This window comes from Oncorhynchus keta, chromosome 22, assembly GCF_023373465.1.
Source record: "Oncorhynchus keta strain PuntledgeMale-10-30-2019 chromosome 22, Oket_V2, whole genome shotgun sequence".
NCBI lineage: Eukaryota > Metazoa > Chordata > Actinopteri > Salmoniformes > Salmonidae > Oncorhynchus > Oncorhynchus keta.
Genome location: NC_068442.1, coordinates 54632980 through 54764242, shown reverse-complemented (window position 1 = coordinate 54764242; position 131263 = coordinate 54632980). Strand labels below are relative to the sequence as shown.

Below are 131263 nucleotides of genomic sequence, written 5' to 3'. Positions count from 1 at the left end.
TCAGTGGGATGGTCGGGGCATCAGAGTAACATAAGACACATTCTTGGAGACACTAGCGATCCTGGTTTGGCACGCAGCTCTGCGTATCCCTCCCAGTAACACCTTCAGAGCTAGTCATAGCCCCTAGACCGGACACACACACACACACACACACACACACACACACACACACACACACACAAAGATAGATAGTATGTCGGTTAGGATGGTAAGCTGTTTTTCACGGGTCATGTTATCTCCAGCCTCCATGTACATTTTTCTCCCATCCATCTGCATGCCTGGCCTGTTTGTTCGGTAAACATGCTGCACCTGTCCATGGAATGCTGGTTGCCAACCAACAAGACTTGTCCAGAAGCATTTATTATATTCTACCCTCTCCCTGTCCTGTGTGTCTGGGACCCTCTCCCTGTCCTGTGTGTCTAGGACCCGCTCCCTGTCCTGTCTGTCTGTCTGTGACCCTCTCCCTGTCCTGTCTGTCTGTGACCCTCTCCCTGTCCTGTCTGTCTGGGACCCTCTCCCTGTCCTGTCTGTCTGTGACTCTCTCCCTGTCCTGTCTGTCTGGGACCCTCTCCCTGTCCTGTCTGTCTGTGACTCTCTCCCTGTCCTGTCTGTCTGTGACCCTCTCCCTGTCCTGTCTGTCTGTCTGTGACCCTCTCCCTGTCCTGTCTGTCTGTGACCCTCTCCCCTGTCCTGTCCTGGGTCTGTCCTGTCTGTCTGTGACTCTCTCCCTGTCCTGTCCCTGGGACCCTCTCCCTGTCTGTCTGTCTGTGACCCTCCCTGTCCTGTCCTGACCCTCTCCCTGTCCTGTCTGTCTGGGACCCTCTCCCTGTCCTGTCTGTCTGTGACTCTCTCCTGTCCTGTCTGTCTGTGACCCTCCCTGTCCTGTCTGTCTGTGACCCTCTCCCTGTCCTGTCTGTCTGTCTGTCTGTGACCCCTCTCCCTGTCCTGTCTGTCTGTGACCCTCTCCCTGTCCTGTCTGTCTATGACCCTCTCCCTGTCCTGTCTGCCTGTGACCCTCTCCCTGTCCTGTCTGTCTGTCTGTCTGTCTGTGACCCTCTCCCTGGCCTGTCTGTCTGTCTGTGACCCTCTCCCTGTCCTGTCTGTCTGTGACCCTCTCCCTATCCTGTCTGTCTGTGACCCTCTCCCTGTCCTGTCTGTCTGTCTGTGACCCTCTCCCTGTCCTGTCTGTCTATGACCCTCTCCCTGTCCTGTCTGTCTGTGACCCTCTCCCTGTCCTGTCTGTCTGTGACCCTCTCCCTGTCCTGTCTGTCTGTCTGTGACCCTCTCCCTGTCCTGTCTGTCTGTCTGTGACCCTCTCCCTGTCCTGTCTGTCTGTGACCCTCTCCCTATCCTGTCTGTCTGTGACCCTCTCCCTGTCCTGTCTGTCTGTGACCCTCTCCCTGTCCTGTCTGTCTGTGACCCTCTCCCTGTCCTGTCTGTCTATGACCCTCTCCCTGTCCTGTCTGTCTGTGACCCTCTCCCTGTCCTGTCTGTCTGTGACCCTCTCCCTGTCCTGTCTGTCTGTCTGTGACCCTCTCCCTGTCCTGTCTGTCTATGACCCTCTCCCTGTCCTGTCTGTCTGTGACCCTCTCCCTGTCCTGTCTGTCTGTGACCCTCTCCCTGTCCTTTCTGTCTGTCTGTGACCCTCTCCCTGTCCTGTCTGTCTGTCTGTGACCCTCTCCCTGTCCTGTCTGTCTGTGACCCTCTCCCTATCCTGTCTGTCTGTGACCCTCTCCCTGTCCTGTCTGTCTGTGACCCTCTCCCTGTCCTGTCTGTCTATGACCCTCTCCCTGTCCTGTCTGTCTGTGACCCTCTCCCTGTCCTGTCTGTCTATGACCCTCTCCCTGTCCTGTCTGTCTGTGACCCTCTCCCTGTCCTGTCTGTCTGTGACCCTCTCCCTGGCCTGTCTGTCTGTGACCCTCTCCCTGTCCTGTCTGTGAACCAGATCAGGAGTTAAAGACCTTAAATTCTGTCTTCAACTTCGACTGCCCTGGGCTCTTTGTGTAATTCCGACCCAATTTTCAGGCTATCAAATCAATCCCTATCCCAGTCTGCTGTCCCCACATGCTTCAATAAGGCCACCATTGATCCTGTACCAAAGAAAGCAAAAGGTAACTGAACTAAATGACTAAATCGCCCCGTAGCACTCACTGTCATCATAAAGTGCTTTGAGAGTCTCGTTAAGGATAATATCACCTCCACCCTACTTGTCCACCCTCGACCCACTGCAGTTTGCACACCGCCTCAACAGGTCCACAGACGATGCAATCGCCATCACACTGCACACGGCCCTGTCCCATCTGGATAAGAAGAATACCTACAGTGGGGCAAAAAAGTATTTAGTCAGCCACCAATTGTGTAAGTTCTCCCACTTAAAAAGATGAGGCCTGTAATTTTCATCATAGGTACACTTCAACTATGACAGACAAAATGAGAAAAAGAATCCAGAAAATCACATTGTAGGATTTTTATTGAATTTATTTGCAAAATGACTAAATACATTTTTGCCCCACTATATGTAAGAATGCTGTTCATTGACTATAGCCTTCAACACCACAGTTCCCTCCAAACTCATCTTTAAGCTTGAGGCCCTGGGTCTCAACCCCGCCCTGTGCAATTGGGTCCTGGACTTCCTGACGGGCCGCCCCCAGGTGGTGAGAGTAGGTAACAACATCTCCACCCCGCTGATCCTCAACACTGGGGCCCCAGAAGGGGGAATTCTCAGCCCTCTCCTGTACTCCCTGTTCACCTACGACTGCGTGGCCATGCACGCCTCCAACTCAATCATCAAGTTTGCAGATGACACAACAGTAGTAGGCTTGATTACCAACAACGACGAGACGGCCTACAGGGAGGAGGTGAGGGCTCTTGGAGTGTGGTGTCAGGAAAATAAACTCAGCAAAACAAAAGAGATGATCGTGGACTTCAGGAAACAGCAAAGGAAGCACCTCCCTATCAGCAGTGGAGAAGGTGGAAAGTTAAGTTCCTCGTGTACATATCACAGACAAAATGAAATGGTCCACCCCACACAGACAGCATCGTGAAGAAGGCGCAATAGTGCCTCTTCAACCTCAGGAGGCTGAAAAAAAATGTGGCTTGTCATCGAAAACTCAAACTTTTACAGATGCACAATTGAGAGCATCCTGTCGGGCTGTATCACTGCCTGGTATGGCAACTGCACCGCCCACAACCGCAGGGCTACCCAGAGGTGGTGCGCTCTGCACAACGCATCACCGGGGCAAACTACCTGCCCTCCAGGACACCTACAGCACCCGATGTCACAGGAAGGCCAAAGAGATCATCAAGGACAACAACCCCGAGCCACTGCCTGTTCAGGACAACAAGAAAGGCATTTCACTGTACTAGTGTACGTTACAATAGAAACTTGCAACTTGTGTATGTGCATGTTGTGTGTGTGTGTGTGTGTGTGTGTGTGGGAATGTGTGTGGGCCAGAAGATATACAAGATATCTCTCAGGCGATGATAGAGATGTTATTTATCCCCCTCCTCCATCAGGCAGCTCTGTGTCTGAAGCAACACAGTGATCTGAACTCTGAGGAAACAGGACACTTAGGGGTTTGCACCCCAAATGGAACCCTATTCCCTATATAGTGCACTACTATAGACCAGAGCTCTATTCCCTATATAGTGCACTACTTTAGGCCAGAGCCCTATTCCTATATAGTGCACTACTATGACCAAACCCTACTATAGACCAGAGCCCTATTCCCTCCATAGTGCACTACTATAGACCAGAGCCCTATTCCCTATATAGTGCACTACTTTAGACCAGAAGTCTAAAGTGCACTATATAGGTGCATATAATATAGTGCACTATATAGGGAATAGGGCTCTGGTCTAAAGTAGTGCACTATATAGAGAATAGGGCTCTGGTCAAAAGTAGTGCACTATATAGAGAATAAGGTACCATTTGGGACACAGCCTTGGAGAACCTCCAACCTCTCCTGTCCTCCCGATATATGTAGGATGTTCGAGAGCTGACAGAACACACCCTAGATTCTTCCCAGGGAAATCATTAGCTATGTAGAAAATGTAAGACATGTTCAACTTGTTTATTATGGATGTGAAGCCACTGGTGCTATTATTGTTTATTATTATTATAATTATTTTTTTACAAAGAAGATAAACGTTCTACCCAGACTTGAATTATAACTCCATATGAATCTAAAATGGGACAAGCTGCAGGGGATCTTTTGATACGGCCTTGAAGAGTGGATGTCCTTTGATTAACAGTGGCAGCTGTATAATGGTTTCTGTTTATAACCTCATGTTGGTGACAGAAAGGAAAGTGCAAACATGAAATCAATTAACATATACTGAATATAGACCCCTAATTTCTTGATTAGATTATTCTCAGTGGAGAAGGGGTTATAATGTTCTCTGTCCTGTGTAGTGAAGGAGAAGGGTTATAGTGTTCTCTGTCCTGTGTAGTGAAGGAGAAGGGGTTATAATGTTGTCTGTCCTGTGTAGTGAAGGAGAAGGGGTTATAATGTTGTCTGTCCTGTGTAGTGAAGGAGAAGGGTTATAGTGTTCTCTGTCCTGTGTAGTGAAGGAGAAGGGGTTATAATGTTGTCTGTCCTGTGTAGTGAAGGAGAAGGGGTTATAATGTTCTCTGTCCTGTGTAGTGTAGTGAAGGAGAAGGGTTATAATGTTGTCTGTCCTGTGTAGTGAAGGGGTTATAATGTTGTCTGTCCTGTGTAGTGAAGGAGAAGGGTTTAATGTTGTCTGTCCTGTGTAGTGAAGGAGAAGGGTTTAATGTTGTCTGTCCTGTGTAGTGAAGGAGAAGGGGTTATAGTGTTGTCTGTCCTGTGTAGTGTAGTGAAGGAGAAGGGTTATAATGTTGTCTGTCCTGTGTAGTATAGTGAAGGAGAAGGGGTTATAGTGTTGTCTGTCCTGTGTAGTATAGTGAAGGAGAAGGGGTTATATTGTTGTCTGTCCTGTGTAGTGAAGGAGAAGGGTTATAATGTTGTCTGTCCTGTGTAGTATAGTGAAGGAGAAGGGGTTATAGTGTTGTCTGTCCTGTGTAGTATAGTGAAGGAGAAGGGGTTATAATGTTGTCTGTCCTATGTAGTGAAGGAGAAGGGGTTAATGTTGTCTGTCCTGTGTAGTGAAGGAGAAGGGGTTATAATGTTGTCTGTCCTGTGTAGTGAAGGAGAAGGGGTTATAGTGTTGTCTGTCCTGTGTAGTGTAGTGAAGGAGAAGGGTTATAATGTTGTCTGTCCTGTGTAGTGAAGGAGAAGGGGTTATAATGTTGTCTGTCCTGTGTAGTGAAGGAGAAGGGGTTATAGTGTTGTCTGTCCTGTGTAGTGAAGGAGAAGGGTTATAATGTTGTCTGTCTTGTGTAGTGAAGGAGAGGGGTTATAATCTTCTCTGTCCTGTGTAGTGAAGGAGAAAGGTTATAATGTTGTCTGTCCTGTGTAGCGAAGGAGAAGGGTTATAATGTTGTCTGTCCTGTGTAGTGTAGTGAAGGAGAAGGGTTATAATGTTGTCTGTCCTGTGTAGTGAAGGAGAAGGGGTTATAATGTTCTCTGTCCTGTGTAGTATAGTGAAGGAGAAGGGTTATAATGTTGTCTGTCCTGTGTAGTGAAGGAGAAGGGGTTATAGTGTTGTCTGTCCTGTGTAGTGAAGGAGAAGGGGTTATAATGTTGTCTGTCCTGTGTAGTGAAGGAGAAGGGGTTATAATGTTGTCTGTCCTGTGTAGTGAAGGAGAAGGGTTATAATGTTGTCTGTCCTGTGTAGTGAAGGAGAAGGGGTTATAATGTTGTCTGTCCTGTGTAGTGTAGTGAAGGAGAAGGGTTATAATGTTGTCTGTCCTGTGTAGTGAAGGAGAAGGGGTTATAATGTTCTCTGTCCTGTGTAGTATAGTGAAGGAGAAGGGTTATAATGTTGTCTGTCCTGTGTAGTGAAGGAGAAGGGGTTATAGTGTTGTCTGTCCTGTGTAGTGAAGGAGAAGGGTTATAGTGTTGTCTGTCTTGTGTAGTGAAGGAGAGGGGTTATAATCTTCTCTGTCCTGTGTAGTGAAGGAGAAAGGTTATAATGTTGTCTGTCCTGTGTGCGAAGGAGAAGGGTTATAATGTTGTCTGTCCTGTGTAGTGAAGGAAAGGGTTATAATGTTGTCTGTCCTGCTGTAGTGAAGGAGAAGGGGTTATAATGTTGTCGTCCTGTGTAGTGTAGTGAAGGAGAAGGGTTATAATGTTGTCTGTCCTGTGTAGTGAAGGAGAAGGGGTTATAATGTTCTCTGTCCTGTGTAGTGTAGTGAAGGAGAAGGGTTATAATGTTGTCTGTCCTGTGTAGTGAAGGAGAAGGGGTTATAGTGTTGTCTGTCCTGTGTAGTGAAGGAGAAGGGTTATAATGTTGTCTGTCCTGTGTAGTGAAGGAGAAGGGTTATCGTGTTGTCTGTCCTGTGTAGTATAGTGAAGGAGAAGGGTTATCGTGTTGTCTGTCCTGTGTAGTATAGTGAAGGAGAAGGGGTTATAGTGTTGTCTGTCCTGTGTAGTGAAGGAGAAGGGGTTATAATGTTGTCTGTCCTGTGTAGTGAAGGAGAAGGGTTATAATGTTCTCTGTCCTGTGTAGTATAGTGAAGGAGAAGGGGTTATAATGTTGTCTGTCCTGTGTAGTGAAGGAGAAGGGTTATAATGTTCTATGTCCTGTGTAGTATAGTGAAGGAGAAGGGGTTATAATGTTGTCTGTCCTGTGTAGTGAAGGAGAAGGGTTATAGTGTTGTCTGTCCTGTGTAGTATAGTGAAGGAGAAGGGTTGTATTGTGGTCTGTGCTGGGCAGTTCAGTGGGTAGAGTGTACAGTACATTTCTCCTCTTGTACTGGTGTAGTTCAGTGGGTAGAGTGTACAGTACATTTCTCCTCTTGTACTGGTGTAGTTCAGTGGGTAGAGTGTACACCTCTCGTACCGGTGTTGGTGTAAATTCAGTCAGCCATTGTGTTATTTCTGTGAATGTGGAGTGGAGAGGGGGGGGGCAATTCCACAGGAGACATAAGGTACAGTATCACATGACCGAAGAACACAACGAGTAGATTCTTCAACTTGGTTGTAAGAACTCCTACAAATGAACAAATAGAGAAATGCAAAATGCAACAATTTCTAAGATTCAAGTTACAATTGATGGCGGTGGATGAACGGCACGACAATGGGCCTCAAGATCTCATCACTTGTATCTCCGTGCATCCAAAGCACCATCGATAAAATGCAAATTGTGTAATTGGCATATGGGCAGTTTATGTATCCATATACCATAACCCCAACCACCACCATGGGGCCCCCTGTGTTCACAACGTTGACATCAACTAACACACTAATCAACTATCAGCCCACACGACGCCATATACACGCAGTCTGCCATCTGCCCGGTACAGTTGAATCCGGCATTCATCCGTGAAGAGCACACTTCTCCAGCGAGGCCAGTGGCCATCGAACGGTGAACATTTGCCAACTGACGTCGGTTACGACGCCAAACTGCAGTCAGGGAAAGAGTCTGGTGAGGACGACGAGCAGATGAGCTTCCTTGAGACGGTTTCTGACAGCTTGTGCAGAAATTCTTCGGTTGTGCAAAACCCACAGTTTTATCAGCTGTCCGGGTGGCTGGTCTCAGTTTGATCCTACAGGTGAAGAAGCCAGATGTGGAGGTCCTGGGCTGGCGTGGTTACACATGGTCTGTGGTTCAGGTAACAAACGTACTGCCAAATTCTCTAAAACAACGTTGGAGGTGGCTTATGGTAGAGAAATTAACATTCAATTCTCTGGCAATAATTCTGGTGAACATTCCTGCAGTCAGCATGCCAATTGTCCACTCTCTCAAAACTTGAGACATTTGTGGCATTGTGTTGTGTGACAAACTGAACATTTTAAAGTGGCCTTTTATTGTCCCCAGCACAAGGTGCACCTGTGAAATGATCATACTATTTAATCAGCTTCTTGATATGCCACACCTGTCAGGTGGATGGATTATCTTGGCAAAGGAGAAATGCTCACTAACTGGGATGTAAACACATTTGTGGGATCTCTTATTTCAGCTCATGAAACATGGGACCAACACTTTACACTTTGTATTTTTGTTGAGGATATGTACTCTAGACAGAGTAGGAGTGAAACCCAGCAGGTTTGGTGAAGAGACAAGAATGACCTGACAATAACCTATAGTCTGGTGAACAATGCAAGAAAACATATTGTATTGTCTACTGAAAAATAAATCCAGGGAAGAACCTTAATTGCATACTCCTCACGTCCTTTCTCCTCTTCTCAAAACCCATTGGATGAGAAAGCCAGAGGTCCCGCCCCTCTGACCTTTTCCTCCAATTGATTTTGAGAAGGAGGTGAGGAGAGAGGACGTGAGGAGTATGCAATTGAGATTCTCCCCTGGCAATTATATCCTGAACAAAAGTATAAACGCAACATGTAAAGTGTTGGTCCCATGTTTCATGAGCTGAAATAAAAGATACCAGTCGTTTTTCATGCTCACAAAAAGCGTATTTCTCTCCAATTTTGTGCACACATTTGTTTACATCCCTGTTAGTAAGCATTTCTCCTAATTTCAGTTTGTGACAAAATAAGAAAGTATAGTTTAGAGAGTCATTGTACTGTGTAATATCTTTTCCATAACAAAAATATTGTATTTCAGCAGTATGAAGTTGGTGTACAAAACCGAAAGACTCAAATTTATTTACTTAGAAACAGGAAGCACAGAAAAAGCAAATATAGAACACATCTACTGCTTCTTAGATTTGCTTTCAATGAGAACGACAGATCTATAACTCACATTTCTATGCATATTTGGTTGGGTCGCCCAAAAAAGTACATATTGCCGCATTAAAAGTGAGATTTTCACTGGAAAGTTACTTTAACAGATACCCAGCACCTTTTGGTATTGATATTCAACAGGTAGTGAAACACAACAAAACACAATCCCCTCATTTACTGGGACAGGCTCAGGATAGGATGGGCCTGATTAACTAGGACAGGCTCAGGATAGGATGGGCCTGATTAACTAGGACAGGCTCAGGATAGGATGGGCCTGATTAACTAGGACAGGCTCAGGATAGGATGTGCCTGATTAACTAGGACAGGCTCAGGATAGGATGGGCCTGATTAACTAGGACAGGCTCAGGATAGGATGGGCCTGATTAACTAGGACAGGCTCAGGATAGGATGGGCCTGATTAACTAGGACAGGCTCAGGATAGGATGGGCCTGATTAACTAGGACAGGCTCAGGATAGGATGGGCCTGATTAACTAGGACAGGCTCAGGATAGGATGGGCCTGATTAACTAGGACAGGCTCAGGATAGGATGGGCCTGATTAACTAGGACAGGCTCAGGGTAGGATGGGCCTCATTTACCAGGACAGGATAGGATGGGCCTGATTAACTAGGACAGGCTCAGGATAGGATGGGCCTGATTAACTAGGACAGGCTCAGGATAGGATGGGCCTGATTAACTAGGACAGGCTCAGGATAGGATGTGCCTGATTAACTAGGACAGGCTCAGGATAGGATGGGCCTGATTAACTAGGACAGGCTCAGGATAGGATGTGCCTCATTTACCAGGACAGGATGTGCCTCGTTTACCAGGACAAAATGTGCCTCGTTTACCAGGACAGGATGTGCCTCATTTACCAGGACAGGATGTGCCTCATTTACCAGGATAGGATGTGCCTCATTTACCAGGACAGGATGTGCCTCGTTTACCAGGACAGGATAGGATGGGCCTCAATTACCAGGACAGGATGGGCCTCATTTACCAGGACAGGATAGGATGGGCCTCAATTACCAGGACAGGACAGGATGGGCCTCATTTACCAGGACAGGATAGGATGGGCCTCATTTACCAGGACAGGATAGGATGGGCCTCAATTACCAGGACAGGACAGGCCTCATTTACCAGGACAGGATAGGATGGGCCTCAATTACCAGGACAGGATAGGATGGGCCTCAATTACCAGGACAGGATGGGCCTCATTTACCAGGACAGGATAGGATGGGCCTCAATTACCAGGACAGGACAGGATGGGCCTCCAGGACAGGACAGGATGGGCCTCAATTACCAGGACAGGACAGGATGGGCCTCATTTACCAGGACAGGATGTGCCTCGTTTACCAGGACAGGACAGGATGTGCCTCGTTTACCAGGACAGGATGGGCCTCATTTACCAGGACAGGATGTGCCTCGTTTACCAGGACAGGATGGGCCTCATTTACCAGGACAGGATGTGCCTCGTTTACCAGGACAGGACAGGATGGGCCTCATTCACCAGGATAGGATGTGCCTCATTCACCAGGACAGGATAGGACCGGCTGGCTGGTTATAGTCTGACATGGGCCCAGTGCTATAGATACAAGCACGGCAGCAGGACACATGGTATATACGCATAAATTAGGAGGACATTACCAGCACCGTACTCCCTGTAATAAACACACTATACACCTTTAAAACAGAGCTGACAAACACACCCTCTTGTTCCAGTAAGAGAATGACACAGGGATCATATCTTGTTCGTGTCCAAAATCTCATTCTATTCCATAAGTAGTGCACTACCTAATCTCTAAGTAGTGCACTACTCTAGGGATTAGGGTGCCAATTTGGGACACAACCAAAGGACCACGAAGGGGAGAAACTCCCATCGCAAACAGTGGCGAATTATTATAGCATCAGTGAAGAGGTCAAATGTAAAGCTCCTGGAATACCAAGGGAATCAATCATCCAGCCAAAGGATCTGGTGAAATGTGGATGTTACTGGCTGTTTGTACATTGAGCTAAGTAATTAAGTTAGAGAACGGTAAAGTCCGATGAGCTGTAGAAGAGAGTCACGGTATTGTATAAATTTGATAAACTCTGGGACGGCAGGAACACATTTGGCACAGTAACTACGTAGGAAATGAACCCAAAAGGGGATCAGGATGACAGAACGACATTTAGACATTAACACTTTTCTACTAAAAGGTACAGAAAAGTAAACTAACAAACCCCAAACATTTTCAATGTCTGAAAATACATTTTAAATTAGCATCAAAACATATCCTTCCAACTATTAAATGATAAAAAAACTACTTCAAATCTGTAAATAGGCAAAAATGATTGCAAACAAAGAAACAAAAAGAAATTAAGTAGAAATTGTAGTCTAGTTAAAGCTTAGTTAAAATCAGAGAGCGGACTATAAGGAATGACCAGACACCAGATTAAAAATATTTATAATGATACTTCATATCTGTAACTAGGCCACAACTACAAACTATGATTAAGTAATCAAGTAGTAATGTAGCTAAAGCATTGTTTAAAAGCCAATGTTTCCCCGTGCCAGGCAGTATCCCAGCTTGTTCTGGTTCCCGATGAAGGACATCAGACCCACGTAGGACTCGATGAGCAGGGGCTGGTTCAGCACCAGGACTCCGTTGGCCTTCCCAGGGACGGGCTGCTTCAGGTGGGCCTTCTGGGCTGCCTCCGTCAGCTGCTCACGGAAACTCTGGACCTGAGAGAGGAGGGAAGAGAGGAGGGAGGGAAGAGAGAGGAAGAGAGGGGAGAGAGGAGGGAGGGGAGAGAGAGGAGGGAGGAAGAGAGAGGAGGGAGGGAAGAGAGGAGGGAGGAGAGGAGAGAGGAAGAGATGGAAGAGAGGAGAGAGGGAGGAGGAGAGAGGAAGAGAGGAGGGAGGGAAGAGAGGAGGGAGGGAGAGAAGAGAGGAAGAGAGGAGGGAGGGAAGAGAGGAGGGAGGGAGGGAAGAGAGGAGGGAGGGGAGGGAAGAGAGGAGGGAGGGGAGGGAAGAGGGAGGAGGGAGGGGAGAGAGGAGGGAGGGGAGGGAAGAGAGGAGGGAGGGGAGAGAGGAGGGAGGGGAGAGGAAGAGAGGAGGGAGGGGAGAGAGGAGGGGAGGGGAGAGGAAGAGAGGAGGGAGGGGAGAGAGGAGGGAGGAGAGAGGAGGGAGGGGAGAGGAAGAGAGGGGGAGGGGAGAGAGGAGGGAGGGGAGAGGAAGAGAGGAGGGAGGGAGAGAGGAGGGAGGGGAGAGGAAGAGAGGAGGGAGGGGAGAGAGGAGGGAGGGGAGAGGAAGAGAGGAGGGAGGGAGAGAGGAGGGAGGGGAGAGGAAGAGAGGAGGGAGGGAGAGGGAGAGAGAGGAGGAAGAGAGAGGAGAGAGAGGAGGGAGGGGGAGAGGAAGAGAGGAGGGAGGGAAGAGAGGAGGGAGGGAAGAGAGGAAGAGAGGAGGGGAGGGAAGAGAGAGGAAGAGAGGAGGGAGGGAGAGAGAGGAGGAGGGAAGAGAGGAAGAGAGAGGAGAGGAGGAGGAAGAGAGAGGAGAGGAGAGGAGGAAGAGAGAGGAGAGAGAGGAGGGAGGGGAGAGAGGAAGAGAGGAGGGAGGGAGAGAGGAAGAGAGGAGGAGGGGAGAGGAAGAGAGGAGGAGGGGAGAGGAGAGAGAGGAGGAAGAGAGAGGAGAGAGAGGAGGGAGGGGAAGAGAGGGAGGGAGAGGAAGAGAGGAGGGAGGGCAAGAGAGGAGGGAGGGGAGAGAGGAAGAGAGGAGGGAGGGGAGAGAGGAAGAGAGGAGGGAGGGGAGAGGAAGAGAGGAGGGAGGGGAGAGGAAGAGAGGGAGGGGAGGGGAGAGGAGAGAGAGGAGGAAGAGGAAGAGAGGAGGAAGAGGAAGAGAGGAGGGAGAGGAAGAGAGGAGGGAGAGGAAGAGAGGAGGGAGAGGAAGAGAGGAGGGAGGGGAAGAGAGGAGGGAGGGGAGAGAGGAGGGAGGGGAGAGAGGAGGGAAGGGAGGGAAGAGAGGAGGGAGGGGAGAGAGGAGGGAGGGGAGAGGAAGAGAGGAGGGAGGGGAGAGAGGAGGGAGGGGAGAGGAAGAGAGGAGGGAGGGGGAGAGAGGAGGGGAGGGGAGAGAGGAGGGAGGGGAGAGGAAGAGAGGGGGAGGGGAGAGAGGAGGGAGGGGAGAGGAAGAGAGGAGGGAGGGGAGAGAGGAGGGAGGGGAGAGGAAGAGAGGAGGGAGGGGAGAGAGGAGGGAGGGGAGAGGGAAGAGAGGAGGGAGGGGAGAGAGGAGGGGGAGGGGAGAGGAAGGAGGGGGAGAGGAGAGAGAGGAGGAAGAGAGAGGAGAGAGAGGAGGGAGGGGGAGAGGAAGAGAGGAGGGAGGAAGAGAGGAGGGAGGGAAGAGGAAGAGAGGAGGGAGGGAAGAGAGAGGAAGAGAGGAGGGAGGAGAGAGGAGGGAGGGAAGAGAGGAAGAGAGACGAGAGAGAGGAGGAAGAGAGAGGAGAGAGAGGAGGAAGAGAGAGGAGAGAGAGGAGGGAGGGGAGAGGAAGAGAGGGAGGGAGGGGAGAGAGGAAGAGAGGAGGGAGGGGAGAGAGGAAGAGAGGAGGGAGGGGAGAGGAAGAGAGGAGGGAGGGGAGAGGAAGAGAGGAGGGAGGGGAGAGGAGAGAGAGGAGGAAGAGAGAGGAGAGAGAGAGGAGGAGGGAAAGAGAGGAGGGAGAGGAAGAGAGGAGGGAGGGTAAGAGAGGAGGGAGGGGGAGAGAGGAAGAGAGGAGGGAGGGGAGAGAGGAAGAGAGGAGGGAGGGGAGAGGAAGAGAGGAGGGAGGGGAGAGGGAAGAGAGGAGGGAGGGGAGAGGAGAGGAGAGAGAGGAGGAAGAGAGGAGGGAGAGGAAGAGAGGAGGGAGAGGAAGAGAGGAGGGAGAGGAAGAGAGGAGGGAGAGGAAGAGAGGAGGGAGAGGAAGAGAGGAGGGAGGGGAGAGAGGAAGAGAGGAGGGAGGAAGAGAGGGAAGAGAGGAGGGAGGGGAGAGGAGAGAGGAGGGAAGGGAGAGGAGAGAGGAGGGAGGGGAGAGGAGAGAGAGGAGGAAGAGAGAGGAGAGAGAGGAGGAAGAGAGAGGAGAGAGAGGAGGAAGAGAGGAGAGAGAGGAGGGAGGGGAGAGAGGAAGAGAGGAGGGAGGGGAGAGAGGAAGAGAGGAGGGAGGGGAGAGAGGAGGGAGGGAAGAGAGGAAGAGAGGAGGGAGGGAAGAGAGGAAGAGAGGAGGGAGGGGAGAGGAAGAGAGGAGGGAGGGGAGAGGAAGAGAGGAGGGAGGGGAGAGAGGAAGAGAGGAGGAAGAGAGAGGAGAGAGAGGAGGAAGAGAGAGGAGGAAGAGAGAGGAGAGAGAGGAGGGAGGGGAGAGAGGAAGAGAGGAGGGAGGGGAGAGGAGAGAGAGGAGGGAGGGAAGAGAGGGAGAGAGGAGGGAGGAAGAGAGGAGGGAGGGAAGAGAGGAAGAGAGGAGGGAGGGGAGAGGGAAGAGAGGAGGGAGGGGAGAGGAAGAGAGGAGGGGAGGGGAGAGGAAGAGAGGGAGGAAGAGAGAGGAGGGAGGGGAGAGAGGAAGAGAGGAGGGAGGGGAGAGGAGAGAGGAGGGAGGGAAGAGAGGAAGAGAGGAGGGGAGGGAAGAGAGGAAGAGAGGAGGGAGGGGGAGAGGAGAGAGAGGAGGGAGGGGAGAGAGGAAGAGAGGAGGGAGGGGAGAGAGGAAGAGAGGAGGGAGGGGAGAGGAAGAGAGGAGGGAGGGGAGAGGAAGAGAGGAGGGAGGGGAGAGGAAGAGAGGAGGGAGGGGAGAGGAAGAGAGGGGAGAGGAAGAGAGGAGAGAGGAGGGAGGGGAGAGGAAGAGAGGAGGGAGGGGAGAGGAAGAGAGGGGAGAGGAAGAGAGGAGAGAGGAAGAGAGGAGGAAGGGGAGAGGAAGAGAGGAGGGAGGGGAGAGGAAGAGAGGAGGGAGGGGAGAGGAAGAGAGGAGGGAGGGGAGAGGAAGAGGAGAGGAAGAGAGGAGGGAGGGGAGAGGAAGAGAGGAGGGAGGGGAGAGGAAGAGAGGAGGGAGGGGAGAGGAAGAGAGGAGGGAGGGGAGAGGAAGAGAGAGAGCGAGAGGGGAGAGCGAGAGAGAGAGCGAGAGAGGTGAGAGAGAGAGAGGGGTGAGAGAGCAAGAGAGATAACAGACCGCATTGACAAGCTGTTAAAAACAGTAGTTGGTTGACCCACTGCCTCTGACCAAAGAACATTATCCGTCATTTTCTGTTCATTTCTAGAAGACTCATTTGAATTGCCGCTTCTCGCCAACACCCAGCAAGAGGTTACTAACACAGTGGACACCCGCTGCTTATTACTGTTGAACAGTCTGGTGTGTTTTCTCTATAAGAGAGGGAAGGAGAGAGGGACGGACAGAGGGACGGACAGAGGGACGGACAGAGGGAAGGACAGAGGGACGGACAGAGGGAAGGAAGGAGGGAAGGAGAGAGAGAGGGAAGGAAGGAAGGAAGGAGGGAAGGATAGATGTGGGATGTGGTCCTTCTGTAGCTCAGTTGGTAGAGCATGGCGCTTGTAACGCCAGGGTAGTGGGTTCGATCCCCGGGACCACCCATACGTAGAATGTATGCACACATGACTGTAAGTCGCTTTGGATAAAAGCGTCTGCTAAATGGCATATATTATATTATTATATTATTATTATTATATATTATAGAGGGAAGGAAGGAAGGAAGGAGGGAAGGATAGAGGGAAGGAAGGAGGGAAGGAGAGAGGGAAGGAAGGAGGGAAGGAGAGAGGGAAGGAAGGAGGGAAGGAAGGAGGGAAGGAAGGAGGGAAGGAAGGAGGGAAGGAAGGAGGGAAGGAGGGAAGGGAAGGAAGGAGGGAAGGAAGGAGGGAAGGAAGGAGGGAAGGAAGGAGGGAAGGAAGGAGGGAAGGAAGGAGGGAAGGAAGGAGGGAAGGGAAGGAGAGAGGGAAGGAAGGAGGGAAGGGAAGGAAGGAAGGGAAGGAAGGAGGGAAGGAAGGAGGGAAGGAAGGAGGGAAGGAGGGAGGGAAGGAGGGAAGGAAGGAGGGAAGGAAGGAAGGAGGGAAGGAGAGAGGGAAGGAGAGAGGGAAGGAGAGAGGGAAGGAAGGAGGGAAGGAAGGAGGGAAGGAAGGAGGGAAGGAGAGAGGGAAGGAGAGAGGGAAGGAGAGAGGGAAGGAGAGAGGGAAGGAGAGAGGGAAGGAGAGAGGGAAGGAGAGAGGGAAGGAAGGAGGGAAGGAAGGAGGGAAGGAAGGAGGGAAGGAAGGAAGGAGGGAAGGAAGGAAGGAAGGAGGGAAGGAAGGAAGGAAGGAGGGAAGGAAGGAAGGAAGGAAGGAGGGAAGGAAGGAAGGAAGGAGGGAAGGAAGGAAGGAAGGAGGGAAGGAAGGAAGGAAGGAGGGAAGGAAGGAAGGAAGGAAGGAGGGAAGGAAGGAGGGAAGGAAGGAGGGAAGGAAGGAGGGAAGGAAGGAGGGAAGGAAGGAGGGGAAGGAAGGAGGGAAGGAAGGAGGGAAGGAAGGAGGGAAGGAGGGAAGGAAGGAGGGAAGGAAGGGAAGGAAGGAAGGAGGGAAGGAAGGAAGGAGGGAAGGAAGGAAGGAGGGAAGGAAGGAGGGAAGGAAGGAGGGAAACGTAACCCCACCCACGCTGTAATGTAACCCTACCCACTCTGTAATGTAACCCCACCCACTCGGTAATGTAACCCCACCCACTCGGTAACGTAACCCCACCCACTCGGTAACGTAACCCCACCCACTCGGTAACGTAACCCCACCCACTCTGTAATGTAACCCCACCCACGCTGAAACGTAACCCCACCCACTCTGTAACGTAACCCCACCCACTCTGTAACGTAACCCCACCCACTCTGAAACGTAACCCCACCCACGCTGAAACGTAACCCCACCCACCCTGTAACGTAACCCCACCCACCCTGTAACGTAACACAACCCACCCTGTAACGTAACCCCCCACTCTGTAACGTACCCTTCACTCTGTAACGCAACCCCCCACTCTGTAACGTAACCCCCCACCCTGTAACGTAAACCCCCCACCCGGTAACGTAACCCCACCCACGCTGTAACGTAGCCCCACCCACGCTGTAACGTAGCCCCACCCACCCGGTAACGTAACCCCACCCACCCGGTAACGTAACCCCACCCACCCGGTAACGTAACCCCACCCACACTGTAACGTAGCCCCACCCACTCTGCAACGTAACCCCACCCACTCTGTAACGTAACCCCACCCACCCTGTAACGTAACCCCACCCACCCTGTAACGTAACCCCACCCACCCTGTAACGTAACCCCACCCACCCTGTAACGTAACCCCACCCACCCTGTAACGTAACCCCCCACCCTGTAACGTAACCCCCCACCCTGTAACGTAACCCCCCACCCTGTAACGTAACCCCCCACTCTGTAACGTAACCCCACCCACCCTGTAACGTAACCCCACCCACCCGGTAACGTAACCCCACCCACCCGGTAACGTAACCCCACCCACCCGGTAACGTAACCCCACCCACACACTGCAACGTAACCCCACCCACCCTGTAACGTAACCCCACCCACCCTGTAACGTAACCCCACCCACTCTGTAACGTAACCCCACCCACACACTGCAACGTAACCCCACCCACCCTGTAACGTAACCCCACCCACCCTGTAACGTAACCCCACCCACCCTGGAATTGTGATACAGAGAATTATAAGTGAAATAATCTGTCTGTAAACAATTGTTGGAAAAATTACTTGTGTCATGAACAAAGTAGATGTCCTAACCGACTTGCCAAAACTATAGTTTGTTAACAAGAATATTCATTTCATTACAGTACAACGGTTTGATTTGTTTGATCGTAGCTAGCTACATAGCCGTCTTTGTTTCAAAGATAATTGTGTAGTCTAGAGCGATTTCCTAGGTTAGCTAGCCAGCTATTGTCGTTCTTTAACGCAACGTAACGTAAACAACACTGCTAGCTAGCCAGCTAGCCCCGATTAGCAGCACTGTAGAAACTATTACACTCAACGGAACGACTTGATTAGTGTAGTGTCAACAACGCAGCCACTGCCAGCTAGCCTACTTTAGCAGTACTGTATCATTTTAATCATTTTAGTCAATAAGACTCTTGCTACGTAAGCTTAACTTTCTGAACATTCGAGACGTGTAGTCCACTTGTCATTCCAATCTCCTTGCATTAGCGTAGCCTTTTTCTGTAGCCTGTCAACTATGTGTCTGTCTATCCCTGTTCTCTCCTCTCTGCACAGACCATACAAACGCTCCACACCGCGTGGCCGCGACCACCCTAATCTGGTGGTCCCAGCGCGTACGACCCACGTGGAGTTCCAGGTCTCCGGTAGCCTCTGGAACTGCCGATCTGCGGCCAACAAGGCAGAGTTCATCTCAGCCTATGCCTCCCTCCAGTCCCTTGACTTCTTGGCACTGACGGAAACATGGATCACCACAGATAACACTGCTACTCCTACTGATCTCTCCTCGTCCGCCCACGTGTTCTCGCACACCCCGAGAGCTTCTGGTCAGCGGGGTGGTGGCACCGGGATCCTCATCTCTCCCAAGTGGTCTTTCTCTCTTTCTCCCCTTACCCATCTGTCTATCGCCTCCTTTGAATTCCATGCTGTCACAGTTACCAGCCCTTTCAAGCTTAACATCCTTATCATTTATCGCTCCAGGTTCCCTCGGAGAGTTCATCAATGAGCTTGATGCCTTGATAAGCTCCTTTCCTGAGGACGGCTCACCTCTCACAGTTCTGGGCGACTTTAACCTCCCCACGTCTACCTTTGACTCATTCCTCTCTGCCTCCTTCTTTCCACTCCTCTCCTCTTTTGACCTCACCCTCTCACCTTCCCCCCTACTCACAAGGCAGGCAATACGCTTGACCTCATCTTTACTAGATGCTGTTCTTCCACTAACCTCATTGCAACTCCCTCCAAGTCTCCGACCACTACCTTGTATCCTTTTCCTCTCGCTCTCATCCAACACTTCCCACACTGCCCCTACTCGGATGGTATCGCCGTCCCAACCTTCGCTCTCTCTCCCCCGCTACTCTCTCCTCTTCCATCCTATCATCTCTTCCTCTGCTCAAACTTTCTCCAACCTATCTCCTGATTCTGCCTCCTCAACCCTCCTCTCCTCCCTTACTGCATCCTTTGACTCCCTATGTCCCCTATCCTCCAGGCCGGCTCGGTCCTCCCCTCCCGCTCCGTGGCTCGACGACTCCTTGCGAGCTCACAGAACAGGGCTCCGGGCAGCCGAGCGGAAATGGAGGAAAACTTCGCCTCCCTGCGGACCTGGCATCCTTTCACTCCCTCCTCTCTACATTTTCCTCCTCTGTCTCTGCTGCTAAAGCCACTTTCTACCATTCTAAATTCCAAGCATCTGCCTCTAACCCTAGGAAGCTCTTTGCCACCTTCTCCTCCCTCCTGAATCCTCCCCCTCCTCCCTCTCTGCAGATGACTTCGTCAACCATTTTGAAAAGAAGGTCGACGACATCCGATCCTCGTTTGCTAAGTCAAACGACACCGCTGGTTCTGCTCACACTGCCCTACCCTATGCTCTGACCTCTTTCTCCCCTCTCTCTCCAGATGAAATCTCGCGTCTTGTGACGGCCGCCGCCCAACAACCTGCCCGCTTGACCCTATCCCCTCCCTCTCTTCTCCAGACCATTTCCGGAGACCTTCTCCCTTACCTCACCTCGCTCATCAACGCATCCCTGACCGCTGGCTACGCCCCTCCCGCCTTCAAGAGAGCGAGAGTTGCACCCCTTCTGAAAAAACCACCACACTCGATCCCTCCGATGTCAACAACTACAGACCAGTATCCCTTCTCTCTTTTCTCTCCAAAACTCTTGAGCGTGCGTCCTTGGCCAGCTCTACCGCTATCTCTCTCAGAATGACCTTCTTGATCCAAATCAGTCAGGTTTCAAGACCAGTCATTCAACTGAGACTGCTCTTCTCTGTATCACTGAGGCGCTCCGCACTGCTAAAGCTAACTCTCTCTCCTCTGCTCTCATCCTTCTAGACCTATCGGCTGCCTTCGATACTGTGAACCATCAGATCCTCCTCTCCACCCTCTCCGAGCTGGGCATCTCCGGCGCGGCCCACGCTTGATTGCGTCCCTACCTGACAGGTCGCTCCTACCAGGTGGCGTGGCGAGAATCTGTCTCCTCACCACGCGCTCTCACCACTGGTGTCCCCCAGGGCTCTGTTCTAGGCCCTCTCTTATTCTCGCTATACACCAAGTCACTTGGCTCTGTCATAACCTCACATGGTCTCTCCTATCATTGCTATGTAGACGACACACAATTAATCTTCTCCTTTCCCCTTCTGATGACCAGGTGGCGACCGCATCTCTGCATGTCTGGCAGACATATCAGTGTGGATGACGGATCACCACCTCAAGCTGAACCTCAGCAAGACGGAGCTCCTCTTCCTCCCGGGAAGGACTGCCCGCTCCATGATCTCGCCATCACGGTTGACAACTCCATTGTGTCCTCCTCCCAGAGCGCTAAGAACCTTGGCGTGATCCTGGACAACACCTGACGTTCTCAACTAACATCAAGGCGGTGTCCCGTTCCTGTAGGTTCATGCTCTACAACATCCGCAGAGTACCCACCCTGCCTCACACAGGAAGCGGCGCAGGTCCCAATCCAGGCACTTGTCATCTCCGTCTTGATTACTGCAACTCGCTGTTGGCTGGGCTCCCTGCCTGTGCCATTAAACCCCTACAACTCATCCAGAACGCTGCAGCCCGTCTGGTGTTCAACCTTCCCAAGTTCTCTCACGTCACCCCGCTCCTCCGCTCTCTCCACTGGCTTCCAGTTGAAGCTCGCATCCGCTACAAGACCATGGTGCTTGCCTACGGAGCTGTGAGGGGAACGGCACCTCAGTAACTCCAGGCTCTGATCAGGCCCTACACCCAAACAAGGGCACTGCGTTCATCCACCTCTGGCCTGCTCGCTCCCTACCACTGAGGAAGTACAGTTCCCGCTCAGCCCAGTCAAAACTGTTCGCTGCTCTGGCCCCCAATGGTGGAACAAACTCCCTCACGACGCCAGGACAGCGGAGTCAATCACCACCTTCCGGAGACACCTGAAACCCCACCTCTTCAAGGAATACCTAGGATAGGGTAAGTAAGGGTAAGTAATCCTTCTCACCCCCAAAAAAAAGATTTAGATGCAAGCGGCTGTTCCACTGGATGTCATAAGGTGTATGCACCAATTTGTAAGTCGCTCTGGATAAGAGCGTCTGCTAAATGACTTAAATGTAAATGTGGAGTGGTTGAAAAAAAAAAAAGAGTTTTAATGACTACAACCTAAGTGTATGTAAACTTCCCACTTCAACTGTCTATCTGGGAATCACTGACTAATACATCTGTAGTATCCCAGGGTGTGATGTTGCATTTCAACATTTCAGTGGGAAGGAGAGGTGCTGATTACCCATATGAAAATCAAGAGTATTTTGAGGGAAAGTTATTACACAATGTACAGTATGACATGTGTTTACTCATATAAAAGCGCTTGCATTTTCAGGTGCAATTCATAATGCTGAGCCTATCAAAATCATATTAATGATACCTTGAAATCAAATCTCCCTTTTCAAAATGTGACGATGCAGGATACCTACAAATACACCTACAAATACATCTACAAACACATCTACAAATACATCTACAAACACCTACAAATACATCTACAAACACATCTGCAAACACATCTACAAATACATCTACAAACACCTACAAATACATCTACAAACACATCTACAAATACATCTACAAACACATCTACAAATACATCTACAAACACACCTACAAATACATCTACAAACACCTACAAATACATCTACAAACACATCTACAAATACATCTACAAATACATCTACAAATACATCTACAAACACCTACAAATACATCTACAAATACATCTACAAATACATCTACAAATACATCTACAAACACCTACAAATACATCTACAAACACCTACAAATACATCTACAAATACATCTACAAACACATCTACAAATACATCTACAAACACATCTACAAATACATCTACAAACACATCTACAAATACACCTACAAACACATCTACAAACACCTACAAATACATCTACAAACACCTACAAATACATCTACAAACACATCTACAAATACATCTACAAACACATCTACAAATACATCTACAAACACATCTACAAATACATCTACAAACACCTACAAATACATCTACAAACACCTACAAATACACCTACAAATACATCTACAAACACATCTACAAACACATCTACAAATACATCTACAAACACCTACAAATACATCTACAAACACATCTACAAATACATCTACAAACACCTACAAATACATCTACAAACACATCTACAAACACATCTACAAACACATCTACAAATACATCTACAAACACCTACAAATACATCTACAAATACATCTACAAATACATCTACAAATACATCTACAAATACATCTACAAACACATCTACAAACACACCTACAAATACATCTACAAACACCTACAAATACATCTACAAACACCTACAAATACATCTACAAATACACCTACAAATACATCTACAAATACACCTACAAATACATCTACAAATACATCTACAAATACATCTACAAATACATCTACAAATACACCTACAAACACCTACAAATACATCTCGATTTAAAAGAGCAGGCTACATGCTAACTACATCACTGCTCCGCTAATGTTTTGCAGAGTATAGTATGCTAAGCTATCCCAGGAAGATTTGGGGCTAGCTGCCAGACCTACTGCTGTTGTCCTCAGGCTACAGAACAGACAGACCTACTGATGTTGTCCTCGGGCTACAGGACAGAGAGACCTACTGCTGTTGTCCTCGGGCTACAGGACAGACAGACCTACTGCTGTTGTCCTCGGGCTACAGGACAGACAGACCTACTGCTGTTGTCCTCGGGCTACAGGACAGACAGACCTACTGCTGTTGTCCTCGGGCTACAGGACAGACAGACCTACTGCTGTTGTCCTCGGGCTACAGGACAGACAGACCTACTGCTGTTGTCCTCGGGCTACAGGACAGACAGACCTACTGCTGTTGTCCTCGGGCTACAGGACAGACAGACCTACTGCTGTTGTCCTCGGGCTACAGGACAGACAGACCTACTGCTGTTGTCCTCGGGCTACAGGACAGACAGACCTACTGCTGTTGTCCTCAGGACAGACAGACCTACAGGACAGGACAGACAGACCTACTGCTGTTGTCCTCGGGCTACAGGACAGAGACCCTACTGCTGTAGTCCTCGGGCTACAGGACAGAGAGACCTACTGCTGTTGTCCTCGGGCTACAGGACAGAGAGACCTACTGCTGTTGTCCTCGGGCTACAGGACAGAGAGACCTACTGCTGTTGTCCTCGGGCTACAGGACAGAGAGACCTACTGCTGTTGTCCTCGGGCTACAGGACAGACAGACCTACTGCTGTTGTCCTCGGGCTACAGGACAGAGAGACCTACTGCTGTTGTCCTCGGGCTACAGGACAGACATACCTACTGCTGTTGTCCTCGGGCTACAGGACAGACAGACCTACTGCTGTTGTCCTCGGGCTACAGGACAGACAGACCTACTGCTGTTGTCCTCGGGCTACAGGACAGAGAGACATACTGCTGTTGTCCTCGGGCTACAGGACAGAGAGACCTACTGCTGTTGTCCTCGGGCTACAGAACAGACATACCTACTGCTGTTGTCCTCAGGGTACAGGACAGAGAGACCTACTGCTGTTGTCCTCGGGCTACAGGACAGACAGACCTACTGCTGTTGTCCTCGGGCTACAGGACAGACAGACCTACTGCTGTTGTCCTCGGGCTACAGGACAGACAGACCTACTGCTGTTGTCCTCGGGCTACAGGACAGACAGACCTACTGCTGTTGTCCTCGGGCTACAGGACAGACAGACCTACTGCTGTTGTCCTCGGGCTACAGGACAGAGAGACCTGCTGTTGTTGTCATGTATGGTGGAACTAGAGCCCACAAACCTCTAATAGTGGAGCTAGAGCCCACAAACCTCTAATAGTGGAGCTAGAGCCCACAAACCTCTAATACTGGAGTTAGAGCCCACAAACCTCTAATACTGGAGTTAGAGCCCACAAACCTCTAATACTGGAGTTAGAGCCCACAAACCTCTAATACTGGAGTTAGAGCCCACAAACCTCTAATACTGGGTTAGAGCCCACAAACCTCTAATACTGGAGTTAGAGCCCACAAACCTCTAATACTGGAGTTAGAGCCCACAAACCTCTAATACTGGAGTTAGAGCCCACAAACCTCTAATACTGGAGTTAGAGCCCACAAACCTCTAATACTGGAGTTAGAGCCCACAAACCTCTAATACTGGAGCGAGAGCCCATAAACCTCTAATAGTGGAGCTAGAGCCCATAAACCTCTAATAGTGGAGCTAGAGCCCATAAACCTGTAATAGTGGAGCTAGAGCCCATAAACCTGTAATAGTGGAGCTAGAGCCCACAAACCTCTAATACTGGAGTTAGAGCCCATAAACCTCTAATTGTGGAGATAGAGCCCATAAACCTCTAATAGTGGAGATAGAGCCCATAAACCTCTACCCTACAGATGGACACCGGAGCTGAAATCTTCTTCACAGAGGACATTGGACTTGTGCTTCATGTTCCTGACAGGGTGCAGGGTAGTAGGATAGGGTGTGTGGTAAGGATGGTAAGATGGTAGGATGGTAAGGATGGTAGGGTGGTAAGGATGGTAGGGTGGTAAGGATGGTAAGATGGTAAGATGGTAGGGTGGTAAGGATGGTAAGGATGGTAAGATCGTAGGGTGGTAAGATGGTAGGGTGGTAAGATGGTAGGGTGGTAGAGTGGTAAGGATGGTAAGATGGTAGGGTGGTAGTGTGGTAAGATGGTAGGGTGGTAAGATGGTAGGATGGTAGGATGGTAGTGCGGTAAGATGGTAGGGTGGTAAGATGGTAGGGTGGTAGTGTGGTAGGATGGTAGTGCGGTAGGATGGTAGGGTGGTAAGATGGTAGTGTGGTAAGATGGTAGGGTGGTAAGATGGTAGGGTGGTAGTGTGGTAGGGTGGTAAGGTGGTAGTGTGGTAAGGTGGTAAGATGGTAGGGTGGTAAGATGGTAGGGTGGTAGTGTGGTAAGGCTGGTAAGATTTTTATTTTATTTCACCTTTATTTAACCAGGTAGGCCAGTTGAGAACACCTTTATTTAACCAGGTAGGCTAGTTGAGAACACCTTTATTTAACCAGGTAGGCTAGTTGAGAACAAGTTCTCATTTACAACTGCGACCTGGCCAAGATAAAGCACAGCAGTGTGAACAGACAACACAGAGTTACACATGGAGTAAACAATTAACAAGTCAATAACACAGTAGGAAAAAAGAAAGTCTATATACATTGTGTGCAAAAGGCATGAGGAGGTAGGCGAATAATTACAATTTAGCAGATTAACACTGGAGTGAAATGATCAGATGGTCATGTAAGAGCGTCTGCTAAATGACTTAAATGTAAAAATGTAATGTACAGGAAGATATATTGGTGTGCAAAAGAGCAGAAAAGTAAATAAATAAAAACAGTCTGGGGATGAGGTAGGTAGATTGGGTGGGCTATTTACAGATGGACTATGTACAGCTGCAGCGATCAGTTAGCTGCTCAGATAGCTGGTGTTTAAAGTTGGTGAGGGAGATAAAAGTCTCCAACTTCAGAGATTTTTGCAATTTGTTCCAGTAACTGGCAGCAGAGAACTGGAAGGAAAGGCGGCCAAATGAGGTGTTGGCTTTAGGGATGATCAGTGAGATACACCTGCTGGAGCACGTGCTACGGATGGGTGTTGCCATCGTGACCAGTGAACTGAGATAAGGTAGGTGGTAGTGTGGTAAGGATGGTAAGATGGTAGGGTGGTAGTGTGGTAAGGATGGTAGGGTGGTAGTGTGGTAAGGATGGTAAGATGGTAGGGTGGTAGTGTGGTAAGGATTGGTCCTTCTGTAGCTCAGTTGGTAGAGCATGGCGCTTGTAACGCCAGGGTAGTGGGTTCGATTCCGGGACCACCCATACGTAGAATGTATGCACACATGACTGTAAGTCGCTTTGGATAAAAGCGTAAGGATGGTAATGTGGTAGGGTGGTAAGGATGGTAATGTGGTAAGGAGGGTAATGTGGTAGGATGGTAATGTGGTAGGATGGTAAGGTGGTAGTGTGGTAAGGATGGTAATGTGGTAAGGATGGTAATGTGGTAGGGTGGTAAGGATGGTAATGTGGTAAGGAGGGTAATGTGGTAGGAGGGTAATGTGGTAGGATACTCACCTCACAGAGAGCAGTGAACCTGTGGTCTATGTTCCTGACAGGGTGGTAGTGTGGTAGGATGGTAATGTGGTAGGATACTCACCTCACAGAGAGCAGTGAACCTGTGGTCTATGTTCCTGACAGGGTGGTAGTGGTAGGATGGTAATGTGGTAGGATACTCACCTCACAGAGAGCAGTGAACCTGTGGTCTATGTTCCTGACAGGGTGGTAGTGTGGTAGGATGGTAATGTGGTAGGATACTCACCTCACAGAGAGCAGTGAACCTGTGGTCTATGTTCCTGACAGGGTGGTAGGGTGGTAATATGTTCCTGACAGGGTGGTAGGGTGGTAATATGTTCCTGACAGGGTGGTAATGTGGTAGGAGGGTAATGTGGTAGGATACTCACCTCACAGAGAGCAGTGAACCTGTGGTCTATGTTCCTGACAGGGTGGTAGGTAAAGGTGGTGAACGGGTAGTCTGTAGCGAACGGGTTCCATTTAGACAAGAACGAGGGTTCCCTTAGCCGGTCCCAGAACACACGCACACCCTCTCCTTCTCTCCTGAAACACAGAGAGGTTATCAGAACACACCCTCTCCTCCTCTCCTGAAACACAGAGAGGTTATCAGAACACACCCTCTCCTTCTCTCCTGGAAACACAGAGAGGTTATCAGAACACACCCTCTCCTCCTCTACTGGAAACACAGAGAGGTTATCAGAACACACCCTCTCCTCCTCTCCTGGAAACACAGAGAGGTTATCAGAACACACCCTCTCCTCCTCTACTGGAAACACAGAGAGGTTATCAGAACACACCCTCTCCTCCTCTACTGGAAACACAGAGAGGTTATCAGAACACACCCTCTCCTTCTCTCCTGGAAACACAGAAAGGTTATCAGAACACACCCTCTCCTCCTCTACTGGAAACACAGAAACAACATTATCAGAACACACGCACACCTTCTCCTCCTCTCCTGGAAACACAGAGAGGTTATCAGAACACACCCTCTCCTTCTCTCCTGGAAACACAGAAAGGTTATCAGAACACACCCTCTCCTTCTCTCCTGGAACCACAGAAACAACATTATCAGAACACACCCTCTCCTCCTCTACTGGAAACACAGAAACAACATTATCAGAACACACCCTCTCCTCCTCTACTGGAAACACAGAAACAACATTATCAGAACACACGCACACCTTCTCCTCCTCTCCTGGAAACACAGAGAGGTTATCAGAACACACGCACACCCTCTCCTCCTCTACTGAAACCACAGAACAACATTATCAGAACACACCCTCTCCTTCTCTCCTGGAACCACAGAACAACATTATCAGAACACACCCTCTCCTCCTCTCCTGGAAACACAGAAACAACATTATCAGAACACACCCTCTCCTTCTCTCCTGGAAACACAGAAACAACATTATCAGAACACACCCTCTCCTTCTCTCCTGGAAACACAGAACAACATTATCAGAACACACCCTCTCCTCCTCTCCTGGAAACACAGAAACAACATTATCAGAACACACCCCTCTCCTCCTCTCCTGGAAACACAGAACAACATTATCAGAACACACCCTCTCCTTCTCTCCTGGAACCACAGAACAACATTATCAGAACACAGAAACACAGAAAAACATTATCAGAACACACCTCTCCTTCTCTCCTGGAAACACAGAAACAACATTATCAGAACACACCCTCTCCTTCTCTCCTGGAAACACAGAACAACATTATCAGAACACACCCTCTCCTCCTCTCATGGAAACACAGAACAACATTATCAGAACACACCCTCTCCTCCTCTCCTGGAAACACAGAAAGGTTAGCAGAACACACCCTCTCCTTCTCTCCTGGAAACACAGAAACAACATTATCAGAACACACCCTCTCCTTCTCTCCTGGAAACACAGAACAACATTATCAGAACACACCCTCTCCTCCTCTCCTGGAAACACAGAAAGGTTAGCAGAACACACCCTCTCCTTCTCTCCTGGAAACACAGAAACAACATTATCAGAACACACCCTCTCCTTCTCTCCTGAAACCACAGAAACAACATTATCAGAACACACCCTCTCCTTCTCTCCTGGAAACACAGAAAGGTTAGCAGAACACACCCCTCCTCTCTCCTGAAACCACAGAAACAACATTATCAGAACACACCCTCTCCTTCTCTCCTGAAACCACAGAAACAACATTATCAGAACACACCCTCTCCTCCTCTCCTGAAACCACAGAAAGGTTATCAGAACACACCCTCTCCTCCTCTACTGGAAACACAGAAAGGTTATCAGAACACACCCTCTCCTGAAACCACAGAAAGGTTATCAGAACACACCCTCTCCTTCTCTCCTGGAAACACAGAAACAACATTATCAGAACACACCCTCTCCTTCTCTCTTGAAACCACAGAACAACATTATCAGAACACACCCTCTCCTTCTCTCCTGGAAACACAGAAAGGTTATGAGAACACACCCTCTCCTCCCTCCTGAAACAACATTATCAGAACACACCCTCTCCTTCTCTCCTGGAAACACAGAACAACATTATCAGAACACACCCTCTCCTCCTCTCTTGGAAACACAGAAAGGTTATCAGAACACACCCTCTCCTTCTCTCCTGGAAACACAGAAACAACATTATCAGAACACACCCTCTCCTCCCCTCCTGAAACAACATTATCAGAACACACCCTCTCCTTCTCTCCTGGAAACACAGAAACAACATTATCAGAACACACCCTCTCCTCCTCTCCTGGAAACACAGAAAGGTTATCAGAACACACCCTCTCCTCCTCTACTGGAAACACAGAAAGGTTATCAGAACACACCCTCTCCTCCTCTCCTGGAAACACAGAACAACATTATCAGAACACACCCTCTCCTCCTCTCTTGGAAACACAGAAAGGTTATCAGAACACACCCTCTCCTCCCCTCCTGGAAACACACACAGCCAGAACAGGACTGGCCACCGCACATATGCTCTCTCTAATTCTCTCTTTCTTTCTCTCTCTCTCTCGGAGGACCTGAGCCCTAGGACCGTGCCCCAGGACTACCTGACATGATGACTCCTTGCTGTCCCCGGTCCACCTGACTGTGCTGCTGCTCCAGTTTCAACTGTTCTGCCTTGTTATTATTCGACCCTGCTGGTCATTTATGAACATTTGAACATCTTGGCCATATTCTGTTATAATCTCCACCCGGCACAGCCAGAAGAGGACTGGCCACCCCACATAGCCTGGTTCCTCTCTAGGTTTCTTCCTAGGTTTTGGCCTTTCTAGGGAGTTTTTCCTAGCCACCATGCTTCTACACCTGCATTGCTTGCTGTTTGGGGTTTTAGGCTGGGTTTCTGTACAGCACTTTGAGATATCAGCTGATGTACGAAGGGCTTTATAAATACATTTGATTTGAAAAGTATAACAGTCTGTCACTAACCCATAACAGTATAACAGTCTGTCACTAGCCCATAACAGTACAACAGTCTGTCACTAGCCCATAACAGTACAACAGTCTGTCACTAGCCCATAACAGTACAACAGTCTGTCACTAGCCCATAACAGTACAACAGTCTGTCACTAGCCCATAACAGTACAACAGTCTGTCACTAGCCCATAACAGTACAACAGTCTGTCACTAGCCCATAACAGTACAACAGTCTGTCACTAGCCCATAACAGTACAACAGTCTGTCACTAGCCCATAACAGTACAACAGTCTGTCACTAGCCCATAACAGTACAACAGTCTGTCACTAGCCCATAACAGTACAACAGTCTGTCACTAACCTAGCTACTACATTTACATTTGACATTTAAGTCATTTAGCAGACGCTCTTATCCAGAGTGACTTACAAATTGGTGCATTCACCTTATGACATCCAGTGGAACAGCCACTTTACAATAGTGCATCTAAATCTTTTAAGGGGGGTGAGAAGGATTACTTTATCCTATCCTAGGTATTCCTTAAAGAGGTGGGGTTTCAGGTGTCTCCGGAAGGTGGTGATTGACTCCGCTGTCCTGGCGTCGTGAGGGATTTTGTTCCACCATTGGGGGGGCCAGAGCAGCGAACAGTTTTGACTGGGCTGAGCGGGAACTGTACTTCCTCAGTGGTAGGGAGGCGAGCAGGTCAGAGGTGGATGAACGCAGTGCCCTTGTTTGGGTGTAGGGCCTGATCAGAGCCTGGAGGTACTGAGGTGCCGTTCCCCTCACAGCTCCGTAGGCAAGCACCATGGTCTTGTAGCGGATGCGAGCTTCAACTGGAAGCCAGTGGAGAGAGCGGAGGAGCAGGGTGACGTGAGAGAACTTGGGAAGGTTGAACACCAGACGGGCTGCAGCGTTCTGGATGAGTTGTAGGGGTTTAATGGCACAGGCAGGGAGCCCAGCCAACAGCGAGTTGCAGTAATCCAGGGCACATACTTTACTGAATGTGCAATCTGTTTACTAGGCTTACATGCCACCTGGCCACAGCATATTTCTTCCTCCAACTTATTTTCCTTGCCAGTTTCCTTCTCTTGCAATTTTAAGTAAATATTTATCTCTTTCTCTCGCTTGCTCTCTCAATGAAAAGGCCCTGAAGGTATATCTTTAAACAGCTAGGCCTGTAGAGTCTGAGAGGTAAACAGAGCCTTACTAACCCTGTAGAGTCTGAGAGGTAAACAGAGCCCTACTAACCCTGTAGAGTCTGAGAGGTAAACAGAGCCCTACTAACCCTGTAGAGTCTGAGAGGTAAACAGAGCCTTACTAACCCTGTAGAGTCTGAGAGGTAAACAGAGCCTTACTAACCCTGTAGAGTCTGAGAGGTAAACAGAGCCCTACTAACCCTGTAGAGTCTGAGAGGTAAACAGAGCCCTACTAACCCTGTAGAGTCTGAGAGGTAAACAGAGCCCTACTAACCCTGTAGAGTCTGAGAGGTAAACAGAGCCCTACTAACCCTGTAGAGTCTGAGAGGTAAACAGAGCCCTACTAACCCTGTAGAGTCAGAGGTAAACAGAGCCCTACTAACCCTGTAGAGTCTGAGAGGTAAACAGAGCCTTACTAACCCTGTAGAGTCAGAGGTAAACAGAGCCTTACTAACCCTGTAGAGTCTGAGAGGTAAACAGAGCCCTACTAACCCTGTAGAGTCTGAGAGGTAAACAGAGCCCTACTAACCCTGTAGTCTGAGAGGTAAACAGAGCCTTACTAACCCTGTAGAGTCTGAGAGGTAAACAGAGCCCTACTAACCCTGTAGAGTCTGAGAGGTAAACAGAGCCCTACTAACCCTGTAGAGTCTGAGAGGTAAACAGAGCCCTACTAACCCTGTAGAGTCTGAGAGGTAAACAGAGCCCTACTAACCCAGTAGAGTCTGCATCCCAAAGGCACCATATTCCCCACATAGAGCACTAATTTTGACAAGAGCCTCATTCTTTAAAATGACAGGATGTTGGCACTGCCCTCTATTCAGTGGAGATCTATCGTTCACAGTACACTTTACACAGTATGTCTATCAATCACTATCTAGATTCTAGTGCACACAGATTTAATAACAGCTCTTCAAGGTATTAACGTCTGCCAGTAACTGCCATTGTGATACTTGGACTGTGTGCCAAATGGTGGCCTATTACCTTCACAGTACCAAATGGTGGCCTATTACCTTCACAGTACCAAATGGTGGCCTATTACCTTCACAGTACCAACTGGTGGCCTATTACCTTCACAGTACCAACTGGTGGCCTATTACCTTCACAGTACCAACTGGTGGCCTATTACCTTCACAGTACCAACTGGTGGCCTATTACCTTCACAGTACCAAATGGTGGCCAATTACCTTCACAGTACCAAATGGTGGTCAATTACCTTCACAGTACCAAATGGTGGCCTATCACCTTCACAGTACCAAATGGTGGCCAATAACCTTCACAGTACCAAATGGTGGCCTATTACCTTCACAGTACACTAATAATAATAATAATAATAATAATAATATATGCCATTTAGCAGACGCTTTTATCCAAAGCGACTTACAGTCATGTGTGCATACATTCTACGTATGGGTGGTCCCGGGAATCGAACCCACTACCCTGGCGTTACAAGCGCCATGCTCTACCAATTGAGCTACAGAAGGACCACTACTTTTGACAATGACCCATGTGTCAAAAGAAGTGCATTATATATTCCTCCCTTTCCCACATCTCTCCCCTCTGGTCCTCCTCTCCCCCTCTGGTCCTCCTCTCCCCTCCCTCTCCCCTCTGGTCCTCCTCTTCCCCTCTGGTCCTCCTCTCCCCTCCCTCTCCCCTCTGGCTCCCCTCCCTCTCCCCTCTGGCTCCCCTCCCTCTCCCCTCTGGTCCTCCTCTCCCCTCTGGTCCTCCTCTCCCCTCTGGTCCTCCTTTCCCCTCTGGTCCCCCTCTCCCCTCTGGTCCCCCTCTGGTCCCCCTTTCCCCTCTGGTCCTCCTCTTCCCCTCTGGTCCTCCTCTTCCCCTCTGGTCCTCCTCTCCCCTCCCTCTCCCCTCTGGCTCCCCTCCCTCTCCCCTCTGGTCCTCCTCTCCCCTCTGGTCCTCCTCTCCCCTCTGGTCCTCCTCTCCCCTCCGGTCCTCCTCTCCCCTCCGGTCCTCCTCTCCCCTTCCTCTCCCCTCTGGCTCCCCTCCCCCTGGTCCTCCCTCCCCTGGTCCTCCCTCTCCCTCTTCCTCTCCCCTCTGGTCCTCCCCTCCCCTGGTCCTCCTCTCCCCTCCGGTCCTCCTCTCCCCTTCCTCTCCCCTCTGGCTCCCCTCCGGTCCTCCTCTCCCCTTCCTCTCCCCTTCCTCTCCCCTCTGGCTCCCCTCTGGTCCTCCTCTCCCCTCTGGTCCTCCTCTCCCCTCTGGTCCTCCTCTCCCCTCCGGTCCTCCTCTCCCCCCTCTCCCCTCTGGCTCCCTCTGGTCCTCCTCTCCCCTCTGGCTCCCCTCTGGTCCTCCTCTCCCCTCCGGTCCTCCTCTCCCCTCCGGTCCCCTCTCCCCTTCCTCTCCCCTCTGGCTCCCCTCTGGTCCTCCTCTCCCTCCGGTCCCCTCTCCCCTCCTCTCCCTCCCTGGCTCCCCTCTGGTCCTCCTCTCCCTCTCCCCTCTGGTCCTCCCTCCCCTCCCTCTCCCCTCTGGCTCCTCCCCTCTGGTCCTCCTCTCCCCTCTGGTCCCCCTCCCCTCTGGTCCTCCTCTCCCTCTCCCCTTTGGTCCTCTTCTCCCCTCCCTCTCCCCTCTGGTCCTCCTCTCCCCTCCCTCTCCCCTCTGGTCCTCCTCTCCCCTCCCTCTCCCCTCTGGTCCTCCTCTCCCCTCCCTCTCCCCCTCCGGTCCTCCCCTCTCCCCTCCGGTCCTCCTCTCCCCTCCGGTCCTCCTCTCCCCTCCGGTCCTCCTCTCCCCTCCGGTCCTCCTCTCCCCTTCCCTCTCCCCTCTGGCTCCCCTCTGGTCCTCCCCTCCCTCTCCCCTTTGGTCCTCTTCTCCCCTCTCCCCTCTGGTCCTCCCTCCTCCCTCTCCCCTCTGGTCCCCCTCCCCCTCTCTCCTCCTCTGGCCCCCTCTCCCCTCTGGTCCTCCTCTCCCCTCCGGTCCTCCTCTCCCCTCCGGTCCTCCTCTCCCCTCCCTCTCCCCTCTGGCTCCCCTCTGGTCCTCTCCCCTCTGGTTCCCCTCCCCTCTCTCCCCTCTGGCTCCCCCTCTGGTCCTCCTCTCCCTCTCCCCTCTGGTCCTCCTCTCCCCTCCGGTCCTCCTCTCCCTGGTCCTCCCTCTCCCCTCTGGTCCTCCTCTCCCCTCCTGGTCCTCCTCTCCCCTCTGGTCCTCCTCCTCTCCCCTCTGGTCCTCCCTCTCCCCTCCGGTCCTCCTCTCCCCTCTCTGGTCCTCCTCTCCCCTCCCTCTCCCCTCTGGTCCTCCTCTCCCCTCTGGTCCTCCTCTGGCCCCCTCTCCCCTCTGGCTCCTCCTCTGGTCCCCTCTCCCCCTCTCCCCCCTCTGGTCCTCCTCTCCCCTCCCTCTCCCCTCTGGCTCCTCTCCCCTCTGGTCCTCCTCTCCCTCTGGTCTCCCCTCCCCTCTGGTCCTCCTCTCCCCTCCTCCCCTCTCCCCTTGGTCCTCTTCTCCCCTCCCTCTCCCCTCTGGTCCTCCTCTCCTCTCCTCCTCCCCTCCCCTCTCCCCTCTGGTCCTCCTCTCCCCTCTGATCCTCCTCTGGCCCCCGGTCCTCCCCTCTGGTCCCCCTCCCCCGGTCCTCCTCTCCCTCTCTGGTCCTCCTCTCCCCTCTGGTCCTCCTCTCCCCTGGTCCTCTCCCCTCTGGCTCCCCTCTGGTCCTCTCCCCTCTGGTCCTCCTCTCCCCTTCCTCTCCCCTCTCCCCCTGGCTCCCCTCTGGTCCTCCTCTCCCTCTCCCCTCTGGTCCTCCCTCTCCCCTCCCTCTCCCTCTGGTCCCCTCCCCTCTCCTCCTCTCCTCTCTGGCCCCCTCCCCTCTGGTCCTCCTCTCCCTCTCCCCTTTGGTCCTCTTCTCCCCTCCCCCTCTGGCCCCCTCTGGTCCTCCTCTGGTCCCCTCTGGCCCCCTCTGGTCCTCCTCTCTCCCCCCCTGGTCCCCCTCTGGTCCTCCCTCTCCCCCTGGTCCCCCTCTCCCCTCTGGTCCCCTCTCCCTCTCCGGTCCCCTCCCCTCTGGCCCCCTCTCCCCCTCTGGTCCTCCTCTGGCCCCCTCTCCCCTCTGGTCCTCCTCTGGCCCCCTCTCCCCCTCTGGTCCTGGCCCCTCTCCCCTCTGGTCCTCCTCTCCTCTCCCCTCTGGTCCTCCTCTCCCCTCTGGTCCCCTCTCCCCTCTGGTCCTCCTCTCTCCCCTCTGGTCCCCCTCCCCCTCTGGTCCTCCTCTCCCCTCCGGTCCTCCTCCTCTCCCCTCTGGTCCTCCTCTCCCCTCTGGTCCTCCCTCTCCCCTGGTCCTCCTCTCCCCTCCCTCTCCCCTCTGGTCCTCCCTCTCCCCTCTGGCTCCCTCCCCTCTCCCCTCTGGTCCCCCCTCCCCCTCTGGTCCTCCTCTGGCCCCCTCTCCCCTCTGGTCCTCCCTCTCCCCTCTGGTCCTCCTCTCCCCTCTGGTCCTCCTCCCCTCCCCTCTGGTCCTCCTCTCCCCTCTGGTCCTCCTCCCCTCCTCCCCTCCCCTCTCCCCTCTGGTCCTCCTCTCCTCTCCCCTCTGGCCCCCTCTGGTCCCCCTCCCCTCTGGTCCTCCTCTCCCCTCCGGTCCTCCTCTCCCCTCCGGTTCCTCCTCTCCCCTCCCTCTCCCCTCTGGTCCTCCTCTCCTCTCCCCTCCCTCTCCCCTCTGGCCTCCCTCCCCCTCTGGCCCCCTCTGGCCCCCCCCTCTGGTCCTCCTCTCCTCTCCCCTCCCTCTCCCCTCTGGCCCCCTCTGGTCCTCCTCTGGTCCCCCTCTGGTCCCCTCTGGCCCCCTCTGGTCCCCCCTCTGGCCCCCTCTGGTCCTCCTCTCCCCTCTGGTCCCCTCTCCCTCTGGTCCCCCTCTGGTCCTCCTCTCCTCTCCCTCTCCCCTCTGGCCCCTCTCCCCCTCTGGTCCTCCTCTGGCCCCCTCTCCCCTCTGGTCCTCCTCTGGCCCCCTCTCCCCCTCTGGTCCTCCTCTGGCCCCTGGTCTCCCCCTCTGGTCCTCCTCCTCTGGTCCCCCTCTCCCCTCTGGTCCTCCCTCTCCCCTCTGGTCCCCTCCCCCTCCTCCTCCTCTCTCCCCTCCGGTCCTCCCCCTCTGGTCCTCCTCTCCCCTCCCTCTCCCCTCTGGTCCTCCTCCCTCTCCCCTCTGGCTCCCCCCCTCTCCCTCTGGCCCCCTCTCCCCTCTGATCCTCCTCTGGCCCCCTCTCCCCTCTGGTCCTCCTCTCCCCTCCGGTCCTCCTCTCCCCTCTGGTCCTCCCTCTCCCCTCTGGTCCTCCTCTCCCTCTCCCCTCTCCCCTCTGGTCCTCCCTCTCCCCTCTGGTCCTCCCTCTCCCCTCTGGTCCTCCTCTCCCCTCTCCCCCTCTCCCCTCTGGTCCTCCTCTCCCCTCCGGTCCTCCTCTCCCCCTCCGGTCCTCCTCTCCCCTCCCTCTCCCCTCTGGTCCTCCTCTCCCCTCTCCCCTCCCTCTCCCCTCTGGCCCCCCTCCCCCTCTGGCCCCCTCCCCTCTGGTCCTCCTCTCCTCTCCCCTCCCCTCTCCCCTCTGGCCCCCTCTGGTCCCCCTCTGGTCCCCCTCTGGCCCCCTCTGGTCCTCCTCCCTCTCCCCTCTGGCCTCCCTCCCCTCTGGTCCTCCTCTGGCCCTGGTCCCCCTCTGGTCCTCCTCTCCTCTCCCTCTCCTCTGGCCCCTCTCCCCTCTGGTCCCCTCTGGCCCCCCTCCTCTGGTCCCCTCTGGTCCCCCTCTGGCCCCCTGGTCCCCCTCTGGCTCCCCCTCTGGTCCTCTGGCCCCCTCTCCCCTCTGGTCCCCCCTCCTCCCTCTGGCCCCCTCCCCCTCTGGTCCTCCTCTCCCCTCTCCCCTCCCCTCTGTCCCCCCTCTCCCCCTCTGGTCCCTCCTCTGGTCCTCCCTCTCCCCCTCTGGTCCTCCTCTGGCCCCCTCTCCCCTCTGGTCCTCCTCTGGCCCCCTCTCCCCCTCTGGTCCTCCTCTGGCCCCTCTCCCCCTCTGGTCCTCCTCTGGCCCCCTCTCCCCTCTGGTCCTCCTCTGGCCCCCTCCCCCTCTGGTCCTCCTCTCCTCTCCCCTCTGGCCCCCTCCCCCTCTGGTCCTCCTCTCCTCTCCCCTCTGGCCCCCTCCCCCTCTGGTCCTCCTCTGGCGCCCCTCTCCCCATAAATTAACTCACTGACATTCCCTACCTTACTCTCTTGGACAGCCCTGTGCATTTTCCTTCTGATTTCTCAGAAAAACTGCTCGCTAAGCTAACAGTAAACGATTGGTTTCCCTATTACTATTACCTATTACTCACTACATGAACTGTTGAAGCTCAGGCATGACTGGGTGTTTAGTGCACTTTATACACCTCAGGTGAGTCACAAACAGTAGCTCTTTGTTTTCCAGGGAATTGAGTGATGCATTCTGCCTGGTGAAAACAAATGTAATCTTTATTTGCCCAGGGAAGTCCCTTGGCATAAATTATGTATTTAAAAAAAAAAGTCTTTTCACGAGGGAGACCTGATGACAGCTAGTTACATAGTCAAACACATAACGAGGCACATATAGGTCTCTCTCTCTCTCTCGTGTAAATTATAGGTTATTTTGTAGTGTAAATTGCATGAGCAAATAGACAAATCCCTCTGAGATAGAGTTCAGGGTGTGGCTATTTGGGATCTCAGCAGAGCTCACACACACACGGACGTTCAAACCTAACTCCCCTTTCCATAGCTGCGGGAGTAAGGGCTGCTGGAAATGCTGAAGCACCCATGGTGTTCAGATGGTAAAACTCTGAGAATGTGTGTCGTTGCAGTAAAAAACAAAATATAGATATATATAGATGTATAGATATAGAGATATATACACACGTACATATATACACATGTACATATATACACACGTACATATATACACACGCACATATATACACACGCACATATATACACACGCACATATATATACACACACACACACACACACACACACACACACACACACACACACACACACACACACACACACACACACACACACACACACACACACACACACACACACACACACACACACACACACACACACACACACACACACAAAATATGTGGACACCTGATCGTCCAACAACTCATTCCAAAAACATGGGCATTAATATGGAGTTGGTCCCCCCTCCCTTTGCTGCTGTAACAGCCTCCACTGTTGTGGGAAGGCTTCTGTTAGATGCAGTAACATTTCTCCGGGGACTTGCTTCCAATTCAGCCACAAGAGCATTAGTGAGGTCTGTGCAACTTCCAGTGTGTGTTTACTGTGAACACTGAGGCTGTACCCACTTTAAGTTACAGTTTTACTGTGAACACTGAGGCTGTACCCACTTTAAGTTACAGTTTTACTGTGAACACTGAGGCTGTACCCACTTTAAGTTACAGTTTTACTGTGAACACTGAGGCTGTACCTGCTTTAAGTTACAGTTTTACTGTGAACACTGAGGCTGTACCCACTTTAAGTTACAGTTTTACTGTGAACACTGAGGCTGTACCCACTAAGTTACAGTTTTACTGTGAACACTGAGACTGTACCCACTAAGTTACAGTTTTACTGTGAACACTGAGGCTGTACCCACTAAGTTACAGTTTTACTGTGAACACTGAGGCTGTACCCACTAAGTTACAGTTTTACTGTGAACACTGAGGCTGTCCCCACTTTAAGTTACAGTTTTACTGTGAACACTGAGGCTGTACCCACTTTAAGTTACAGTTTTACTGTGAACACTGAGGCTGTACCCACTAAGTTACAGTTTTACTGTGAACACTGAGGCTGTACCCACTTTAAGTTACAGTTTTACTATGAACACTGAGGCTGTACCCACTTTAAGTTACAGTTTTACTGTGAACACTGAGGCTGTACCCACTTTAAGTTACAGTTTTACTGTGAACACTGAGGCTGTACCTGCTTTAAGTTACAGTTTTACTGTGAACACTGAGGCTGTACCCACTTTAAGTTACAGTTTTACTGTGAACACTGAGGCTGTACCCACTAAGTTACAGTTTTACTGTGAACACTAAGGCTGTACCCACTTTAAGTTACAGTTTTACTGTGAACACTGAGACTGTACCCACTTTAAGTTACAGTTTTACTGTGAACACTGAGACTGTACCCACTAAGTTACAGTTTTACTGTGAACACTGAGGCTGTACCCACTAAGTTACAGTTTTACTGTGAACACTGAGGCTGTACCCACTAAGTTACAGTTTTAACTGTGGCCAGGTAGGCTACTGTGGCTATTTGATCCTAATGTAGGGCCTACCAGAGTGGTCTACCATCAGAAACAATGGAGAAAATGCACCCCATAATATTTTAACATGGAAATAGCTGTTCTGTCATTCAGCCTTCAGTAGCAGCCAATGTGTGGTGTTAAATGTAGGGCTACATTCCATGAGACTTTAGAAAAAAAAACATGCAGGGCTTCACATGAACCTGTTTATCCACTTGTTCTTCAGACAAGGAGGTGACTGACAATGTTGTTGTGTTTGAAAGAGAAACCACTTTACAAAATAAAATGCATTATTATTCCCATACCATTTACTGGAGAATCAGACTAATCATGCTACTCTCTGCCTATTGGCTACTTCACTTATTCAAAATACAACACTGCCCCTTTAAGACAACAAAAAAAGCCCTTTTCTTGACTGGCTTTTCAAAGACGGCTAGAAATGTGCTCTCCCCTCTGGTCCTCCTCTCCCCTCTGGTCCTCCTCTCCCCTCTGGTCCTCCTCTCCCCTCCCTCTCCCCTCTGGTCCTCCTCTCCCCTCTGGTCCTCCTCTCCCCTCTGGTCCCCTCTCCCCTCTGGTCCTCCTCTCCCCTCTGGTCCTCCTCTCCCCTCTGGTCCTCCTCTCCCCTCCCTCTCCCCTCTGGTCCTCCTCTCCCCTCTGGTCCTCCTCTCCCCTCCCTCTCCCCTCTGGTCCTCCTCTCCCCTCTGGTCCTCCTCTCCCCTCTGGTCCTCCTCTCCCCTCTGGTCCTCCTCTCCCCTCTGGTCCCTCCCCTCTCCCCTCTGGTCCTCCCTCTCCCTCCGGTCCCCCTCCCTGGCCCCCTCTGGTCCCTCCTCTCCCCTCTGGTCCTCCTCCCCCTCTGGTCCTCCTCTCCCCTCTCTGGTCCTCCCTCTCCCCTCTGGCCCCCTCTGGTCCCCCTCCTCTCCCCTCTGGTCCTCCCTCTCCCCTCTGGTCCTCCTCTCCCCTCTGGTCCCCCTCCTCTCCCTCTCCCCTCTGGTCCTCCCTCTCCCCTCCCTCTCCCCCTCCCCCTCTGGTCCTCCTCTGGCCCCCTCTCCTCCTCCCCATCTGGTTAACTCACTGACATTCCCCTCTCTTGGTCCCCCTCTCCCCTCAGCCCTGTGCATCTTTCCTTCTGATTCCCCTCTGGAAAAACTGGCTCGCTCAGGTGACAGTCCCCTCTGGTCCTCCTCTTTTAAACAACCACTTCCCCATTGCTGACTACAAATGATCCATAACTGGGCTAATAACTCACTAACTAGCAACTGGATAAGAACCCTCTGGCACACATGGCTCCCCTCTGGTAGCTCTCTCTGTGATCTCAAAACAAGCACATCTAGTCATGACCACTCATGCTGTAAACACAGTCCAGTTTCCTCTGTCCTCCTCTCCCCTCTGGCACAGAGTCCTCCTCTCCCCCATATAAGGCAATAGTCTATTTGGCATATCTGGACTACTGCAGCTGTGATTGGTAATGCCTCTGGTCTGGTCCTCCTCTCCCCTCTGGTCCTCCCTCTCCCCTCCCTCTCCCCTCTGGTCCTCCTCTCCCCTCTGGTCCTCCTCTCCCCTCTGGTCCTCCTCTCCCCTCCTCTCCCCTCTGGTCCTCCCTCCCCTCTGGTCCTCCTCTCCCCTCTGGTAACGCTCAATAGAATCCTACTGGTCCTCCTCTCCCCTCCCTCTCCCCTCTGGATGAGTTCTTCCTACTCTGAAAATCTCTTGCATAGTTCAATTTGTTTCTCCCTCTGGTCCTCCTCTCCTCTCCCCTCCTCTCCCCTCGTCTGCATTGAGCCCCCTCTCCCCTCTGGCTAATATTGCATTGATTTGATCATAATTGCCACAGTAAAAGGGAACTCACTGACGATAGCCCTGTGTTATTTCTCTGAAAAGGGATGAAAACTCTAAAAAACTTCCCCAGTTCAATCCATCTGGTGCTTCTCTCAATGAGCTCATATTTCTTCTGCGATCTCTGCACATCTAGTCATGACCCTGGGAGCTGTAAACACCCAGTTTCCAATGAATGGCACAGAGCCATATAAGGCAATAGTCTATTTGCATATAGGACTACTGCAGCTGTGATTGGTGCCCCTGTGTAAAGTGTGGGCTATACCCAATAGTCCTACCCGATGAGCTGAAAATCTCTTGCATAGTTCAATTTGCGGTCATTGAGTGGCTAATATTGCTGATTTACCCGCAGTCCCCGGGAGCTGTACCCGCAGTGAAAACCCTAGGGAGTTCAATCTTCGTCCTGTCAATGAGCTCATATTTCTTCAGCTCTGCTTCCCTGGGAGCTGTACCCGCAGTCCCCGGGAGCTGTACCCGCAGTCCCCGGGAGCTGTACCCGCAGTCCCCGGGAGCTATACCCGCAGTCCCCGAGAGCTGTCCCCGCAGTCCCCGGGAGCTGTACCCGCAGTCCCCGGGAGCTGTACCCGCAGTCCCCGGGAGCTGTCCCCGCAGTCCCCGGGAGCTGTCCCCGCAGTCCCCGGGAGCTGTACCCGCAGTCCCCGGGAGCTGTACCTGCAGTTCCTGAGAGCTGTACCTGCAGTCCCTGGGCTACTGTGTGCCCACACACGCGGGCAACTTAGAGTGATCATTGGCCAGTCAAGTTCTTTCACACCGATCTCGACAAACAATTTCTGCAATTGCATTGCTTTGTGTATGAAACACAGCAGGTATCCCATTGAGGCCTTGCTTTGTGTATGAAACACAGCAGGTATCCCATTGAGGCCTTGCTTTGTGTATGAAACACAGCAGGTATCCCATTGAGGCCTTGCTTTGTGTATGAAACACAGCAGGTATCCCATTGAGGCCTTGCTTTGTGTATGAAACACAGCAGGTATCCTATTGAGGCCTTGCTTTGTGTATGAAACACAGCAGGTATCCCATTGAGGCCTTGCTTTGTGTATGAAACACAGCAGGTATCCCATTGAGGCCTTGCTTTGTGTATGAAACACAGCAGGTATCCCATTGAGGCCTTGCTTTGTGTATGAAACACAGCAGGTATCCCATTGAGGCCTTGCTTTGTGTATGAAACACAGCAGGTATCCCACCCATTGAGGCCTTGCTTTGTGTATGAAACACAGCAGGTATCCCACCCATTGAGGCCTTGCTTTGTGTATGAAACACAGCAGGTATCCCATTGAGGCCTTGCTTTGTGTATGAAACACAACAGGTATCCCATTGAGGCCTTGCTTTGTGTATGAAACACAGCAGATATCCCATTGAGGCCTTGCTTTGTGTATGAAGTCCAGCAGGTATTCCATTGAGGCCTTGCTTTGTGTATGAAACACAGCAGGTATCCCATTGAGGCCTTGCTTTGTGTATGAAACACAGCAGGTATCCCATTGAGGCCTTGCTTTGTGTATGAAACACAGCAGATATCCCATTGAGGCCTTGCTTTGTGTATGAAACACAGCAGGTATCCCATTGAGGCCTTGCTTTGTGTATGAAACACAGCAGGTATCCCATTGAGGCCTTGCTTTGTGTATGAAACACAGCAGGTATCCCATTGAGGCCTTGCTTTGTGTATGAAACACAGCAGGTATCCCATTGAGGCCTTTGTCCTATGCTGTAATGTCCATACTTCCCTCCTCTTATCAATAAAGTTTTCAATAAATTATTGGGTTATTAAATGAAGATATGACTGGAGTTCTCTCTGGGGACAAATCTACAGTTATAAAAAGTGTCCAAGTAGGCTTCTGTGGCTATTTGATCATAATGTTGGGCCTACCAGAGTGGCCTACCATCAAAAATAATGGATAAAACGCAAAGCATAACATTTTAACAGTGGTGGAAAAAGGTATCCGATTGTCATACTTGAGTAAAAGTCAAGATACCTTAATTAAAAATGACTCACCCAGTAAAATACTACTTGAGTATTGCATTTTAAAAATACTTGTAATTCCTAAAATATACTTAAGTATCAATAGTAAAAGTATAAATCATTTCAAATTCCTTACAAAGCAGACGGCACAATTGTCTTTAAAAAAAAATGTAAGTGACGAATAGCTAAGGGCAAACTCCAACACTTAGACATAATTTACAAATGAAGCATTTGTGTTTTAGTGAGTCCTCCAGATCAGAGGCAGTAGGGATGATCAGAGATGTTCTCTGTTTAGTGAGTCCTCCAGATCAGAGACGGTAGGGATGACCAGGGATGTTCTCTGTTTAGTGAGGCCTCCAGATCAGAGTCAGTAGGGATGACCAGGGATGTTCTCTGTTTAGTGAGTCCTCCAGATCAGAGGCAGTAGGGATGACCAGGGATGTTCTCTGTTTAGTGAGTCCTCCAGATCAGAGGCAGTAGAGATGACCAGGGATGTTCTCTGTTTAGTGAGTCCTCCAGATCAGAGGCAGTAGAGATGATCAGGGATGTTCTCTGTTTAGTGAGTCCTCCAGTTCAGAGGCAGTAGGGATGACCAGGGATGTTCTCTGTTTAGTGAGTCCTCCAGATCAGAGGCAGTAGAGATGACCAGGGATGTTCTCTGTTAAGTGAGTCCTCCAGATCAGAGGCCGTAGGGATGACCAGGGATGTTCTCTGTTTAGTGAGTCCTCCAGATCAGAGGCAGTAGGGATGACCAGGGATGTTCTCTGTTTAGTGAGTCCTCCAGATCAGAGTAGGGATGCCAGGGGATGTTCTCTGGGATCCAGATCAGAGGCCGTAGGGATGATGTTCTCTGTTTAGTGAGTCCTCCAGATCAGAGGCAGTAGGGATGACCAGGGATGTTCTCTGTTTAGTGAGTCCTCCAGATCAGAGGCAGTAGAGATGATCAGGGATGTTCTCTGTTTAGTGAGTCCTCCAGATCAGAGGCAGTAGAGATGACCAGGGATGTTCTCTGTTTAGTGAGTCCTCCAGATCAGAGGCAGTAGGGATGATCAGGGATGTTCTCAGTGGTCCTCCAGATGTAGAGATGACCAGGGATGTTCTCTGTTTAGTGAGTCCTCCAGATCAGAGGCAGTAGAGATGACCAGGGATGTTCTCTGTTTAGTGAGTCCTCCAGATCAGAGGCAGTAGGATGACCAGGGATGTTCTCTGTTTAGTGAGTCCTCCAGATCAGAGGCAGTAGGGATGACCAGGGATGTTCTCTGTTTAGTGAGTCCTCCAGATCAGAGGCAGTAGAGATGACCAGGGATGTTCTCTGTTTAGTGAGTCCTCCAGATCAGAGGCAGTAGAGATGACCAGGGATGTTCTCTGTTTAGTGAGTCCTCCAGATCAGAGGCAGTAGAGATGACCAGGGATGTTCTCTGTTTAGTGAGTCCTCCAGATCAGAGGCAGTAGGGATGATCAGGGATGTTCTCTGTTTAGTGAGTCCTCCAGATCAGAGGCAGTAGAGATGATCAGGGATGTTCTCTGTTTAGTGAGTCCTCCAGATCAGAGGCAGTAGGGTTGACCAGGGATGTTCTCTGTTTAGTGAGTCCTCCAGATCAGAGGCAGTAGAGATGACCAGGGATGTTCTCTGTTTAGTGAGTCAGCCAGATCAGAGGCAGTAGGGATGACCAGGGATGTTCTCTGTTTAGTGAGTCCTCCAGATCAGAGGCAGTAGAGATGATCAGGGATGTTCTCTGTTTAGTGAGTCCTCCAGATCAGAGGCAGTAGGGATGACCAGGGATGTTCTCTGTTTAGTGAGTCCTCCAGATCAGAGGCAGTAGAGATGACCAGGGATGTTCTCTGTTTAGTGAGTCCTCCAGATCAGAGGCAGTAGGGATGACCAGGGATGTTCTCTGTTTAGTGAGTCCTCCAGATCAGAGGCAGTAGGGATGACCAGGGATGTTCTCTGTTTAGTGAGTCCTCCAGATCAGAGGCCGTAGGGATGCCCAGGGATGTTCTCTGTTTAGTGAGTCCTCCAGATCAGAGGCAGTAGGGATGACCAGGGATGTTCTCTGTTTAGTGAGTCCACCAGATCAGAGGCAGTAGAGATGATCAGGGATGTTCTCTGTTTAGTGAGTCCTCCAGATCAGAGGCAGTAGAGGTGACCAGGGATGTTCTCTGTTTAGTGAGTCCTCCAGATCAGAGGCAGGGATAGGGATGACCAGGGATGTTATCTGTTTAGTGAGTCCTCCAGATCTGAGGCAGTAGAGATGATCAGGGATGTTCTCTTTATAAGTGTGTTAATAGGATCCTTGTTCAGCAACTAAATACGTCCACTGCTGGTATACTTCCTATTTTGGTGAATGTAGTACGACATCCGGGAAATTTTGGCATACTAAATACTGGACACTACCGTTCAAAAGTTTGGGGTCACTTAGAAATGGCCTTGTTTTTGAAAGAGAGCCATTTTTTTTGGTCCATTCCATGAAATGAGTTGTAAAAATGAATAGAAAATATAGACATTGTCAAGGTTATAAATGAATGATTTTTAATTGAAATAATAATTGTGTCCTTCAAACTTTGTTTTCGTCAAAGAATCCTCCATTTGCTGCAATTACAGCCTTGCAGACCTTTGGCATTCTAGTTGTCAATTTGTTGAGGTAATCTGAAGAGATTTCACCCCATGCTTCCTGAAGCTCCTCCCACCAGTTGGATTGGCTTGATGGGCACTTCTTACGTACCATACGGTCAAGCTGCTCCCACAACAGCTCAATAGGGTTGAGATCTGGTGACTGTACTGGCCACTCCATTATAGACAGAATACCAGCTGACTGCTTCTTCCCTAAATAGTTCTTGCATAGTTTGGAGCTGTGCTTTGGGTCATTGTCCTGTTGTAGGAGAAAATTGGCTCCAATTAAGCGCCGTCCACAGGGTATGGTATGGCGTTGCAAAATGGAGTGAAAGCCTTCCTTGTTCAAGATCCCTTTTACCCAGTACAAATCTCCCACTTTACCTCCACCAAAGCACCCCCAGACCATCACATTACCTCCACCAATGCACCCCCAGACCATCACATTGCCTCCACCAAAGCACCCCCAGACCATCACATTACCTCCACCAAAGCACCCCCAGACCATCACATTCACATCGCCTCCACCAAAGCACCCCCAGACCATCACATTACCTCCACCAAAGCACCCCCAGACCATCACATCGCCTCCACCAAAGCACCCCCAGACCACCTCACCATCACATTGCCTCCACCAAAGCACCCCCAGACCATCACATTGCCTCCACCAAAGCACCCCCAGACCATCACATTACCTCCACCAAAGCACCCCCAGACCATCACATAGCCTCCACCAAAGCACCCCCAGACCATCACATTGCCTCCACCAAAGCACCCCCAGACCATCACATTGCCTCCACCAAAGCACCCCCAGACCATCACATTGCCTCCACCAAAGCACCCCCAGACCATCACATTACCTCCACCAAAGCACCCCCAGACCATCACATTGCCTCCACCATCCTTTCATTTTTTCTGCGTCTCATGAATGTTCTTCTTTGGGATCTGAATACCTCATACTTAGATTAGTCTGTCCATAACACTTTTTCCAATCTTCCTCTGTCCAGTGTCTGTGCTCTTTTACCCATCTTAATCTTTTATTTTTATTGGCCAGTCTGAGATGTGGCTTTTTCTTTGCAACTCTGCCTAGAAGGCCAGCATCCCGGTCGCCTCTTCACTGTTGATGTTGAGACTGGTGTTTTGCGGGTACTATTTAATGAAGCTGCCAGTTGAGGACTTGTGAGGCATCTGTTTCTCAAGCTAAATACACTAATGTACTTGTCCTCTTGCTCAGTAGAGCACCGGGGCCTCCCACTCCTCGTTCTATTCTGGTTTGAGCCAGTTTGCGCTGTTCTCACTCATTGTACAAGATCTTCAGTTTCTTGGCAATTTCTCACATGAAATAGCCTTCATTTCTCAGAACAAGAAGAGACTGACGAGTTTCAGAAGAAAGGTTTTTGTTTCTAGCCATTTTGGGCCTGTCATCGAACCCACAAATGCTGATGCTCCAGATACTCAACGAGTCTAAGGCCAGTTTTATTGCTTCTTTAAATCAGGACAACAGTTTTCAGCTGTGCTAACATAATTGCAAAAGGGTTTTCTAATGATCAATTAGCCTTTTAAAATTATAAACTTGGATTAGCTAACACAACGTGCCATTGGAACACAGTAGTGATGGTTGCTGATAACGGGCCTCTGTACACCTATGTAGATATTCCATTAAAAATCTGCAGTTCCAGCTACAACAGTCATTTACAACATTAACAATGTCTACACTGTATTTCTGATGAATTTGAAGTTATTTTAATGGACAAATAAAATGAGCTTTTCTTTCAGAAACAAGGACATTTTTTTTCGGTCCTTCTGAGCACAGTTGGTAGAGCATGGCGCTTTAACGAAGGGTAGTGGGTTATCCCGGGACCACTGATTTTATTTGCACACATGACTGTCATGTTCTACCGTCAGCTAAATGGCATCTTTATTATTATTATTATTATTATTATTATTACTAAGTGACCCCAAACTTTTGAACGGTAGTTTATATGCACTGATTTTATTAGTTGTTGTCATGTTCTACCGTCAGCCACATCTTGAGCAATAGTACTTCCTGTCTGCCAAACACAACAGTATTTCCTCCCCTCCCTTCCTCTCTCCTCCTCCGCATCTGTCCCTCTGCCCAAGCTGTCATACAGAGCTCTGTACAGAGTATTCAGAGCTCTGGGGCATTACCAGTTGTCATACAGGGGGTATTCAGAGTACTGGGGCATTACCAGTTGTCATACAGGGGGTATTCAGAGCTCTGGGGCATTACCAGTTGTCATACAGGGGTATTCAGAGTACTGGGGCATTACCAGTTGTCATATTCAGAGCTCTGGGGTAGTTGTCATCAGAGCTCTGGGGAATTACCAGTTGTCATATAGGGGTATTCAGAGTACTGGGGCATTACCAGTTGTCATACAGGGGTATTCAGAGCTCTGGGGCATTACCAGTTGTCATAATGTATTCAGAGTACTGGGGCATTACCAGTTGTCATACAGGGGGTATTCAGAGTACTGGGGCATTACCAGTTGTCATACAGGGGGTATTCAGAGTACTGGGGCATTACCAGTTGTCATACAGGGGTATTCAGAGTACTGGGGCATTACCAGTTGTCATACAGGGGTATTCAGAGTACTGGGGCATTACCAGTTGTCATACAGGGGTTATTCAGAGTACTGGGGCATTACCAGTTGTCATACAGGGGTTATTCAGAGTACTGGGGCATTACCAGTTGTCATATAGGGGGTATTCAGAGTACTGGGGCATTACCAGTTGTCATACAGGGGTATTCAGAGTACTGGGGCATTACCAGTTGTCATACAGGGGGTATTCAGAGTACTGGGGCATTACCAGTTGTCATACAGGGGGTATTCAGAGCTCTGGGGCATTACCAGTTGTCATACAGGGGGTACTCAGAGCTCTGGGGCATTACCAGTTGTCATACAGGGGGTATTCAGAGTACTGGGGCATTACCAGTTGTCATACAGGGGGTATTCAGAGCTCTGAGGCATTACCAGTTGTCATACAGGGGGTACTCAGAGCTCTGGGGCATTACCAGTTGTCATACTGGGGCATTCAGAGTACTGGGGCATTACCAGTTGCCAGTCTTCAGTTCTTTTAAAACATGCTGTATGTAAAATAGGGTGTTTGATCGCTTGGGAAATAAATCAATGTGACTCTGTATAATAACATAATCACGTTTGTTTCTAACATTCGGGCTGTTTTCCTAAAGAAGTTCATGCCTCTTGATATGGTCCCGCCCTAATCATCAGCCAGGTGAGCAATAGTACTTCCTGCCAAGCCCATTTCATCACTCCAGGCTACAGAATATAGCTGTCTCCTCCTTGACAATATATTACACACCCAGCAGTTCAGGGTGGGGCTGTGTTAATAACGCAATCATCCACACACACACACACACACACGCTCCTGAACTCTGCGTGCTGCCAGCCATCCCAGCTGCCACTATACCAACTAATTCTACGTACCAAACGGCTACCTGTTACCTATGTACAGATGTAGGATCTGAATTTGAGCCAGTTTGCTACAACAGGAAAATAATCCTGCAGCAACAGGACATGTTAATTATCATGTGGATTATAATGAATGGAGATATTTAGAAGGGGCTAATCAAGTCAGAAATGTCAACGTGGAAATTAATAACTTTAGAGGCCTTTTTAAAACTCAAATACACTACAAGTTTGCATTTTCTGCTTTGCAGGAAAATTCACAGAAACGGAAAGGATTGATCAATTTAAAATCCTGCATCTGTAGTGCACTACTTTTGCCCAAGGCCAGCTACTTTTGACATAGGCCTCTAGTCAATACTGCACTACATATGGAATAGGATGTCATTTAGGATGCAGCTAAAGGTTCTGATGGAAGGAAAGGAGACTCAATGAGGGTACAACTTCCTAAAGGGGAAGGAAAGGAGACTCAATGAGGGTACAACTTCCTAAAGGGGAAGGACTTCCTAAAGGGAAGGAAAGGAGAAGGAGACTCAATGAGGGTACAACTTCCTAAAGGGGGAAGGAAAGGAGACTCAATGAGGGTACAACTTCCTAAAAGGGGAAGGAAAGGAGACTCAATGAGGGTACAACTTCCTAAAAGGGAAGGAAAGGAGACTCAAGGAGAGTAAAGGGGAAGGAAAGACACTCAAAGTCCCTAAAGGGGAAAGGATAAGCCCAAAGCCCTGGCTCAAAGACTACTGATTATGTTTCAGTAAAAGAAGGCTAAGGGTGGAGGAGAGGGGATCAATGGGTGGTACACACTTCCCTTTTGGGGGAAGCGTGGAGCCTATTGCCCTGGTTATCAATGGAGAAGGAAAAGAGTCTCAAAGAGGTACAGAATTCCTCAGGGGGGAAAGGAACCAGGGTGGAGGGACAGCTTCCAGACAGGCACAACAGGGCTGGGTTCTCCAACCTGCCAGAGGTTTCAGTAAAAGAAGGCGGGTGGAGGAGAAGTCTTCACTGTGTTGATAATACACCACAATGCTGGGGATTGGACTTTCACTGATCGCCCCGAGAGCTGTACGTAGATAGGTCCTTAACTACACAGTCACTTTAACACAGTCACTTAACACAGACACACAGTCACTTAACACAGACAGTCACTTAACACACAGTCACTTAACACATAGACACACAGTCACTTAACACACAGAGACACAGTCACTTAACACACAGAGACACAGTCACTTAACACACAGAGACACAGTCACTTAACACACAGTCACTTAACACACAGTCACTTAACACATAGACACACAGTCACTTAACACATAGACACACAGTCACTTAACACAGACAGTCACTTAACACACAGTCACTTAACACATAGACACACAGTCACTTAACACATAGACACACAGTCACTTAACACATAGACACACAGTCACTTAACACAGACAGTCACTTAACACACAGTCACTTAACACATAGACACACAGTCACTTAACACACAGTCACTTAACACACAGACACACAGTCACTTAACACATAGAGACACAGTCACTTAACACACAGAGACACAGTCACTTAACACAGACAGTCACTTAACACACAGTCACTTAACACACAGACACACAGTCACTTAACACACAGAGACACAGTCACTTAACACAGACAGTCACTTAACACACAGTCACTTAACACACAGACACACAGTCACTTAACACACAGAGACACAGTCACTTAACACACAGAGACACAGTCACTTAACACAGACAGTCACTTAACACACAGTCACTTAACACACAGACACACAGTCACTTAACACACAGAGACACAGTCACTTAACACATAGAGACACAGTCACTTAACACAGACAGTCACTTAACACACAGACACACAGTCACTTAACACACAGACACACAGTCACTTAACACACAGAGACACAGTCACTTAACACAGACAGTCACTTAACACACAGTCACTTAACACACAGTCACTTAACACACAGTCACTTAACACATAGACACACAGTCACTTAACACACAGAGACACAGTCACTTAACACACAGAGGCACAGTCAGACAGAGTGCTCCCCTGTGATATGGAGTGCTCCCCTGTGATATGGAGTGCTCCCCTGTGTTATGGAGTGCTCCCCTGTGATATGGAGTGCTCCCCTGTGTTATGGAGTGCTCCCCTGTGATATGAAGTGCTCCCCTGTGATATGAAGTGCTCCCCTGTGATATGGAGTGCTCCCCTGTGATATGGAGTGCTCCCCTGTGTTATGGAGTGCTCCCCTGTGATATGGAGTGCTCCCCTGTGTTATGGAGTGCTCCCCTGTGATATGGAGTGCTCCCCTGTGATATGGAGTGCTCCCCTGTGATATGGAGTGCTCCCCTGTGTTATGGAGTGCTCCCCTGTGATATGGAGTGCTCCCTGTATTATGGAGTGCTCCCCTGTGTTATGGAGTGCTCCCCTGTGTTATGGAGTGCTCCCCTGTGATATGGAGTGCTCCCTGTATTATGGAGTGCTCCCCTGTGATATGGAGTGCTCCACTGTGATATGGAGTGCTCCACTGTGATATGGAGTGCTCACCTGTGATATGAAGTGCTCCCCTGTGATATGGAGTGCTCCCCTGTGATATGGAGTGCTCCCCTGTGATATGAAGTGCTCCCCTGTGATATGGAGTGCTCCCCTGTGATATGAAGTGCTCCCCTGTGATATGGAGTGCTCCCCTGTGATATGGAGTGCTCCCCTGTGATATGGAGTGCTCCCCTGTGATATGGAGTGCTCCCCTGTGTTATGGAGTGCTCCCCTGTGATATGAAGTGCTCCCCTGTGATATGAAGTGCTCCCCTGTGATATGAAGTGCTCCCCTGTGATATGGAGTGCTCCCCTGTGTTATGGAGTGCTCCCCTGTGATATGAAGTGCTCCCCTGTGATATGGAGTGCTCCCCTGTGTTATGGAGTGCTCCCTGTGTTATGGAGTGCTCCCCTGTGATATGAAGTGCTCCCCTGTGTTATGGAGTGCTCCCCTGTGTTATGGAGTGCTCCCCTGTGATATGGAGTGCTCCCCTGTGATATGGAGTGCTCCCCTGTGTTATGGAGTGCTCCCCTGTGTTATGGAGTGCTCCCCTGTGTTATGGAGTGCTCCCCTGTGTTATGGAGTGCTCCCCTGTGATATGGAGTGCTCCCCTGTGTTATGGAGTGCTCCCCGTGTTATGGAGTGCTCCCCGTGTTATGGAGTGCTCCCTGTGATATGGAGTGCTCCCCTGTGATATGGAGTGCTCCCCTGTGATATGAAGTGCTCCCCTGTGATATGGAGTGCTCCCCTGTGTTATGGAGTGCTCCCCTGTGATATGGAGTGCTCCCCTGTGTTATGGAGTGCTCCCCTGTGTTATGGAGTGCTCCCCTGTGATATGAAGTGCTCCCCTGTGATATGAAGTGCTCCCCTGTGATATGGAGTGCTCCCCTGTGATATGGAGTGCTCCCCTGTGATATGGAGTGCTCCCCTGTGATATGGAGTGCTCCCCTGTGATATGGAGTGCTCCCCTGTGATATGGAGTGCTCCCCTGTGATATGGAGTGCTCCCCTGTGTTATGGAGTGCTCCCCTGTGTTATGGAGTGCTCCCCTGTGATATGAAGTGCTCCCCTGTGATATGAAGTGCTCCCCTGTGATATGGAGTGCTCCCCTGTGTTATGGAGTGCTCCCCTGTGATATGAAGTGCTCCCCTGTGATATGGAGTGCTCCCCTGTGTTATGGAGTGCTCCCTGTGTTATGGAGTGCTCCCCTGTGATATGAAGTGCTCCCCTGTGATATGAAGTGCTCCCCTGTGTTATGCAGTGCTCCCCTGTGATATGGAGTGCTCCCCTGTGTTATGGAGTGCTCCCCTGTGATATGGAGTGCTCCCCTGTGATATGGAGTGCTCCCCTGTGTTATGGAGTGCTCCCCTCTGATATGGAGTGCTCCCCTGTGTTATGGAGTGCTCCCCTGTGTTATGGAGTGCTCCCCTGTGATATGGAGTGCTCCCCTGTGATATGGAGTGCTCCCCTGTGTTATGGAGTGCTCCCCTGTGTTATGGAGTGCTCCCTGTGATATGGAGTGCTCCCCTGTGATATGGAGTGCTCCCCTGTGTTATGGAGTCCTCCCCTGTGATATGGAGTGCTCCCTGTGTTATGGAGTGCTCCCCTGTGATATGGAGTGCTCCCCTGTGTTATGGAGTGCTCCCCTGTGATATGGAGTGCTCCCCTGTGATATGGAGTGCTCCCCTGTGATATGAAGTGGTCCCCTGTGATATGAAGTGGTCTCCTGTGTTATGGAGTGCTCCCCTGTGATATGGAGTGCTCCCCTGTGTTATGGAGTGCTCCCCTGTGATATGGAGTGCTCCCCTGTGTTATGGAGTGCTCCCCTGTGATATGGAGTGCTCCCCTGTGTTATGGAGTGCTCCCCTGTGTTATGGAGTGCTCCCCTGTGTTATGGAGTGCTCCCCTGTGATATGGAGTGCTCCCCTGTGTTATGGAGTGCTCCCCTGTGATATGGAGTGCTCCCCTGTGTTATGGAGTGCTCCCCTGTGTTATGGAGTGCTCCCCTGTGATATGAAGTGCTCCCCTGTGATATGAAGTGCTCCCCTGTGATATGGAGTGCTCCCCTGTGTTATGGAGTGCTCCCCTGTGATATGAAGTGCTCCCCTGTGATATGGAGTGCTCCCCTGTGTTATGGAGTGCTCCCTGTGTTATGGAGTGCTCCCCTGTGATATGAAGTGCTCCCCTGTGATATGAAGTGCTCCCCTGTGTTATGCAGTGCTCCCCTGTGATATGGAGTGCTCCCCTGTGTTATGGAGTGCTCCCCTGTGATATGGAGTGCTCCCCTGTGATATGGAGTGCTCCCTGTGTTATGGAGTGCTCCCCTCTGATATGGAGTGCTCCCTGTGTTATGGAGTGCTCCCCTGTGTTATGGAGTGCTCCCCTGTGATATGGAGTGCTCCCCTGTGATATGGAGTGCTCCCCTGTGTTATGGAGTGCTCCCCTGTGTTATGGAGTGCTCCCTGTGATATGGAGTGCTCCCCTGTGATATGGAGTGCTCCCCTGTGTTATGGAGTCCTCCCCTGTGATATGGAGTGCTCCCCTGTGTTATGGAGTGCTCCCCTGTGATATGGAGTGCTCCCCTGTGTTATGGAGTGCTCCCCTGTGATATGGAGTGCTCCCCTGTGATATGGAGTGCTCCCCTGTGATATGAAGTGGTCCCCTGTGATATGAAGTGGTCTCCTGTGTTATGGAGTGCTCCCCTGTGATATGGAGTGCTCCCCTGTGTTATGGAGTGCTCCCCTGTGATATGGAGTGCTCCCTGTGTTATGGAGTGCTCCCCTGTGATATGGAGTGCTCCCTGTGTTATGGAGTGCTCCCTGTGTTATGGAGTGCTCCCTGTGTTATGGAGTGCTCCCCTGTGATATGGAGTGCTCCCTGTGTTATGGAGTGCTCCCTGTGTTATGGAGTGCTCCCTGTGTTATGGAGTGCTCCCTGTGTTATGGAGTGCTCCCTGTGATATGGAGTGCTCCCCTGTGTTATGGAGTGCTCCCCTGTGTTATGGAGTGCTCCCTGTGTTATGGAGTGCTCCCTGTGATATGAAGTGCTCCCCTGTGATATGAAGTGCTCCCCTGTGATATGGAGTGCTCCCCTGTGTTATGGAGTGCTCCCCTGTGATATGGAGTGCTCCCCTGTGATATGGAGTGCTCCCTGTGTTATGGAGTGCTCCCCTGTGTTATGGAGTGCTCCCCTGTGATATGGAGTGCTCCCCTGTGTTATGGAGTGCTCCCCTGTGTTATGGAGTGCTCCCCTGTGATATGGAGTGCTCCCCTGTGATATGGAGTGCTCCCCTGTGATATGAAGTGCTCCCCTGTGATATGGAGTGCTCCCTGTGTTATGGAGTGCTCCCCTGTGATATGGAGTGCTCCCCTGTGTTATGGAGTGCTCCCCTGTGATATGGAGTGCTCCTCTGTGATATGGAGTGCTCCCCTGTGATATGGAGTGCTCCCCTGTGATATGGAGTGCTCCCCTGTGATATGGAGTGCTCCCTGTGTTATGGAGTGCTCCCCTGTGTTATGGAGTGCTCCCCTGTGATATGGAGTGCTCCCCTGTGATATGGAGTGCTCCCCTGTGTTATGGAGTGCTCCCTGTGTTATGGAGTGCTCCCTGTGTTATGGAGTGCTCACTGTGTTATGGAGTGCTCACTGTGTTATGGAGTGCTCCCTGTGTTATGGAGTGCTCCCCTGTGATATGGAGTGCTCCCCTGTGATATGGAGTGCTCCCCTGTGATATGGAGTGCTCCCCTGTGTTATGGAGTGCTCCCCTGTGATATGGAGTGCTCCCCTGTGATATGGAGTGCTCCCTGTGTTATGGAGTGCTCCCCTGTGTTATGGAGTGCTCCCCTGTGTTATGGAGTGCTCCCCTGTGTTATGGAGTACTCCCTGTGTTATGGAGTACTCCCCTGTGTTATGGAGTGCTCCCTGTGATATGGAGTGCTCCCTGTGTTATGGAGTGCTCCCTGTGATATGGAGTGCTCCCTGTGATATGGAGTGCTCCACTGTGTTATGGAGTGCTCCCTGTGTTATGGAGTGCTCCCTGTGTTATGGAGTGCTCCCCTGTGTTATGGAGTGCTCCCCTGTGTTATGGAGTGCTCCACTGTGTTATGGAGTGCTCCCCTGTGATATGGAGTGCTCCCCTGTGATATGGAGTGCTCCCTGTGTTATGGAGTGCTTCCTGTGTTATGGAGTGCTCCCCTGTGTTATGGAGTGCTCCCCTGTGATATGGAGTGCTCCCCTGTGATATGGAGTGCTCCTCTGTGATATGGAATGCTCCCCTGTGATATGGAGTGCTCCCCTGTGTTATGGAGTGCTCCCCTGTGATATGGAGTGCTCCCCTGTGATATGGAGTGTTCCCCTGTGATATGGAGTGCTCCCCTGTGATATGGAGTGCTCCTCTGTGATATGGAGTGCTCCCCTGTGATATGGAGTGCTCCCCTGTGTTATGGAGTGCTCCCCTGTGATATGGAGTGCTCCCCTGTGATATGGAGTGCTCCCCTGTGATATGGAGTGCTCCCCTGTGATATGGAGTGCTCCCCTGTGATATGGAGTGCTCCCCTGTGATATGGAGTGCTCCCCTGTGATATGGAGTGCTCCCCTGTGATATGGAGTGCTCCCCTCTGATATGGAGTGCTCCCCTCTGATATGGAGTGCTCCCCTGTGTTATGGAGTGCTCCCCTGTGATATGGAGTGCTCCCCTGTGATATGGAGTGCTCCCCTCTGATATGGAGTGCTCCCCTCTGATATGGAGTGCTCCCCTGTGTTATGGAGTGCTCCCCTGTGATATGGAGTGCTCCTCTGTGTTATGTGTGATGATTGTGAGGCGCTATACATAAATTCCACAGTCAAGAGATGACACGTCAATGGAACAATGGAACTGTGCTGTTCAGATGGATTACATGGGATTGTAACTGACATCTGGACACTGACTGTAGGTCCATGACCTCTCACATAGTCTAATATAATATTAACTGTAAGTTTATAACCTTTCACATAGACTCACATGATTCATTTCTTTCAGCATCTACAGAGAATAAATTAGCGGTTAGGGACCGTCTGTAGAGGTGCCGTCTTTATCAGCATCATAAAAGCTGATAATATTTCAACCACATAAAATATGCATTCTAGCCAAACTGAAAACTTATTTTTTTTTTAAACGGTCAAACTGACATTTGGAAATGTGTCCCAGAAAATATTTCCATATATCATGTTTTTCATTATTGCATTTTGTCCCCGGTCCCTAAACATCTTTGCTGTGTGAGAGAAGCAGAGATTAAAGTTTATTGACATGAACCAGATTGAAGCATTCATTCTATCCCTTTATGACATCATTCATTCTATCCCTTTATGACATCATTCATTCTATCCCTTTATGACATCATTCATCCTTTTGGGCGGCAGGGTAGCCTAGTGGTTAGAGCGTTGGGCTAGTAACCGGAAGGTTGCAAGTTCAAATCTCTGAGCTGACAAGGTACAGATCTGTCGTTCTCTCCCTGAACAGGCCCACTGTTCCCAGGCCGTCATTGAAAATAAGAATTTGTTCTTAACTGACTTGCCTAGTTAAATAAAGGCAAAATAAAAAATAAAAAATGTATGACATCAGTCATTCTATCCCTTTATAACATCATTGTGTTGAGGGTTTTTATTAAAGTCTTCGTGGGGCAACAATAATGACAGAAGAGAAGCTGCATGTACTGTATCTAATGATATCATCCACCATCTCCGACTGTATAGCGCATTTTCTATATTAACGGGCTAGGGTCGAGTGCGGGCCTCAGATTTTCCCTTTATGACATATAAATGAGCGGTTGTGGATGTGTTATCAGCAATTGTGGGCGGGTGCGAGTGAACAAATAGCTGACCTGCTCATCACTAAAACACACACACCCACCCACCGCCCCCACTCCGCACCCCCGAGACACAAACACACTCTGACTGTATTCTTAGTTAAGCTGATGGGGCAAGCGACTATAAATTCCTGGGCCTCACTGCAACAACACTAGATAAATATCAGGAACAGTTCAGCTGTTATGGCAGTGTCCCATATTGTCTCTCAGCCAACACACAAATCCCCTGATTGCTCAATACAGTCTCTTAGTGTCCTTCTCAGCCACCCATCCAACCATGTATACAGCCAGCTAGCCAGCCAACCATCCAGCCTCCCTCCCTCCCTCCCTCCCTACATGCTTTCACCCCAAAGGATGTGCATGAAGGAGCTAAAGAACGAGAGGAGAAAAACAGAGCGGTAAAAAGAATAGGAGAGAGAGGGATGAAGTCAGGGCTAGGGATGGAGTCAGGGCTAGGGATGGAGTCAGGGCTAGGGATGGAGTCAGGGCTAGGGAAGAAGTGAGAGCTAGGGATTGAGAGCTAGGGTTGGAGTCAGGGCTAGGGATGGAGTCAGGGCTAGGGATGGAGTCGGGGCTAGGGATGGAGTCGGGGCTAGGGATGGAGTCGGGGCTAGGGATGGAGTCGGGGCTAGGGATGGAGTTGGGGCTAGGGATGGAGTTGGGGCTAGGGATGGAGTTGGGGCTAGGGATGGAGTTGGGGCTAGGGATGGAGTCGGGGCTAGGGATGGAGTTGGGGCTAGGGATGGAGTCAGGGCTAGGGAAGGATTGAGAGCTATGGATGAAGTCAGGACTAGGGAAGGAGAGAGCTAGGGATGGAGTCAGGGCTAGGGATAGAGTCGGGGCTAGGGGTGGAGTCGGGGCTAGGGGTGGAGTCGGGGCTAGGGGTGGAGTCGGGGCTAGGGGTGGAGTCGGGGGTAGGGGTGGAGTCGGGGCTAGGGGTGGAGTCGGGGCTAGGGGTGGAGTCGGGGCTAGGGGTGGAGTCGGGGCTAGGGGTGGAGTCGGGGCTAGGGGTGGAGTCGGGGCTAGGGATGGAGTCGGGGCTAGGGAGGAGTCGGGGCTAGGGAGGAGTCGGGGCTAGGGAGGAGTCGGGGCTAGGATGGAGTCGGGGCTAGGGATGGAGTTGGGGCTAGGGATGGAGTTGGGGCTAGGGATGGAGTCGGGGCTAGGGATGGAGTCGGGGCTAGGGATGGAGTCGGGGCTAGGGATGGAGTCGGGGCTAGGGATGGAGTCAGGGCTAGGGAAGGATTGAGAGCTATGGATGAAGTCAGGACTAGGGAAGGAGAGAGCTAGGGATGGAGTCAGGGCTAGGGATGGAGTCGGGGCTAGGGGTGGAGTCGGGGCTAGGGGTGGAGTCGGGGCTAGGGAGGAGTCGGGGCTAGGGAGGAGTCGGGGCTAGGGAGGAGTCTGGGCTAGGGAGGAGTCGGGGCTAGGATGGAGTCGGGGCTAGGGGTGGAGTCGGGGCTAGGGGTGGAGTCGGGGCTAGGGGTGGAGTCGGGGCTAGGGGTGGAGTCGGGGCTAGGGGTGGAGTCGGGGCTAGGGAGGAGTCGGGGCTAGGGAGGAGTCGGGGCTAGGGGTGGAGTCGGGGCTAGGGGTGGAGTCGGGGCTAGGGGTGGAGTCGGGGCTAGGGGTGGAGTCGGGGCTAGGGGTGGAGTCAGGGCTAGGGGTGGAGTCAGGGCTAGGGGTGGAGTCAGGGCTAGGGGTGGAGTCAGGGCTAGGGGTGGAGTCAGGGCTAGGGGTGGAGTCAGGGCTAGGGGTGGAGTCAGGGCTAGGGGTGGAGTCAGGGCTAGGGGTGGAGTCAGGGCTAGGGGTGGAGTCAGGGCTAGGGGTGGAGTCAGGGCTAGGGGTGGAGTCAGGGCTAGGGGTGGAGTCAGGGCTAGGGGTGGAGTCAGGGCTAGGGGTGGAGTCGGGGCTAGGGGTGGAGTCGGAGCTAGGGATGGAGTCGGAGCTAGGGGAGGAGTCGGAGCTAGGGGAGGAGTCGGGGCTAGGGAGGAGTCGGGGCTAGGATGGAGTCGGGGCTAGGGAGGAGTCGGGGCTAGGATGGAGTCGGGGCTAGGATGGAGTCGGGGCTAGGATGGAGTCGGGGCTAGGATGGAGTCGGGGCTAGGATGGAGTCGGGGCTAGGATGGAGTCGGGGCTAGGGATGGAGTCGGGGCTAGGGATGGAGTCGGGGCTAGGGATGGAGTCGGGGCTAGGGATGGAGTCAGGGCTAGGGATGGAGTCAGGGCTAGGGATGGAGTCAGGGCTAGGGATGGAGTCAGGGCTAGGGATGGAGTCAGGGCTAGGGATGGAGTCAGGGCTAGGGATGGAGTCAGGGCTAGGGATGGAGTCAGGGCTAGGGATGGAGTCAGGGCTAGGGATGGAGTCAGGGCTAGGGATGGAGTCAGGGCTAGGGATGGAGTCAGGGCTAGGGATGGAGTCAGGGCTAGGGATGGAGTCAGGGCTAGGGATGGAGTCAGGGATGGATTCAGAGCTAGGGATGGAGTCAGGGCTAGGGATGGAGTCAGGGATGGAGTCAGGGCTAGGGATGGAGTCAGGGCTAGGGATGGAGTCAGGGCTAGGGATGGAGTCAGGGCTAGGGATGGAGTCAGGGCTAGGGATGGAGTCAGGGATGGATTCAGAGCTAGGGATGGAGTCAGGGCTAGGGATGGAGTCAGGGATGGAGTCAGGGCTAGGGATGGAGTCAGGGCTAGGGATGGAGTCAGGGCTAGGGATGGAGTCAGGGCTAGGGATGGAGTCAGGGCTAGGGATGGAGTCAGGGCTAGGGATAGAGTCAGAGCAGAGTCAGAGTTTGAATGGAGGGAGAGAGAGAGGAGAACAGATATACTCCTTGTGGCCTCTCTCTTCCCCACACCCCTCTGAATTGAGTGACCCAGATCCCCAAAAAGCATCTAATATGTTGTGTATGGGACCCAGCAGAGGACTTCATTGACTCTATTACATGGCTTCCAGCATATCCTCCAGGTGTGTTATAAGGTGTCCACCTGTACGTGCATACTTCAGCACACCAATCCGTTAACATTTCAAACCATTCATTACAACATTGTGCAAAGACAGAGTTAAAGGAAAGTAAGGTTTCCAATGTAAAGCTGTGGTAGACATTGAGGCAACTGAAGTAATGTCCTAGAGCGCCCTCTGCTGTTTATCTCATTAATTGCTACTGGTTACAGCAAGCACAGTTAGGCCTACTTTCAAATGTAGAAATAGAAATCAACCAATCAAGTGCAACCAAATACAAATCTTTAAAATGCATGTTTTTTATTTTCTCTGTAAGAAAAAGCAAATTATAGTGTTTTTGTCATGTAAATTGCATGAGCAAATAGACAAATGAGCTAGAGTTCAGGGTGTGGCTATTTGGGATCTCAGCAGGGCTCGCTCACTCGCTCAGTCACTCGCTCGCTCGCTCAGTCACTCGCTCGCTCGCTCAGTCACTCGCTCAGTCACTCGCTCGCTCAGTCACTCGCTCGCTCGCTCAGTCACTCGCTCAGTCACTCGCTCAGTCACTCGCTCAGTCACTCGCTCACTCGCTCGCTCGCTCACTCGCTCACTCACTCACTCACTCAGTCACTCACTCAGTCACTCAGTCACTCACTCGCTCAGTCACTCGCTCAGTCGCTCAGTCACTCGCTCAGTCACTCGCTCAGTCACTCACTCACTCGCTCACTCGCTCGCTCGCGTCACTCGCTCACGTCACTCACTCGCTCGCTCACGTCACTCACTCACGTCACTCGCTCACGTCACTCACGTCGCTCGCTCACTCGCTCACGTCGCTCGCTCACTCGCTCACGTCGCTCGCTCACGTCGCTCGCTCACGTCGCTCGCTCACTCGCTCGCGTCGCTCGCTCACTCGCTCGCGTCGCTCGCTCACTCGCTCGCGTCGCTCACTCACTCGCTCACGTCGCTCACGTCGCTCGCTCACTCGCTCACTCACTCGCTCACTCACTCGCTCACGTCGCTCACTCACTCGCTCACTCACTCGCTCACGTCGCTCACTCACTCGCTCACGTCGCTCACTCACGTCGCTCACTCACTCACTCACTCACTCACTCACTCACTCACTCGCTCACTCACTCGCTCACGTCGCTCACTCACTCGCTCACGTCACTCGCTCACGTCACTCACTCACTCGCTCACATCACTCGCTCAGTCACTCAGTCACTCACTCACTCGCTCACGTCACTCAGTCTGTCTGTCCCGAAAGAATAGAGACATTTCAAATGTCATATTATGGTTATACACAGCATTGTAACAATGTGCAAATAGTTAAAGTACAAAAGGGAAAATAAATAAATATGGGTTATATTTACAATGGTGTTTGTTCTTCACTGGTTGCCCTTTTCTTGTGGCAACACGTCACAAATCTTGCTGCTGTGATGCAACACTGTGGTATTTCACCCAGTAGATATGGGAGTTTATCAAAATTGGATTTGTTTTCGAATTCTTTGTGGGTCTGTGTAATCTGAGGGAAATATGTCTCTCTAATATGGTCATACATTGGACAGGAGGTTAGGAAGTGCAGCTCAGTTTCCACCTCATTTTGTGGGCAGTGAGCACATAGCCTGTCTTCTCTTCAGAGCCATGTCTGCCTACGGCGGCCTTTCTCAATAGCAAGGCTATGCTCAATGAGTCCGTATATAGTCAAAGCTTTCCTTAAGTTTGAGTCAGTCACAGTGGTCAGGTATTCTGCCACTCTCTGTTTAGGGTCAGTCACAGTGGTCAAGTATTCTGCCGCTGTGTACTCTCTGTTTAGGGTCAGTCACAGTGGTCAGGTATTCTGCCACTGTGTACTCTCTGTGTAGGGTCAGTCACAGTGGTCAGGTATTCTGCCACTGTGTACTCTCTGTTTAGGGTCAGTCACAGTGGTCAGGTATTCTACCACTGTGTACTCTCTGTGTAGGGTCAGTCACAGTGGTCAGGTATTCTGCCGCTGTGTACTCTCTGTTTAGGGCCAGTCACAGTGGTCAGGTATTCTGCCGCTGTGTACTTTCTGTTTAGGGTCAGTCACAGTGGTCAGGTATTCTGCCACTCTCTGTTTAGGGTCAGTCACAGTGGTCAGGTATTCTGCCGCTGTGTACTCTCTGTTTAGGGTCAGTCACAGTGGTCAGGTATTCTGCCACTCTCTGTTTAGGGTCAGTCACAGTGGTCAGGTATTCTGCCACTGTGTTCTCTCTGTTTAGGGTCAGTCACAGTGGTCAGGTATTCTGCCACTGTGTTCTCTCTGTTTAGGGACAAAGAGCATATTTGTTTGCTCAGTTTTTTTGTTGATTCTTTTCAATGTGTCAAGAAATTATCTTTTTGTTTTCTCATGATCATATCAAATTGTATTTGTCACATGTGCCAAATACAGCAGGTGCAGTAGACCTCACAGTGAAATGCTGAATACAAGCTCTTAACCAACAATGCAGTTTAACGAAAATACAAAACAAAAGTAAGATATAAGATGAACAAATGATTAAAGAGCAGTAAATAACAATAGCAGTGATATATATAGGGGGTACCGGGACAGAGTCAATGTGTTTTGGTTGGGTCTAATTGTGCTGCTGTCCTGGGGCTCTGTGGGGTGTGTTTGTGAACAGAGCCCCAAGACCACCTTGCTTAGGGGACTCTTCTCCAAGGTTCATCTCTCTGTAGGTGATGGCTTTGTTATGGAAGGGTTGGGAATCGCTTCCTTTTAGGTGGTTGTAGAATTTAACTGCTCTTTTCTGGATTTTGATAATTAGCGGATATCGTCTTAATTCTGCTCTGCATGCATTATTTGTTGTTCTACGTTGTACACGGAGGATATTTTTGCAGAATTCTGTATGCAGAGTCTCAATTTGGTGTTTATTCCATTTAGTGAATTCTTGGTTGGTGAGCGGACCCCAGACCTCATAACCATAAAGGACAATGGGCTCTATAACTGATTCAACCGCACACTTGTTTGTTTGTCAATTAGGGTGTGCAGGGTGAACTACGTGGTCTGTTGTACAGTAATTAGGGTGTGCAGGGTGAACTACGTGGTCTGTTGTACAGTAATTAGGGTGTGCAGGGTGAACTACGTGGTCTGTTGTACAGTAATTCGGGTGTGCAGGGTGAACTACGTGGTCTGTTGTACAGTAATTAGGGTGTGCAGGGTGAACTACGTGGTCTGTTGTACAGTAATTTGGTAAAAAGCCCATTTGAAATTTGCAGGAAATGTACAAGTCTGCTGTTAATGATAACGCAGAGGATTTTCCCAAGGTTGCTTTTGATGCATGTCCTACGGTCGTTATTGGTTTCAAATATTGGGAAGATGCCAGAGCTGAGGATGATGTTAAAGAGTTTAAGTACAGCCAATTGGTATTTGTGGTCTGTATATTTTATCATGTCATTTGAAGATACCATCAACACCACAGGCCTTTTTGGGTTGGAGGGTTTGTAATTTTGTACTGTAGTTCATTCAATGTAATTGGAGAATCCAGTGGGTTCTGGTAGTCTTTAATAGTTGATTCTAAGATTTGTACAGTCAAAAGATTAGACACACACTACACATTCAAGGGCTTTTCTTTGTACTATTCTCTACATGGTAGAATAATAGTAAAGACGTCAAAACTATTAAATAACACATATGGAATCATGTAGTAACCAAGAAAAGTGCGAAACAAATCAGAATATATTTTATATTTGAGATTCTTCAAAGTAGCCACCTTTGGCCTTGATGACAGCTTTGTCAAAAAGATTGGAGAAGTGGTTTATCCATTCATCTACGTTTTCATCTACGTTTTGGATAGACTCAACTCTCAACTCTTTGCGTTGTTGTTTGTTTAAGTGTGTCCCAATTTTCCCAGAAGTGGTTCGATTCCATCATTTGTTCTTTATTTTTTCCCGTAGTGTATTTCTGTACTGTTTTAGTGTTTCACCATTTTAAAATGTAGACTCAGGTTTTCTGGGTCTCTATGTTTTTGGTTGGATATGTTTCTCAATTCCTTTCTTAGTTTTTTCCATTCTTCATCTAACCATTAGTTCCCCACTCTCTCTCTCCCTCCCCTCATCTAACCATTAGTTCCCCTCTCTCTCTCTCTCTCTCCCTCCCCTCATCTGTTTACAGCCACCTCTGCTTTACCCCTGCCTGTCCTTCTCACTCTTCTCTTCCTTTAAACTAACGAGGGAAGCGACGGAGGCAGAATTCATAAACATCTTTCTCTCGCATCACTTTGCTGACACAACTCCTGGTAAGTTCTCTTATTTTGAATACTTCACAACAGCTCCTTTAGAGGGAATAAAGAAGAAAGTGGTTTATGTGCTGGATACCACACTAATTACCACATCTAGACAGTTTGGAAAGGCAATACAAAAAAAACATTAAGCTCTCACTCACACACACACACACACACACACACACACACACACACACACACACACACACACACACACACACACACACACACACACACACACACACACACACACACACACACACACACACACACACACACACGTTCTCTCTCGTTCTCTCCTCATCCACATGAACAAAAGTTTGTCTAGAGAAAACCTGGGATGAAACCGTAACCACCATGACACAGTTAACTCTCCCTCCCTTGCATCGTCAACACATTTAATTCTCCCCCTTGCATCGTCAACACATTTAACTCTCCCCCTTGCATCGTCAACACATTTAACTCTCCCTCCCTTGCAGCACCAACACATTTAACTCTCCCTCCCTTGCATCATCAAAACATTTAACTCTCCCTCCCTTGCAGCACCAACACATTTAACTCTCCCCCCCTTGCATCACCAACACATTTAACTCTCCCTCCCTTGCAGCACCAACACATTTAACTCTCCCTCCCTTGCATCATCAACACATTTAACTCTCCCTCCCTTGCATCACCAACACATTTAACTCTCCCTCCCTTGCAGCACCAACACATTTAACTCTCCCCCCCTTGCAGCACCAACACATTTAACTCTCCCCCCCTTGCATCACCAACACATTTAACTCTCCCCCCCTTGCAGCACCAACACATTTAACTCTCCCTCCCTTGCAGCACCAACACATTTAACTCTCCCTCCCTTGCATCGTCAACACATTTAACTCTCCCCCCCTTGCATCGTCAACACATTTAACTCTCCCCCCTTGCATCGTCAACACATTTAACTCTCCCCCCCTTGCATCATCAACACATTTAACTCTCCCTCCCTTGCAGCACCAACACATTTAACTCTCCCCCCCTTGCATCACCAACACATTTAACTCTCCCTCCCTTGCAGCACCAACACATTTAACTCTCCCTCCCTTGCATCATCAACACATTTAACTCTCCCTCCCTTGCATCACCAACACATTTAACTCTCCCTCCCTTGCATCATCAACACATTTAACTCTCCCCCCCTTGCAGCACCAACACATTTAACTCTCCCCCCTTGCAGCACCAACACATTTAACTCTCCCTCCTTTGCAGCACCAAAACAATTAACCCACTGTTCCTAGACCAGTTAACCCACTGTTCCTAGACCAGTTAACCCACTGTTCCTAGACCAGTTAACCCACTGTTCCTAGACCAGTTAACCCACTGTTCCTAGACCAGTTAACCCACTGTTCCTAGACCAGTTAACCCACTGTTCCTAGACCAGTTAACCCACTGTTCCTAGACCAGTTAACCCACTGTTCCTAGACCAGTTAACCCACTGTTCCTAGACCAGTTAACCCACTGTTCCTAGACCAGTTAACCCACTGTTCCTAGACCAGTTAACCCACTGTTCCTAGACCAGTTAACCCACTGTTCCTAGACCAGTTAACCCACTGTTCCTAGACCAGTTAACCCACTGTTCCTAGACCAGTTAACCCACTGTTCCTAATCCAGTTAACCCACTGTTCCTAGACCAGTTAACCCACTGTTCCTAGACCAGTTAACCCACTGTTCCTAATCCAGTTAACCCACTGTTCCTAGACCAGTTAACCCACTGTTCCTAGACCAGTTAACCCACTGTTCCTAGACCAGTTAACCCACTGTTCCTAGACCAGTTAACCCACTGTTCCTAGACCAGTTAACCCACTGTTCCTAGACCAGTTAACCCACTGTTCCTAGACCAGTTAACCCACTGTTCCTAGACCAGTTAACCCACTGTTCCTAGACCAGTTAACCCACTGTTCATAGACCAGTTAACCCACTGTTCCTAGACCAGTTAACCCACTGTTCCTAGACCAGTTAACCCACTGTTCCTAGACCAGTTAACCCACTGTTCCTAGACCAGTTAACCCACTGTTCCTAGACCAGTTAACCCACTGTTCCTAGACCAGTTAACCCACTGTTCCTAGGTCAGTTAACCCACTGTTCCTAGACCAGTTAACCCCACTGTTCCTAGACCAGTTAAACCCACTGTTCCTAGACCAGTTAACCCACTGTTCCTAGACCAGTTAACCCACTGTTCCTAGACCAGTTAACCCACTGTTCCTAGACCAGTTAACCCACTGTTCCTAGACCAGTTAACCCACTGTTCCTAGGTCAGTTAACCCACTGTTCCTAGACCAGTTAACCCCACTGTTCCTAGACCAGTTAAACCCACTGTTCCTAGACCAGTTAACCCACTGTTCCTAGACCAGTTAACCCACTGTTCCTAGACCAGTTAACCCACTGTTCCTAGGCCGTCATTGAAAATAATAATTTGTTCTTAACTGACTTGCCAAGTTAAATGAAGGTAAAATAAAAAATAAAAAAAACATTGCAAGCACCATGCTATACCAACTGAGCTACACAGGAGCACGTACCCTGGCTACATACTCTGGGTAGTAATTGCATGAGATATGATGATGAAGCTGAGGATATGGAGGAGCGGTGAGCTAACGGGGATGCAGATAAAGGAGTTGACAGTGTGTTTAACACACATCTAGATCCAGACAGATATAATGGAGTTGACAGTATGTTTAACACACATCTAGATCCAGACAGATATAATGGAGTTGACAGTATGTTTAACACACATCTAGATCCAGACAGATATAATGGAGTTGACAGTATGTTTAACACACATCTAGATCCAGACAGATATAATGGAGTTGACAGTATGTTTAACACACATCTAGATCCAGACAGATATAATGGAGTTGACAGTATGTTTAACACACATCTAGATCCAGACAGATATAAGTCCGACGTGAAGGATTTACTTCAGACCACGGACAAGGCCCAAATCCCCGTCATTCGCGTAAAGAACAAATGGAAATACAGGGGGCTGAGATTCAGGTGTCTTGTGAGAATTCGTCGGCGAGTGTGTAACCCTCCTCAACCAATATCTATTAGCCAATGTGCAATCACTGGAGAATAAACTGGATGATCTCCGTTCGTGTCTATCCTACCAACAGGACATTAAAAACTGTAATATCTTATGTTTCACCGAGTCGTGGCTGAACTACAACACGTATAATATACATGTTGTCGGTGCATCGGCAGAACAGAACAGCTACGTCCGGTAAGACGAGGGCGGTGGTCGGTGTCTATTTATCAATCACAGCTGGTGCGCGATGTCTGACATTAAGGTCGTCTCGAGGTATTGCTCGCCTGAGGTAGAGTACCTCATGATAAGCTGTAGACCACACTACCTACCAAGAGAGTTCTCATCTATATTATTCGTAACCATCTATTTACAACCACAAACTGATGCTGACACTAAGACCGCACTGAACGAGCTGTGTAAGGCCACTCAACGAGCTGTGTAAGGCTACTCAACAAGCTGTGTAAGGCCACTCAACAAGCTGTGTAAGGCCAGTCAACCAGCTGTGTAAGGCCACTCAACGAGCTGTGTAAGGCTACTCAACCAGCTGTGTAAGGCCACTCAACGAGCTGTGTAAGGCCACTCAACGAGCTGTGTAAGGCCACTCAACGAGCTGTGTAAGGCCACTCAACGAGCTGTGTAAGGCTACTCAACGAGCTGTGTAAGGCCACTCAACGAGCTGTGTAAGGCCACTCAACGAGCTGTGTAAGGCCACTCAACGAGCTGTGTAAGGCCACTCAACGAGCTGTGTAAGGCCACTCAACGAGCTGTGTAAGGCCACTCAACGAGCTGTGTAAGGCCACTCAACGAGCTGTGTAAGGCCACTCAACGAGCTGTGTAAGGCCACTCAACGAGCTGTGTAAGGCCACTCAACGAGCTGTGTAAGGCTACTCAACGAGCTGTGTAAGGCCACTCAACGAGCTGTGTAAGGCCACTCAACCAGCTGTGTAAGGCCACTCAACCAGCTGTGTAAGGCCACTCAACGAGCTGTGTAAGGCCACTCAACCAGCTGTGTAAGGCCACTCAACGAGCTGTGTAAGGCTACTCAACGAGCTGTGTAAGGCTACTCAACGAGCTGTGTAAGGCTACTCAACCAGCTGTGTAAGGCCACTCAACCAGCTGTGTAAGGCCACTCAACGAGCTGTGTAAGGCCACTCAACGAGCTGTGTAAGGCCACTCAACGAGCTGTGTAAGGCCACTCAACGAGCTGTGTAAGGCCACTCAACGAGCTGTGTAAGGCCACTCAACGAGCTGTGTAAGGCTACTCAACGAGCTGTGTAAGGCCAGTCAACAAGCTGTGTAAGGCCAGTCAACCAGCTGTGTAAGGCCACTCAACGAGCTGTGTAAGGCTACTCAACCAGCTGTGTAAGGCCACTCAACCAGCTGTGTAAGGCCACTCAACGAGCTGTGTAAGGCTACTCAACCAGCTGTGTAAGGCCACTCAACGAGCTGTGTAAGGCCACTCAACGAGCTGTGTAAGGCCACTCAACGAGCTGTGTAAGGCCACTCAACGAGCTGTGTAAGGCCACTCAACGAGCTGTGTAAGGCCACTCAACGAGCTGTGTAAGGCCACTCAACCAGCTGTGTAAGGCCACTCAACCAGCTGTGTAAGGCCACTCAACGAGCTGTGTAAGGCCACTCAACGAGCTGTGTAAGGCTACTCAACCAGCTGTGTAAGGCCACTCAACGAGCTGTGTAAGGCTACTCAACGAGCTGTGTAAGGCTACTCAACGAGCTGTGTAAGGCAACTCAACGAGCTGTGTAAGGCTACTCAACCAGCTGTGTAAGGCCACTCAACGAGCTGTGTAAGGCCACTCAACGAGCTGTGTAAGGCCACTCAACGAGCTGTGTAAGGCCACTCAACGAGCTGTGTAAGGCCACTCAACGAGCTGTGTAAGGCCACTCAACGAGCTGTGTAAGGCCACTCAACGAGCTGTGTAAGGCCACTCAACGAGCTGTGTAAGGCCACTCAACGAGCTGTGTAAGGCCACTCAACGAGCTGTGTAAGGCCACTCAACGAGCTGTGTAAGGCCAGTCAACAAGCTGTGTAAGGCCAGTCAACCAGCTGTGTAAGGCTACTCAACGAGCTGTGTAAGGCCAGTCAACAAGCTGTGTAAGGCCAGTCAACCAGCTGTGTAAGGCTACTCAACCAGCTGTGTAAGGCCACTCAACCAGCTGTGTAAGGCCACTCAACGAGCTGTGTAAGGCTACTCAACCAGCTGTGTAAGGCCACTCAACGAGCTGTATATAAGGCCACTCAACGAGCTGTGTAAGGCTACTCAACGAGCTGTGTAAGGCCACTCAACGAGCTGTGTAAGGCCACTCAACGAGCTGTGTAAGGCTACTCAACGAGCTGTGTAAGGCCACTCAACGAGCTGTGTAAGGCCACTCAACGAGCTGTGTAAGGCCACTCAACGAGCTGTGTAAGGCCACTCAACGAGCTGCGTAAGGCCACTCAACGAGCTGTGTAAGGCCACTCAACGAGCTGTGTAAGGCCACTCAACCAGCTGTGTAAGGCCACTCAACCAGCTGTGTAAGGACACTCAACCAGCTGTATAAGGCCACTCAACCAGCTGTATAAGGCCACTCAACGAGCTGTATATAAGGCCACTCAACGAGCTGTATATAAGGCCACTAAACCAGCTGTGTATAAGGCCACTCAACGAGCTGTATGTAAGGCCACTCAACGAGCTGTATGTAAGGCCACTCTACCAGCTGTATAAGGCCATAAGAAAACAGGAAAATGCTCATCCAGAAGCGGCACTCCTAGTGGCCGGGATTTAATTGCAGGAAAACTTTAATGGGTTTTACCTCATTTCTATCAGCATGTCACATGTGCAACTCTCGATCACCTTTAGCTCTCCATCGCCCTCTATTTGGCAAATCTGACCATAACTATATCCTCCCGATTCCTGCTAACAAGCAAAACTAAAGTAGGAAGTCCCAGTGACTCCCTCAAGTGGTCGGATGCTACGCTACAGGACTGTTTTGCAGACTGGAATATGTTCCGGGATTCATCCAATGGCATCGAGGAGTATACCACCTCAGTCACCGGCTTCATCAATAAGTGCATCGACGACGTCGTCCCCACAGTGACCGTACATATTCCAACCAGAAGCCATGGATTACAGGCAACATCCGCACTGAGCTAAAGACAAGACAAGGACTGAGAGGAGGGTACTGACTTGTAGAAAGGACAGAGAGAGAGAGAGAGAGAGAGAGAGAGAGAGAGAGAGAGAGAGAGAGAGAGAGAGAGAGAGAGAGAGAAAGAGAGAATGAGAGCGAGAAAGAGAGAGAATGAGAGCGAGAATGAGAGCGAGAATGAGAGCGAGAATGAGAGAGAGAATGCGAGCGAGAGACCATGGTTACTGATCAAAACCTTAGAAAACCCTTGACAAAGTACAAGGTTTGGCATTGAGAAGGGTAGACACAGGAAAACCTGTCTCCCTGTAGAGGAAAGGCTGTGCAACCACTGCACCACAGCAGAACCCGAGACGGAGCTACATTTCCTGGCAAAATGTCTAAAATATAAAACAATTATTGGAGTGTCATTTCCCTAAATTTGAACCTTATTCAAGGTTTCAAAGACCTCTCTGGTGAGAAAAGGCTACCCGTCCTGTTGGGGGAGGACGCAGAGAGCTGTGGGTTGGCAGCGCACTACATTGAAGACCTCTCTGATGAGAAAAGGCTACCCGTCCTGTTGGGGGAGGACGCAGAGAGCTGTGGGTTGGCAGCGCACTACATTGAAGACCTCTCTGATGAGAGTAGGCTACCCGTCCTGTTGGGGGAGGACGCAGAGAGCCAATGCGAACACAGAGAGCCCTGTGAACACAGAGAGCCCTGTGAACACAGAGAGCCCTGTGAACACAGAGAGCCAAGGCGAACACAGAAAGCCCTGTGAACACAGAGAGCCAAGGCGAACACAGAGAGCCAATGCGAACACAGAGAGCCCTGTGAACACAGAGAGCCCTGTGAACACAGAGAGCCCTGTGAACACAGAGAGCCAATGCGAACACAGAGAGCCAATGCGAACACAGAGAGCCAATGCGAACACAGAGAGCCAATGCAAACACAGAGAGCCAATGCGAACACAGAGAGCCAATGCGAACACAGAGAGCCAATGCGAACACAGAGAGCCCTGTGAACACAGAGAGCCCTGTGAACACAGAGAGCCCTGTGAACACAGAGAGCCCTGTGAACACAGAGAGCCCTGTGAACACAGAGAGCCTAGGCGAACACAGAGAGCCAAGGCGAACACAGAAAGCCCTGTGAACACAGAGAGCCAAGGCGAACACAGAAAGCCCTGTGAACACAGAGAGCCCTGTGAACACAGAGAGCCAAGGCGAACACAGAAAGCCCTGTGAACACAGAGAGCCCTGTGAACACAGAGAGCCAAGGCGAACACAGAGAGCCAATGCGAACACAGAAAGCCCTGTGAACACAGAGAGCCCTGTGAACACAGAGAGCCAAGGCGAACACAGAGAGCCCTGTGAACACAGAGAGCCAAGGTGAACACAGAAAGCCCTGTGAACACAGAGAGCCCTGTGAACACAGAGAGCCAAGGCGAACACAGAGAGCCCTGTGAACACAGAGAGCCAAGGCGAACACAGAGAGCCCTGTGAACACAGAGAGCCAAGGCGAACACAGAGAGCCCTGTGAACACAGAGAGCCAAGGCGAACACAGAGCCCTGTGAACACAGAGAGCCCTGTGAACACAGAGAGCCAAGGTGAACACAGAGAGCCCTGTGAAAACAGAGAGCCAAGGTGAACACAGAGAGCCCTGTGAACACAGAGAGCCAAGGTGAACACAGAGAGCCAAGGCGAACACAGAGCCCTGTGAACACAGAGAGCCAAGGCGAACACAGAGAGCCAAGGCGAACACAGAGAGCCCTGTGAACACAGAGAGCCCTGTGAACACAGAGAGCCCTGTGAACACAGAGAGCCCTGTGAACACAGAGAGCCCTGTGAACACAGAGAGCCCTGTGAACACAGAGAGCCAAGGCGAACACAGAGAGCCCTGTGAACACAGAGAGCCCTGTGAACACAGAGAGCCCTGTGAACACAGAGAGCCCCGTGAACACAGAGAGCCAAGGTGAACACAGAGAGCCCTGTGAACACAGAGAGCCAAGGCGAACACAGAGAGCCAATGCGAACACAGAAAGCCCTGTGAACACAGAGAGCCCTGTGAACACAGAGAGCCAAGGTGAACACAGAGAGCCAAGGCGAACACAGAGAGCCCTGTGAACACAGAGAGCCTCTCTCTCTGCCTCTCTCTTCCCTCGCCCTCCTGTAAAATCTCTCCCTCTCCCTCCTGTAAAATCTCTCTCTCTCTCCCCATTCATCCTCTTTTTGGGGGTCTGGTAACAACTAATTTCATTCATAACTGCCAGCTTGAACCAGTGCTTATACCTTCCAGGTTAAATTATTCATAGCATTCTTCTGAATACATTAGGATGATGTGGGGAAAACTAACTTTACATTAGGATGATGTGGGGAAAACTAACTTTACATGAGGATGATGTGGGGAAAACTAACTTTACATGAGGATGATGTGGGGAAAACTAACTTTACATGAGGATGATGTGGGGAAAACTAACTTTACATGAGGATGATGTGGGGAAAACTAACTTTACATGAGGATGATGTGGGGAAAACTAACTTTACATGAGGATGATGTGGGGAAAACTAACTTTACATGAGGATGATGTGGGGAAAACTAACTTTACATGAGGATGATGTGGGGAAAACTAACTTTACATGAGGATGATGTGGGGAAAACTAACTTTACATGAGGATGATGTGGGGAAAACTAACTTTACATTAGGATGATGTGGGGAAAACTAACTTTACATTAGGATGATGTGGGGAAAACTAACTTTACATTAGGATGATGTGGGGAAAACTAACTTTACATTAGGATGATGTGGGGAAAACTAACTTTACATTAGGATGATGTGGGGAAAACTAACTTTACATTAGGATGATGTGGGGAAAACTAACTTTACATTAGGATGATGTGGGGAAAACTAACTTTACATTAGGATGATGTGGGGAAAACTAACTTTACATTAGGATAATGTGGCTGTGGTGAAAGCTAACTTTACAGTAGTGAACTACATAGGGCCCTGGTCAACAGAAGTGAACTACATAGGGCCCTGGTCAACAGAAGTGAACTACATAGGGCCCTGGTCAACAGAAGTGAACTACATAGGGCCCTGGTCAACAGTAGTGAACTAGATAGGGCCCTGGTCAACAGAAGTGAACTACATAGGGCCCTGGTCAACAGTAGTGAATTACATAGGGCCCTGGTCAACAGAAGTGAAATACATAGGGCCCTGGTCAACAGAAGGGAAGTACATAGGGCACTGGTCAACAGAAGGGAACTAGATGGGGCCCTGGTCAACAGAAGTGAAGATGTCGTTCCCATAGCAACGATAAAAACATTCCCTAACCAGAAACCGTGGATTGATGGCAGCATTCGTGAAACTGGAAAGCGCGAACCACTGCTTTTAATCAGGGCAAGGTGTCTGTAACATGACCGAATATAAACAATGCAGCTATTCCTCCGCAAGGCTATTAAACAAGCTAAGCGTCAGTACAGAGACAAAGCAGAATCTCAATTCAACGGCTCAGACACAAGAGGCATGTGGCAGGGTCTACAGTCAATCACGGACTACAAGAAGAAACCCAGCCCAGTCACGGACCAGGATGTCTTGCTCCCAGGCAGACTAAATAACTTTTTTGCCCACTTTGAGGACAATACAGTGCCACTGACACGGCCTGCAACGAAAACATGCGGTCTCTCCTTCACTGCAGCCGAGGTGAGTAAGACATTTAAACGTGTTAACCTCGCAAGGCTGCAGGCCCAGACGGCATCCCCAGCCGCGCCTCAGATCATGCGCAGACCAGCTGGCCGGTGTGTTTACGGACATATTCAATCAATCCCTATACCAGTCTGCTGTTCCCACATGCTTCAAGATGGCCACCATTGTTCCTGTTCCCAAGAAAGCTAAGGTAACTGAGCTAAACGACTACCGCCCGCAGCACTCACTTCCGTCATCATGAAGTGCTTTGAGAGACTAGTCAAGGACCATATCACCTCCACCCTACCTGACACCCTAGACCCACTCCAATTTGCTTACCGCCCCAAATAGGTCCACAGACGACGCAATCTCAACCACACTGCACACTGCCCTAACCCACCTGGACAAGAGGAATACCTATGTGAGAATGCTGTTCATCGACTACAGCTCGGCATTCAACACCATAGTACCCTCTAAGCTCATCATCAAGCTCGAGACCCTGGGTCTCGACCCCGCCCTGTGCAACTGGGTACTGGACTTCCTGAAGGGCCGCACCCAGGTGGTGAGGGTAGGCAACAACATCTCCTCCCCGCTGATCCTCAACATGGGGGCCCCACAAGGGTGCGTTCTGAGCCCTCTCCTGTACTCCCTGTTCACCCACGACTGCGTGGCCACGCACGCCTCCAACTCAATCATCAAGTTTGCGGACGACACAACAGTGGTAGGCTTGATTACCAACAACGACGAGACGGCCTACAGGGAGAAAGAAGGGGAGGGCCCTCGGAGTGTGGTGTCAGGAAAATAACCTCACACTCAACGTCAACAAAACTAAGGAGATGATTGTGGACTTTCAGGAAACAGCAGAGGGAACACCCCCCTATCCACATCGATGGAACAGTAGTGGAGAGGGTAGCAAGTTTTAAGTTCCTCGGCATACACATCACAGACAAACTTAATTGGTCCACTCACACTGACAGCGTCGTGAAGAAGGCGCAGCAGCGCCTCTTCAACCTCAGGAGGCTGAAGAAATTTGGCTTGTCACCAAAAGCACTCACAAACTTCTACAGATGCACAATCGAGAGCATCCTGGCGGGGTGTATCACCGCCTGGTACGGCAACTGCTCCGCCCTTAACCGTAAGGCTCTCCAGAGGGTAGAGAGGTCTGCACAATGCATCACCGGGGGCAAACTACCTGCCCTCCAGGACACCTACACCACCCGATGTTACAGGAAGGCCATAAAGATCATCGAGGACAACAACCACCCGAGCCACTGCCTGTTCACCCCGCTATCATCCAGAAGGCGAGGTCAGTACAGGTGCATCAAAGCTGGGACCGAGAGACTGAAAAACAGCTTCTATCTCAAGGCCATCATACTGTTAAACAGCCACCACTAACATTGAGTGGCTGCTGCCAACACACTGTCATTGACACTGACCCAACTCCAGCCACTTTAATAATGAGAATTGATGGGAAATTATGTAAATATATCACTAGCCACTTTAAACAATGCTACCTTATATAATGTTACTTACCCTACATTATTCATCTCATATGCATACGTATATACTGTACTCTATATCATCGACTGCATCCTTATGTAATACATGTATCACTAGCCACTTTAACTATGCCACTTTGTTTACTTTGTCTACATACTCATCTCATATGTATATACTGTACTCAATACCATCTACTGTATGCTGCTCTGTACCATCACTCATTCATATATCCTTATGTACATATTCTTATCCCCTTACACTGTGTATAAGACAGTAGTTTAGGAATTGTTAGTTAGATTACTTGTTGGTTATTACTGCATTGTCGGAACTAGAAGCACAAGCATTTCGCTACACTCGCATTAACATCTGCTAACCATGTGTATGTGACAAATAAAATGTGATTTGACTTGATTTGAGGAGGTGTATCTGAGATGGGGGTGTCCTAGAGGGGAAACTGACAATTGATATATGCCATTGGATGAGGTAATGTTTTAGCACGTTGATGTTGAACCAACTATGTTCAACTATGTTGAACCAACAACGAGAAGTAGAACCTCGTTTTAGGAGAGTAAACTGATCATTTATAGCTAATGATCTGAGAGTCAAACAGGGCTATGGTGAAGATCATATATAATTAAAGATGGACTTTATAATATAACTCTGACTAGTGTGTGGTTTGCTCTCTCAATGTTTAGCAATACAGGAAATGACCACGACAACGTTAAAGAACTAGTGGTCGGTCATCTGTAGTTCCACTTCCTCAAAAACAAAGAGTAGATCGATTGTTCGGCAGGACATATGCAAAACTGCTGTGTTGATAGTGAATTTGCAAATCTAGTACAAATTCAAGGTGACGTTGTTTAACAGCCATTTACCAAACATACAGAGATAACAATTACTAGTACAGACAATTACAGAGTTTAATATCTGACGCTTGTAGGACAAACATGTACAGAGATAACAATTACTAGTACAGACAATTACAGAGTTTAATATCTGACGCTTGTAGGACAGTGCATTGCTGCAATTAGCTGGGAAAATGCCTATAGACAATTGTTGAAGAGGAGGGAAAGGAGGACGAGGAGGAGGATAAGGAGGAAGAGGAGAGGCAGTGATGGAGACGAAGGGGTTACCTACGTGAGAAGAGACCGCTGGGGGAAGCTGAAGTTGCCGTGGGTGATGCGGTCCACAAAGTTGAGAGGGATTCTCTGTATGTGTTCACAGTTGAGCATGACGAAGTCGTACTTTACAGATCAGCAGAGAGCTGTCTGTGATCAGCACCACACGCTCTCTCTCGTTGTTCCAATGGTCAACCCTGAAGACGGGAAGGAAGTTACGATGAAAACACATTCTCTTTCACACCAAACACATGACAGAGAGGTGGGGACCAGACAGAGAGACGGGGACCAGACAGAGAGACGGGGACCCGACAGAGAGGTGGGGACCAGACAGAGAGGTGGGGACTAGACAGAGAGGTGGGGACCAGACAGAGAGGTGGGGACCAGACAGAGAGGTGGGGACCACAGAGAGGTGGGGGACCAGACAGAGAGGCGGGGACCGACAGAGAGGTGGGGACCCGACAGAGAGGCGGGACCAGACAGAGAGACGGGGACCCACAGAGAGGTGGGGACCAGACAGAGAGGCGGGGACCCGACAGAGAGGCGGGGACCCGACAGAGAGGCGGGGACCCGACAGAGAGGTGGGGACCAGACAGAGAGGCGGGGACCAGACAGAGAGGTGGGGACCAGACAGAGAGGCGGGGACCCGACAGAGAGGCGGGGACCCGGGACAGAGAGGCGGGGACCCGACAGAGAGGCGGGGACCCGACAGAGAGGAGGGGACCAGACAGAGAGGCGGGGACCAGACAGAGAGGCGGGGACCCGACAGAGAGGCAGACAGAGAGGTGGGGACCAGACAGAGAGGCAGACAGAGAGGTGGGGACCAGACAGAGAGGCGGGGACCAGACAGAGAGGCGGGGACCCGACAGAGAGGCGGGGACCAGACAGAGAGGCGGGGACCCGACAGAGAGGCGTGGGACCCGACAGAGAGGCGGGGACCCGACAGAGAGGTGGGGACCAGACAGAGAGGCGGGGACCAGACAGAGAGGTGGGGACCAGACAGAGAGGTGGGGACCAGACAGAGAGGTGGGGACCAGACAGAGAGGTGGGGACCAGACAGAGAGGCGGGGACCAGACAGAGAGGTGGGGACCAGACAGAGAGGTGGGGACCAGACAGAGAGGTGGGGACCAGACAGAGAGGCGGGGACCAGACAGAGAGGTGGGGACCAGACAGAGAGGCGGGGACCAGACAGAGAGGCGGGGACCAGACAGAGAGGCGGGGACCAGACAGAGAGGTGGGGACCAGACAGAGAGGCGGGGACCAGACAGAGAGGTGGGGACCAGACAGAGAGGTGGGGACCAGACAGAGAGGTGGGGGACCAGACAGAGAGGTGGGGACCAGACAGAGAGGCGGGGACCAGACAGAGAGGCGGGGACCAGACAGAGAGGCGGGGACCAGACAGAGAGGCGGGGACCAGAGAGGCGGGGACCAGACAGAGAGGTGGGGACCAGACAGAGAGGCGGGGACCAGACAGAGGCGGGGACCAGACAGAGAGGTGGGGACCAGACAGAGAGGCGGGGACCAGACAGAGAGGTGGGGACCAGACAGAGAGGTGGGGACCAGACAGAGAGGTGGGGACCAGACAGAGAGGCGGGGGACCAGACAGAGAGGTGGGGACCAGACAGAGGCGGGGACCAGACAGAGAGGTGGGGACAGACAGAGAGGCGGGGACCCCAGAGAGGCGTGGACCCGACAGAGAGGTGGGGACCCGTGAGCACTCGGCCACTTTCAATTTCACAATCTCACAGCAAAACAATAGCACAACATTCACACTATATAACAACCCACCTATGTATTTCCCCTCAATACACTATCAACTTCTTTCACGGTCAGGCACAACTTGATTCATAAAATGCAAAAAGTGTTAGAATGCAGAGAAAGTTTAGAACAGAGAGAAACACAAGAGTAAAGCTTTGATTCACTAGTCTCCTGCTGTGCCGGCCTACTATATAATGATCGGAGGGAATTGTGCAGAATTAAATACACACAAAAATGAATTCTGTGGGTGCTAGATTGACTCAGTTCACAGTCTGCTCTGCGGGATGCTGCCGCTGATGATGAGGAAGGGGGAGGTCATTGAATGTAGCAGGGTAGGGGGGTGAGATTGACTTCACAGTCTGCTCTGTGGGCTGCTGAGGTTGATGATGATGAGGAGGAGGAAGTAATTTAGCTAGTTGGCAGGTGAGTGGTAGGCTCTTTTCCCAATTCATCCTTCCTCAATTTCTCTCAACGCCTCAAAGCCCCATTGAGAAGGTCAGAGGGGAGGGACCTTGTACCTTCTCCTCCAATACAGTTGTGATACAACACAGGTGGGTGAGGAGATAGGATACAACACAGGTGGGTGAGGAGATAGGATGGAAGTCAACAAGGAAAGACCAAGAGAGACACAGCACTAGTAGCCATTGTGTGGTGATGTCACCCGCCCTGAGATTCTAGCCCAAGATAATGATAGGATAACTGACACTGCTTTGTGGGTATGAACCAAGATAATGGTAGGATAACGGACACTGCTTTGTAGGTATGAACCAAGATAATGGTAGGATAACGGACACTGCTTTGTGGGTATGAACCAAGATAATGGTAGGATAACGGACACTGCTTTGTAGGTATGAACCAAGATAATGGTAGGATAACGGACACTGCTTTGTAGGTATGAACCAAGATAATGGTAGGATAACGGACACTGCTTTGTGGGTATGAACCAAGATAATGGTAGGATAACGGACACTGCTTTGTGGGTATGAACCAAGATAATGGTAGGATAACGGACACTGCTTTGTGAGTATGAAGTGCTGTTGTGGACTGGGGTCGCATCATTGGTCAGTCATACAGGGATTGTTACGCCCACACCAATGATCATGGACCTCATCCGCAGCTGTAAATCTGTGTAATATTGTTGGGGCAAAATGGTTGTTACAGTGGATAGCTTGAGGTGAATAGGACCATACATACTGTTGGGCTGTCCCCGGCTAAAAAAAAAATCTTAGTCGACCGATTGGTCGAAATGTTTCAATGTGTATTTTTCCATATATAGACACACCCTATGTGTTTGAATAAAATCAACTATATGCATTGAGCTTGTCTGACGCTTTAAGCTTGTACTGTTTGATGAAATAAGACACAAATGACTCAAGAGGGAGCCAGAGATCTACATCACCAGAAGAAAAAAATAGAAAAAAAACAAATGCAACCTGATCCAATCATTCTCCTCCTGCTCCTTTAACTGTCTGAAGCTTGTGCTTCAGAAAACTTGCAACATTGTATCAAATAGTCTGTGCCCTCAGAGCTTCCTGCTCCAGTGAGATCAGGACAGACACAGCTGTAGACTAGTTGATCAAGGGATAAGAAGCAGTGATCGACTTGAGCAGGAGTTCACCGGGAGCGGAGCAGACGCACCTCAAATTCTCCTGTTCCTGTTCCTCTTATCGAATATTAGCTTTTTGTGGAGCTCCTGAACCTACTGAGTACTGAAACCTATTTCAGTCAAAGTCCAGCACGGATAAGAAGCAGTGGTTGACTTGGGCAGGAGTTCACCAGAGCTCAGTACCGGAACGTCAAATTGCTTGAGCTCCTGTTCCTCTCATAGAATATCAGCTCAAGAGTATTGTGGAGCTCCTAACACCTAACTATAAACAGTACCAGCACCTGTTTCAGTTCACGTCAAGCACTGATAAGAAGTAATCATGGTAGGCCTATTATCATGACATTGTTCTCTTTCACGCTGAGGGGTTATCGAAAGGGAGAGAGCAGGAAAGATTTTTCACATAGATTGAGGAACTATTTGTAATTCTCAATTGATTCTAAAAACAGACTTTGTTTACTTGCTGTTTGAGGTGAAGAAAACTTTATTTTGAGAAGCTCCACAGGTCATTATTGGTGGTGCATTAAGCCAATCAGAAACACTAATCAGTTCCCCCAATTGGGACCAGGTCCACCCTGGACTAGAACAGCCTCTATGACCAGGTCCACCCTGGACTAGAACAGCCTCTATGACCAGGTCCACCCTGGACTAGAACAGCCTCTATGACCAGGTCCACCCTGGACTAGAACAGCCTCTATGACCAGGTCCACCCTGGACTAGAACAGCCTCTATGACCAGGTCCACCCTGGACTAGAACAGCCTCTATGACAAGGTCCACCACTCCACCCTGGACTAGAACAGCCTCTATGACCAGGTCCACCCTGGACTAGAACAGCCTCTATGACCAGGTCCACCCTGGACTAGAACAGCCTCTATGACCAGGTCCACCCTGGACTAGAACAGCCTCTATGACCAGGTCCACCCTGGACTAGAACAGCCTCTATGACCAGGTCCACCCTGGACTAGAACAGCCTCTATGACCAGGTCCACCCTGGACTAGAACAGCCTCTATGACAAGGTCCACCACTCCACCCTGGACTAGAACAGCCTCTATGACCAGGTCCACCCTGGACTAGAACAGCCTCTATGACCAGGTCCACCCTGGACTAGAACAGCCTCTATGACCAGGTCCACCCTGGACTAGAACAGCCTCTATGACAAGGTCCACCACTCCACCCTGGACTAGAACAGCCTCTATGACCAGGTCCACCCTGGACTAGAACAGCCTCTATGACCAGGTCCACCCTGGACTAGAACAGCCTCTATGACCAGGTCCACCCTGGACTAGAACAGCCTATATGACCAGGTCCACCCTGGACTAGAACAGCCTCTATGACCAGATCCACCACTCCACCCTGGACTAGAACAGCCTCTATGACCAGGTCCACCCTGGACTAGAACAGCCTCTATGACCAGGTCCACCCAGGACTAGAACAGCCTCTATGACCAGGTCCACCCTGGACTAGAACAGCCTCTATGACCAGGTCCACCCTGGACTAGAACAGCCTCTATGACCAGGTCCACCCTGGACTAGAACAGCCTCTATGACCAGGTCCACCCTGGACTAGAACAGCCTCTATGACCAGGTCCACCCTGGACTAGAACAGCCTCTATGACCAGGTCCACCCTGGACTAGAACAGCCTCTATGACCAGGTCCACCTGGACTAGAACAGCCTCTATGACCAGGTCCACCCTGGACTAGAACAGCCTCTATGACCAGGTCCACCCTGGACTAGAACAGCCTCTATGACCAGGTCCACCTGGACTAGAACAGCCTCTATGACCAGGTCCACTCTGGACTAGAACAGCCTCTATGACCAGGTCCACCCTGGACTAGAACAGCCTCTATGACCAGGTCCACCCTGGACTAGAACAGCCTCTATGACCAGGTCCACCCTGGACTAGAACAGCCTCTATGACCAGGTCCACCCTGGACTAGAACAGCCTCTATGACCAGGTCCACCCTGGACTAGAACAGCCTCTGACCAGGTCCACCCTGGACTAGAACAGCCTCTATGACCAGGTCCACCCTGGACTAGAACAGCCTCTATGACCAGATCCACCACTCCACCCTGGACTAGAACAGCCTATATGACCAGGTCCACCCTGGACTAGAACAGCCTCTATGACCAGGTCCACCTGGACTAGAACAGCCTCTATGACCAGGTCCACCCTGGACTAGAACAGCCTCTATGACCAGGTCCACCCAGGACTAGAACAGCCTCTATGACCAGGTCCACCCTGGACTAGAACAGCCTCTATGACCAGGTCCACCCTGGACTAGAACAGCCTCTATGACCAGGTCCACCCTGGACTAGAACAGCCTCTATGACCAGGTCCACCCTGGACTAGAACAGCCTATATGACCAGGTCCACCCTGGACTAGAACAGCCTCTATGACCAGATCCACCACTCCACCCTGGACTAGAACAGCCTCTATGACCAGGTCCACCCTGGACTAGAACAGCCTCTATGACCAGGTCCACCCTGGACTAGAACAGCCTCTATGACCAGGTCCACCCTGGACTGGAACAGCCTCTATGACCAGGCCCAACCTGGACTAGAACAGCCTCTATGACCAGGTCCACCCTGGACTAGAACAGGCCTACCTCTAAGTCTAACAAGGAGAAACGTTTTCCTAGTCATTTATGTCAGAAGGACACACACACACACACACACACACACACACACACACACACACACACACACACACACACACACACACACACACACACACACACACAAGTTATTCACGGTGGCATGGATTCTCCGTCCCTCTCAGTCTCTCTTATTCTCCCTCCCTCCCTCGCTCACTCACTCCCTGGTGAGCTGGGAACACTCCCTGGTGAGCTGGGAACACTCCCTGGTGAGCTGGGAACACTCCCTGGTGAGCTGGGAACACTCCCGGTGAGCTGGGAACACCTGGGAACACTCCCTGGTGAGCTGGGAACACTCCCGGGTGAGCTGGGAACACTCCACGGGTGAGCTGGCTGGGAACACTCCACGGGTGAGCTGGCTGGGAACACTCCCGGGTGAGCTGGCTGGGAACACTCCCTGGTGAGCTGGGAACACTCCCTGGTGAGCTGGGAACACTCCCGGGTGAGCTGGCTGGGAACATTCCCCGGGTGAGCTGGCTGGGAACATTCCCCGGGTGAGCTGGCTGGGAACATTCCCCGGGTGAGCTGGCTGGGAACACTCCACGGGTGAGCTGGCTGGGAACATTCCCCGGGTGAGCTGGCTGGGAACACTCCACGGGTGAGCTGGCTGGGAACATTCCCCGGGTGAGCTGGCTGGGAACATTCCCGGGTGAGCTGGCTGGGAACACTCCCCGGGTGAGCTGGCTGGGAACATTCCCCGGGTGAGCTGGCTGGGAACATTCCCGGTGAGCTGGCTGGGAACATTCCCGGTGAGCTGGCTGGGAACACTCCCGGGTGAGCTGGCTGGGAACATTCCCGGGTGAGCTGGCTGGGAAACATTCCCGGGTGAGCTGGCTGGGAACATTCCCCGGGTGAGCTGGCTGGGAACATTCCCGGGTGAGCTGGCTGGGAACATTCCCCGGTGAGCTGGCTGGGAACATTCCCGGGTGAGCTGGCTGGGAACATTCCCCGGGTGAGCTGGCTGGGAACATTCCCGGGTGAGCTGGCTGGGAACACTCCCGGGTGAGCTGGCTGGGAACATTCCGGGTGAGCTGGCTGGGAACATTCCCGGGTGAGCTGGGGAACATTCCCGGGTGAGCTGGCTGGGAACACTCCCAGCTGGCAAACACTCCCCGGTGAAGGCTGGGAACACTCCCGGTGAGCTGGCTGGGAACATTCCAGCTGAGAACAGCTGGGAACATATATCAGCTGAGAACAACCAGGTACTATATATCAGCTGAGAACAACCAGGTACTATATATCAGCTGAGAACAACCAGGTACTATATATCAGCTGAGAACAACCAGGTACTATATATCAGCTGAGAACAACCAGGTACTATATATCAGCTGAGAACAACCAGGTACTATATATCAGCTGAGAACAACCAGGTACTATATATCAGCTGAGAACAACCAGGTACTATATATCAGCTGAGAACAACCAGGTACTATATATCAGCTGAGAACAACCAGGTACTATATATCAGCTGAGAACAACCAGGTACTATATATCAGCTGAGAACAACCAGGTACTATATATCAGCTGAGAACAACCAGGTACTATATATCAGCTGAGAACAACCAGGTCCTATATATCAGCTGAGAACAACCAGGTACTATATATCAGCTGAGAACAACCAGGTACTATATATCAGCTGAGAACAACCAGGTCCTATATATACCCGCTGAGAACAACCAGGTCCTATATATCAGCTGAGAACAACCAGGTACTATATATCCGCTGAGAATAACCAGGTACTATATATCAGCTGAGAACAACCAGGTTCTATATATCAGCTGAGAATAACCAGGTACTATATATCAGCTGAGAACAACCAGGTACTATATATCAGCTGAGAACAACCAGGTTCTATATATCAGCTGAGAACAACCAGGTTCTATATATCAGCTGAGAACAACCAGGTTCTATATATCAGCTGAGAACAACCAGGTACTATATATCAGCTGAGAACAACCAGGTACTATATATCAGCTGAGAACGACCAGGTCCTATATATCAGCTGAGAACAACCAGGTACTATATATCAGCTGAGAACAACCAGGTACTATATATCAGCTGAGAACAACCAGGTACTATATATCAGCTGAGAACAACCAGGTACTATATATCAGCTGAGAACAACCAGGTACTATATATCAGCTGAGAACAACCAGGTACTATATATCAGCTGAGAACAACCAGGTACTATATATCAGCTGAGAACAACCAGGTACTATATATCCGCTGAGAACAACCAGGTACTATATATCAGCTGAGAACAACCAGGTACTATATATCCGCTGAGAACAACCAGGTACTATATATCAGCTGAGAACAACCAGGTACTATATATCAGCTGAGAACAACCAGGTTCTATATATCAGCTGAGAACAACCAGGTACTATATATCAGCTGAGAACGACCAGGTACTATATATCAGCTGAGAACGACCGGGTACTATATATCCGCTGAGAACAACCAGGTACTATATAATCAGATGAGAACAACCAGGTTCTATATATCAGTGGGGGTTTTCAGTTACACTGTTGATGGGAACGCAACACATACACAGTACATCATCACAACTTGTTGAAACAGGAAATCTGTTGTTTTGTAACTTCCTGTTATACGATTTCTTCTTCTGCTCATCCAGCAGGCGTAGAATGGCTACGGAAGACCAGGACATAGTAGGGTGAGAGAGATATGAACGGAGATAAACTCACTCGGCCATCAGCCAGACACCATGGACATGGCCATCCTCATCCTGATTGACCAGAGCCTTGATGTCCTCAAGAGCTTGGTCCATGGTCCCTGGCTAAACAGAAACGACAACAAAACACATGGTTAAAGATCATTCCGCCGTAAATGGGACAATTATTAGATGTAGAAGCACAACCGGTTTCAATGTCTCTTAATAAGAACAAAATGTTTTGTTGTGTTTTCTCTGCAGTCCAGCAGTATGACTCTGTACCGTAATACCCTGTATATAACCTCCACATTGACTCTGTACCGTAACACCCTGAATATAGACTCCACATTGACTCTGTACCGTAACACCCTGTATATAACCTCCACATGGACTCTGTACCGTAATACCCTGTATATAACCTCCACATTGACTCTGTACCTTAATACCCTGTATATAACCTCCACATTGACTCTGTACCGTAACACCCTGAATATAGACTCCACATTGACTCTGTACCGTAACACCCTGTATATAACCTCCACATGGACTCTGTACCGTAATACCCTGTATATAGACTCCACATTGACTCTGTACCGTAACACCCTGAATATAGACTCCACATTGACTCTGTACCGTAACACCCTGAATATAGACTCCACATTGACTCTGTACCGTAATACCCTGTATATAGCCTCCACATTGACTCTGTACCGTAATACCCTGTATATAGCCTCCACATTGACTCTGTACCGTAACATCCTGTATATAGACTCCACATTGACTCTGTACCGTAACACCCTGAATATAGACTCCACATTGACTCTGTACCGTAATACCCTGTATATAGCCTCCACATTGACTCTGTACCGTAACACCCTGAATATAGACTCCACATTGACACTGTACCGTAATACCCTGTATATAACCTCCACATTGACTCTGTACCGTAATACCCTGTATATAGACTCCACACTGACTCTGTACCGTAATACCCTGTATATAACCTCCACATTGACTCTGTACCGTAATAACCTGTATATAACCTCCACGTTGACTCTGTACCGTAATACCCTGTATATAACCTCCACGTTGACTCTGTACTGTAATACCCTGTATATAACCTCCACGTTGACTCTGTACCGTAATACCCTGTATATAACCTCCACATTGACTCTGTACCGTAATACCCTGTATATAACCTCCACATTGACTCTGTACCGTAGTACCCTGTATATAACCTCCACATTGACTCTGTACCGTAATACCCTGTATATAACCTCCACATTGACTCTGTACCGTAACACCCTGTGTATATAGCCTCCACATTGACTCTGTACCGTAACACCCTGTATTTAGCCTCCACATTGACTCTGTACCGTAACACCCTGTATATAGCCTCCACATTGACTCTGTACCGGTACCCCCTGTATATAGCCTCCACATTGACTCTGTACCATAATACCCTGTATATAGCCTCCACATTGACTCTGTACCGTAACACCCTGTATATAGCCTCCACATTGACTCTGTACCGTAATACCCTGTATATAGCCTCCACATTGACTCTGTACCGTAATACCCTGTATATAGCCTCCACGTTGACTCTGTACTGTAATACCCTGTATATAACCTCCACATTGACTCTGTACCGTAATACCCTGTATATAACCTCCACATTGACTCTGTACCGGTACCCCCTGTATATAACCTCCACATTGACTCTGTACCGTAATACCCTGTATATAGCCTCCACATTGACTCTGTACCGGTACCCCCTGTATATAGCCTCCACATTGACTCTGTACCGTAACACCCTGTATATAGCCTCCACATTGACTCTGTACCGTAACACCCTGTATATAGCCTCCACATTGACTCTGTACCGTAATACCCTGTATATAGCCTCCACATTGACTCTGTACCGGTACCCCCTGTAAATAGCCTCCACATCGACTCTGTACCGGTACCCCCTGTAAATAGCCTCCACATCGACTCTGTACCGGTACCCCCTGTATATAGCCTCCACATCGACTCGGTACCGTAATACCCTGTATATAGCCTCCACATCGACTCTGTACCGGTACCCCCTGCATATAACCTCCACCTCAGTGGGTGGTTTTCAAATGATTATTTTTTGATGACCCATGTCTGGGGTCATGTTGGGTGTTGGGTAGTATATTTATTTAATATTATATGAATCCTATACCTTTAAAATGGCCAATTTGGTTGCAATACAATTAGCTTAATTTCTTAAAGATCAAATTATATTTCAACAAAATAATGTAGCAGGAATTCAGAACAACTTGAGAGGGTGGGTGTCAAAAGCCTCTTTCTTGTTGCTTTTTTGAAGGAACCTTCCGGTTACTAGTCCAACGCTCTAACCACTCTGAAGGAACCTTCCGGTTACTGGTCCAACACTCTAACCAATCTGAAGGAACCTTCCGGTTACTAGTCCAACGCTCTAACCACTCTGAAGGAACCTTCCGGTTACTGGTCCAACGCTCTCACCACTCTGAAGGAACCTTCCGGTTACTAGTCCAACGCTCTAACCACTCTGAAGGAACCTTCCGGTTACTAGTCCAACGCTCTAACCACTCTGAAGGAACCTTCCGGTTACTAGTCCAACGCTCTAACCACTCTGAAGGAACCTTCCGGTTACTAGTCCAACGCTCTAACCACTCTGAAGGAACATTCCGGTTACTGGTCCAACGCTCTAACCACTCTGAAGGAACCTTCCGGTCACTAGTCCAACGCTCTAACCACTCTGAAGGAACCTTCCGGTTACTAGTCCAACGCTCTAACCACTCTGAAGGAACCTTCCGGTTACTGGTCCAACACTCTAACCAATCTGAAGGAACCTTCCGGTTACTAGTCCAACGCTCTAAAGGAACCTTCCGGTTACTGGTCCAACGCTCTAACCAATCTGAAGGAACCTTCCGGTTACTAGTCCAACGCTCTAACCACTCTGAAGGAACCTTCCGGTTACTGGTCCAACGCTCTCACCACTCTGAAGGAACCTTCCGGTTACTAGTCCAACGCTCTAACCACTCTGAAGGAACCTTCCGGTTACTAGTCCAACGCTCTAACCACTCTGAAGGAACATTCCGGTTACTGGTCCAACGCTCTAACCACTCTGAAGGAACCTTCCGGTCACTAGTCCAACGCTCTAACCACTCTGAAGGAACCTTCCGGTTACTAGTCCAACGCTCTAACCACTCTGAAGGAACTTTCCGGTTACTAGTCCAACGCTCTAACCACTCTGAAGGAACCTTCCGGTCACTAGTCCAACGCTCTAACCACTCTCAAGGAACCTTCCGGTTACTAGTCCAACGCTCTAACCACTCTGAAGGAACCTTCCGGTTACTAGTCCAACGCTCTAACCACTCTGAAGGAACCTTCCGGTTACTAGTCCAACGCTCTAACCACTCTGAAGGAACCTTCCGGTTACTAGTCCAACGCTCTAACCACTCTGAAGGAACCTTCCGGTCACTAGTCCAACGCTCTAACCACTCTGAAGGAACCTTCCGGTCACTAGTCCAACGCTCTAACCACTCTGAAGGAACCTTCCGGTTATTGGTCCAATGCTCTAACCACTCTGAAGGAACCTTCCGGTTATTGGTCCAATGCTCTAACCACTCTGAAGGAACCTTCCGGTTACTAGTCCAACGCTCTAACCACTCTGAAGGAACCTTCCGGTCACTAGTCCAACGCTCTAACCACTCTGAAGGAACCTTCCGGTTACTAGTCCAACGCTCTAACCACTCTGAAGGAACCTTCCGGTTACTAGTCCAACGCTCTAACCACTCTGAAGGAACCTTCCGGTTACTGGTCCAACGCTCTAACCACTATGAAGGAACCTTCCGGTCACTAGTCCAACGCTCTAACCACTCTGAAGGAACCTTCCGGTTACTGGTCCAACGCTCTAACCACTCTGAAGGAACCTTCCGGTTACTGGTCCAACGCTCTAACCACTCTGAAGGAACCTTCCGGTTACTGGTCCAACGCTCTAACCACTCTGAAGGAACCTTCCGGTTACTAGTCCAACGCTCTAACCACTCTGAAGGAACCTTCCGGTTACTGGTCCAACGCTCTAACCACTCTGAAGGAACCTTCTGGTCACTAGTCCAACGCTCTAACCACTCTGAAGGAACCTTCCGGTTACTGGTCCAACGCTCTAACCACTCTGAAGGAACCTTCCGGTTACTGGTCCAACGCTCTTAACCACTCTGAAGGAACCTTCCGGTTACTGGTCCAACGCTCTAACCACTCTGAAGGAACCTTCCGGTCACTAGTCCAACGCTCTAACCACTCTGAAGGAACCTTCCGGTTACTGGTCCAACGCTCTAACCACTCTGAAGGAACCTTCCGGTTACTAGTCCAACGCTCTAACCACTCTGAAGGAACCTTCCGGTTACTAGTCCAACGCTCTAACCACTCTGAAGGAACCTTCCGGTTACTAGTCCAACGCTCTAACCACTCTGAAGGAACCTTCCGGTTACTAATCCAACGCTCTAACCACTCTGAAGGAACCTTCCGGTTACTGGTCCAATGCTGTAACCACTCTGAAGGAACCTTCCAGTCACTAGTCCAACGCTCTAACCACTCTGAAGGAACCTTCCGGTTACTGGTCCAACGCTCTTAACCACTCTGAAGGAACCTTCCGGTTACTGGTCCAACGCTCTAACCACTCTGAAGGAACCTTCCGGTTACTAGTCCAACGCTCTAACCACTCTGAAGGAACCTTCCGGTTACTGGTCCAACGCTCTAACCACTCTGAAGGAACCTTCCGGTTACTGGTCCAACGCTCTAACCACTCTGAAGGAACCTTCCGGTTACTGGTCCAACGCTCTAACCACTCTGAAGGAACCTTCCGGTTACTGGTCCAACGCTCTAACCACTCTGAAGGAACCTTCCGGTTACTGGTCCAACGCTCTAACCACTCTGAAGGAACCTTCCGGTTACTGGTCCAACGCTCTAACCACTCTGAAGGAACCTTCCGGTTACTAGTCCAACGCTCTAACCACTCTGAAGGAACCTTCCGGTTACTAGTCCAACGCTCTAACCACTCTGAAGGAACCTTCCGGTTACTAGTCCAACGCTCTAACCACTCTGAAGGAACCTTCCGGTTACTAGTCCAACGCTCTAACCACTCTGAAGGAACCTTCCGGTTACTAGTCCAACGCTCTAACCACTCTGAAGGAACCTTCCGGTCACTAGTCCAACGCTCTAACCACTCTGAAGGAACCTGTCCATGTCTGACCTCAGAGTAAGTCAAAGATAAGCACACAACACTTGGACACGTTGATTAATAACGTGATTAGTTTAGGAGTGTCCGTCTGGCCTGGCAGCTGATTAAGCACTGGTGTATTTACTGTAGGTGTGAACACACGGAGCCGGGATGATGGAGATGTTTAAATCTGTTCACATTGTGTCTTGAGACAAGTTACATTTCATGAATCTGCGCAGGGGAACCCATGGGCATGTTCCACATGAATGGGATTAATTGAATTTACTAAACATAATATTGTTTTAAGCCATTATTTTTAGGACAATGCTAATTTGGAACCGTTCTTATTCGGTATTTACTGTAGATATAATTACTGTAAGCATGATTTACATACATGTAACAACAGGGCATCGTGTACAGCTTCCGGTTTGTTCTATAATGATGCCCCGTGTTCAAGTCAGTATTAAGCTTTACCCTCAAGACGAAGAACCGCTTCAGTTTAAACTGGTCCAGTGTTGAGGTCCATCGAGCCCCAGCATCAGGTGTCGTAGGGCCAACGGGGCCTTTCTCCTCTGTCCCCGGGTGTCCACTGTCCAGGCCTTGGAGGTCTGGCTGACCCGGTGTCTTATCTAAAGCAGGGGGCTGATAGGAGGTATCGGCAGGGTCTAGGTGAGAGGATGAGAAGCCTGGTTCTGGTTCTACCAGGTCCACAGGCTTCAATGTGACTGTTTTACCCTCAGACATGGTGATGTCCTGTGTATGACCTGAACAAAATAACATACAGTCCACAATTATTAACACCTTTGATAAAGATGAGAGAGAAAAATACTGTATAAAATACCAAATAAAATAAAAAGAATACTGATCTATATTGTATGCAAAAAAAAACAATTGAGGGAGGAAGGGGATTTTAATAAAAAAATATATTTTTAAATATATCTGAAAAAGATAGGGGCTCAAATGTATTGGCACCCCTGTTTTCAATACCTCACCATGCGAGGATAACGAGTATTTTTCAAAAATGTTTTATGAGATTGGAGAACATAGCTCTGTATGTGAATTATTTATTTGATACACAATATATTTTTTTGCTCGTCTTTATCAAGGGTGCCAATAATTCTGGACCTGACCGTACATCTTATTTTACAGTCTTACCCACAACTGACAGACAAATGGCACCCTTTTCCCGTTATAGTGCACTAGTTTTGATCAGCCCCCATTGAGTTTTGGTCAAAAGTAGTGCACTGTTAGGAATATGGTATGACTTGGGACACTATTTATCTTGCACAAATGTAAGCTACATTGGTTGTCATGTTTAGACAGTTGGTAATTCATGTTTGACAGCTTTAATCACTGATTAAACAACTTGTGTTGACTTCCTGGATTCAATCCACATTTATTGAGCAAGTAGACTACTATCCGTCAAGTAGACTACACTTACTACGATTCGGTCTTGATTCATCAAAAGTAGACTATTGCACTTTAGGGCAGGAAGTATTTCAGAGGGGGAAAAAAGTATTTTTCACAAAGAACAGAGCCCTTCATCTATATTACGCACCAAGCAATCTGACATTGCACTTTTTTGTTACGCTTTTTATTGAAATAATATCGACATAAAACTCCTTACTTACAAACATATTCGGATAGTATAATTAGCCGTAGGAGGCTATACTTACTAGTAGTTCGTGGACGTGAGTGAAAGATGCGCAGCGGCAGCAGGTGTTTCCTTGTTCCTTGTATTATTATAATGGGCGGGGCCGTGGTTACGCACACGGAAACAAAACACTTGTTTGTTCACTTTGACAGGTAGCTCTGATCCTGGGCGTTCCACTCACTGGACCAGTAACAGGAAGGAACGCACTTAACGCGCTGGACCAGAGCTGTAGCCTAAAAGAGTAAATTAACCAGCTTTACCTGAACAGAATGTTGTCTTGATATAAATGCCTTGCCTGATTTGTCTAAGGATGCGTAGCTTAGGCTATGTAGGACAACCAGGCCACAGTCAGCTATATTTGATATCAATTAAATGTAATTCAATTACATTTCTATTTAAAAATGTGTCACATTTAGTGCGTATTCCACTCATACATTGTGGTTGCAGGGCCTAGCCTATAGCTCCTCACACCACAACAAACATGTCAGAATTGTATCTAAATAGATCAAGCCACGCTTCAAATAGGCCTACAGTCTATGAAATATGTCCATAGTGAATGCCATACCTCATCATTTCCTAGGCTCTATTTTATTTTCCAAAACGTAATACTGTTAGGCATTGTGTACTGTATGGTATTACAAATGGATGAAGATTAGGTCTTAGGATAGATACCAGGCATGTTAATGAAAAGAATAAATATGTTTTTTCTTTGGCTACCCCCCCCCCCCTTCTCCGACTTGTGTTCCCACTCTGATGTGTTTGTGCTTAAAATACCACTCATTTTATTTCACCATGTTTGACATTGAGAGATAGACAGTAATCTATCAAACAATTTGATGAGTGGGTGGTCTGTAGGGATCTACAGGATTGTCGCGGAGTGATTTTGGACCTCTCTCCCACAAAGTACTGAATAGGCCTAGCATCATCAAGCATTGAAGCGTCATCCATCCGTTCGGGCTAATCGTTACTGACATGCCGTGAGACTAAGGCCACTAATTCCTCTTTCAGTAAATTCTTTGAAGAATCTGTTCATTCTGTAAAAAAAAATTTTAAAAAATAAAAATGGCTTGAAGTGTATATTATAATCCCGAAGAACCACCAAAAAGCCGTGTTTGACAAGCGGCCGTATAAAAGGCTGTCTGTCCTGCGGAGTATCTTATTTAGCTACTCCCACACACGCCGGGTCTACGTTTTCCCGTTGGAATATAAAGCCTTTAGTGTTAACTACAGCCGAACGCCTTGGCGCCGTTAAGACCAAGAAATACCCATTGGATGGATGCCATTGCCTCACATTCATCTCTTCGCCGTTTTTGTTAGATGTTAATAATATATCAGTATTTAGTGTTTAGCTACAGTATTATAGCAGAATGGGAGGGATATGTAACCTGGAAATGAGCTGCTAATTGGCAAAGAGGTTTGGAACTCGTTGTTATCAGTCTATTAACTCCACCACACCGGTAATGTTAACAGGCAAGTCAAAACTCCACCCATGCAAAACATGCTTATTAAACAAGTCCTGTGTAGATTGTATGTTCAACCAGTAACCATTACATTTCACAGTGTTCAGTTCTTCAGTTGTTGTATAATATGATACAAAACACAGGGGGGTCATTTTGACTGCACTGTGCCTTTGTAAAAAATATTTTAAGGACAATATAGGAAAGACAATTGGTGTGAAAATGTTTACCCCTTACATTTCAGAGAGCCTTTAAAACATGTACTTTATTTGGGTTGGTTTGCCACGCACAGATTTGGAAAATGGGGTAGGTACCGGTCAAGCCAATTACAATCCACTGCCAAAATAGTGTTCACCCCCTGCCCCACTAAACAAGTCTTACAAATATTCATGGGAATGCAAGTGTATACCTCACATGGTTCTAGGCAGTGGTGGAAAAATGGTGGGAAAATGGTGGAAAAATAACCCAATTGTCGTCCTTGAGCAAAAGTAAAGATACCGTAATGATACAAATGACTCACTCAGTAAAATACTACTTGAGTAAAAGTAGTCCTCCAGATCAGAGTCCTCCAGATCAGAGCTAGTAGGGATGACCAGGGATGTTCTCTGTTTAGTGAGTCCTCCAGATCAGAGACAGTAGGGATGACCAGGGATGTTCTCTGTTTAGTGAGTCCTCCAGATCAGAGGCAGTAGGGATGACCAGGGATGTTCTCTGTTTAGTGAGTCCTCCAGATCAGAGACAGTAGGGATGACCAGGGATGTTCTCTGTTTAGTGAGTCCTCCAGATCAGAGGCAGTAGGGATGACCAGGGATGTTCTCTGTTTAGTGAGTCCTCCAGATCAGAGGCAGTAGGGATGACCAGGGATGTTCTCTGTTTAGTGAGTCCTCCAGATCAGAGGCAGTAGGGATGACCAGGGATGTTCTCTGTTTAGTGAGTCCTCCAGATCAGAGGCAGTAGGGATGACCAGGGATGTTCTCTGTTTAGTGATTCCTCCAGATCAGAGGCAGTAGGGATGACCAGGGATGTTCTCTGTTTACTGAGTCCTCCAGATCAGAGGCAGTAGGGATGACCAGGGATGTTCTCTGTTTAGTGAGTCCTCCAGATCAGAGGCAGTAGGGATGACCAGGGATGTTCTCTTGATAAGTACGTGAATTGGACCATTTTAGTGTTATAGAGTGTTGTATGAGTCCCCCCCACCCACTGCATCTGTAGTAGTGTTATAGAGTGATGTATGAGTCCCCCCACTGTGTCTGTAGTAGTGTTATAGAGTGTTGTATGAGTCCCCCACTGTGTCTGTAGTAGTGTTATAGAGTGTTGTATGAGCCCCCCACTGTGTCTGTAGTAGTGTTATAGAGTGTTGTATGAGTCCCCCCCCACTGTGTCTGTCGTAGTGTTATAGAGTGTTGTATGAGTCCCCCCACTGTGTCTGTAGTAGTGTTATAGAGTGTTGTATGAGTCCCCCCACTGTGTCTGTAGTAGTGTTATAGAGTGTTGTATGAGCCCCCACTGTGTCTGTAGTAGTGTTATAGAGTGTTGTATGAGTCCCCCCACTGTGTCTGTAGTAGTGTTATAGAGTGTTGTATGAGCCCCCCCCCCCCCCACTGTGTCTGTAGTAGTGTTATAGAGTGTTGTATGAGTCCCCCCACTGTGTCTGTAGTAGTGTTATAGAGTGTTGTATGAGTCGTCCCCCCACTGTGTCTGTAGTAGTGTTATAGAGTGTTGTATGAGTCCCCCCACTGTGTCTGTAGTAGTGTTATAGAGTGTTGTATGAGCCCCCCACTGTGTCTGTCGTAGTGTTATAGAGTGTTGTATGAGCCCCCACTGTGTCTGTCGTAGTGTTTATAGAGTGTTGTATGAGCCCCCCACTGTGTCTGTCGTAGTGTTTATAGAGTGTTGTATGAGCCCCCACTGTGTCTGTCGAGTGTTTATAGAGTGTTGTATGAGTCGTCGTCGTCCCCCCCACTGTGTCTGTCGTAGTGTTTATAGAGTGATGTATGAGTCCGTCCCCCCACTGTGTCTGTCGTAGTGTTTATAGAGTGATGTATGAGTCCCCCCACTGTGTCTGTAGTAGTGTGAGGCAGCTTTATGTCCAAGGCCACCTCCTGGGCAGGATGCTAGTCTCTGACAGGGCCTTACCTCAGATCCATCTCCTAATGCTAAATGTTCGATCGAACTCCCAGTCTTCCAGCCACATAGCCACTGCGTTGCTTCCATGTGTGTTTGTTTTATGTGTCAAAAATCTCTCCAAAATATAAAAATGATCCATTTCTATATGTTATACAAAAGCTTTTTTTTTATGGCCAAAAGGACATTCTTTGATATAGACAATAACTTTTTTTTTTAGGTTATTGTTCATTCGTGTTTGAGTTTAGGTCCAAAACTAGTTTCTGTCTGCTTAGACTGCTTTTAAGGTAAGGATGTGTGGTTTCTTTCAGCATTTCTCCAACGTCTATGTGCCAGGAGACCAGCAAGGCATGGCCTTCTTCCTCAGGACCATTTAGGCTAAAAAAAAACAATAGCTCATTGCATTTTTATTCACAGATTTCTATATGTGTCACGTTCTGACCTTTATTTCCTTTGTTTTGTCATTATTTAGTATGGTCAGGGCGTGAGTTGGGGTGGGCAGTCTATGTGTGTTTTAGTATGGTCAGGGCGTGAGTTGGGGTGGGCAGTCTATGTGTGTTTTAGTATGGTCAGGGCGTGAGTTGGGGTGGGCAGTCTATGTGTGTTTTAGTATGGTCAGGGCGTGAGTTGGGGTGGGCAGTCTATGTGTGTTTTAGTATGGTCAGGGCGTGAGTTGGGGTGGGCAGTCTATGTGTGTTTTAGTATGGTCAGGGCGTGAGTTGGGTGGGCAGTCTATGTTTGTTTTTCTATGATTTGGGTATTTCTATTTTTCGGCCTAGTATGGTTCTCAATCAGAGGCATGTGTCATTAGTTGTCTCTGATTGAGAATCATACTTAGGTGGCCTGGGTTGCACTGTTTGTTTGTGGGTGATTGTCTATGTTGATTGCTAGTGTCAGCACAGTTCTCATTAGCTTCACGGTCGTTATTTTGTTCATTGTTTTTGTATAGTGTTTCAGTGTTCAGTGTTTTCTTTAATTAAACATTCATCATGAACACCACGCCACATTTTGGTCCTCCGATCCTTCTCGCCTCTTCAGATGAAGAAGAGGATGCCCTTGACAATGTGTGCATCTACTACCCTAATACATGTTATTGTTTTAAAGACATGCATCTACTACCCTAACACATGTAATTGTTTTAAAGACATGCATCTACTACCCTAATACATGTAATTGTTTTAAAGACATGCATCTACTACCCTAATACATGTTATTGTTTTAAAGACATGCATCTACTACCCTAATACATGTAATTGTTTTAAAGAAATGCATCTACTACCCTAATACATGTAATTGTTTTAAAGACATGCACCTACTACCCTAATACACGTAATTGTTTTAAAGACATGCATCTACTACCCTAACACATGTAATTGTTTTAAAGACATGCATCTACTACCCTAATACATGTTATTGTTTTAAAGACATGCATCTACTACCCTAATACATGTAATTGTTTTAAAGACATGCATCTACTACCCTAACACATGTAATTGTTTTAAAGACATGCATCTACTACCCTAACACATGTCATTGTTTTAAAGACATGCATCTACTACCCTAATACATGTTATTGTTTTAAAGACATGCATCTACTACCCTAATACATGTAATTGTTTTAAAGACATGCATCTACTACCCTAACACATGTAATTGTTTTAAAGACATGCATCTACTACCCTAATACATGTAATTGTTTTAAAGACATGCATCTACTACCCTAATACATGTAATTGTTTTAAAGACATGCATCTACTACCCTAATACATGTAATTGTTTTAAAGACATGCATCTACTACCCTAATACATGTTATTGTTTTAAATACATGCATCTACTACCCTAACACATGTAATTGTTTTAAAGACATGCATCTACTACCCTAATACATGTTATTGTTTTAAAGACATGCATCTACTACCCTAACACATGTAATTGTTTTAAAGACATGCATCTACTACCCTAATACATGTAATTGTTTTAAAGACATGCATCTACTACCCTAATACATGTAATTGTTTTAAAGACATGCATCTACTACCCTAATACATGTAATTGTTTTAAAGACATGCATCTACTACCCTAATACATGTAATTGTTTTAAAGACATGCATCTACTACCCTAACACATGTAATTGTTTTAAAGACATGCATATACTACCCTAACACATGTAATTGTTTTAAAGACATGCATCTACTACCCTAATTCATGTTATTGTTTTAAAGACATGCATCTACTACCCTAACACATGTAATTGTTTTAAAGAAATGCATCTACTACCCTAACACATGTAATTGTTTTAAAGACATGCATCTACTACCCTAATTCATGTTATTGTTTTAAAGACATGCATCTACTACCCTAACACATGTAATTGTTTTAAAGAAATGCATCTACTACCCTAACATATGTAATTGTTTTAAAGACATGCATATACTACCCTAACACATGTAATTGTTTTAAAGACATGCATCTACTACCCTAATTCATGTTATTGTTTTAAAGACATGCATCTACTACCCTAACACATGTCATTGTTTTAAAGACATGCATCTACTACCCTAACACATGTAATTGTTTTAAAGACATGCATCTACTACCCTAATTCATGTTATTGTTTTAAAGACATGCATCTACTACCCTAACACATGTAATTGTTTTAAAGAAATGCATCTACTACCCTAACATATGTAATTGTTTTAAAGACATGCATCTACTACCCTAACACATGTAATTGTTTTAAAGACATGCATCTACTACCCTAACACATGTAATTGTTTTAAAGACATGCATCTACTACCCTAATTCATGTTATTGTTTTAAAGACATGCATCTACTACCCTAACACATGTAATTGTTTTAAAGAAATGCATCTACTACCCTAACATATGTAATTGTTTTAAAGACATGCATCTACTACCCTAACACATGTAATTGTTTTAAAGACATGCATCTACTACCCTAACACATGTAATTGTTTTAAAGACATGCATCTACTACCCTAATTCATGTTATTGTTTTAAAGACATGCATCTACTACCCTAACACATGTAATTGTTTTAAAGAAATGCATCTACTACCCTAACATATGTAATTGTTTTAAAGACATGCATCTACTACCCTAACACATGTAATTGTTTTAAAGACATGCATCTACTACCCTAATACATGTAATTGTTTTAAAGACATGCATCTACTACCCTAACACATGTAATTGTTTTAAAGACATGCATCTACTACCCTAACACATGTAATTGTTTTAAAGACATGCATCTACTACCCTAATACATGTAATTGTTTTAAAGACATGCATATACTACCCTAATACATGTAATTGTTTTAAAGACATGCTCCGGTATTTTGGCGACTAGTAAGTATTTTTTTTAAACCTCACACTTTGTGCTGGATGTGTCAATGTGTAAATGTTTTACCTCAATTAGCCACGAAATCCCTAGTTTGAAAGAGAGTGTTTTTGGAAGCTGTGTGGTACTGTTTTCCTACAATTACCCCCACGTGGGCCAGCCCCCTAGCAATTCGAGTTTCAGCCAATGAGATTCAGCCCCTCATTGTTTGAGTGACAGCTATTAAGAGCGAATGAGAGAGCAACGATGTGGTGCACATATCTGCAGGTATGTTACCTAAGGCAATTTTCGATGATCGCTTTTGGCTCGTGAGCTCTACTTTCAGAACTACTGGCTAAAAAATATACAAAAGTACCAGAGAATATCTTTGAGCTAGTAATAACATGGACAATCAAGCTATTTGATTCTATATTTTAGGACACCTGGGGGTATCAGAAACAAATTAATTTGCACAAAGAACACACAAAGAAATGTCAAATCAGGTAGTCACAAATTCTAATATGAAGGACTATGGTTCTCTTTCAAATGCTTGTTTTGATGAATCACCAATACTCTCAGAGTAACCAATCAAAGCGTCTGTTGGAGACACACAGGTAGAGTGGCGAGAATAAGGTGAGCATCATCGTCTTCTTATGAGGAGCCACTCTCCCACTCTCTGGTCGTTCATGCTTCTCTTCCTGAGCCAGAACGTTATTTAATAAGCTCTCCTGGATCACTGTTTTTTTGCTTAACTGCTCACAGGAGAACCGTGAAGGATATCACTGCTCACAGGAGAATCGTGAAGGATATCACTGCTCACAGGAGAACCGTGAAGGATACCACTGCTCACAGGAGAACCGTGAAGGATATCACTGCTCACAGGAGAACCGTGAAGGATATCACTGCTCACAGGAGAACCGTGAAGGATATCACTGCTCACAGGAGAACCGTGAAGGATATCACTGCTCACAGGAGAATCGTGAAGGATATCACTGCTCACAGGAGAACCGTGAAGGATATCACTGCTCACAGGAGAATCGTGAAGGATATCACTGCTCACAGGAGAATCGTGAAGGATATCACTGCTCACAGGAGAACCGTGAAGGATATCACTGCTCACAGGAGAATCGTGAAGAATATCACTGCTCACAGGAGAATCGTGAAGAATATCACTGCTCACAGGAGAACCGTGAAGGATATAACTGCTCACAGGAGAACCGTGAAGGATATAACTGCTCACAGGAGAACCGTGAAGGATACCACTGCTCACAGGAGAACCGTGAAGGATATCACTGCTCACAGGAGAACCGTGAAGGATATCACTGCTCACAGGAGAACCGTGAAGGATATCACTGCTCACAGGAGAACCGTGAAGGATATCACTGCTCACAGGAGAACCGTGAAGGATATCACTGCTCACAGGAGAATCGTGAAGGATATCACTGCTCACAGGAGAATCGTGAAGGATATCACTGCTCACAGGAGGAGAACCGCTCACAGGAGAAGGATATCACTGCTCACAGGAGAATCGTGAAGAATATCACTGCTCACAGGAGAACCGTGAAGAATATAACTGCTCACAGGAGAACCGTGAAGGATATAACTGCTCACAGGAGAACCGTGAAGGATATAACTGCTCACAGGAGAACCGTGAAGGATACCACTGCTCACAGGAGAACCGTGAAGGATACCACTGCTCACAGGAGAACCGTGAAGGATATCACTGCTCACAGGAGAACCGTGAAGGATATCACTGCTCACAGGAGAACCGTGAAGGATATCACTGCTCACAGGAGAACCGTGAAGGATATCACTGCTCACAGGAGAACCGTGAAGGATATCACTGCTCACAGCAGAAGAAGGCCGTGAAGGATATCACTGCTCACAGGAGAACCGTGAAGGATATAACTGCTCACAGGAGAACCGTGAAGGATATCACTGCTCACAGGAGAACCGTGAAGGATATCACTGCTCACAGGAGAACCGTGAAGGATATCACTGCTCACAGGAGAACCGTGAAGGATATCACTGCTCACAGGAGAACCGTGAAGGATATCTCTGCTCACAGGAGAACCGTGAAGGATATCACTGCTCACAGGAGAACCGTGAAGGATATCACTGCTCACAGGAGAACCGTGAAGGATATCACTGCTCACAGGAGAACCGTGAAGGATATCAATGCTCACAGGAGAACCGTGAAGGATATCACTGCTCACAGGAGAACCGTGAAGGATATCAATGCTCACAGGAGAACCGTGAAGGATATCACTGCTCACAGGAGAACTGTGAAGGATATCACTACTCACAGAAGAACCGTGAAGGATATCACTGCTCACAGGAGAACCGTGAAGGATATCACTGCTCACAGGAGAACCGTGAAGGATATCACTGCTCACAGGAGAACCGTGAAGGATATCACTGCTCACAGGAGAACCGTGAAGGATATCACTGCTCACAGGAGAACCGTGAAGGATATAACTGCTCACAGGTGAACCGTGAAGGATATCACTGCTCACAGGAGAACCGTGAAGGATATCACTGCTCACAGGAGAACCGTGAAGGATATCACTGCTCACGGGAGAACTGTGAAGGACATCACTGCAGGATTCTTACTAGTGCCCCCCAAAGTCTGAACATGAACAATATGGAGCATTCCGGGTTTGTCAACCCTCACACAGTGGAGCCGTCACATATAACCACCCCCGCGCCATGTTACTAACGACACGGAAACCAACGACACGACACGGAGTTCTTTACTGCCTCCATTTTTCAGAAAACGTCCAAAGCATTATTCCATTCAATCAGCGCTCAATGTGACCACTTTATTGTTTATTCTTAAATCTTTTAAATTATTATAGCCATCAGTCCTCCATGCCTGTTGGGGTTACTGGAGGACTGATGGCTGTTGGGGTTACTGGAGGACTGATGGCTGTTGGGGTTACTGGAGGACTGATGGCTGTTGGGGTTACTGGAGGACTGATGGCTGTTGAGGTTACTGGAGGACTGATGGCTGTTGGGGTTACTGGAGGACTGATGGCTGTTGAGGTTACTGGAGGACTGATGGCTGTTGGGGTTACTGGAGGACTGATGGCTGTTGGGGTTACTGGAGGACTGATGGCTGTTGGGGTTACGGGAGGACTGATGGCTGTTGGGGTTACTGGAGGACTGATGGCTGTTGAGGTTACTGGAGGACTGATGGCTGTTGGGGTTACTAGAGGACTGATGGCTGTTGGGGTTACTGGAGGACTGATGGCTGTTGGGGTTACTGGAGGACTGATGGCTGTTGGGGTTACTGGAGGACTGATGGCTGTTGAGGTTACTGGAGGACTGATGGCTGTTGGGGTTACTGGAGGACTGATGGCTGTTGGGGTTACTGGAGGACTGATGGCTGTTGGGGTTACTGGAGGACTGATGGCTGTTGGGGTTACTGGAGGACTGATGGCTGTTGGGGTTACTGGAGGACTGATGGCTGTTGGGGTTACGGGAGGACTGATGGCTGTTGGGGTTACTGGAGGACTGATGGCTGTTGAGGTTACTGGAGGACTGATGGCTGTTGGGGTTACTGGAGGACTGATGGCTGTTGGGGTTACTGGAGGACTGATGGCTGTTGGGGTTACTGGAGGACTGATGGCTGTTGGGGTTACTGGAGGACTGATGGCTGTTGAGGTTACTGGAGGACTGATGGCTGTTGGGGTTACTGGAGGACTGATGGCTGTTGGGGTTTACTGGAGGACTGATGGCTGTTGAGGTTACTGGAGGACTGATGGCTGTTGAGGTTACTGGAGGACTGATGGCTGTTGGGGTTACTGGAGGACTGATGGCTGTTGGGGTTTACTGGAGGACTGATGGCTGTTGAGGTTACTGGAGGACTGATGGCTGTTGAGGTTACTGGAGGACTGATGGCTGTTGGGGTTACTGGAGGACTGATGGCTGTCGGAGGTACCGTATCTGAGGTTTCTACTGTAGGGGTTACTGGAGGACTGATGTCCGTTGGGGATGGAAGGCCTTCTATCTGAGGTTTCTACTGTAGGGGTTACTGGAGGACTGATGGCCGTAGGGGATGGAAGGCCTTCTATCTGAGGTTTCTACTGTAGGGGTTACTGGAGGACTGATGGCCGTAGGGGATGGAAGGCCTTCTATCTGAGGTTTCTACTGTAGGGGTTACTGGAGGACTGATGGCCGTTGGGGATGGAAGGCCTTCTGAGGTTTCTACTGTAGGGGTTACTGGAGGACTGATGGCCGTAGGGGATGGAAGGCCTTCTATCTGAGGTTTCTACTGTAGGGGTTACTGGAGGACTGATGGCCGTAGGGGATGGAAGGCCTTCTATCTGAGGTTTCTACTGTAGGGGTTACTGGAGGACTGATGTCCGTTGGGGATGGAAGGCCTTCTATCTGAGGTTTCTACTGTAGGGGTTACTGGAGGACTGATGGCCGTAGGGGATGGAAGGCCTTCTATCTGAGGTTTCTACTGTAGGGGTTACTGGAGGACTGATGTCCGTAGGGGATGGAAGGCCTTCTATCTGAGGTTTCTACTGTAGAGGTTACTGGAGGACTGATGTCCGTAGGGGATGGAAGGCCTTCTATCTGAGGTTTCTACTGTAGGGGTTACTGGAGGACTGATGTCCGTAGGGGATGGAAGGCCTTCTATCTGAGGTTTCTACTGTAGGGGTTACTGGAGGACTGATGGCCGTAGGGGATGGAGGGCCTTCTATCTGAGGTTTCTACTGTAGGGGTTACTGGAGGACTGATGGCCGTAGGGGATGGAAGGCCTTCTATCTGAGGTTTCTACTTGAGTTGTAAAAATAAGTGTGTGCGTTTCAGTTTCCATTCGGTTTGACAGACATCCAGAATGGATGAGGAAGAAGGAGCCATTCCAGTTGTTGACACGGGATGCAGCTTTCCTGGAAATTTTACAGTTCACCCTTTTTTTGTGTGATGTAGCTAGTATTGTACTCTATATCACTCCATATTTAAAGCAATTTGAGATGAGAGTAATGCAAAAAAAAAAAACTACTGTACAAGATGAATGATGAAAGAAGATACAGAATCAACAATCAACAGAGAAATAAATCACTGGTTTTTGCTATACAGCAAAGAGGAGGAGGGGCAGAGTCATGGGACGTTTTCACCTCTTATAGAACCAGACGCTGTTCAAATCATGTTGATTAATTAAATAATTACAACGTTAGCAATATAAAACTACAGAGGTGATTCGTCCAGGAAAACCCTTATGAAACATCAGCCAACTTGGGTAATGGAAGTCGATCTTAATGTCTGGTTTGCATATGAAGACAATGAAAAGCTTGGTAGTTTACATTTTCTCTGTCATATTGTGAATCAGTGACTTCAGAAAGTGTTCATACCCTTTGACTTTTTTATTCCACATTTTGTAGTGTAGTGAGTGTTTGAGAAACTCATTCGATAGAATAGACTAAAACCATGGCCATAGACCTGTTCATTGTTTGTCTGTTTCAAAATAGCGAGCCACCTGATCTCACGAGAACGTTCCTGATCTCACGAGAACGTTCCCGATCTCACGAGAACGTTCCCGATCTCACGAGAACGTTCCTGATCTCACGAGAACGTTCCCGATCTCACGAGAACGTTCCCGATCTCACGAGAACGTTCCTGATCTCACGAGAACGTTCCTGATCTCACGAGACCGTTCCTGATCTCACGAGAACGTTCCTGATCTCACGAGAACGTTCCTGATCTCACGAGAACGTTCCTGATCTCACGAGAACGTTCCAGATCTCACGAGAACGTTCCTGATCTCACGAGAACGTTCCTGATCTCACGAGAACGTTCCTGATCTCACGTGAACGTTCCTGATCTCACGAGAACGTTCCTGATCTCACGAGAACGTTCCCGATCTCACGAGAACGTTCCCGATCTCACGAGACCGTTCCTGATCTCACGAGAACGTTCCTGATCTCACGAGAATGTTCCTGATCTCACGAGAACGTTCCTGATCTCACGAGAACGTTCCTGTTCCTGATCTCACGAGAACGTTCCTGTTCCTGATCTCACGAGAACGTTCCTGATCTCACAAGAACGTTCCTGATCTCACGAGAACGTTCCTGATCTCACGAGAACGTTCCAGATCTCACGAGAACGTTCCCTGCAGCGGTAAAGGATTCAGGCAATGACATGAATGTGTCTTACTTTGTATTTCCTGCATGGTTTATGTAAACCGCTATACATTCACCAGTCTATGATATAAACTGTTGAAACTTAACAAACCCCATCCCCGTCTCCATGATGCATCACATGACCACATCCGGAGGAGAGAAGCTAGCGAGGATCACGATATATCTAGGCCAAGCAATCAACACACTGCTGCCTGCACTCTCAACTGGAAACTTCCCCTGATGCCAAGTTTTTTCCCCTGATGCCAAGTGTGTGTGTGTGTGTGTGTGTGTGTGTGTGTGTGTGTGTGTGTGTGTGTGTGTGTGTGTGTGTGTGTGTGTGTGTGTGTGTGTGTGTGTGTGTGTGTGTGTGTGTGTGTGTGTGTGTGTGTGTGTGTGTGTGTTTTTCTAACCTTATAGGCTTGAACAAGCTGAATACATTTGAACAATCATCTCTGATATACACACTGGACGATGTACCCGCCATCTGAGATAATATCCATTCCTCAGTGTTTACTGTAAGTCTTTTCAGGAACTGTCTACGTCACTAGCACATGTGGGCAAACTATAAATCCTTTTGTTAAGCAGAGATACAGTAGGAAGTATATCTAGATAGTACATATTTACATTCTACAGCGCATTCGGATAGTATTCAGACCCCTTGACTCTTCCCCCCCATTTTGTTACGTTACAGCCTTATTCTAAAAATAGATTCAATAGTTTTCTTTCCCCCTCATCAAACTGCACACAATACCCCATAATGACATCACAATACCCCATAATGACATCACAATAACCCATAATGACATCACAATACCCCATAATGACAAAGCAAAAACTGTTTTTCAGACATTTTTGGTAACAGAAATATCACATTTACTTGGGAGTTCAGACCTTTAACTCCGTACTTTATTGAAGGACATTTGGCAGCGATTACAGCCTTGAGTCTTCTTGGGTTTGACGCTACAAACTCGGCACATCTGTATTTGTGGAGTTTCTCCCATTATTCTCTGCAGAGCCTCTCAAGCTCTGTCAGGTTGGATGGGGAGCGTCGCTGCACAGCTATTTTCAGGTCTTTCCAGAGATGTTCGATCGGGTTCAAGTCCAGGCTACGGCTGGGCCAGTAAAAGACATTTGAGACTTGTCCTGCATTGTCTTGGCTGTGTGCTTAGGGTTGTTGTCCTGTTGGAAGGTGAACCTTCGCCCCAATCTGAGGTCCAGGGAGCTCTGGAGCAGGTTTTCATCAAGGATCTCTCTGAACTTTGCTCCGTTCATCTTTGCCTCGATCCTGACTAGTCTCCCAGTGGAGGAGTCTCAGGCGTTTGGCAGTCTAAGCTCTACTGTTGACTTGTCAGGTCAATGGATGTATGGTGGTGGCAGCACATACAGATGTGCCGAGCCCTGTTTTAAGTGACAGGCTAAACTCCTGATTGGTCTTTTGTAGGATAGAGGACTGACAAAAGTGTCAGAAGTTGTAATGTTGCCACCTGGCACCAAACGCATGAAGTTCACTACATTGAACTGACAAGTCAATGGGGGAGTGTCCCTCTTAACATACGTTCTATGTAAAGAGAACCGACCACTTTACATCTGCTGAGAGGGAGATGGTAGTTCTTGCTTCAACCACTAGGGGTCAGTATAGTCTCAGTGTTAATGTGTGTCCATCACAGCCTGACGGACCACGGGAAGCAGAGACATGTTAAACATGCTATTTGGACCTGCATAGTTACTGTAACTAATATCAGACTATAGTTACTGTAACTACCATCAAACTATTTACTGTACTGTTAGTTTAGTGTAGTCCTCTGGGGCAGTTAGGTTAGTTTAGTCCTCTGGGGCAGTTAGTTTAGTTTAGCCCTCTGGGGCAGTTAGTTTAGCCCTCTGGGGCAATTAGTTTAGTTTAGTCCTTTGGGGCAATTAGTTTAGTTTAGTCCTTTGGGGCAGTTAGGTTAGTTTAGTCCTCTGGGGCAGTTAGTTTAGTTTAGCCCTCTGGGGCAGTTAGTTTAGTTTAGCCCTCTGGGGCAGTTAGTTTAGTTTAGCCCTCTGGGGCAGTTAGTTTAGTTTAATCCTCTGGGGCAGTTAGTTTAATCCTCTGGGACAGTTAGTTTAGTTCATCCCTCTGGGGCAGTTAGTTTAGTTTAGTGATCTGGGGCAGTTAGTTTAGTTTAATCCTCTGGGGCAGTTAGTTTAGTCCTCTGGGGCAGTTAGTTTAGTCCTCTGTTGCAGTTAGTTTAGTCCTCTGGGGCAGTTAGGTTAGTCCTCTGGGGCAGTTAGTTTAGTCCTCTGTTGCAGTTAGTTTAATCCTCTGGGGCAGTTAGTTTAGTCCTCTGGGGCAGTTAGTTTAGTCCTCTGTGGCAGTTAGTTTAGTCCTCTGTGGCAGTTAGTTTAGTCCTCTGGGGCAGTTAGTTTAGTCCTCTGGGGCAGTTAGTTCAGTCCTCTGGGGCAGTTAGTTTAGTCCTCTGTGGCAGTTAGTTTAGTCCTCTGGGGCAGTTAGTTTAGTCCTCTGGGGCAGTTAGTTTAGTCCTCTGTTGCAGTTAGTTTAATCCTCTGGGGCAGTTAGTTTAGTCCTCTGGGGCAGTTAGTTTAGTTCAGTCCTCTGGGGCAGTTAGTTTAGGCCTCTGTGGCAGTTAGTTTAGTCCTCTGGGGCAGTTAGGTTAGTTTAGTGATCTGGGGCAGTTAGGTTAGTTTAGTGATCTGGGGCAGTTAGGTTAGTTTAGTGATCTGGGGCAGTTAGGTTAGTTTAGTGATCTGGGGCAGTTAGTTTAGTCCTCTGGGGCAGTTAGTTTAATCCTCTGGGGCAGTTAGTTTAGTCCTCTGTGGCAGTTGGTTTAGTCCTCTGTGGCAGTTAGTTTAGTCCTCTGGGGCAGTTAGTTTAGTCCTCTGGGGCAGTTAGTTTAGTCCTCTGGGGCAGTTAGTTTAGTCCTCTGGGGCAGTTAGTTTAGTCCTCTGTGGCAGTTAGTTTAGTCCTCTGGGGCAGTTAGTTTAGTCCTCTGTGGCAGTTAGTTTAGTCCTCTGTGGCAGTTAGTTTAGTCCTCTGTTGCAGTTAGTTTAGTCCTCTGTGGCAGTTAGTTTAGTCCTCTGTGGCAGTTAGTTTAGTCCTCTGGGGCAGTTAGTTTAGTCCTCTGGCAGTTAGTTTAGTCCTCTGGGGCAGTTAGTTTAGTCCTCTGGGGCAGTTAGTTTAGTCCTCTGTGGCAGTTAGTTTAGTCCTCTGGGGCAGTTAGTTTAGTCCTCTGGGGCAGTTAGTTTAGTCCTCTGTGGCAGTTAGTTTAGTCCTCTGGGGCAGTTAGTTTAGTCCTCTGGGGCAGTTAGTTTAGTCATCTGGGGCAGTTAGTTTAGTCCTCTGGGGCAGTTAGTTTAGTCCTCTGTAGCAGTTAGTTTAGTCCTCTGGGGCAGTTAGTTTAGTCCTCTTGCAGTTAGTTTAGTCCTCTGGGGCAGTTAGTTTAGTCCTCTGGGGCAGTTAGGTTAGTCCTCTGTGGCAGTTAGTTTAGTCCTCTGGGGCAGTTAGTTTAGTCCTCTGTGGCAGTTAGTTTAGTCCTCTGGGGCAGTTAGTTTAGTCCTCTGGGGCAGTTAGTTTAGTCCTCTGTGGCAGTTAGTTTAGTCCTCTGTGGCAGTTAGTTTAGTCCTCTGGGGCAGTTAGTTTAGTCCTCTGGGGCAGTTAGTTTAGTCCTCTGGGGCAGTTAGTTTAGTCCTCTGGGGCAGTTAGTTTAGTCCTCTGGGGCAGTTAGTTTAGTCCTCTGGGGCAGTTAGTTTAGTCCTCTGGGGCAGTTAGTTTAGTCCTCTGGGGCAGTTAGTTTAGTCCTCTGGGGCAGTTAGTTTAGTCCTCTGGGGCAGTTAGTTTAGTCCTCTAGGGCAGTTAGTTTAGTCCTCTGGGGAGATGAGAGCACTGACCCTCTTTCTGTCTCAGATGGTTAGACACACCTGTCCCAGGGGTTGAGCTGTCTCCAGGGTGTGAGTGTATGTGTGGAGCAGGGGCGTCTACATTCTGCTATAAATACAAATAACAGGTTTGATGGATCGGGTCAATTGATCTTTTCAGAGGTTGCGTTAATGCAGGATTCTGTGGCGTTTTGCGCAGAAAATGAAAGATAAAACACAGAAAAATATCTTGTGTTAAAAAAGGTTCAGATGAAGGCCATTGACAGCACAGTTCCAGTTGTATGAAAGCACTCCAGCCTGAGTCCATCGAACTACGCATTCTACTTATTCTACGCAGACAATACCATTCTGTATACTTCCGGCGCTTCTTCGGACACTGTGTTAACAACCCTCCAGACTAACTTCAATGCCATTACAACTCTCCTTCCGTGGCCTCTTAAATGCAAGTAAAACTAAATGCATGCTCTTCAACCGATCGCTGCCCGCACCTGCCCGCCCGTCCAACATCACTACTCTGGACGGCTCTGACTTAGAATATGTGGACAACTACAAATACCTAGGTGTCTGGTTAGACTGTAAACTCTCCTTCCAGACTCACATTAAGCATCTCCAATCCAAAATTAAATCTAGAATCGGCTTCCTATTTCGCAAACAAAGCATCCTTCACTCATGCCGCCAAACATAACCTGGTAAAACTGATCCTTGATTTCGACGATGTCATTTACAAAATAGCCTCCAACACTCTACTCAGCAAATTGGATGCAGTCTATCACAGTGCCATCCGTTTTGTCACCAAAGCCCCATATGCTTCTCACCACTGCGACCTGTATGCTCTCGTTGGCTCGCCCTCGCTTCATACCCGTCGCTAAACCCACTGGCTCCAGGTCATCTACAAGTCTCTGCTAGTTAAAGCCCCGCCTTATCTCAGCTCACTGGTTAGCATAGCAGCACCCACCCGTAGCACGCGCTCCAGCAGGTATATCTCACTGGTCACCCCCAAAGCCAATTCCTCGTTTGGCCGCCTTTCCTTCCAGTTCTCTGCTGCCAATGACTGGAACTAACTGCAAAAATCACTGAAGCTGGAGACTCATATCTCCCTCACTAACTTTAAGCACCAGCTGTCAGAGCAGCTCACAGATCACTACACCTGTACATAGCCCATCTGTAAACAGCCCATCCAACTACCTCATCCCCATATTGTATTTATTCATTTATCTTGTTCCTTTGCACCCCAGTATCTCTACTTGCACATTCATCTTCTGCACATCTATCACTCCAGTGTTTAATTGGTATATTGTAATTACTTCACCATCATGGCCTATTTAGTGCCTTATACATCCCTTATCTTACCTCATTTGCACTCACTGTAAACATACTTTTTCTTTATTTTATTCTACTGTATTATTGACTGTTTGTTTGTTTATTCTATGTTGTATGTGTCGAACTGCTTTTCTTTATCTTGGCCAGGTCACAGTTGTAAATGAGAACTTGTTCTCAACTGGCCTAAATGTTACACTTGACGCCAGGTATTACAAACATACCTGCTACTAAACCACATCTCTGATCATAATCCATTAAGAATTATAAATGCATTTCATTTGTTGTGTGGCTTCAGCTAGTAAAGCACAGCAGCCTGACTCCACGGTGATTCACAGAAAGGTAATGTATTGTTCTCGTGTGTTACCTTGTCTTGGTCTGCAGCCAATTCCTCCGAACAACGCAGGACCAACCTCTAGAGTTAACGTTCCTAACCACACTCTCTGATCAGGTGATATTTCTCTGGCTAATGTTAGCATGTATTTCTCGCTGTAAGACAACAACGTAATACGTCTAGAATTATCTAAGGTTATCTGGAGTTATCTAGAATTATATAGAGTTATCTAGAGTTTATCTAGAGGTATCTAGAATTAACTGGGGCAGCAGGATAGCCTAGTGGTTAGAGCGTTGGACTAGTAACCGGAAGGTTGTGAGTTCAAACCCCTGAGCTGACAAGGTACAAATCTGTCGTTCTGCCCCTGAACAGGCAGTTAACCCACTGTTCCCAGGCCGTCATTGAAAATAAGAATTTGTTCTTAACTGACTTGCCTGGTAAAATAAAATAAAAAAAATATCTAGGTTTATCTAGAGTTATCCAAGGACATGACTGCTGCTGCTGAAGAATTTCCCAGACATGTTTAGTCATCCAATGCCTGTAGGAGTACAGTACAGTTCATTTTCTGCTCAACAGCCAATCCCCTTCTGCTCCAGCTATGCTTCGCAGCACAGCTCTGTGGTTTGTGCATTCGTCCCTGCCACAGACAGTGTGCCCCCACCCCCAAATGGCACCCTCTTTCATAGAACTCTATGGGCTCTTGTCAAAAGCAGTGCACTTTATAGAGAATCGGGTCCCATTTGGGATGCTGCTGGGCCTCTTGTGATTTATAGTTTGATTAGTAGTAGCTCACTCAAGCAATCATTAAAATGTGTCTATTGGTAAACAGAGAAGAGTCTGTATTTTGTTTCACTGTTCATTGCCTTCAGTGCAGTGTGTGGATCGGCATACCGAATTGGCTCAGTTTGGAGCTGGGGAGATACCTGACTGGCACCTAGGGAGATACCTGATTGGCACCTAGGGAGATACCTGATTGGCACCTAGGGAAATACCTGATTGGCACCTAGGGAGAGACCTGACTGGCACCTAGGGAGATACCTGACTGGCACCTAGGGAGAGACCTGATTGGCACCTAGGGAAATACCTGATTGGCACCTGGGGAGATACCTGACTGGCACCTAGGGAAATACCTGATTGGCACCTAGAGAGATACCTGATTGGCACCTAGAGAGATACCTGACTGGCACCTAGGGAGATACCTGACTGGCACCTAGGGAAATACCTAATTGGCACCTAGGGAGATACCTGACTGGCACCTAGGGAGATACCTAATTGGCACCTAGGGAGATACCTGACTGGCACCTAGGGAGATACCTGATTGGCAACTAGGGAGATACCTGACTGGCACCTAGGGAGATACCTGACTGGCACCTAGGGAGATACCTGACTGGCACCTAGGGAGATACCTGACTGGCACCTAGGGAGATACCTGATTGGCACCTAGGGAGATACCTGACTGGCACCTAGGGAGATACCTGATTGGCACCTAGGGAGATACCTGACTGGCACCTAGGGAGATACCTGATTGGCACCTAGGGAGATACCTGACTGGCACCTAGGGAGATACCTGATTGGCACCTAGGGAGATACCTGACTGGCACCTAGGGAGATACCTGACTGGCACCTAGGGAGAGGAGAGGAGGAGGCAGGAGAGGAGACGATTCACGACTTTCAGGTTACTTTTTTTCCCTGGTTAAATAAAGACTCAATTATTATTTGGGCATCAATTAACTATTTTTATTGTTGGCAACTAATATATCTGATTGAGTAAATTAAACTTAATCTCCCTCTAGGCTCTGTGAGCTGTGTTAACCCAGGTGGTAGTTAATACTGCCATGTCCCTCTAGTCTCTGTGAGCTGTGTTAACCCAGGTGGTAGTTAATACTGCCATGTACCTCTAGTCTCTGTGAGCTGTGTTAACCCAGGTGGTAGTTAATACTGCCATGTCCCTCTAGTCTCTGTGAGCTGTGTTAACCCAGGTGGTAGTTAATACTGCCATGTCCCTCTAGTCTCTGTGAGCTGTGTTAACCCAGGTGGTAGTTAATACTGCCATGTCCCTCTAGTCTCTCACCTGGAGGGGGGTGGAGACAATCACAAAGACAGGTGAAACAGATCAGGGTGGGACACCTGGAGGGGGGTGGAGACAATCACAAAGACAGGTGAAACAGATCAGGGTGGGACACCTGGAGGGGGGTGGAGACAATCACAAAGACAGGTGAAACAGATCAGGGTGGGACACCTGGAGGGGGGTGGAGACAAGCACAAAGACAGGTGAAACAGATCAGGGTGGAACACCTGGAGGGGGGTGGAGACAATCACAAAGACAGGTGAAACAGATCAGGGTGTTACACCTGGAGGGGGGTGGAGACAATCACAAAGAGAGGTGAAACAGATCAGGGTGTTACACCTGGAGGGGGGTGGAGACAAGCACAAAGGCAGGTGAAACAGATCAGGGTGTTACACCTGGAGGGGGGTGGAGACAATCACAAAGACAGGTGAAATAGATCAGGGTGTTACACCTGGAGGGGGGTGGAGACAATCACAAAGACAGGTGAAATAGATCAGGGTGTTACACCTGGAGGGGGGTGGAGACAATCACAAAGACAGGTGAAATAGATCAGGGTGTTACACCTGGAGGGGGTGGAGACAATCACAAAGACAGGTGAAACAGATCAGGGTGTTACACCTGGAGGGGGGTGGAGACAATCACAAAGACAGGTGAAACAGATCAGGGTGTTACACCTGGAGGGGGGTGGAGACAATCAGAAAGACAGGTGAAATAGATCAGGGTGTTACACCTGGAGGGGGGTGGAGACAATCACAAAGACAGGTGAAACAGATCAGGGTGTTACACCTGGAGGGGGTGGAGACAAGCACAAAGACAGGTGAAACAGATCAGGGTGTTACACCTGGAGGGGGGTGGAGACAATCACAAAGACAGGTGAAACAGATCAGGGTGTTACACCTGGAGGGGGGTGGAGACAATCACAAAGACAGGTGAAACAGATCAGGGTGTTACACCTGGAGGGGGGTGGAGACAATCAGAAAGACAGGTGAAACAGATCAGGGTGTTACACCTGGAGGGGGGTGGAGACAATCACAAAGACAGGTGAAATAGATCAGGGTGTTACACCTGGAGGGGGTGGAGACAAGCACAAAGACAGGTGAAACAGATCAGGGTGTTACACCTGGAGGGGGTGGAGACAATCACAAAGACAGGTGAAATAGATCAGGTGTTACACCTGGAGGGGGTGGAGACAAGCACAAAGACAGGTGAAACAGATCAGGGTGTTACACCTGGAGGGGGTGGAGACAATCACAAAGACAGGTGAAAGAGATCAGGGTGGGACACCTGGAGGGGTGGAGACAATCACGAAGACAGGTGAAACGGATCAGGGTGTTACACCTGGAGGGTGGAGACAAGCACAAAGACAGGTGAAACAGATCAGGGTGTTACACCTGGGGGGGTGGAGACAAGCACAAAGACAGGTGAAATAGATCAGGGTGTTACACCTGGAGGGGTGGAGACAATCACAAAGACAGGTGAAATAGATCAGGGTGTTACACCTGGAGGGGGTGGAGACAAGCACAAAGACAGGTGAAACAGATCAGGGTGGGACACCTGGAGGGGGTGGAGACAAGCACAAAGACAGGTGAAACAGATCAGGGTGTTACACCTGGAGGGGGTGGAGACAATCACAAAGACAGGTGAAACAGACCAGGGTGTTACACCTGGAGGGGTGGAGACAATCACAAAGACAGGTGAAACAGATCAGGGTGTTACACCTGGAGGGGGTGGAGACAAGCACAAAGACAGGTGAAATAGATCAGGGTGTTACACCTGGAGGGGGGTGGAGACAATCACAAAGACAGGTGAAACAGATCAGGGTGTTACACCTGGAGGGGGTGGAGACAATCGCAAAGACAGGTGAAATATATCAGGGTGTTACACCTGGAGGGGTGGAGACAATCACAAAGACAGGTGAAACAGATCAGGGTGTTACACCTGGAGGGGGTGGAGACAATCACAAAGACAGGTGAAACAGATCAGGGTGTTACACCTGGAGGGGGGTGGAGACAATCACAAAGACAGGTGAAACAGATCAGGGTGTTACACCTGGAGGGGGGTGGAGACAATCACAAAGACAGGTGAAATAGATCAGGGTGTTACACCTGGAGGGGGGTGGAGACAAGCACAAAGACAGGTGAAACAGATCAGGGTGGGACACCTGGAGGGGGGTGGAGACAAGCACAAAGACAAGCACAAAGACAGGTGAAACAGATCAGGGTGTTACACCTGGAGGGGGTGGAGACAATCACAAAGACAGGTGAAACAGATCAGGGTGTTACACCTGGAGGGGGGTGGAGACAATCACAAAGACAGGTGAAACAGATCAGGGTGTTACACGTGGAGGGGGTGGAGACAATCACAAAGACAGGTGAAACAGATCAGGGTGTTACACCTGGAGGGTGGAGACAATCACAAAGACAGGTGAAACAGATCAGGGTGTTACACCTGGAGGGGGTGGAGACAATCACAAAGACAGGTGAAATAGATCAGGGTGTTACACCTGGAGGGGGGTGGAGACAATCACAAAGACAGGTGAAACAGATCAGGCTGTTACACCTGGAGGGGGTGGAGACAATCACAAAGACAGGTGAAACAGATCAGGGTGGGACACCTGGAGGGGGTGGAGACAAGCACAAAGACAGGTGAAACAGATCAGGCTGTTACACCTGGAGGGGTGAGACAATCACAAAGACAGGTGAAACAGATCAGGGTGTTACACCTGGAGGGGGGTGGAGACAATCAGAAAGACAGGTGAAACAGATCAGGGTGTTACACCTGGAGGGGGTGGAGACAATCACAAAGACAGGTGAAACAGATCAGGGTGTTACACCTGGAGGGGGTGGAGACAAGCACAAAGACAGGTGAAACAGATCAGGGTGTTACACCTGGAGGGGTGGAGGCAATCACAAAGACAGGTGAAATAGATCAGGGTGGGACACCTGGAGGGGGTGGAGACAATCACAAAGACAGGTGAAACGGATCAGGGTGTTACACCTGGAGGGGTGGAGACAAGCACAAAGACAGGTGAAACAGATCAGGGTGTTACACCTGGAGGGGGTGGAGACAAGCACAAAGACAGGTGAAATAGATCAGGTGTTACACCTGGAGGGGGTGGAGACAATCACAAAGACAGGTGAAATAGATCAGGGTGTTACACCTGGAGGGGTGGAGACAAGCACAAAGACAGGTGAAACAGATCAGGTTGGGACACCTGGAGGGGTGGAGACAATCACAAAGACAGGTGAAACAGATCAGGGTGGGAGACCTGGAGGGGGTGGAGACAAGCACAAAGACAGGTGAAACAGATCAGGGTGGGACACCTGGAGGGGTGGAGACAATCACAAAGACAGGTGAAACAGATCAGGGTGTTCCACCTGGAGGGGGGTGGAGACAAGCACAAAGACAGGTGAAACAGATCAGGGTGTTACACCTGGAGGGGGGTGGAGACAATCACAAAGACAGGTGAAACAGATCAGGGTTTTACAACCGGAGGGGGGTGGAGACAAGCACAAAGACAGGTGAAATAGATCAGGGTGTTACACCTGGAGGGGGGTGGAGACAATCACAAAGACAGGTGAAACAGATCAGGGTGTTACACCTGGAGGGGGGTGGAGACAATCACAAAGACAGGTGAAACAGATCAGGGTGTTACACCTGGAGGGGGGTGGAGACAATCACAAAGACAGGTGAAACAGATCAGGGTGTTACACCTGGAGGGGGGTGGAGACAATCACAAAGACAGGTGAAACAGATCAGGGTGTTACACCTGGAGGGGGGTGGAGACAATCACAAAGACAGGTGAAACAGATCAGGGTGTTACACCTGGAGGGGGGTGGAGACAATCAGAAAGACAGGTGAAACAGATCAGGGTGTTACACCTGGAGGGGGGTGGAGACAATCACAAAGACAGGTGAAATAGATCAGGGTGTTACACCTGGAGGGGGGTGGAGACAAGCACAAAGACAGGTGAAACAGATCAGGGTGTTACACCTGGAGGGGGTGGAGACAATCACAAAGACAGGTGAAATAGATCAGGGTGTTACACCTGGAGGGGTGGAGACAAGCACAAAGACAGGTGAAACAGATCAGGGTGTTACACCTGGAGGGGGTGGAGACAATCACAAAGACAGGTGAAACAGATCAGGGTGTTACACCTGGAGGGGGTGGAGACAATCACAAAGACAGGTGAAACAGATCAGGGTGTTACACCTGGAGGGGGGTGGAGACAATCACAAAGACAGGTGAAATAGATCAGGGTGTTACACCTGGAGGGGTGGAGACAATCACAAAGACAGGTGAAACAGATCAGGTGTTACACCTGGAGGGGGGTGGAGACAATCACAAAGACAGGTGAAACAGATCAGGGTGTTACACCTGGAGGGGGTGGAGACAATCAGAAAGACAGGTGAAACAGATCAGGGTGTTACACCTGGAGGGGGGTGGAGACAAGCACAAAGACAGGTGAAACAGATCAGGGTGTTACACCTGGAGGGGGGTGGAGACAATCACAAAGACAGGTGAAACAGATCAGGGTGTTACACCTGGAGGGGGGTGGAGACAATCACAAAGACAGGTGAAACAGATCAGGGTGTTACACCTGGAGGGGGGTGGAGACAATCAGAAAGACAGGTGAAACAGATCAGGGTGTTACACCTGGAGGGGGGTGGAGACAAGCACAAAGACAGGTGAAACAGATCAGGGTGTTACACCTGGAGGGGGGTGGAGACAATCACAAAGACAGGTGAAATAGATCAGGGTGTTACACCTGGAGGGGGGTGGAGACAAGCACAAAGACAGGTGAAACAGATCAGGGTGTTACACCTGGAGGGGGGTGGAGACAATCACAAAGACAGGTGAAATAGATCAGGGTGTTACACCTGGAGGGTGGAGACAAGCACAAAGACAGGTGAAACAGATCAGGGTGTTACACCTGGAGGGGGTGGAGACAATCACAAAGACAGGTGAAAGAGATCAGGGTGGGACACCTGGAGGGGGTGGAGACAATCACGAAGACAGGTGAAACGGATCAGGGTGTTACACCTGGAGGGGGTGGAGACAAGCACAAAGACAGGTGAAACAGATCAGGTGTTACACCTGGAGGGGTGGAGACAAGCACAAAGACAGGTGAAATAGATCAGGGTGTTACACCTGGAGGGGTGTGGAGACAATCACAAAGACAGGTGAAATAGATCAGGTGTTACACCTGGAGGTGGGTGGAGACAAGCACAAAGACAGGTGAAACAGATCAGGGTGGGACACCTGGAGGGGTGGAGACAAGCACAAAGACAGGTGAAACAGATCAGGGTGTTCCACCTGGAGGGGGTGGAGACAATCACAAAGACAGGTGAAACAGATCAGGGTGTTACAACCGGAGGGGGTGGAGACAAGCACAAAGACAGGTGAAATAGATCAGGGTGTTACACCTGGAGGGGGGTGGAGACAATCACAAAGACAGGTGAAACAGATCAGGGTGTTACACCTGGAGGGGGTGGAGACAATCACAAAGACAGGTGAAACAGATCAGGGTGTTACACCTGGAGGGGGTGGAGACAATCACAAAGACAGGTGAAACAGATCAGGGTGTTACACCTGGAGGGGTGGAGACAATCACAAAGACAGGTGAAACAGATCAGGGTGTTACACCTGGAGGGGGTGGAGACAATCACAAAGACAGGTGAAATAGATCAGGGTGTTACACCTGGAGGGGGTGGAGACAATCACAAAGACAGGTGAAACAGATCAGGGTGTTACACCTGGAGGGGTGGAGACAATCACAAAGACAGGTGAAACAGATCAGGGTGTTACACCTGGAGGGGGGTGGAGACAATCAGAAAGACAGGTGAAACAGATCAGGGTGTTACACCTGGAGGGGTGTGGAGACAAGCACAAAGACAGGTGAAACAGATCAGGGTGTTACACCTGGAGGGGTGGAGACAATCACAAAGACAGGTGAAATAGATCAGGGTGTTACACCTGGAGGGGGTGGAGACAATCACAAAGACAGGTGAAATAGATCAGGGTGTTACACCTGGAGGGGGTGGAGACAAGCACAAAGACAGGTGAAACAGATCAGGGTGTTACACCTGGAGGGGGTGGAGACAATCACAAAGACAGGTGAAATAGATCAGGGTGTTACACCTGGAGGGGGGTGGAGACAAGCACAAAGACAGGTGAAACAGATCAGGTGTTACACCTGGAGGGGGTGGAGACAATCACAAAGACAGGTGAAAGAGATCAGGGTGGGACACCTGGAGGGGGTGGAGACAATCACGAAGACAGGTGAAACGGATCAGGTGTTACACCTGGGGGTGGAGACAAGCACAAAGACAGGTGAAACAGATCAGGGTGTTACACCTGGAGGGGGTGGAGACAAGCACAAAGACAGGTGAAATAGATCAGGGTGTTACACCTGGAGGGGTGGAGACAAGCACAAAGACAGGTGAAACAGATCAGGGTGGGACACCTGGAGAAGTGGAGACAAGCACAAAGACAGGTGAAATAGATCAGGGTGTTACACCTGGAGGGGTGGAGACAATCACAAAGACAGGTGAAATAGATCAGGGTGTTACACCTGGAGGTGGGTGGAGACAAGCACAAAGACAGGTGAAACAGATCAGGGTGGGACACCTGGAGGGGGGTGGAGACAAGCACAAAGACAGGTGAAACAGATCAGGGTGTTACACCTGGAGGGGGGTGGAGACAAGCACAAAGACAGGTGAAACAGATCAGGGTGTTACACCTGGAGGGGGGTGGAGACAAGCACAAAGACAGGTGAAACAGATCAGGGTGTTACACCTGGAGGGGGTGGAGACAATCACAAAGACAGGTGAAACAGATCAGGGTGTTACACCTGGAGGGTGGAGACAATCACAAAGACAGGTGAAACAGATCAGGGTGTTACACCTGGAGGGGTGGAGACAATCAGAAAGACAGGTGAAACAGATCAGGGTGTTACACCTGGAGGGGTGGAGACAATCACAAAGACAGGTGAAATAGATCAGGTGTTACACCTGGAGGGTGGTGGAGACAATCACAAAGACAGGTGAAACAGATCAGGTGTTACACCTGGAGGGGGTGGAGACAATCACAAAGACAGGTGAAACAGATCAGGCTGTTACACCTGGAGGGGGTGGAGACAATCACAAAGACAGGTGAAACAGATCAGGGTGTTACACCTGGAGGGGTGGAGACAATCAGAAAGACAGGTGAAACAGATCAGGGTGTTACACCTGGAGGGGTGGAGACAATCACAAAGACAGGTGAAACAGATCAGGGTGTTACACCTGGAGGGGGTGGAGACAAGCACAAAGACAGGTGAAACAGATCAGGGTGTTACACCTGGAGGGGGTGGAGGCAATCACAAAGACAGGTGAAATAGATCAGGGTGGGACACCTGGAGGGGTGGAGACAATCACAAAGACAGGTGAAACGGATCAGGGTGTTACACCTGGAGGGGGTGGAGACAAGCACAAAGACAGGTGAAACAGATCAGGGTGTTACACCTGGAGGGGGTGGAGACAAGCACAAAGACAGGTGAAATAGATCAGGGTGTTACACCTGGAGGGGGTGGAGACAATCACAAAGACAGGTGAAATAGATCAGGGTGTTACACCTGGAGGGGGTGGAGACAAGCACAAAGACAGGTGAAACAGATCAGGTTGGGACACCTGGAGGGGGTGGAGACAATCACAAAGACAGGTGAAACAGATCAGGGTGTTACACCTGGAGGGGGTGGAGACAATCACAAAGACAGGTGAAACAGATCAGGGTGTTACACCTGGAGGGGTGGAGACAATCACAAAGACAGGTGAAACAGATCAGGTGTTACACCTGGAGGGGGTGGAGACAATCACAAAGACAGGTGAAACAGATCAGGGTGTTACACCTGGAGGGTGGAGACAATCACAAAGACAGGTGAAACAGATCAGGGTGTTACACCTGGAGGGGGTGGAGACAATCAGAAAGACAGGTGAAACAGATCAGGGTGTTACACCTGGAGGGGGGTGGAGACAATCACAAAGACAGGTGAAATAGATCAGGGTGTTACACCTGGAGGGGGGTGGAGACAAGCACAAAGACAGGTGAAACAGATCAGGGTGTTACACCTGGAGGGGGGTGGAGACAATCACAAAGACAGGTGAAATAGATCAGGGTGTTACACCTGGAGGGTGGTGGAGACAATCAGAAAGACAGGTGAAACAGATCAGGGTGTTACACCTGGAGGGGGGAGACAAGCACAAAGACAGGTGAAACAGATCAGGGTGTTACACCTGGAGGGGGTGGAGACAATCACAAAGACAGGTGAAACAGATCAGGGTGTTACACCTGGAGGGGGTGGAGACAATCACAAAGACAGGTGAAACAGATCAGGGTGTTACACCTGGAGGGGTGGAGACAATCACAAAGACAGGTGAAACAGATCAGGGTGTTACACCTGGAGGGGGTGGAGACAATCACAAAGACAGGTGAAATAGATCAGGGTGTTACACCTGGAGGGGGTGGAGACAATCACAAAGACAGGTGAAACAGATCAGGGTGTTACACCTGGAGGGGGTGGAGACAATCACAAAGACAGGTGAAACAGATCAGGGTGTTACACCTGGAGGGGTGGAGACAATCAGAAAGACAGGTGAAACAGATCAGGGTGTTACACCTGGAGGGGTGTGGAGACAAGCACAAAGACAGGTGAAACAGATCAGGGTGTTACACCTGGAGGGGGGTGGAGACAATCACAAAGACAGGTGAAATAGATCAGGGTGTTACACCTGGAGGGGGGTGGAGACAAGCACAAAGACAGGTGAAACAGATCAGGGTGTTACACCTGGAGGGGGGTGGAGACAATCACAAAGACAGGTGAAATAGATCAGGGTGTTACACCTGGAGGGGGGTGGAGACAAGCACAAAGACAGGTGAAACAGATCAGGGTGTTACACCTGGAGGGGGGTGGAGACAATCACAAAGACAGGTGAAAGAGATCAGGGTGGGACACCTGGAGGGGGGTGGAGACAATCACGAAGACAGGTGAAACGGATCAGGGTGTTACACCTGGAGGGGGGTGGAGACAAGCACAAAGACAGGTGAAACAGATCAGGGTGTTACACCTGGAGGGGGGTGGAGACAAGCACAAAGACAGGTGAAATAGATCAGGGTGTTACACCTGGAGGGGGGTGGAGACAATCACAAAGACAGGTGAAATAGATCAGGGTGTTACACCTGGAGGGGGGTGGAGACAAGCACAAAGACAGGTGAAACAGATCAGGGTGGGACACCTGGAGGGGGGTGGAGACAAGCACAAAGACAGGTGAAACAGATCAGGGTGTTACACCTGGAGAGGTGGAGACAATCACAAAGACAGGTGAAACAGATCAGGGTGTTACAACCGGAGGGGGTGGAGACAAGCACAAAGACAGGTGAAATAGATCAGGGTGTTACACCTGGAGGGTGGAGACAATCACAAAGACAGGTGAAACAGATCAGGGTGTTACACCTGGAGGGGTGGAGACAATCACAAAGACAGGTGAAACAGATCAGGTGTTACAACCGGAGGGGGTGGAGACAAGCACAAAGACAGGTGAAATAGATCAGGGGTGTTACACCTGGAGGGGGTGGAGACAATCACAAAGACAGGTGAAACAGATCAGGGTGTTACACCTGAGAGGGGGTGGAGACAATCACAAAGACAGGTGAAACAGATCAGGGTGTTACACCTGGAGGGGGTGGAGACAATCAGAAAGACAGGTGAAACAGATCAGGGTGTTGCACCTGGAGGGGTGGAGACAATCACAAAGACAGGTGAAACAGATCAGGGTGTTCCACCTGGAGGGTGGAGACAATCACAAAGACAGGTGAAACAGATCAGGGTGTTACAACCGGAGGGGGGTGGAGACAAGCACAAAGACAGGTGAAATAGATCAGGGTGTTACACCTGGAGGGGGTGGAGACAATCACAAAGACAGGTGAAACAGATCAGGGTGTTACACCTGGAGGGTGGAGACAATCACAAAGACAGGTGAAACAGATCAGGGTGTTACACCTGGAGGGGGTGGAGACAATCAGAAAGACAGGTGAAACAGATCAGGGTGTTACACCTGGAGGGGGTGGAGACAATCACAAAGACAGGTGAAATAGATCAGGTGTTACACCTGGAGGGGTGGTGGAGACAATCACAAAGACAGGTGAAACAGATCAGGGTGTTACACCTGGAGGGGGTGGAGACAATCACAAAGACAGGTGAAACAGATCAGGGTGTTACACCTGGAGGGGGTGGAGACAATCAGAAAGACAGGTGAAACAGATCAGGGTGTTACACCTGGAGGGGGTGGAGACAATCACAAAGACAGGTGAAATAGATCAGGGTGTTACACCTGGAGGGGGTGGAGACAAGCACAAAGACAGGTGAAACAGATCAGGGTGTTACACCTGGAGGGGGGTGGAGACAATCACAAAGACAGGTGAAATAGATCAGGGTGTTACACCTGGAGGGGGGTGGAGACAAGCACAAAGACAGGTGAAACAGATCAGGGTGTTACACCTGGAGGGGGGTGGAGACAATCACAAAGACAGGTGAAAGAGATCAGGGTGGGACACCTGGAGGGGGTGGAGACAATCACGAAGACAGGTGAAACGGATCAGGGTGTTACACCTGGAGGGGGTGGAGACAAGCACAAAGACAGGTGAAACAGATCAGGGTGTTACACCTGGAGGGGTGGAGACAAGCACAAAGACAGGTGAAATAGATCAGGGTGTTACACCTGGAGGGGTGGAGACAATCACAAAGACAGGTGAAAGAGATCAGGGTGGGACACCTGGAGGGGGTGGAGACAATCACGAAGACAGGTGAAAACAGATCAGGGTGTTACACCTGGAGGGGGTGGAGACAAGCACAAAGACAGGTGAAACAGATCAGGGGTGTTACACCTGGAGGGGGTGGAGACAAGCACAAAGACAGGTGAAATAGATCAGGGTGTTACACCTGGAGGGGGTGGAGACAATCACAAAGACAGGTGAAATAGATCAGGGTGTTACACCTGGAGGTGGGGTGGAGACAAGCACAAAGACAGGTGAAACAGATCAGGTGGGACACCTGGAGGGGGTGGAGACAAGCACAAAGACAGGTGAAACAGATCAGGGTGTTACAAACCTGGAGGGGGTGGAGACAAGCACAAAGACAGGTGAAATAGATCAGGGGTGTTACACCTGGAGGGGGTGGAGACAATCACAAAGACAGGTGAAACAGATCAGGTGTTACACCTGGAGGGGGTGGAGACAATCACAAAGACAGGTGAAACAGATCAGGTGTTACACCTGGAGGGGGTGGAGACAATCAGAAAGACAGGTGAAACAGATCAGGGTGTTACACCTGGAGGGGTGGAGACAATCACAAAGACAGGTGAAATAGATCAGGGTGTTACACCTGGAGGGTGGTGGAGACAATCACAAAGACAGGTGAAACAGATCAGGGTGTTACACCTGGAGGGGGGTGGAGACAATCACAAAGACAGGTGAAACAGATCAGGGTGTTACACCTGGAGGGGGGTGGAGACAATCAGAAAGACAGGTGAAACAGATCAGGGTGTTACACCTGGAGGGGGGTGGAGACAATCAGAAAGACAGGTGAAATAGATCAGGGTGTTACACCTGGAGGGGGGTGGAGACAATCACAAAGACAGGTGAAATAGATCAGGGTGTTACACCTGGAGGGGGGTGGAGACAAGCACAAAGACAGGTGAAACAGATCAGGGTGTTACACCTGGAGGGGGGTGGAGACAATCACAAAGACAGGTGAAATAGATCAGGGTGTTACACCTGGAGGGGGGTGGAGACAAGCACAAAGACAGGTGAAACAGATCAGGGTGTTACACCTGGAGGGGGTGGAGACAATCACAAAGACAGGTGAAAGAGATCAGGGTGGACACCTGGAGGGGGTGGAGACAATCACGAAGACAGGTGAAACGGATCAGGGTGTTACACCTGGAGGGGGTGGAGACAAGCACAAAGACAGGTGAAACAGATCAGGGTGTTACACCTGGAGGGGGTGGAGACAAGCACAAAGACAGGTGAAATAGATCAGGGTGTTACACCTGGAGGGGGGTGGAGACAATCACAAAGACAGGTGAAATAGATCAGGTGTTACACCTGGAGGGGGTGGAGACAAGCACAAAGACAGGTGAAACAGATCAGGGTGGGACACCTGGAGGGGGTGGAGACAAGCACAAAGACAGGTGAAACAGATCAGGGTGTTACACCTGGAGGGGGGTGGAGACAATCACAAAGACAGGTGAAACAGATCAGGGTGTTACACCTGGAGGGGGGTGGAGACAATCACAAAGACAGGTGAAACAGATCAGGGTGTTACACCTGGAGGGGGGTGGAGACAATCACAAAGACAGGTGAAACAGATCAGGGTGTTACACCTGGAGGGGGGTGGAGACAAGCACAAAGACAGGTGAAATAGATCAGGGTGTTACACCTGGAGGGGGGTGGAGACAATCACAAAGACAGGTGAAACAGATCAGGGTGTTACACCTGGAGGGGGGTGGAGACAATCACAAAGACAGGTGAAATATATCAGGGTGTTACACCTGGAGGGGGGTGGAGACAATCACAAAGACAGGTGAAATAGATCAGGGTGTTACACCTGGAGGGGGGTGGAGACAAGCACAAAGACAGGTGAAACAGATCAGGGTGGGACACCTGGAGGGGGGTGGAGACAAGCACAAAGACAAGCACAAAGACAGGTGAAACAGATCAGGGTGTTACACCTGGAGGGGGGTGGAGACAATCACAAAGACAGGTGAAACAGATCAGGGTGTTACACCTGGAGGGGGTGGAGACAATCACAAAGACAGGTGAAACAGATCAGGTGTTACACCTGGAGGGGGTGGAGACAATCACAAAGACAGGTGAAACAGATCAGGGTGTTACACCTGGAGGGGGTGGAGACAAGCACAAAGACAGGTGAAATAGATCAGGGTGTTACACCTGGAGGGGGGTGGAGACAATCACAAAGACAGGTGAAATAGATCAGGGTGTTACACCTGGAGGGGGGGAGACAAGCACAAAGACAGGTGAAACAGATCAGGTGTTACACCTGGAGGGGGTGAGACAAGCACAAAGACAGGTGAAACAGATCAGGGGTGTTACACCTGGAGGGGGGTGGAGACAAGCACAAAGACAGGTGAAACAGATCAGGGTGTTACACCTGGAGGGGGTGGAGACAAGCACAAAGACAGGTGAAACAGATCAGGTGTTACACCTGGAGGGGGTGGAGACAATCACAAAGACAGGTGAAACAGATCAGGGTGTTACACCTGGAGGGGGGTGGAGACAAGCACAAAGACAGGTGAAATAGATCAGGGTGTTACACCTGGAGGGGGTGGAGACAATCACAAAGACAGGTGAAACAGATCAGGTGTTACACCTGGAGGGGGTGGAGACAATCACAAAGACAGGTGAAATATATCAGGGTGTTACACCTGGAGGGGGGTGGAGACAATCACAAAGACAGGTGAAATAGATCAGGGTGTTACACCTGGAGGGGGGTGGAGACAAGCACAAAGACAGGTGAAACAGATCAGGGTGGGACACCTGGAGGGGGGTGGAGACAAGCACAAAGACAAGCACAAAGACAGGTGAAACAGATCAGGGTGTTACACCTGGAGGGGGGTGGAGACAATCACAAAGACAGGTGAAACAGATCAGGGTGTTACACCTGGAGGGGGGTGGAGACAATCACAAAGACAGGTGAAACAGATCAGGGTGTTACACCTGGAGGGGGGTGGAGACAATCACAAAGACAGGTGAAACAGATCAGGGTGTTACACCTGGAGGGGGGTGGAGACAAGCACAAAGACAGGTGAAATAGATCAGGGTGTTACACCTGGAGGGGGGTGGAGACAATCACAAAGACAGGTGAAATAGATCAGGGTGTTACACCTGGAGGGGGGTGGAGACAAGCACAAAGACAGGTGAAACAGATCAGGGTGTTACACCTGGAGGGGGGTGGAGACAAGCACAAAGACAGGTGAAACAGATCAGGGTGTTACACCTGGAGGGGGGTGGAGACAAGCACAAAGACAGGTGAAACAGATCAGGGTGTTACACCTGGAGGGGGGTGGAGACAATCACAAAGACAGGTGAAACAGATCAGGGTGTTACACCTGGAGGGGGGTGGAGACAATCACAAAGACAGGTGAAATAGATCAGGGTGTTACACCTGGAGGGGGGTGGAGACAAGCACAAAGACAGGTGAAATAGATCAGGGTGTTACACCTGGAGGGGGGTGGAGACAAGCACAAAGACAGGTGAAACAGATCAGGGTGTTACACCTGGAGGGGTGTGGAGACAATCACAAAGACAGGTGAAATAGATCAGGGTGTTACACCTGGAGGGGGGTGGAGACAATCAGAAAGACAGGTGAAACAGATCAGGGTGTTACACCTGGAGGGGGGTGGAGACAATCACAAAGACAGGTGAAACAGATCAGGGTGTTACACCTGGAGGGGGGTGGAGACAATCACAAAGACAGGTGAAACAGATCAGGGTGTTACACCTGGAGGGGGGGTGGAGACAAGCACAAAGACAGGTGAAATAGATCAGGTGTTACACCTGGAGGGGTGAGACAATCACAAAGACAGGTGAAACAGATCAGGGTGTTACACCTGGAGGGGTGGAGACAATCACAAAGACAGGTGAAATATATCAGGGTGTTACACCTGGAGGGGGTGGAGACAATCACAAAGACAGGTGAAATAGATCAGGGTGTTACACCTGGAGGGGGTGGAGACAAGCACAAAGACAGGTGAAACAGATCAGGGTGTTACACGTGGAGGGGGTGGAGACAATCACAAAGACAGGTGAAACAGATCAGGGTGTTACACCTGGAGGGGGGTGGAGACAATCACAAAGACAGGTGAAACAGATCAGGTGTTACACCTGGAGGGGGGTGGAGACAATCACAAAGACAGGTGAAACAGATCAGGTGTTACACCTGGAGGGGTGGAGACAAGCACAAAGACAGGTGAAATAGATCAGGGTGTTACACCTGGAGGGGGTGGAGACAAGCACAAAGGCAGGTGAAACAGATCAGGGTGTTACACCTGGAGGGGGTGGAGACAAGCACAAAGGCAGGTGAAACAGATCAGGGTGTTACACCTGGAGGGGGTGGAGACAAGCACAAAGGCAGGTGAAACAGATCAGGATGTTACACCTGGAGGGGGTGGAGACAAGCACAAAGGCAGGTGAAACAGATCAGGATGTTACACCTGGAGGGGGTGGAGACAAGCACAAAGGCAGGTGAAACAGATCAGGTGTTACACCTGGAGGGGGTGGAGACAATCACAAAGACAGGTGAAATAGATCAGGGTGTTACACCTGGAGGGGGTGGGAGACAATCACAAAGACAGGTGAAAGAGATCAGGGTGTGACACCTGGAGGGGGTGGAGACAATCACAAAGACAGGTGAAATAGATCAGGGTGTTACACCTGGAGGGGTGGAGACAATCACAAAGACAGGTGAAAGAGATCAGGGTGTGTGACACCTGGAGGGGTGGAGACAAGCACAAAGACAGGTGAAACAGATCAGGTGTTACACCTGGAGGGTGTGGAGACAATCACAAAGACAGGTGAAATAGATCAGGGTGTTACACCTGGAGGGGTGGAGACAATCAGAAAGACAGGTGAAACAGATCAGGGTGTTACACCTGGAGGGGGTGGAGACAATCAGAAAGACAGGTGAAACAGATCAGGTGTTACACCTGGAGGGGTGTGGAGACAAGCACAAAGACAGGTGAAACAGATCAGGTGTTACACCTGGAGGGGGTGGGAGACAATCACAAAGACAGGTGAAACAGATCAGGCGTGACACATCCATAGAACAATTATTTACAATTATTGACATGCTATATTTCCTCTGTTAAACTGTCTTTTCAGTGTCCACATATTTCATTGGCTAATTGATCATTTACTTCTAAAGAAAAAACTGTTACTTGGGGACAAGAGTCTAAATTGTACTGTCGGGAGGTGGAAAGAATATTGTCTGAAATTATGATAAAACTGGGCTCTCTTTCAACTGGAAAGGTTTCTAACAGCCTGTTCAGCGCGTCATCGGCGCTTGAACTTCGTTCTCTGTGTTCACTTCGTTGCCCACAGCACTGCCGGGAATCGGAGTTGAGACTTGATTCCTTTTTCCTCTAGTGAATGTCTGATCGGAACGATTTGCTTGCGTTCTTTTCCCCCTCAGCTTAGCAGACAGGTCCTGGATGAATTGAATGGCCTAGCTGCTCCGATATAAGCTTGATCACTTAGTTGGAAAGGTCTCCTTGTTATCCTCGTCTTCCTGTAGGGACAATACTCATGTTGTTTTGTCATGCGTCCTGTTGGTGGAATAAGGCATGTAGTATTACTAAAGCATATAGTATTACTAAGGTATATAGTATTACTAAGGCATATAGTATTACTAAAGCGTATAGTATTACTAAGGTATGTAGTATTACTAAAGCATATAGTATTACTAAGGTATGTAGTATTACTAAGGCATATAGTATTACTAAAGTATATAGTATTACTAAGGTATGTAGTATTACTAAGGTATATAGTATTACTAAGGCATATAGTATTACTAAGGTATGTAGTATTACTAAGGCATATAATATTACTAAGGTATATAGTATTACTAAGGCATATAGTATTACTAAGGTATATAGTATTACTAAGGCATATAATATTACTAATATTATAGTATTACTAAGGTATAGTATTACTAAGGTATATAGTATTACTAAGGTATATTGTATTACTAAGGCATATAGTATTACTAAGGTATATAGTATTACTAAGGCATATAGTATTACTAAGGCATATAGTATTACTAAGGTATATAGTATTACTAAGGCATATAGTATTACTAAGGCATATAGTATTACTAAGGTATATAGTATTACTAAGGCGTATAGTATTACTAAGGTATATAGTATTACTAAGGCATATAGTATTACTAAGGCATATAGTATTACTAAGGTATATAGTATTACTAAGGTATATTGTATTACTAAAGCATTAAGGCATATACACTGCTCAAATCAATTAAGGGAACACTAAAATAACACATCCTAGATCTGAATGAATGAAATATTCATATTAAATACATTTTTCTTTACATAGTTGAATGTGCTGACAACAAAATCACACAAAAAATATCAATGGAAATCAAATGTATCAACCCATGGAGATCTGGATTTGGACTCAAAATGAAAGTGGAAAACCACACTACAGGCTGATCCAACTTTGATGGAATGTCCTTAAAAGAAGTCAAAATGAGGCTCAGTAGTGTGTGTGGCCTCCACGTGCCTGTATGACCTCCCTACAACGCCTGGGCATGCTCCTGATGAGGTGACGGATGGTCTCCTGAGGGATCTCCTCCCAGACCTGGACTAAAGCATCCGCCAACTCCTGGACAGTCTGAGGTGCAACGTGGCGTTGGTGGATGGAGCGAGACATGATGTCCCAGATGTGCTCAATTGGATTCAGGTCTGGGGAACGGGCGGGCCAGTCCTTAGCATCAATGCCTTCCTCTTGCAGGAACTGCTGACACACTCCAGCCACATGAGGGCTAGCATTGTCTTGCATTAGGAGGAACCCAGGGCCAACCACACCAGCATATGGTCTCACAAGGGGTCTGAGGATCTCATCTCGGTACCTAATGGCAGTCAGGCTACCTCTGGCGAGCACATGAAGGGCTGTGCGGCCCCCCAAAGAAATGCCACCCCACACCATGACTGACCCACCGCCAAACCGGTCATGCTGGAGGATGTTGCAGGCAGCAGAACGTTCTCCACGGCGTCTCCCAGACTGTCACGTCTGTCACATGTGCTCAGTGTGAACCTGCTTTCATCTGTGAAGAGCACAGGGCGCCAGTGGCGAATTTGCCAATCTTGGTGTTCTCTGGCAAATGCCAAAATGTCCTGCACGGTGTTGGGCTGTAAACACAACCCCCACCTGTGGACGTCGGGCCCTCATACCACCCTCATGGAGTCTGTTTCTGACCGTTTGAGCAGACACATGCACATTTGTGGCCTGCTGGAGGTCATTTTGCAGGGCTCTGGCAGTGCTCCTCCTGGTCCTCCTTGCACAAAGGCGGAGGTAGCGGTCCTGCTGCTGGGTTGTTGCCCTCCTACGGCCTCCTCCACGTCCCCTGATGTACTGGCCTGTCTCCCTGGTAGC

General features: G+C 49.1%; 1 protein-coding gene and 2 long non-coding RNA genes across 14 annotated transcripts; 1 reads left to right on the top strand and 2 right to left on the bottom strand.

Annotated features, from left to right (window-relative positions):
• Window positions 1–11200: 11200 nt before the first annotated feature.
• Window positions 11201–92501, bottom strand: tprg1 (tumor protein p63 regulated 1). Its single transcript, XM_052475653.1, is given in 7 exon segments — window positions 11201–11495; window positions 26482–26635; window positions 76845–76954; window positions 76956–77022; window positions 85551–85642; window positions 91218–91507; window positions 92420–92501. Coding segments are annotated over 6 exon segments (888 nt in total). The 5' UTR covers window positions 91488–91507; window positions 92420–92501; the 3' UTR covers window positions 11201–11300.
• LOC127910751 (uncharacterized) lies at window positions 20959–24469 on the bottom strand. Of its 10 annotated transcripts, XR_008076098.1 has the most exons (6): window positions 24378–24469; window positions 24030–24319; window positions 23535–23972; window positions 23313–23386; window positions 21889–22965; window positions 20959–21528 (listed from the first exon to the last, which is right to left on the bottom strand). It is a non-coding gene; the product is annotated as an uncharacterized LOC127910751 (long non-coding RNA). The 10 variants fall into 10 exon arrangements; XR_008076103.1 differs by having other exon boundaries at window positions 20959–21388; window positions 24030–24463; XR_008076100.1 differs by having other exon boundaries at window positions 20959–21748; window positions 22167–22965; window positions 24030–24463.
• Window positions 41585–43468, top strand: LOC127910752 (uncharacterized). 3 transcript variants are annotated; one of them, XR_008076107.1, is made up of 3 exons: window positions 41585–41727; window positions 41769–41932; window positions 42310–43468. It is a non-coding gene; the product is annotated as an uncharacterized LOC127910752 (long non-coding RNA). The 3 variants fall into 3 exon arrangements; XR_008076108.1 differs by having other exon boundaries at window positions 42228–43468; XR_008076109.1 differs by lacking the exon at window positions 42310–43468 and adding an exon at window positions 42187–42268.
• Window positions 92502–131263: the final 38762 nt, after the last annotated feature.